Source organism: Durotheca rogersii (assembly GCF_024521655.1).
Source record: "Durotheca rogersii strain YMJ 92031201 chromosome Unknown GGS23scaffold_3, whole genome shotgun sequence".
Lineage (NCBI taxonomy): Eukaryota > Fungi > Ascomycota > Sordariomycetes > Xylariales > Xylariaceae > Durotheca > Durotheca rogersii.
This window is the reverse complement of record NW_026251234.1, coordinates 1125196-1260773: the sequence shown is the minus strand read 5'-3', so window position 1 is coordinate 1260773 and position 135578 is coordinate 1125196. Positions and strand designations below refer to the sequence as shown.

The following is a 135578-nucleotide window of genomic DNA, read 5'->3' as shown; positions in this document are numbered from 1 at the left end:
AAAGAATACTTCGATTCTTTTTAAAGTATCGGCCGTTATTACCATTACTTATTCGGTTACGCCTACGTATCTTTATAGGTATTCTTATCCCCGTACGTCGAGATCTAAAGCTAATATTATATAAAGCCGACGCTTTAATCCTATCGGCTACTTACTTTATCGTCGCCCGTATCGAGGGTTCTACCGATATATAAGCTTTATTTTACGTTATTTAATACTTACTAACGTTATTTATAAGCCCTTAAACTCGCTACGATAATAAAGGAGCTCCTAACCTTTTATTAGGACGGGAAATAAATACCCGCGGTTCCCGAGACCGTAAAATCGCGACGAAGCGTAGCTAACTCCGGTTAGTTTACCTAGCTAGGCGTAAGTCCTTCGGTTACCGGACTATCGACCGTTCCTACCGTACCCGCCCTTAGCTTTATATTTATTAGCCTTTTTATTACTTTAGCCGGTATTAGTAACGCTTCCGCCGGCCTATCGACCGTAATATCTAACGTAGCCTCGCCTATTATCGCTTTCGAATAAGAATTAGATATAAAGATAAAGGACGTTAAAGGAAGAAAAGGAGGAAAGAAGACTTCCGAGGACGAAGAATAATCTTCTAAGGAAGTAATATTTAAGATCGCTCGCGTTTACGCGTTTATTTCTTTCGAGTAATACCTATACGAAATACTATACCGATAGGCCGACTACTTATACGAGGAAATTATCGAATACTAAAACGAATCCGCCGATATTCGTATCTCCCGTTAATCCGGCCTTACTTATTATTCTTATAATTAAATTCTTTATCTTAAAATAACCTTCCTATATTAGGATCTAAAAGTAATACGAATTCGGTATTTAACGGTAAGAAGAGCTATTTCTATATAGTAATAATACTTTATATCTATATATTAGCTAATTAAGAAAAGAATTTACGTATCGTTAGTACTTACGGCGACTCTTTAAGTATTATTATAACTATTTCTCCGCGAGCGTTTTATAAGTTAAGTAATACTTTAAAGTACTCGAACGATTAACGTAGTAAAGCTTTCGTAAGTCCGTTTACTAACATTTAATTAATAAAGAGGTAGATTATTTCGAAGGTATCCTTTTAATACTCCTAGCGTAGCTATATATTCTATATATTTATATAGCGTAGCCTAGTATTAATCCTTTCTTTCTTTTCTATTATTAGTTTTATCGTTTATTAATTATCGCTATATATCCTTTAAGGTTCTCTTAGCTTTAAGGTAATATCCCTAAAGAAACGTTTAAAAGTTATCGTTTCCTTAGTTATATACTTTAATACGAATAATTTAGCTTTAATCGTCGATATCGATACTATATCCTAGCGAACGGCTTTTTATATAATCGGACCTTTAAATAAGGATATTACGTATCCCTAAAACGACTTTCTTAACTTAGAATCGTTTATAAACGAAGCGTTACTATTAATTAAAAGTACCTAAGCGTTATTACTCTTATCCCTATACTTTATATTAAGGAAGTAAATAATATATAGGTATTTAATCGTTTAATTAACCGCTTTAAAGTACTAAGGTCTTAAATTAATTAAGAAATAGGATAGTTAGGACGTTACGAAAGCGACGTTTAGGCGTATTATAATTACGCTATAAAGTAATAACCCTACTTTTTCCTAGTATTCCTTAACTTATTATTTCGAAGTAACGCCTATATATTTTACTAGCTCGGTAATTAATAATAATATTATCGGAAACTAATTATTATCCGTTAGTTTAAAGCGTTTAGTAATCTTTTCGATATAAGCGTCGTATATTAAGGTTATAATTCGTACTTTACGATTACGTATTACCTTAATCCCTAAATATTACTTTACCGGTTTAAGCTCTTTCGTTTTATAGATATCCTTTAATCCCTAAGCTACCTTTTATATTATCGCCTCTAAGCTTTTATAGTTTATAACTAATATATCGTTTACGTATATTAATACGAAGACTTCTCGTCCTTTTATATAAAATAAGTACGGCTTCTCTAGAGAGTTCTAAAGTTCTAAGCGGTTAAGGATACTTTCGATCTCTTTAAACTAAAGTAAGGGTAAATCTTTAAACCTATATATTACTCTTATAGCGAGGGCGTATTTTCCTTCTTCCTTAAATCCATTTAGTAATTTTATAGGTATAAGGTCGCTTTTCGGTCTTATTACGTTAAGGAACGCGTTTTTAATGTTATATTAATTAACTTCGAGGTCGAATTAGGCTACGATAGCTATTATTATACGGAACGATTTCGTTACTAACGTAGCTACGTAAGTACTCTCGAGTAACTCTTTAAGCTATAAATCTCCTCGCGTTATTAAGCGCGACTTATAGGTAATAAGGAAATTATCTTTGTCGAATTTATAGTCGAAGACTTATATTAATAAAATTAGCTTTATTCTTACCCGTTTGCGATTAATAATACGCTATACTTTAATACGTAAGAAGGCCTTAATTTTAGATCTAGCGTTTTCTTTAAATCGCTTTCCTAATGAATACTTATTTAGGTCCTTCTATATCTTTAGCGGTTTAAGTAAATCGTCGCGGTAAATTTTTATCTTATTAAGCGATACGTTTAATCGCTCGGCCTTTATTTAATTAACGGCTATTACGAAAACTAAGTATAACGTAATATACTTATCGTAGCTCTTTACTTACTATCCTTTTAATTAATTAAACTAAAAGGTTATTACGAAGTCGAGCTAGCGATCTTCTAGGAGGTTATTCCTAGCCGTTAGGTTATCCGATATTACGTAAACTTTAGTACTTAAGCTACCTATTATTCTATCCCTTTCCGGGCTTTCTCCTTTCTTCCTTTTACTATAATAAATAATAAAAGGATGGACCTTTCTTTTACGCTACTTACGCTAAGTAATTTACGGGGATAGGCTATATTACTCCTCTTCTTCGGAGGAAGTACGAGTTTCTTTAGTTAATTACTCTAGAGGTTATTCCCGAGTATCTATTCCGTCGGCGAAGTATATTCGCCGCTCCGGACTTTCGGTACTTTTATTAGTAGCCGTACTTAACTTTAATTACTTTATATTCCTTATCGGAATATTCCTACTTCCCGTAGCTTCCGCGGGTACGATTAAAGTAAGTCTTAAACTCGGGAGCCCGTAGGATATATCCGCTTCTTCCTTTAATTTCTCCTAGGTTTCCGCTTCGAATTATTCTTATATCTCCTACTCGATTAATTCGAATAATTTTATTACCTCTTACGGTTATTCGTCTTTAAACCTAGCCGTTTCGTATTCTAAATTATCGGAATCTATCTTTAGTTCTTCTTCTAGAGGCTACTCCTTCCCCGAGCTAGGACCGGCGGACTAAGTCGTATTTAGATCCTCGTCGCCCGAGGTAGGCTCGTTACCCCTAAGGGGAGTTAACTCGCTACTTAACTTTCGATTAAATAATACGAATAAATCCTATAGGTTTAGTACTTCGATAATTAATTAAATAACGTTATTACTTATACGTATGGAGAGATTTATTCGATTAATTTCTTCCCGTTCGAATTACTAAGCTTTTAGTTTATTTATTTAGCTATAAAACGTTTCTTCGTTAAAGATTATATCCCTAGTTAGGATTACTTTATTTAGCTTAGGAACTTAAATTCGGTATAGGTTATTAATATGATATCCTATTAAATACCCGATATAAGTTCGTAGGTTTACCTTAAACCCTTTCTTATTAAGATCCTAAGTACGTTTTCCTATTAAGGGATACGCGCGATACCCGTATATATAAATATCGTTTTAATCCGATCGTAGGTCGTTCGTTAGCTTTCTTATTACCTTTGGAGTATATTATCTAAAGTACTACTTAAACTAGGTATTTAAGAGCTCGTAAGGTATACGAAGATTATAAGCTTAGCTAGGGTTAATATTAATTAGATATACCGCGGCTTTAACGGTTTCCGGCTATAGTTTCTCTAGTAGCCCTGCTTTAATTCTTATTTTAATCGACTTAACGATAATGGTTTATTTAGCTTTCTTACCCCTACCGGTTAGCTCCTTAGTATTAGCCGGCGGGAGTTCGAGATTAATGCCTTTTTTTACTACCTAGATCTTATATCTAAACATATCTTTAATGCTTATTATTAAGCGTTCGTTATCGTAACGTATCTTATAAATTAAAAGTCGGAATTACTTCCGAACCTATCTTTTAAAGAATCGAAGAGTTCTTATTACTAGTAAGCCTTACTTACTTTCTAGGGTCTTAACCTATAACATTCCGCTAAATTTATTCCTAATTACGATAAGCTACTTAAACCCGTTATAACCTTCCGGGTAGTTAAATAAATCCTAGTATACCTTTTAAAAAGGACGTAGCGAGCGATATATTAGTAAACGGCGCGAGATTATTCTCTTATTTATCGCTTAACTATAATACTCGTACTTAATTATAGGTATATCGTTAATCTTAACGTTCCGGGCGTTTTTAATAAAGGCTTTAAGCGCTTTAAAACTAAGATATCCTACTCGTTAGTACTAAAGTACCTCGGAATCTTTTCTCGGTTTAATAATATCTTTCGATCTTTTCTATCGGACGTTTCTTTCCGGAAAATAGGATACTATTACGATCGACGCTACGCTACGTAAAATACTCGATAGTATTATAAATGATATCACGGGTAGGACTTACGAATAAGAAGAGAACTACTTAAATTCGAAAAAGATTAGGTTAAAGCGTCGCTTTAGCTTCTTTACTATAGTACTTTTCTCGAAGGTTTTATTCCTTAAAGTATAATTTAAACCGTAAAACTAAATACCTATACTACGAAGTTTCGCTTTAGAGATAATATTAACGTAGAAATCTTTAATAAGTACGACGTTTTTAAGCTTTAGATCGAAGGTAGGCTTATTAAATTAATTTAGGATATATTTCTCGATAATCTTACGATCTATATTAGTAATAGGAAAGCTTATAGTATTAGCTTCGACCGTTTATCCGTCTCTAGCGGGAACGAACGATCCCTTTATTAAAAGATTACGATTATTAATAAGGTAAATTACTTTATAGTTATCGAAGACGGTACTCTCCGATAATAGGTATCGGACTAGGTCTATAGTAAAGTAAATCCTAATCTAAGTAAATAAGTATATAATACGTAGGTCGATTATTATTACGTTAATATTAATTAGCTAAGTAATAGCGTTATTTCCTCCCCCGTTTCCGGAGCGATTATTAGGTATATTATTTACGGGAACGTCCTATCCCTAGCGGTTAATCTAGTTTCGGAGCTTAGCGTACTTAGGTAAGTCGTATTTAGCCTTAATTTTTCGTATAATATTAACCGGGATCGGCTTTAGGTTACGTATAATTTAATTAGTAACGGACTTCTATAGGATTCCATAAGAGCGAGCTACTTATAAGTATGGTTTACCTTTAGACTTATAAGGGCATTCGTAGCTCGTTAGTTTTCCTTAGCCGTTATTATTAGCTAATTTCGCTTCTAGAGTCGGTCCTTAATAGGCTATTACGAAAATTCTATAACCTAATTTACCTTTTTATTTATTCTCGGTAGCGAGAGCGTTAAATACGATGCCTAGTTACTTAAGGGTCTTTAGTTATTCGCCGAGTTTATTAGCTTTAGTAAGAGCGATTAATGCCCGTATAGCTTAGTCGATTACGATCTTAACCCTAATTACTTCGAGGAAATCCTTTACTCCTATAACGCCCTTAATTTCGTTAATATAATAAGCGCGAGCGCGAAGGAAGGCGTATTACTATATAGCGTAGAATTACTCGGGATTATAAGTACCTACCTTTACTCTTTAGAATATCTTACGGTATTCTCGCCTAACGAGCGTCTTAGTAGCGGCTTCGGTAGGAGTAATTTACTTACAGAGGATCTTTACGAGATTTTAAATAGTCGGGTTAAGGTCTAGGAATTATATCTCTATATTAACTACCTTAAGAAAACCTACCGAAATAGATACGAGAATCTAGTTATAAAAGACCTTATATTACTTATTAGTAGCTATAACCTAAGCCTCGATCGTTATTTACTAGGAAACGAGCTTATTATACGTTACCGTTTATTACTTTCGAGTTCGTACCTTAGGCCTTAGTAGCTAATTTCCTCGGTCTTCGGTTAGGATCGACGCTTATTCGTAAACGGCTTTCTTATAGTTTTCTTTAAGGAGTTCGTTCTCTTAAGTAATATACTCCTTAAGAATACCTACCATAACTCGAGTAACGTTAAACTTAGCTCCATTTAGATTAACGTCTTTCTAAATACCGAATTAAATAATTATCGACTTAAGCGTTAGGAACTAACGTAGCTACTTATCATAAGCTCGTAAGTAAACGTTAACTGGAATCTTATCTAAGGAGAATTCGGACGTATTAATCGTTATAGCGAAATAAGTAAGCGACTATTTAAAGCTAAATACGAGAGTAAAGTACCGGTTTAGAAATAAAAAGGGAGTATGATCGTAAGATTTAAGAGATGAATAAATATATTACTTACTTACGCTAGAATAACCTAAGTAATAATAGCTCCTTAGAAGTACCCCGGGCTTATAACTATTACGTAACTAACGAGAGCTAAGCTTAGGTTAATAGGTTATTCGTAAAGAAAGTAATAAAATAAAGGTAAGATGGTATATATTAACTAACTAGAAAAGAAGTAAAGCTATTAAAGAATATAGAGCGATCTATAGGTATATATAGTAGTACTTAGCTAGCTTAGGTAAGCTAGGTGGTTCCTACTAGGGGTATATGCTTACGTAACATACTACGTAAACGCTCGTTCGCTAGGAGTACCGCGAGGTCTTATAAAAGGTAAAAGCGGGTACTTTCTACGGAAAGTAATTCTTTATTACTTAAAATAACGCTTACTACCGAGCTCTCGCTTACGATATTAACGAAATCCGAGGCGTATTCGGAACGAAGGACTTCCTCGAAGCTATTAGAATTAAAATCGCTTTAAATTAAACTACTCGCGTAACTATTAAACTAATTACGGCGGACCGGCTTAAACGATAACTACTTTTCCTTATAGAGTTAAGTAAAGTACTCGGAGCTTTTATTTCCGAGGATAAGAAAATAAGTAAATCGGGCCTTTATATTTTAGCTACGTATTAAAGAGTTACTTTAGGATATAAAGCCGGAGCGATTAGAGTTAGTAACTTTAATAGCTTTAGTAGCTCGACCGATAACGCTAGAACTAATAAATATCTATATAATAAATAATACCGTTAGGCTCCGGAGGTATACGTTAATTTTTAATTCGTTATTACCGGTAAGACGCTATAATAAATCTTATATATATCCGACGACGTAAAATTAGCTATTAAATAACGTTATAACTTAAGCGACTTTGCCTTATTCCGAGCCTTTATTAAGAGCGACGGATAAAAGGTTACCGCTTTTAGTTAAGATAGCTCCTCCGGAATTAACCTACCTCGGAATAAGCGTAATAAGAATAATAAGTAATCCGGTAATATTAACGTAACGGTAATCGACCTACGTATTATTTATATAACCTTTAGCGTAAGGGTATTTTTTATTATGGACTTAATACGATATTTCCTTTCCGAAAGTATTATCTTCGATAATTACGGAGTTATTTACCTTATTAATAACCGGGATTTATTAATCGAAGGCTCCTTCGCTTCCGCTAGAAACGGGTAGACTATTAAAGCTAGTACTACGAGCTTTCCTATTACCGGTACTAGCATATACGTTATTAAAAACTACCTTTAGGATAAGTCGGGTAAGCTTATAATCGACCTTACGCTTAAAGACGTTATTTTCGTTAAAGATTTCTATGTTAATATTATTTCCGAAGTAAAGCTTCTTATTATTAATATCTAGTACTATAGTCTTAATTACTTTCTTCGCTAGGGGTCGATTAAGAACGGGTTTATTATAAGAAAGCTCGAACGTCGTTATAACTTAATATTCTTTAAATTTAAATAGTTTTTCGTTTATTCGTAAGTTCTTCTTATAATACCGCTACGTACGCTTATAATAATACTATATAGCGTAGTATCGTTCGTTATTATTCCGACGATTAAAGGAAGAGAGACCCGATAAAGAAAATCGAGAGATTAAATAAAACCGAGAGAAGGCTCCGAGTAACTTTAGTATCTTAGAGCTAGGTACTTAAGCCCGAAGGCGCTTAAAGTACTCGTAAAGTATGCTTAGAATATCGAGATTAACGGTATACCTACGCTTAAGTACGAGTATTATAGGCTTACGATAGATAAGAAAGTAATCTTACGCCGATTATTATTACATCGCTTACTACGCCCTTTTTAGCGTATATATTAGGATTTATTTAACTTTCCGGAAGAATACGATAGCTTTAAATAAATACTCGTTATTAGAGATAAATATAACGGAATGCTTTAGGTAAAGACCCTTAAGAGTAAATAAAGTTACTTAGTTACGAAGATTATTCGACTCTTTAAAAGATAAATACGACGATAATTCTATCTTTCGATTTATAAGCTCCGATACGATAATAAACGAGTAATAATTAGGATTAAAGGCCTAACCGGATATAAAATCTAGGCTCGGAAAGAAAGCATTAATTTCGAGCTACTACCGGCGAATACTAAAGAACTAACTAATAAAGGTAAGAGAGCTAGATAGTTTATTATCGTTAAATCGATTAAAATAAGGATAAGAGTAGGGCTCCTAGAGAAGCTATAGCCTAAATACGTAAAGGCTACGGTATATTTAATAAATATAAGCCCGAGCTATATATATAATCTTCGCTCGCCTTATAAATTATTTAATACCTAGTTTATCGTTTACTTTAGATGGTATATACATACGCTTATAAGGGAATTAACGAACGACCTAAAGCCAAATTAGTACGGAATCTATACGTACGGATATCGCGCGTATCCTTTATTAGGAAAACGCGCTTAAGATCTCGATAGAAGAGGATTTAAAGTTAAACCGAGAGCTTACGTCGGTTATTTAATTAGATATTATATATTTAACTTATACCGAATATAAGTTCCTAAACTAGGGAAAGTAATACTAACTAAAGACGTCGTTTTTAATAAAGAAATATTTTACGATAAGTCCGAAGAGTTATAAACCGAAGAACTCGCTTAAGAGGAGCTAAATCGAATCGACTTTACGGGTAAAGTTATTAATAATATAACGGAAGTTATTATCGAAGCTCTAAATATCTAGGATTCGTAAGCTTTCTTTATTATAGAGTTTATTAGCGAGTTACTTTAACTCGGAAGTAACGAGCTTACTCCGAGCGATAGTCTAGATATAACTTAGTTTATTAACCCGAACTCGGGGGTAGGTAAACCTAAACCGGAAAAAGCTCCGGAAGAAGGAGAATCCGTTACTTTAATCTAAAAGAAAGTTAGATTTATAAACGATTAATCTTTAAACGATCGACCGTAAACGCCTTTAAACGCTTCGATTTAATCCATAAAGAAATCCCTAGAATTATCCGATTAGGAAAAAGAGTTATAAAAATAACTAGAGGCGGAATCCTAAGCTCTAGAGCTAACGAAGTAAGGGAGTAAGAAGAAATCGGATTAACCTAGTAAGCTCTTAAGTCCTAAGCTAATATTAGAATCTCCTTCGGGACCGTCTAAAGGCTAGAGGACTTTTACGGGAAGTCCTTCGCGACTAAAGCGAGGTATCGTAACGGAGAATCGCGTAGAAACTAATACCGATCGGATAGTATATTATTCTAACGGAACGACGACTAATAAAGAGCTTAGTACCCCTCGGAATCGAAAGTAATCCGCTTAATCCGAGTTTAGCGAGTTAATAAATCCATTCTTATTATTTAAAAAAGAGCGAAGGAAATATAACCGTAAAATATATCCCTTAGCTACGCGCTATAGCCGGAGGAAGCGAGGAAAAAGTCCCGAAGGGAAGGGCTTAAATAAAGGATAGGCTAGTACCGGCGCCTTTATATTAGGCATAACTTCGAATAGGTTAATTAATCTATCGACCGACCGTAACTAATACGAATTTACTTCTATATTCTTACCTAATTAACTCAACGGAACGTAAGACGATTAATCTTTTATTACGCTACATTTAATTATTATAGCTACCTTTAAATAAGTATAAGCCGAGCGACTAAGCGTAGCGCCCGGTAAGATAATAATCCATCGCGATAAACTAACTAAGCTCTTAAAAACGTAGAAAGAGCTTAATAGCTACTCCTTAAGGAATCGTTTTAAAGAAAACGCTAGGTCGGAAATAAATGCTTTCCTAAGCGCTAGGGTTTAGAAAGTCATTAATCGCGACTAAGCTTAAATTAAACTAATACCGTTAAAGTAGGTTTTCGATTATAAATTCGATAAAGATAATTATCTCGATAAATATAAATCGCATTTAGTTACGCGAGGAAATCTCCTACCGAAGGGGTTACTCGAATTAACGTATATAATAATACTCGTAATAAAATCTTTCCGAATAATGAACAGGAGCAGCGTAGGCACGCTAACGGAGGCACGAAATAAGGACTACCTAACTACTAATAACTGGCCTAGTACCGATTAACTAAGATTATAGCTATAAATAACTATAATCGGTTAACCGGCTAACTAAAACGGTAGCTAGGAAAGGGAATTAGAAAGGTAAAGACGAGGATAGCTAGAAAGGCATAATAAGAAACGAGTAAATAGCTATAGGTCGTAATATCTATAGGTCTAAGTCTAGCTAATGAAAATATAAATACGCGACCCATATAAATATATATCGAAAAGGCTACGTAGCTTAGATCTACCGTACTACTACAGCCTCCTTAGTTTAATTAATCCGTAAGGAGTAATTAAACTCCTAACAGCAACAGGTGCGGTGGCTCTCGTTCCTGTTCAACCTGATCCTAATCCCGATCAACCCTAATCAACTGAAAGCTAGCCAGTTCAATCAAAGGCCAACAGGATAAGTCAGGAAGAAACAGGTCTTCAACTAGGAGCGATTGCAACAGCAATAAGTGGGTGGGTGACTGACTACAGCCGTGCCTGATCCTAAACCTAATTCCTAATCAATCCCGAACCTATTTAATCGCTACTAACTAGGAGCTAAGCTAGTTTAATTAACGATTAATAGGAAATAATAGGGAAGATCTAATAACAAGAATAACTAGGCTAGCGGAGCTATAACCTATAAACTAACCTAATTAACCTATTCCTAATTAACCTTAATTAATTAGGAGCGAGCTAGGTTCATTAGAGCTACTAAGAAATAATAGGGATTAATCGGAAAATAGGAACTATAACGGGCAGGTAAAATAAGCGTAGCTCCCGTAAGAAATAAAGAAATAATCCTATACGATGTAACGTAATCCCGTCCTTCTCGTTTATGGCTATTGATCCTTTCAACTGATCCTGATCCTGTAAACTAACTGATATATCCTGTTTATACCCGACTATTTCCGTTTCTGACTCGTATCTAACTATTGTTCGTCCGGTAGCATCTACCGGGCTTCCCTTGATCCTCGATCCCTCCCCTGTACGTGGTTCTAGGGGCTCTGGCTCTTCCTACTAACCACATATTGGTAAGGGCGATAAGAGGGGTTTCCGGGTATTATCATAGCTATTTCCGACTATAACTTGTGACTGTTTTTTTTTTTTCTGGGCTTTCTTGTTTAATATCCTATTTAATTCGTATATCGCGGTATCGTTTATATGGGTCTCTTGATCCTGATCGGTACGTCCCCGATTAGGCTTATGGCGTAGGAATAAGGTCTGTCGGAATCTTCGTGTGGTAAATAAGGGTATCGTAGCACCTATCGGTTGAGGAGGAGAAACCTCCCTAGGTGCCGTAACTAGCTGGAAGGGATAAAACAAGGGCGATTAAGATAGCAAGCCTCTTGTAATTAAAATAAACCGATCGGAAAGGACTAACTACCTTTAAGCGCGTGTTGTAAAAAGGGGGTAGTAGCGGTGACTTGGTTAGATCAACTAAGGGCGAAAAACTACCATCTAGGTACTATTAAAAACGAAGGCGAAACCGGGTAAAAACGGGCATAGCTCCTTTAAAAGAGATAATTAAGAAACGAGGATAAGATAGATCTACTAATCGGCGAACGAGCTTTCAGGTAAGCTGATTAAAAGCTAATGGGAGGGCGTGGTTGTTGATGGTCGCCATGGTTGTTTGCCCTCCCGTTGATCCTGATGCCTAACCTAAAAAGGCTTAATCCAAAAGCCACGAAAACGGCTCCTAATCAGTTGAAAAACAGGGAATTTCCTGATCGACGAATCCTGAACCTGATGACTGTAAAAACGGTCGCAAAAGGTCACTCCTAAGATGAGGTAAGGTTCGAGCTACTAGGTGGTCGCTACTAAATAGGAGCAGCGTAGGCACGCTATAATAGAGGCACGAAACAAGGACTGCCCAACTGCCAACAACTGGCCCAGTGCCGATCAACCTAAGATCACAGCTATAAACAGCTATAATCGGTTGATCGGCCAGCTGAAAACGGCAGCTGGAAAAGGAGGACTAGAAAGGCAAAGACGAGGATGGCTAGAAAGGCATGGCAAGAGACGAGTGAATAGCTATAGGTCGTAATATCTACAGGTCTAAGTCTGGCTAATGAAAATATGAGTACGCGACCCATATAAATATACATCGAAAAGGCTACGTGGCCTAGATCCACCGCACTACTATAATAATAATAATAGTCGCGGCTTATTTTAATCTTAAGGTAGATTAATTCGACATTAAGAACGCTTTTTTTAACGTAGCTCGACCGGAAGACGACCTAATACTAATCGAGCTATTAAACGGATTTAAATAAGAAGGGAAGTACGCGCTTACTATAAGAGTAATATACGGATTCCGAAACTTACCTTTACTTTAGTTTAAGGAACTCGAAAGTATCCTTACCCGTCTAAGACTTTAAAGCTCTTCGGAAAAGCTATATATATTCTATATATTAATAAGGGAAGTATTCGTACTAATATACGTCGACGACTTATTACTTATATACGATAAAAATAACGATTTTATGGCTTAGAAGGTAGCTTAAGGATTAAAAACTACCTATATAATAAAAGAGCTAGGACTAGTAAGCTAGTATTTAAGAATTCGGGTAATACGTAATCGCGAAAACCGAACGATAACCTTAATATACGACGCCTACGTCGAAAAGATCGTAAGTCGCTTTAACTTAGCGGATAATAGCTAATTCCTTGTAATATTATTACCGATTATCGAGCTTATGAAATTTATAAGCGTCGCGTCGAAGTAATAAATTAAGGAATATTAAGAAAAAGTAGGGTCGTTACTCTATAGCGTAATTATAATCCGCCCGGACGTAGCTTTTACTACGTTATAACTCTCTTACTTCCTTATTAATCCGGGACTTTAATATATAAAAGCCGTTAATTAAGCGATTAAATATCTTTATACTACGCGCTACTTTAGCATTAGGTATAGGGGTAAGAATAATAATATATAAGCGTTATTAATCGCTAGCGACGCTTCTTTCGTAAACGATCTAGAAACTAAAAAATCGTTATAAGGCTATATTATATTACTCTTTAGAAGCCCGATAGTATGAAAGGTAGCTCGCTAAGCTATAGTCTCGACGTCGATAACCGAAGCTAAGCTCTTAGGATTAAAGTATATAGCTAAGAAAACGATAGCTCTTAAACGCTTCTTTAGGAATATTACCCTAGATTTAGGAGAGCTATAGATAATCTATAGCGATAATTAATAAACCATTAAACTAATCGTAAAAGATAAGGAAAGAGTTAATATAAGGCTCCGCTATATAGATATATAATACTTATAACTCCGATAAAAGCGATAAAAGGGCTTCTTCGAAGTACTTTATCTACCTATAGGGTAAATACCGGCGGATAAACTAACTAAAGCTCTTCCTCGTTAATTATTCGAATACTTTAAATCGTTATTTAATCTTTAAGATATAAGAGGAAAAATAACGATATTAAAGCTCTTAAATAATACGAAAGTAACGTAGGATTTTAGTTTAATTATAAAAAGAACTAACTTAAAATAATATACTTTACTCGAAGAGCGACGTAGGGGTATTAATCTAAAAAGAATTTACGCGTAATAAGACTTCTCTCCTTAACGAAAAAGCTAACTTATATAATAAAGCTAATATAATATTCTTAAAGCTCCCGAAAACCTAACGACCTTTAAAGCTACCGGCTTTAGTACTTACTTTAGGGATATATTTATTTTTTAAATTACTTAACCTAGCCGGAGCTAGGATATTATTAGTTCTATTATTACTAAACCGTATATAACTATTCGAAGCTTAATTTAATAATATCCGGGTTAATAGTAACGGGAATAAAGCTCTAGGCGGAAGTAGCTCCTCGTTTAATATTAACCTATATACTTTAACGGAAACGAACGAACCGGCGAGGAATACGGGTAACGCGTTATCGGCTAACCTTATTACGGACGCGATTATCGCGAGTACGAGAGCTACGAGGGAAACGGGTCGGAATTAAGACTTATTTACGTTTAATAAGAGAGCTATCGTCCTAAGCGAGAGTATCCGTAATCGCTTATTCGCGTAACGATTCGGTAATAAGCGGTAATATAAGCTAACGTTATTATTCGGAATAATATTAACGAAGTAACTCCTTTATTTCTTCGCGGAAAGCGGTAGTTTAAAGTAATATAGTTAAAAGAATAATCTACGATAAAAAAAGCTCGGAACTTATTACCTTAAAGTTAAGATCGGTTATTTAAGCGGCGATAAGCTATTAAATAAGACGTATAACGTAAGGATAACTATAATTAATTAGCTCTTAACGAAACCTTATATAGCTTTAAGGGATACTTATAAAGCTACGTAAGAATAGCTACGCGAATAACGTAAGTAACGATTAATAGAAGCTAAAGATTAGAAATATTTTCCCGTCGAACGATATTATATAGCGCTATTAATATACCGATAATAAGGGATATCGTTACGCGGGCCGTACTTCTCGGTAATAACGGGAAATAGCGAGGCTATATTATTATTAACTCGGATAACTCGACCGACTCCTTTAAACGCAGGCGATAATTCGGTAGCTTCCTAGGAATTAAATCGTATTAAAAGCTTTCGAAGAACGTAAGTAATAAGGATAAAGCTTAACTCGGTTAATTAACGGGTAATAATAAGAATAACGATAGGAATCGTTTCGAATTTAAAAAAACTACCTTTATTAAAAGCTTACTCTTTAGGCGCGAATATAAAAAAAGGAACCGAACTAAGAATAAGAATAAAAACGGCGGTAACGTTAGTACGATAACGCTTCCTTAGACTCGGTATAGTATCGTTAACGATAAACGAGCGATTATTAGGCTATCCGTAGCTTAGAAAAGAAAGGAAGCCGCCGGCTTTCGTTAAGCGAATAAACGTCGGCGCGACGGCGGTAATAATAGCAGAGGAATTATCCTTCCCGCCCCGAGCTTCCGTAAAAATACCTAATATATATAACGACGGCTTAATAAGTATTCGGTACTCGCCGATAGTCTCCTTAAGAGCTATTAATACGGCGGCGGCTTAGGCTTTCGAAATAGAAATAACTACTAGCTCTTATTCGGTTATAATAATAAGCGCCTAGCGGGATCCCGGGGTAGCTTAAATAACTACCTCTAAATCGCTCCCGGAGTCGCCTTTTATAGAGCTATCCGTAGTCTTTACGTCCCGAAGTATAAACTCGGAAGTATTATTATTATTATTTAGCTTTATAGCCCCGTACTTACGAATAACGCGACGGATCCTTTTTCGTTTTAGATCTTTACGTACTTACTTCCGTTTAATATAACGGGCTCGTTATTTACGGGCCTTACCTTTAAAGCTACTCTCCTTATAAACCCGTTTACGAGATACGGCTTTAGGCTTTAATATAACGGAAAGAGCTTTAGGAAGCGAAGGGATACGGCGGGTTATACGACGCTCGAGGGAGCGTAGTTCTATAATATTTTATACTATAACTAAACCTCGGTCGGAAATCTAAAGTAGATAATTAATTAAAGGCTTATAATTTATAATAACTATAATATAAGAATTAACTTATATATCGGTAAATAAATTACTCTTTTTTATCGCGGTATATAAAGAGATTATTAATACCGGTATTAAAAGGGAAGCTACCTATAATAACTACCGAGATATATATATTAACCGCGATATCGTAAGTAAAGCTATCTAAGTAATCGATAATAACGTCGAAGAATATATTACGTCGTTCTTCGGCGGCGCTAAAAGTAATAATTAAAGTAATTTTAACGGCCGCGGGAATATCTAGGATAACGGTAGCTCCCTTTACTACGGTAGATTAAGTAACTAGCTTTACGTATTCGGCCGGACCTTAATCGGATATAGCGGGGTCTTAAGCTCGCTCCTCGATAAATATTTAGGTATAGTTACGGAATTAATTTATTTTATCGCTTAATATCTTAACCGCGCTATCGATACTAATAAGGATCTCGTAAGAGCTAAAACGGTCGGATATTCTATCGAATTATTAGCTTTTAATTACTTATATCCGTATTAATATTACTAAAGCGTAAGCTTATTTTATTCTTCGCGCTTATTATATTAATATATAACTTACGTTAATATATTATTATAAGCTCGCTACGATAACGAGCGATAGCAAGGGAGTACCGTAATTAAGAAATAACTTATTTAAATAAAGTACGCGCGAATAAAGTAATATATAGGTTATATACGTAACCGAAAGCGATAGGGAATTAAAAAGAAGCGTATCGGGTTAGCTCTAGATATACCTCTAGGGAAGAAAAGAGGAAAGGGAAAGAGCTATTATAAGAGAGTAGGAGATTTTTCTTTTATAGTATAAGAACTTAAGTATAGGAAAAAGCGTTACCGGGTACTAACTTAGTAAAGCTACGAAAGAATTCGCGTACGATAATAATAATATAAAGCGAAGTAATGGAAGCCCTCGCGAGCGTATAACGAATACGGTAAATAAACTTAATTAAGAGCTACGATATATCTCTTTTATTAAGATATTAAGAAGAGCTAATATAATAATTAATTAAGAGAATACTTTAAGTTATTAGGAGTATTAAATAAAGGCGTAAGTAATTAAAGCGACGAATATATTACCTAGAAAAGCTAATAAGGCAAGTAAGGCTCGAGCTAACCTAGGACTTTAATTAAGAGGATAGCTAAGCTAATTATCGCGAGCCTTTCGGCTAAGCTACTAGAATTATTTAGCTAAGTTCGCTATCGCGAGCCTAGCTAGGGGATATATTATATAAAGAGCTACTTATATATGGCTCCTTACTCCTTCTCGAGTTACTCGCTTACCTAACATAACTCTTAGCTCGCTTATATAATATAGCTCGTAGCTCCCTATCGTTTATATATAGGTAGCTCGTATCTCCTTTATTAATCTCCTTCCTTCTTAAATAGTTAGTTAATTTACCTTCTTCCTCCTATCTTCCGTTGCTCCTAAGAAGCAACCTCAGTACCTACGTAGCTCTCCTAATCTACGTGTTAGAATTAATTACGGAATAGGAGCTAACGCTTATAAGGATTACCTACTCTTCGATATAGGAGCTAACGTTTACGTTACGAACGATTTAAGAGATTTAGACCCGAGAACGGTAATAACGTTACTACCGGGTTACGTTATTAATACGGAAAGAGGCCTTATAAACGTTACGAAGATAGGTAAGGCTACTTATTACCTTACCGGCGACGACGGAAAATATAACCGAGCGTAGCTAAATTATACGTTATTTATTAGCTCCTTCTTAGTTAAAATCTTCTCGGGAGAGTTATTTTATCGTAGCGGAGGCTAGTTAAATAAGAATAATATTATAAACCTTAACGGGACCGTCCTAACGACCTTAAACCCTAAGAAACGAGGTTTCTTATTATGGGAATATAAGAAAGAGGAGCCGAAATTCCTTCCCTTTAAACGGTATTAAGAAGGCACGCTAGGGTATTAACTCGGTAAGTTTAACGAGATATTATAAGCGATACTAGTATAGCTAAACGATAATATCATAAAGTAACTAATACTATAATATCGCTACCTTTATTACCTTAATACGGAAAGACTTATATGGATTATTAAAAGATCGATAAGGATCGACCTAAATCTAATACTTATAAAAACGGTACCTTATTACGCGTATAATTAGGTAAAGATTACTAGGATACCCTCGAAAGACCCTTAGGAGCGTACTTAGATTCCTAGGGAAATTACTTAATACGACCTCGGAAAGTTATAGCCTCTATCGATCGAAAACTACCGTTATTTTATATTAATCGTAGACGACGATAGCCGAAATAAAGAGTTTATTTAGTATAAGTCTAAGGGAAAGGCTTAATAAGTATTAATAACTTACCTTACCCGAGTTTATTAATTACTCGAGGCATTACCGAGCGCCTCGGATAGGAACCGGCGACGGATAAAAATATTACGCTTTAACGGCGGCCGAGAGTTCGGTATAAGCGTTATCGAGTAGTTCTATAACGAAAGGGGTATTACGTTAGATGCCTTTACGCTAAATAACTAATATTAAAACGGCGTAACGAAGAGGAATATACGCTTCCTATAGAACGATACTAAAGTAATTTACGTTTAAATAAAGATCCTTATTTACTTTTAGGACTACGTCCTCGTAATAACGGCGTATACGATTAATAGGACTAGCGTTTCGTTCGTAAAGGAACTTACGTTATACGAGAGATTTATAAACGGTATAAAGCTAGGAAAGAACCATAAACCTAATAACGCGTATCTACGTATCGTCGGTAACCGTTACGTAGCTTATATCGATAAGAATTATCGGGTAGTTTCCGAGAAAATAAAACTACGTAAAGCCCGCGCCGTTTTTATAGGTTACGAAGGGGAATATAACTACCTAGTCTAGCTCGTAAAAGGAGGTCGTTTCTTAAAAACGCTTTACGTTATCTTTTACGAAGAATTAAAAGACTTCGAAGGGGCCTTAGACCTAAAAAACGTCGTTAGGTTCCTACCTAAGTACGTTTAGAAACGGCTACGGTATCGGAAGAAGATCGCGGCGACTAACGTTCGTAATAAGGATAATAATATCGTCGACGAGGACGTTATAAACGAAGATAAGGATAGGATACTAAGGAGGAGCAGAGCGTACGCGATACTGGAAACCCGGATAGGTTCACTCGAAAGTACATTCTATCGAAGATTATAGTACGTACGATGGTCTAGGATAAATAAAACTAATGTCGCTATACTAATCGAAAGGTAAGGAATTTAATATAGTTATCGTATCTTAGCTATACCTCTTAATCGTAGAGATGTAATAGTCGCTAGCCCGAAGGCATAAGAGGTAAGGAAAGAAAAGGGATAAAACGCAAAAGTTACTTATTCGGCTATAGCGGTATAACGAAGTAATTTAAGCGCTTATAACTAAAATAAATATACTAATCGGAGAATAACGAATCTAATGATAAAAACGAATCTTTAATTAAGGTAAAAATAATAAAGATAGTAATTTAGCTAGGTCGTAAACTAAATAATAAGTATAGCATATCCCGTACTTACGGGAGCTATGGTTACTTTATATAGGTATAAGGCCTATCGTAACGTATTACGTAATATATTAAAAGGATATGTCTTACCGTATTATTATAGCCTCCTTAGTTTAATTATACCGTAAGGGATAATTAAACTAAAAAGGATAATACGGTAAGTCCCGATTAATATCTTCCCTTAAAAACTACCGCGAAACTCTATTCTACCGGTTATTATTTAATTATTAAGGCCGGGCCTTTAGCTTTTCGTTTAATATAATAAGGAGGCCTTTTTATTACTTTACGGCTAACTTAGCCCGGTTTACCTTTACCGATCTAGCCCGATCGGCGTTCTCTTTCTTTATTTCGGCTACCTTTTTCTTAGTCTCGGCCTAGCCCTCCTAGTTAGGGGAATAGTAAGGGAGCGGGCGCGTCCTAAGGGTTAATTAGGTATCTTTTTTTTACTTATACGATATAAAGGTTTCCCTCGATTAGAAAGCTTTAATTCTTTTTAGTCCGGGGGAAGGGAGGGAACGCGTTATAACCTTAACGAGGTTATTATAGCGGAGGTTTACGTCCGTTAATACGAAGGAGTAAGAGGGATTAGGTATTAAAGCTATAGAGGAACGACGGACTTCGGTTTACGCGATAAACCGGACGGAGGATTTACGGCTAGGGGGTTCGTCGATCGGCGTATTTTACGCCGAGGTTATAACGTTAATAAGATCGATTCGCTTTTAATAATTTACGGCTTACCGGAAACGCTTAACGATATTAACCCCTCTTTTTAAAACCCGAACGTTATAAAATTACTCTACTACCTCGGCGTATTTTCTTATAATATTAAAGGGATCGAGGCCCTTATTTTCTTAGGCTTAACGCGCGACTTCGATCGATCGTTTAAAGATAAGATACGGTAAAATACCGCTTTAAAAACCGTAACTAAAGTTATTTTATTAGTTTATTAGCGCGACGTAGTAAGTAAATTAAAGGATTATATTAGGCTCGAGATTACCGTTTTTCTATATTCGCCGTAGTTAGCCGAGCGCGTACGCCGCCCGATCGAAGGCGCCGTCCTTAATTATATTAAAGCTAAATAGTCTTCGGGGCTTAGGAAGGTATAATATTACGGCGAAGTAGGCTTAGGAGAACTTTAAAGGGTCGGTAATGGCTCGTTTAGGGTTTATTAGATCCGTATAAATCGTAAAGATTAAAGTAAAGGTAAGATTATCGAAGAGGTATTAGCGGGTTAGAAAGTTAAACGATCCTACCGATCGATAGCTTATCGTTTAATACGGATTTATTTCGAAGGCCGCCTTTCGGCCTTTAAAGTCGTAGTTAGTTATAATATAAATAACGCGGATATCTTCGTTAATAAGGTAATCGTAACGGGCGAGGTATACGAAAGAGTTAGTTAAGGTTACCTTTATTTATTCTTATAGCTATTAGTTTATAGTTCGGGATCGATTAACGGATAGCCGGAGGACCTAGGCTATATCGGATCCTAGCTCGATCGGACCCTTCCCCGAATCGTAATTATCTAAAGTACTAAATTAATACTTCTTTATATTACTTTAGTTATCTTTATTATTATAAATCTCCCGTAGGAGTTTTATTAAATCGGTTAAATTAGTACGACGTACGTCTCTATAAACGAAGGAAAGGAAGAAGGAAGGAGGGATTCCGGCGGAACGGAGGAAAGATATAATGAAAATAAAAAAAAAAGAATTAAAAGAAGGAGGAAAAAAGATAATAAATTAAAGGTAAAAATAAGAATTTAAATTAATAATAAGAAAGGTAGGCTAGAGATTAATAAGAATATAATAATTATAGGAGGGGGGGTTTTAAAATAAGATACCTAAAGAGGAAAAAGAAATAAAGGAAGGAAGACGTATTAACGATATAGTTAGATATACCTTTACGGCTAGCGCTTTAGGAAAGCGCGTTCCCCCGTATACGTATAAAGCTATAATAAGAAACGCGTTAGCTTATAGCTTCTTATTATATACTCTTAGTAAAGTAATAAGTACGTACGTTCGTAAACTCGTAATTAAACGTAGGTTAAGGTAAGTACTATCGAAACTCTTTTAAGTACGGTACTTACGACCTAGGTAACGTATTCGACTCTCTCGTTCTCGTCCGACCTCCCCTCTTATTTCTCGCTATTCTACGGTTCCGATCTATTTCCTTTCTTCCTTTCCTTAAGTCCTCTATCTTCGTTTTAATTCGTTTTTCGATTTTTCTTAATTCTAGATTTATAATTTCGTCGTTCCTATCTCTCTTTCTTTTATATATATATATACGATAAATCCTATCATCTAAAAGTAATTCTTTAAACTAAACCGGGCGACCGCCCTTAAGCTATTCGAATAATTAAAGGCTACGGGAATTACTAACGAAAAGATTACCGGGGCGTTTAAGAAGGCTAAGGAAGATAAGAAAAAAGCCGTAACGCATTAACGGATTAAATCGATACCGCCGCCGGTAAACCTAATAAATAAATAGCCCGACGAATCCTTCCGTCGCTTATCTTTTACCGAGGAATTCCGGGACGTTAATCGGCTAATTCCTAAGCCCTAATAAGTACCGTACGTCTCGTATTCCCGTCCCTTAGACTAAAGCCCGAAAGTAATTATAAGCCGGTAGCTCCGAGGTATCGAAGGGATTCGGGTAATAAACTAATAACGCTAGGTATATAGCTTTTAATATTAATAAGATTTATTAATCGAAGGCTATATTAATTAATAATAAGATAATTTATAACGTTTAGTTTTATTTTCTAGGTAGGCCGGCGGCCGGCCGGTATATCGCATAGGAAATTATAAGTAAGGACTTTTAGGAAATTACCTACCTCTAGAGCTATGCTATACCTCTCGCCCGCTACGTTTAATTCTTTCGCCGCCGGACGTTATTTATAAAGATTAATAATAAGGGATTAGTTAACGAATATTTCCGTCGATTAGCGACGGACCCTCGTTACGTCGTTAGTTTATTCGTTTAATAATATAAAGTACTTAACGAAGTATCCTATTAGTACTACGAACGCCGGCTCGCCTCTTCCGATACCGCTAAGTACGTAAGTATATAGCCCTTCTTTTCCTACCGATCGCTAGCCCTTAATCGTATCTTCGGATATTCCTACGGCGTTTATCTCTTCTTTATTAACGGGATACGTTACGAATTTCGTAACGAACGGTTTACCTACCTACGGGTAAGGATAGATCGTAACCTTCCTCTAATAAAGGATCTAAGCTAGGTCTTATACCCGCTTATAATACGGGTAACGGGAAAAGAGTTATTATTTATAATAAACTCGAAAATCGTTACTTTCCGGGAGTCGGAAAGTAAGTAAGTTTCTGGTTTTCTTAATAACTAATAAGTAAAGGATAAAGTAAAAGGATAAAGAGGAAAAGAGAGGTATTAATCGGCGGGTATACGTTACTTCTGGCTTATTTTTAAACGCGTATTCCTTTTCTTTTCTTTTTCTTTTACTTTTATTAATATAAATTACTTTCCTTACTTTCCTTTTAAATATTAAAATATATCCATATTAAAATATAATAATTACGTAATACTAAGATATTAATATCCCGGATTCCTAACGATAAACGTAAAGGATAACTTATCTAAATATAAGAACGCGTTAATCGGCGTTAATAATCTATGGAAATATACTTTCTTTTAAGGTAAAAGGTAAGGAAAGGCGTATTTATTAGTATTATAGTTTAGAGTACTAATTTCGTATATAAACTACCGGTTTAATAATTATATAGGGATAACTTCTTTCCTTTTTACTTAGGAAAGCGACTATATATTAAGCTCTTAGGCTTTATTACTCCTCGATCGGTATAAGTAGGTCATTTTAAGGTATTATAGCCTTATTATATTATAATAAGAGGGTTATTTATTAAATCGGGTCGATCTTTTTAATCCGGGTTTATCGTTAGGTATAACTTCGTATCCTTTAAGCTTTTTATTTAGTATTTTTATTATAATTCGTACCTTATCGTTCGGGGCTAATTATTTTTTTTCTTCGTCGTCGATTACCGAGGATATAGGCTCTAGGCCTTCTTTAGCTTAGGAGTCGTTAGTAGTCGTCGATTCTTAGTTCTTATATTTAGTCGGTAGTAGGCGTATAATTTATTCGTCCTTTTCCGGGTTTTCTAGCTCCTAAAACCCGTTAATATCTTAAATAAATTTCCGTAGTTTATAGCTTAAAACCAGATATAATAACGTAACTTTATCCGGTTCTTTAAGCTTATAACGATTATAGCTTAAATCTTCGGCGATTAGGTACGGTTCCTTCTAGTAATACTTTAGTTTTACGGCTATCGACTTATTTATATATCGTAACGTATCGTATAGTAATACGAGGTCGTCGGTTTTTAAGGGCTCTTTTCGTATTCGGTAAGCGTTTTTTTCGTCCTAGTACCGGGTAGCTTTCTTATATTTAATCGCTAGAACCTTAGCTACGGTTAATATATCTTTCTAGCGTTTTTCGATTAATCGTACGCGTATAGCTAAAAGCGATTCTCGGTTCGGGATATTCTTTTAGTTTATAATACGCTAGGTTAGGATAACGGTTTCTATCGGGATAATAGCCTTACGCTTATATATTAATTCGTATAACGATATTCCGTATAAGCGCGTCGAGGTCTTATTTACTTATATAATTACCCTTAATAGATTCGTTTATCCCCGATCGCTACCGTTTATACCTTTTATAAGGCCTTCGCGAATTACTTTATACCTAACTTCGATTATACCTTAGAATTACGGGAAATAAGTAATACCGACTTTAACTTTAATACCGACTAATTCTATTACTTCTCGGACCTTCTTTTTATTCTCGGAATTATTATTATATTTAATTACTAGGGATACGCCGTATTATAAAAATATCTACTCCTAAAGGAACTTAACCATCGTTTTGGAATCTATTTTTCTAATAACTCGGGCTTCGAGGAAATCGGATAATTCGTTTCGTGCTTCGATTATTACGATAAATCCGTTATCTATTAATATATACTATACGTTTATTACCTAATAGGTAAGAACGTTAACTAGCTCGTTATATAAAGCGGGGTCGACTTTCCGGGTATTATTTTCTTTTTAGTATTTAGGATACGATTTAACCTCTCGGGCGACGTATTTAAATATACCGCGCTAGTAGTATAGTTTAGTTATCCGATCGTAGGTCGAAGTACGTTTCCTATAGCCGAAATCCTCGTAGTAATCCTTAATTATAGCTTTACGTAGTTTCTTTTAGTCGATAACTCGTCGTATATCCTTATATTTCTCGGGCTTCCTCTATAGGATACCTTCCGAAACGACGTATTTAAGCGCTTTCTTCTTAAACCGGGTCTATCGCTTTTAATACCCTATTAATCGGTTATTTTTTAATCGGTTAAATAATTAAAATCGCGTAAGAAACGTTATTATTTCCTACGATTTTATCGATTATTTCTCCGGCGGTTATAACGGTAAGGCTTTATCGTTAGATTACTCGACGACGTTAAGTAATACGACTATATTCGCGTATATTATATTAAGCTATATATTAATAAAGTCCTTTATATCGCCTTCCTATTAATCGTCGTCGTCGTCGCTTAGGCCGCTAGGTTTACGTAAGAAACCGTCCGTAGCGGAATATCTCTTACCGGATATATATTAAATATCGAAGCTAAATATCTTAATATAGGTTATTTACTTAATAAGGATAACGCCCGAGAAACTAAAGAATCCGTCGTTAAGCTAAGCGATTAATACTTTAGCGTCGGTTTTAAGTACGAAGTAGATGCCGTAAAGGTAGTTTCGAAGCCGTCGTAAGGACTTAACGACTCCTAAATACTTTCGTTTCGTAGCGTCGTAATTTAACTCCGCTTCTTTTTAAATCCCTAACTCGTATTTCGAAGGTCTAAAGTTACTTTTATCGTTATCCTAACCTAGTACGTAGCCTTAACCGTCTTTTAATACGTCGACTTTTACGCGGATTAATTATTCGATAGTATAGTTTAAAATAATTAATACCGGTACGTTAATAAGAATAGTTTTAAACGAATTTATAGTATATTATTAATCGATACCTTAAATGAAATATATTTCCTTACGTATTAATATTAAGAGGGGTTTAACGATTATAATATAATAATCGATTTATATTCTAAAGAGAACCGTAATACCGATAAAAGACCTTACTTCGTTTATATTCTTATATAACTTCTACTTTAAGATCTTAACTATCTTCGCTTCCGAGGGCTTCCTATCGTTTATATCGTATAAATATCCGACGATTACCGTACTACCTTTATATTAAGTAAACTTAACGGCGCTAGTAATAATACTAATTAATTCGAAGTTTAAAAGGACGGCGTCGATATTCTTTAAGTACTTTAAAATAAAGCGTCGTATTTCCGGAAAAGCCTTTTAATTATCGTATTTCGATACTAGCCCTTTAATACTAACGTCGTCGAAAAAGGGCTCGTACTTAATAGGAATTAAATCGTAAAGAATTCGTATAACGGCTCGGAGAAAAGCGGTAATTAAGTTCGTCGCGCCCTATAATAAAGTCGTTATATATAAAAGGCTAATAAGAATAACGAACGTAGTTAGGTTACGGTTCGTTTCCGCTAGCGTTACTTAGTCGTACCTAAAGAAAAAGTTAACGACTATAAGGATTAAATATATAACGAATTCTTAGGTAAAGAAGTCTCTATCTCGGGATAGGAAGGCGTCGCGAATAATCTAAGCGTTAAGTTTTATCGTAGAGTTAATAAGTCGTAAATTACCATCTTTTTTTTCGACTACGAACTACGTATTTCGATAAGAACCGTAACTTTCTTCTAGGATTCCGTTCTTTAGTCGTATACGTAAAACTTCGATTACTCGTTCCTTAAGGGATATTAAGATCGGGATATCCTTAGCCTACCAGGCGTTATATAGTACCGTTTTAATCTTATAGTCGGGGTAAACCTTAGGTCGGATTTTCCCGATTTTAAAGAAATCCTAGGCTAGGGCTATCTTTTTTCGGTATAGGATCTTAATAAGTACGTCTTTCTCCTAATCGGTTAGTTCCGTATCTAATAAACCTACTTTAATAACGTTAAGTCTTTTCGTTATTAATCTAATACCTCGGGGGTTACTAGTAAATCTTAATATAATATTCTTATAAGGTCTATCGCGCTATAATACCTCTAGCGATTCGTACTTCGATTTAATCTCTTTTATTACTTAATCCTTTTAATCGAGTATTCCTAACGGTATCTAACCGTTTAACGATACGTTATTTACGGGCTAAACTTTACGCGACTTAAGCTTATATATAATATTAACTAAAAACGTACGTTTAGCTTAGTAAGCTAATTCCGAAATAAAGGCTAGGTTTCGCTTATATTATTTCGATTCCTACGTCGTATATCGAATTACCTTCGTAACGGCTTTACTAAAGACGTAAAGGAATTTTTCGTCGCTTAATCTAACGATCGCCTTATCTCCTTTATCTAAATTAAGTTCGAGGGCCGACGAATCCTTAGCTTCGGAGATAGGTATTACCTTTATATCGTCGTTATAAAGGCGGGCATAATTAATTTTAGCTTAAAAGCTAGCGTCGGTTTCTAGGCATTCGGCTAGGAACGCGTTTTTAGGCCTATATACGTTATTAAAGCAGCTTAAGGTATTAATAGTATCTAGTTTTCCTAATTACCGAATATAAGGCTTAGTAACGTATCGCTTTTTAAGTTAATAATAAAAGAAACTATTATCCGGGCCGAGCTAAAGTTAACGGTTCCTATAAAGGTACTTCCGTTAAATTCGAGTTTTATACGGAACTAAAAGATAAAGTTTATATTAAGTAATAAAGGGTAATTAACGAACCTATCTTTAACGACGTAAATCGGTAAACGAAGGTAGTAATCGGTAAGTTAAATAAAACCGTCGATTATTCCTATATATAAGGTCTTTATAAAGGATCTAAAACCTCGCTATATCGCCTTAATACCGGTTATAAGGAAACGTTACTTCTTTATATAGCTTTCTACGATTATACTAAATTACGTTCCTATATCGATTACCGTAAATACGAGAGCTTCGTTCCCGTTAGGTCTTACGTTAATTACTAGCTTAGGAAGAAGCCGGATATAGTTTTTAATATCCTTCGCGATAATAAAATTTACCGCTATTCTACTCGAAGGGTTAATAAACGGGGCGGTAGTTTACGGTACGCTAGGTATCTTAACGCTTTTTTCCCGATTCTTTTATACCTATTCCTTTATAATCTTAATAACCTTAAACTAACCTTCGTTAATCTTTATAACGCGTATCGTAAGGTACTTAACTACCTATTCTAAAAACCCGGGCATAAACTTAATTAGGTCGTCCTACGAAACCTCGAAGCGTTTCCTACTATTCTTATTAATCTTATTTAGCTAAAACTCTCTTAGTAGTTCGTTAATAATCTTCGCTTTCTTAACTAAATCGTTCGTATTCGAAGTAGCGTTCTTACCGGCTTTAGTCGGTCTACGCCTAGGTTATAACGATAGGACTTTTATATCCTCTTAATTAGGTACTTCTCTTTCGATATACTCGCCGTTAGGACCTTTAGCTCGCTTAACTACGTTAATTTCGACTAGGTCCGTTTTAATAATACCCTTATAATAGTAAATATCTTCGTTATCGATAAAACCCTTGGTTTAATTATAACCTAAGATCTCCGTCTCGTATAATTCGTAGCTATATTTACGTTCGATTATTTAAATAACGTTAATTTCCGATATAGCTCTTAATATCTCTTCTTACTTTAGTACTACTTCCTCGTTTTTAAAGTATCGTAGGTTAAAGGATATAAGCTTTAGCTTTCCGGCTAAGTAATAGTATGCTATCCTACGTACTTACTTTAAAGATTCCTTACTTTAGTATACGTAAAATAAGATATAGTAAGCGATCGGTTCTCTTTTACGCTTAGTTTAGGTAATAATCGATCCTAGGACTAGCGTTAATTCTAACTTATCCGGGTTTCCGTTCTCGAGGTAGTATAGTCGTTTATTATTCTTATAGCAAAACCGATTCTACGTTATATCCATTAGTAGCGGGTAACGGCTATAGTTATAAAACCGATCGAAAGTATTATAAAACTAATATTCGAATTCCCTATAGTTACTCGTTTAAGTTAATAAAATCTTATTACGTATGCCTCGGTAGTTTAGTATAATATTACGTTTAAAGCCTACTAGGGTTTTTTCGTTAATTTATAGGTTATAAAGACTTAGGTTCCGAACCGCGTTTACTAGGAACGGGTTTTCCTATTAATATTATTAATCGGCGCCGTACGTACCTCTGAAACCATAAGAGCTACTTTCCTAACGGTAGTTCTACGAAGTTATCTTTATTTCCAGAGCGTTAAGTCGGTCGTAGAAGGCTTATATACTAGCTTCCTAGCTAGTATTTAAGTAGCCGTAAGAAGGTCTAGGCTACGAGGAAGGCGGTAATAAAGGCATCTAAAGGTTAGGAGTTATTAATCGTTAAATTATTTATATTATAAGCTTTTCGGGTTCTTCGAAAGTTACCGTTTTTTATTATCGTCGTTCTTCGGCTTAGGTTCTATCGGTAATTTATGTTATTATACGACGTTCCGTTTACTTATAAAGCTAGGTATAAAGAATCCGGTAGTCGATATCCCCGATCTTATTATAGTTATAATTTCCCGTTTTATAGAACTTTATAATTAGGGATATCCGGAATTTATCGGTTAGGTATCTTACTTTCTAGGAAAGCTTTCCGTTATCGTTTACGAGCTTGGAAAGGCGTTTATAGTCCATAAGATACGTAAAGATCGCCTTAGGATCGTTAATTACGTTACTTCGTTCTAGCTATACGAGTTTACGTTTAACGTTAACTTAACCTAGTTTATCGGTAATCCTAAAACGATACTTTAAGGCTATAACGATAACTCTTTAAATCGTTTAATCCTTCGTAACGTCGTTAATACGCTTCCTAATAATTTTAGTCGTAATTTATTTACTAATCTCCTTAATTTTATCGTCGTTATTTATACGGTAGCGGTTAAATAATCGATTTACCTTTTTTAGTTATTAAGTTACGTTATATTTATTAAACTTAAGCCTAAGGTAATCGGTAGGGTTAGGGAATTTAATAACTAATATTACTATAGTCGGGATAGCTATCGGTATATTCTAGCTACTAAAGGCCCCGTTATTATTATTCTAAGATAATATTATAAGGATTAGCGGAATAAGTATAAAGCCGCGGTTAAGGAGTAGCTAAGTAGGAGTTTTATCGTCGTCCTCCTCCTCTTCGGGCGGATATAGGGGCGGAAAGTTAGTATCGACTCTTAAGGTTTTTATTAGTAGTTTAGTTTTTATTACTTTAGGTTCCGATAGCGATTTATTCCGTTTCCTAGCTATAAACTCCGTTTAGTTTAACGGTACGAGGTATAAAGTAAAAAGGAAAGTAGTAAGGGTCTTATTATCTAATATAGGGGTAAAGATATAATAACTATTATTTATATCCTAATACTTTTCCTTTAGTATAGGTATATTATTATTTATTATACTATCCCGATCGATAAGGTCCGGGTATTATACGAGCTTTTTTAATCGGCTAACGCCTAACTAAAGTACGATACGTATTTCCTGGATTAATAATTTAATTATTATAAATAAGTCGACGATAATTCCTCCCATTAAGATCTAGAACTTCTAACGTATAACCTTCGTTAAGGTAATACGTATAAAGAATAAATCCCGAGTAAAGAATCGCGCTAGATACGATACCGGTTATAGCTATAGGCCGGTTTCGATCTAACGGGAGTTATTTAATAATATTAACGATATTATCGCTAGGCGCCGTTTTACGCCTATATTAATACTTCTCGCTATATTAGTTATTAATTAATAATATAAGGCTAGCTTATATATAGGTATACCTATTAGCTCGACTTTAATTCCGTTTCCCTAATCCTTTATATCTACGTAGTCTTATTAATATTAATTTCTAATTCTCTTTAAAACTATCGATTACTAATAGCTATTAGTTTATTAATTCTTATCTATACTATTAATATAAATATCTATATTATATCGTATATTATATCGTCGAATCGTTACGCCTAGGTATCCTAAAATGCCTTTAGTATAATAAGTTATTAGTATTTATATATTTAATTTATATCGATTAATAGGTTTAAAGGGAAAAAGAAGCTATCGTAAGGTCGGCTAAGGTATAATTATTATTAGCCTTTATTCGCCCTTAGTATTAATAAAGGAGTAGCGGGTCGTATAAGTTATCGTAATTTATATTAAGGCGCTCGTACGTCCTCTATATAATAAGTAGATAACTATAAAGGGGCTGCCTTAATCGCTATAAGCTTTATTTACTCGCATAAGATATACTATATTATTAGCGGTTCGAGGGAGCGGTTAGTATCGAAGGCTAAGTACTATTCTTAATAGCGGTAATATTACGACGATAGTTTCCTAGGCTTACGGATACCTTCCTATAGGTAGGTAAATAACGATACGAGGGATATCTTAATCGGTATAAACGTAGTTTAATCGTCGTATTATATCGTAGTATCGATAGCTTATTAGCGTTATAAGTATTAAGGGCTAGGTAGTATCCTAGCGGCTATAGTATCGTAGTAAAGGTTCCCGGGCTTATATGTACCTTTTTATAGTAAATAAATAACTATAAAGCGGAATACTTTATTTAACGTAAAACGTAGGCTACTTCGCGGGTTAAATAATAGCGCCGACGGCGATCGGTATCCTTTAAATCCTAGTAGCGTAATAAAAACTCTTAAAACTAAAGGTTAAAGGGTCGAAAAGGTTATAAAGTAATCGCTACTAAGGAAGAGTAGAGCGTATGCGATACTAAAAACCCGGATAAGTTTACTCGAAAGTATATTCTATCGAAGACTATAATACGTACGATAGTCTAGGATAAATAAAACTAATATCGCTATATTAATCGAAAGGTAAGGAATCTAATATAGTTATCGTATCTTAGCTATACCCCTTAATCGTAGAGATATAGTAGTCGCTAGCCCGAAGGCATAAGAAGTAAGGAAAGAAAAGGAATAAAACGTAAAAGTTACTTATTCGGTTATAGCGGTACGACGAAGTAACTTAAGCGCCTATAATTAAAATAAATATATTAATCGGAGAATAACGAATCTAATAATAAAAACGAATCTTTAATTAAGGTAAAAATAATAAAAATAGTAATCTAGCTAGGTCGTAAATTAGATGATAAGCATGGCATATCCCGTACTTACGGGAGCTATGGTTACTTTATATAGGCATAAGGCCTATCGTAGCGTGTTACGTAATGTATCAAGAGGGCATGTCTTACCGTACCACTATAATACGCTTCCGGAGAAGGCGCCCGAAGAAGAAACTACCTTAGATTTATATACTAGAGGTATTACTTAAGTTAAATAAGGTACGCTCCGCCTTAGCGTTAAGCGGCTCGTAAGAAAGCGAGTTAGAAGAAGTATTTAAAGGCGAATAAGATACGCCTAAAATCGCATTTAAAAACGCGTTCCGAGAGGAGTTATATTATATTAATACGCTTACTACCGTACCGTAGGAATAAAGCTATAAATAAATAGTACTAATAACGGCGGGCCTATTTAAAATAAACGAGAACGAACCGCTCTTTAAGAAGGTAATAAAGGAATTAGAGCGTAATCTTTAGACCTAAGCCGTTTTTAAGGAGATCCGAGAGAACCTAGAACGTAGTACGTTTAAGTTTATATAGCCGAGCGAGGTAGTTAACGGCTATTTTATCGACGTTAAATAAGTTTTAAAGAAGAAGTTCCTATCTAACGGAGATTTCGATAAATTAAAGGTACGGATTTACGCCTAAGGATTTATATAGAAAAAAGGCATCGATTATAACGAAACTAAGGCGATAACGGCAAAGGTAATATCGTAAAGAATACTAATAGCGTTAGTCGTTATTTATTAGTAATATATTCTTTAGATCGACTTTATTACCGCCTACCTTAACGAGAAACTAAACGAAAGGATCTTTATAAAGTAATTCCTTATATTAAAGGAATATTTCGAGGCCTATAAAAAAGAGAAATAAACCTATAATTACGACGAGTCGAAGATTATCGAATTAATTAATCCGTTATATGGCTTAAAATAAGCTAAAGCCGCGTAATAATAACGTATAAGAGGCATTTTAAAGAAATACGGCTACGTTTTATTAACCTTAGACGACGTTATTTACATAAGACCCGGAATAGAAGACGTAATTGCCTCGTATATAAACGATTTCTTATTATTCGGACCCGAAGAAAAACGACTTTATAAACTTACGAATATAATTAAAGAAAAGGTTAAGGTAATTAACCTAGGAAACGCTAATTAGTTTCTCGGGGTCCGGATAAGACGATCGTTTCTTACGGAGGACGTTTGATTCGATTAATAATAATATACGGAAAAGGCTTTAAACGAACTTAATTACGGCGATACGAAGCTATATCCGTTACTATATAACCCGAAGAATCGGAACGCGGTCGTACCGAAAGAAGCTAACGATAAAGCCGACCCGCGAGAGGTTTAAAAGTATGCCTCGTTAGTAAGAAAAGCGAACTTTCCGGTATATATTATAAGGCTTAATATTAGTTACGTAGCTTCGACCTAGGCGCGTTTTATAAATAACCCTTTATAAGAGCATTAAACGGGAATTAAACGCGTAATACGATATCTTAAGGAAACGGTAAGCCGAGGGATCCGGTATCGGTAATTAAACGAAAATTACCCTTATAAAGAATATAACGATATAAGTCTTTACGGCTACGTAAACTCGAATTACGCGGGAGATATTTCTATAATTAAATTAACGAATAGTTACGTATTCTTTATAATAAGAGCCCCGATCGTATAGATATCGAAGCTTTAATCGGTAATCGTACGAAGCTCGGGAAAGGTTAAGTATATAGCCTTATCGACGGCGGTAATAAATACCGCGTAAATACGTAATTTCCTTACGGAATTAAACGTAATACCCGTAGGCCTTATTACCTTACGATGCGATAATACGACGGCGAATACGTAAGTAAAAGAAACCGCGATAAATAAATAAAAGCGGTATATCCAAAAGGACTACTACTACGTAAGGCAAGAGGTAGAAAAGGAATACGTTAAACTAAAATACGTACCATTAGTTAAGAACGCGGCTAATAGGCTTACGAAGCCCTTAGAAGCGAAGGAATACTAAAGGTTTATTAAGTTACTATACCTAAAGGACCCGTAATAGCCTTAAACGAAATAAGCATATAGATAAAGAAATAAAGGAAAATACTACGGAATTAAGGCCTTACGCTATTCAAGAGCTTAACGATAGCCTTACCTAGGCTAAGAAGGCGTATAGGCGCGTAAGTACGTAATCGGTTACGTATAGCCATAGGGTAAGCCCTGCCCTAGCGAGGGCTAATCGGGATATAAAAGGCACGTAAAACGGCTCCAAAAGGCCACGTAGATAACTGTAATTCAATCAACTATTCACCCGTTCCTTAGATGGCCATACTAGGGAGCATTATGCACCTACGTTCTAGAGGTAGGTTGAGGTATTCAAGCACAAGTAAAAAAAAACCCGAGCATATACCTACCTAGGTAGGTAGGTAGGTATATTTGTCACGATGCCTACTCGAGAGAAATTACTATGCTATTGAATTGGTAGGTAATCATGATAGACACCCCGAAATATACTTCCTCCACGCCTTTCAAAGGTAATACTGTCTTCGTGAGAGGCCGTCTATACCTACACCTACCTCCTCAAGATCCATATACTAATAAGATCCTGTCACGTAGAGGTTGCGCCTCTTCGTTGCTTACCTCAGCAACAGGAGCTCCTATATATACGCTCCCGTTGCTTCCATTCCTTTAGTTAGTTCTTAGATGGAACAAGACCTTTTCCCTTCCTTTGCTCCTCCTCCCGTTGCCCGTTGCTCGTGAGATAGCTCCTCGCGCGCGCTCTCGCCCACGTAGCTTCCATTCTACGTGATAGATCCCTTTAGACCTGCCCAAGTCATACACACCTGCAACTCACCTTTGTAGGCCATATTAGATATCGTATCATGATTTGCATAATATCCCGAGAGGGTGACTCTTGAATCGACATCGTAGAGCGATTACCCCTAAGTACATAGCCGCTGCTAAGCTAAGCAATACCTGATCGAGTAAAAGCTTCGCCTTGCTCAAGAGGACAGTACGCGCATTGACAGGCGTTACCTCCTATTCAGCAGAAGACGCCAAAGCCGCTGCTGGGCACAGATAAAGAGCTCGCTATCGTTTTGTCCAAAGGACATGTTCGAGCAGCCTCCTGATCGATTGCATGCGTTTTTAGAGGAGAAATCAGCCGAATCTGTCATACATCCCCTAGTAGAAGGTGTGGTTCACGAAGAGAGAAAATTGGGCTCTCTGATACCCCTCACTTACCAGGGACTCTGATCCGCCCCATCGCCATACCCGCCGGGCTCCAGACCTCGACGCCGTCTGCGCACGCGGCGTATACGTTGCCTCCGGTGTCGCACATCACGGCCGCAGGGGCGCCCTCCCGCGCGTATGCAAAGACGCGTCGGTTTATGAGAGCGGGCACGCCACGGGTCGGCACGACGTCAAACGCGTAGATGGTCGCCGGCCTAAGTGTATTCGCGACCGCGTGATTCTGTGTCAATTATACACACGTATTTCAGAGGCTCCCACGGTCACAAACACCCGGTTAGGAAATCCATATGTAGGCAATCAAGAGATGAAGGACGCACCTCGTAAAATCCATCGTGCCGTCCGGCAGCGCTGCCTCCGCGTCGGCGACGTACAGCGTGCCGCCGTCGGGGTCTAGTGCGATGCCCGTTGGTCGGCCGAACCCGTCGGCAACGACGCGCAGGTCCCGGGTCTCGGGGTCGAACCGATAGACATGATTCGGTAACTGCGGTCGCGGTCGGATGCCGTGCTCGAAGCCGGCGCGCGAATCCGTGAACCACAGGCTGCCGCCCGCATCCACGGCGACGTGCCGGACCGAGTTGAAGGGCCGGCCGAGATAGCCCGTGACGACTGGCACTGGCGGTTTCCCCGCGGGCATGTGCCACAGCCCGCCCGACGCCGGGTCCAGCGTGCCCTGTGAGCAGTACACCACACCACCGCGGTAGTGCGCAGCACCGTTTGGCATGGGCATGTTGCTGGGCGGCCGCAGCTTCATCCAACCCACCTGTAATATCTCACGGATACCATTGACCGGCTCCAGACGATCATGATGGCGGCTGATGGTAACTTTGGATATTAGGATCACCGGTAGGTTCGAGCTACTGGTAGGTTGCAATAGGTCCGAGGTGATGTAGAGCTCATCCCGCTCCGGTACGTAAGCACAGGCGTTGCAGAAGAAGGGGTTGTTTGATGAGTCGGCCGATGTGAGCAGTAGTGTGCACAATGTGCCTTTGCTAGCGACTCTCTCGAAGCCCGGATGGTATTGCTCAAGCTTTATGAGATCCGGACTGAGTGACGGTACGCTAGAGAGGGTGAGTCCAGTGAACAATTTTGAAGTGCTCATCAATAGGCAGTGCGAGCAGTAACGAACAGGCCCGATTCAGACTTAAAAGGGTCTATAACCTATTCGATATATCATCAGCGTACGCTACTCGCCAGCTTTGCCGGTTGGTTGAAGACCAGAGATTACTCACCTCGATTTGTAATTCGGAGGGTGCCATCTTAAACCCGCCTCCGAGGAGTTGGCTCAGGGTGGAGATTTCCACGATTGATGACACTGCGTTCACGGATGTTCCGATGATGGATAAGGTTGAGTGTTGGGAAATGGACAGGGCACCATCGTTTTATGTCTGCGGGTTCATCGGGTGGTCGGATGGGTCTCAAACCGCGAAGCGGCAGATACGGTACGATAAGGATACGAGTACTGTACCTAGCGCTTACACTCTAACGTATTGCCTTCTCGGTGAGATAGCCGTCCCTATTCTTCAAGCCGACACCGCTCTCAGGGCGCATCCTGCCTAGCGCGACGCAATATTCACATCCACATCTGAGTTCCTATTATATTACTATTCCCGTACCCCGAGCCGGGTCTAGTGTCTGCCTGTATTAAGGAGGAATTGACCTGCACCGAGGGCAGCCATACACAGGCTACGTCTATCGCAGTATTTTTGGGCTTTAGTTCAATTCTGTGCAGGCATGTAGGTAGGCATGTACTAATAAGTTGAGAAGCTATCAGGGGAAGCAATAACTGCGCCAGGAGCTGGTTATAAATGCGATGGCACTGGCGGCAGAGAATTAGTCCATAACGACGCTGCCTTGGTGAATTGTCGATCCGCGGAGCAGGCTGGAGAACTCATAGATGAGATACGGTGGTTCTGGCGAGATTTAAGTCTTAATATCACGAAGACGAACGAGTGTTAGGTACGTTGTACTTGTCAGAAATCGAGAGAACCGTCGCCGGCTTTAAATGCCTCCCCGCGAGCTAGTTGCGCTTTTTCTCATTGTTAACGCCTCTATCATGATACAGCTGATCGATGACCCCGATCGACGATTCGGTTTCCCTGTCATAGTCGCGCCTAATGGTTCGGCTTCTTCTCTTGCGCGTCGGCTTCCTTCAGGAACTTCCTGCGACAACGTTAGCGCGTGTTCATCGCGGGGTACTCGGGAGTTGCGCACTGGATGAAATCCGCCTCGTCAGGGGTCGATGCGTTGATGGGGGGCGTCTGGGTGGCCTTCTTGCCGCCGCCTCGGAGGGCCAGATAGCTGCCACCGAACAAGCTGGCGAGAACACCTATCGCGAGCTGGAGAAGAGAAGAGATTAACATCGCATCGGCTATCGGGAAGGGGCGGGACATATTGGTCCGTAGCGACCTACATAATGAGAGCCGACCTGGCGGCCGAAAATAGTGTAGGTAGCAACCATCTTGGCGGTATGCACGGATTGATTGCTAGAAGACCGGGCGCGGCTAGATACTGGACACGAATGGGCGCTGAGTGAGGGTTCGCGAAGACGGGACAGGACGTTGTCCCCCAGAAAAAAAGAATGGCTCGCAAGCTTCCGAATGGAAGACCCCTCCAGCTTCTCTTCGCTGCTTAGGTAAGTTGACTGGAAGTCTAGTTGAGCATGGTCGAATGCCGAGGTTTATCCGGAGATTGTCTGAGAGAAGGGCTCGAGTACTCAAGTATGGGGTGGACCTGGACAATCGGCTTTCAGGACAGGGTTCCGACCGTCCGTCCGATCAGTCTGACCTATAGTCTAGAAGTTAGGCAAGTAACAGCGACGTCACCTAAATTCCATCGAAACCTCAATATTATTCGGTTTGCTCTTCTTCCCTCCCTTATCTCTTCTTTCCTTTCTTTACTTGGACACTACTTGCTCGCTACCCTATGCGCCTCGCGTCTTCCAGTCTCACCCTAGCCAAAGTTACACTTGGAATTCCAGCTATCGGCACCGCTCCGGCTCTCGTCTGTAAAAAAGACTCGCACCTTTTTATTTCTTGAATTCATCGGTCCTGCCGTTGGCCTAACTGATACCTGACCGTGATGTTTTGGGGAAAGGGTCCGGAGAAGCCTGACGTTAAGACCCCGGAGGCACCGCCGACTAACGTCGACCCGCGCAGCGATGCCACTCGTTTCGACCTTAACAAGCTCCCGCCGCGCCGCGAGTTACCCGAGGCTATGCAGAGCATCGTAGATAAGTCGGATAAGGAGGAGAATTTCTTCGACGAGCTCGTAGAGGGATAGTGCGTCGCTATCAGACTTATTCCCCTGGACACCGTAACAGGACTAATTTGCATCCTTCGTCAGTGCGCCTGACTCTACTGAATCCAACGTGCGGTATGTTGCCTACGCCAACCGACTTCGGACTATTATGCTCTCGGCGCACCGTTATGTAGCCTATACCTCAGACATAGGGGAGTCATTTCGGCCCGTCGCCCACCCTTGGATAGTGAGAGGCGCCTATGGCGTGTCGTGGGCCTACATTATGGGCGACGTTTCGTACGAAGGGTACAAGGCATACTGGCAGAACCAGAAGATACTTAACCCGCAGCTGGTGCTCTCGGACAAACAGCAAAAAGCCGCCGGGTTGTCGACCCCGGCATCCCCGGACGCGAAGCCCGGCACCGTCTCGCCCTTGGAGGACTACAGGACCGTGATGGTGCAGCGTGCCATCTTTCAGACTGTTGCGTCGATGGGACTTCCCGCATTCACAATCCACAGCGTCGTCAAATACTCGGGCCGAGCCATGAAAGATATGAAGAATAAGACCCTCCGAGTTTGGGGCCCTATAGGACTTGGCCTTGGTGTCGTCCCGTTCTTGCCGGCGCTGTTTGACAAGCCGGTTGAGAATGCCGTCGAATGGGCGTTCCACAGGGGCTTCTCGACGTATGGCGGCCACGGCTATGTTGGCGATGCGCCGACGACGGGGCGTGAAGCGGCCTTGCATCAGAGGCCAAGAACGAACACCACCAAAGAGAAGGAATTATAAAGCATGGACGGTCAGATAGGAAACGAGATAGAATCAGCATCCCGCAGTCGAGAAACCCGTCCCTACTCCCCACCGTTGCTGCATTTTCTTGATGTTACTGTGAAATACCTGCGAACTGGGGCAAAAAAAGCAACCTCGGGTGCGGAGAGTGTACGTGACGTCCAGAAAATATGCCCATTTCGGGTGGTGAGAACATGCTTGAAACTTCGTCGATTCTATTCATCCACTAAGGTATCTCCGCCGTTAAACACCATGCCTATAAAACGCCAGTTTAGATGCAGTCCCATTGTGACTCGTGAACTCTGTTTCACAACTCGATCAAATCAGGCGGCGGTCCTACGCCTCGAAGCAAGACGATCGTGTTGCCGCTCACCAGCGACGAGCCGACCTTCTCGTTGAATTCGAGGACCCGCCCGCCTTCGACGTGAAACACCCGAAGCTTGTCTCGCTCGTCGGGGGATTGGTTGTTGACGTTCTCGACCTGCAAACTCCTAGCCGCGGCGTCTAGTACCCTACCGACGACCCAGTCCTTGGAGTAGTAGAATTCGCCCTTGTAGCTCTTTGCCGTCGTGGTTTCCACCTCCGCCTCCACGTATAGGTAGACCCGCTTCTCCGGCGGCAGCTTCGCGTCGCCCTTGGCCACCTTTTTTAGGTTGTTGACGGCGACAAGACGCGCCGCCGCAGACGAGGGCTTCGGCTTTGGCAGGACGCGGCCCGCACTCTGCTTCTTGGCAGCGCCCCAGGCCTTGAGCCTCGCGAACGCGGATCTGGTCTGCTCGGCGACATCGAACTGCGCCGGGCGCGCCCCGATCGGGATCTTGTTCTTGCAGTCGTGCTCCTCCTTCAGCCGATGCTTGAGGCAGTAGTCGCGATTGCAGCCCGAGCAGTGAACGCCGGGCACTAGCGAGGTACCGATCGTTGTCTTGCAGCTGTCAGCAGCGCACGGTTTTTGCGATACGAATTCGCGCATGCGCTTCCCCTCGCCGGCGGACGACTTGGCCAGCTGGGCCTGTCGTCGCCGTTCGGCCCAGGCGCCCGCGTTGGCGCATTTGTGGGCGGTCTCGGATCGGTGGTCGAGGCAGAAAGTCTTCTTGCAGCTCTGGCAGAAGAAGGGGAGGAAATCGAGTTGGTTACAGTATTCGAGCTGGCAGTGCTTGCCGATGAGGGTGGCATCGCCTCCCTTATCCATTTCGACGTAACTCGTGTCTTGAGATTCGGCCGCCATATTTTCCGGGTCGGTATCGTCGACCGGACCATATAAAGGAAACAGGGAAGAAAAGGCAAGAGAACAACGCCAGTAAGAGAGTAGTAGGCAACGAGCGAAGTCGTAATCCTCAGGAATGACAACGCTGATGATTAAGAGGTTCGGGAACAGCCTGGAAGAAGCTGGCAGGGGGCGAAACTGGAGAAGACCGACCAGATGACAAGCAGCGGTGGGGGCAACTATAGGTATACATTGGGGGGGGGGAGGGCGTATGCACAGAGATACGCATACCTACAGGACGTGTGCGTATGTACCTATACATGCCTGGACCGCCTGGGAGGCTAATATAACCGCGCTGACATCTACTGTTAGTTGACATTAACTGCGCTTAGCTAGGTGGACGGCTCGTAATTTAGGGCTGTCTGTGGCCCGTTCTAGCGGATTGCCCCCTACATAGTAAGCGTGTTTTCCTGCCTAGGAGACTCGATAACCTGCACCCTTCCGCTTTTGCAAGTGTCTACGGCATCTTTGTGCTTAGATAATCAAGGGGCTCTGTAAGGTCACGGGATTTCGCGTCTTTGATGCGGACGGTAATTACGTAGCATGCCTGTTTTGGGGATTACGTAGGTGAGGTACCTACGACGTCGCGATAACCTACCACGAGCAGCCCTCGAGCGAACTCCCAGTGAGTCGTATCCACCGTCTTCTCATAAGGCACGAATGCTAGTTGGTGGCTGTCTCTGTCCTCAACTTCCTCCCATATTTCCACGTTGGCATCGTGCCGCCGCTAAGATGCCTCCCCATGTACCGCACAAGCGATTGCGCACACCATCGCCAGATAGCAGCAATCGTGTTACCCGACAGTCACGTAGGGGCAAGGACAAGCCCCAAGCGGGAACATCTGTGCCGTCCCGAAAGGCCACTCTATTTGATGATTTAGACACTGGTTCTAAAATAGGATCAGCCGAGAAGACCAAATCCGCCATGCAACAAATGCACGAAGATGTCGCCAGCGATGACAGCTCTCTCAGTTCGCTCTCGGACGCTGATTTCGAGAGCATGCCTAATCCCAAGCCCCAGAAAGTGAACCACGACTCGGACGAATCGGAGGACGAGGACGTGGTGTTTGAGGATGTTCCTTCCCACGAACCGCAGCAGCTAGAGCCTGAGGTCGACGGCGATCTTGAGTTGACATTATACCAAAACAATCACGTCCCCATGACTAATGAGCTGGGGAAGAGGGGCCCTTCGAAAAAAGAGAAAGCCATCCGTATGTCGACTCACTGTATGCACGTCCAGTTTTTACTCTGGCATAATGCTGTGCGGAACTCCTGGTGTTGCGATCAGGAAGTCCAAGCTATCATGATCTCTCACTTACCACCGAGGCTGTGGGACGAGGTGGACCGCTGGAGACGAAATAGTGGCCTAGATGTCCTTGGAGACGTCATAACCCCTTCGGAAGTTAAAACGAGTTCAAGAGGAGGGAATAGAAGGGGGAAGGGAAAGCTGCCTCCCACAAAGCCAACAAGAGACTGGGGTAGCGCGGCAGACCGACTCGAGAAGGGGGTTCCCGACTTAAGTCACGGCGACCCCCTATTCAGGCTTATGAATTGTCTGGTTTCATGGTGGAAACAAAGATTTCGAATTACCGCTCCCGGACTGCGCAAATGGGGGTACATGGATGTCAGGAGACTGGGCAAGTTGAGGTCAAATTTCGAAGAAGAAGAACATGACCCCGACCGTTTCGGGGAGAGGGTGGTGAGCCTCGAAGAGTTCCGGCGGCATGCCCAGGACTGTGTTGGCAGTCGTGATGTTGGATCGCAGCTTTTCACCGCGCTATTGCGCGGCCTCGGGCTCCAAACACGTCTGGTGGCAAGCATCCAACCACTTGGATTCGGATGGAGCAAGATCGAGGAAGCAGACGAAGAAAATCAAGACGGAAAGGCTCAGAAAAATGCTAGAAAATCTACCGGATCTTCGAACCCCGCGAATGGGAAAAAGATGCCGCTGGTAAGACCAGCTATCCGCCGGGCCAGAACGGGTGACAACGATACGCTGAAGATGGACTTGGATGATTCAGACGAATACGAGGAGCCTCTGATGAATGAAAGCGACGATGAGTCAGTAATCGATATTACGGAGACCCTCAGCTCAAGACGACCGGAAGCAAAACTCTATGATAAGGACCTCGAATTCCCTCATTATTGGTCCGAAGTTTTGTCGCCGGTAACAAAAAGGTTTCTACCCGTCGATCCCATCGTTAAGTCCATCGTGGCTACCAGTAGAGACCTCGTCGAATCCCTCGAGCCTCGAGGAGGCAAGGCAGACAAGGCGAAACAAGTCATGGCGTATTGCATCGGATTTTCCCAGGATGGCACCGCCAAAGATGTTACAGTACGATATCTTAAGAAAAATATTTTCCCGGGCAAGACAAAAGGCTTTCGAATCCCGGAGCAGAAAATACCAGTGTACAATAAACATGGCAAGGTCAAACGATATGACCAGTTTGATTGGTTTAGGGCAGCCATGCGAGGATATATCCGCGGCGATAGGAAACACCCGATCACGGATGTAGACGAGGAAGAGGATTCCACCGATCTCAAGCCCTCAAAGCCGGAGAAGAAAGAGGTCAAGGAAGGAGAAGAGACACTCCAATACTACAAAACCTCTAGACAGTACGTCCTAGAACGCCATCTTAAGCGCGAAGAGGCCCTTCTTCCTACCGCCGTCGCTGTGAAGCTGTTTCGAAATAAGGGGAAAGGGTCCAAAACTGAAGGCGAAAACGTATATCTTCGAAAGGACGTGGTGACGGTGAAGAGCGCCGAGACCTGGCACAAGCAAGGGCGTGCCCCCATAGAAGGTGTCCAGCCACTTAAACATGCTCCTTACCGAGCTGCCACAACCAACAGGCGAAGGGAGATAGCCGAAGCCGAAGCAGCGACAGGCCAGAAAGTCATGCAACCCCTATACAGTTTCGACCAGACAAACTGGATCATCCCTCCCCCTATTCAGGACGGTATCATTCCAAAGAACGAATACGGGTATGTTGATACTTATCCCTCAGTATAGTCAAGCCTAACTGTATCGTAGCAATATCGACATGTTCGCGGAGCATATGTGTCCAGAGGGTAGGCGCACCACATCATATCTTTCTGGTTTCAACTAAAGAATATGCAGGTGCTGTCCACGTCCCTTATCGCGGGGTCGTTCGTGTTTGTAAGCGCCTTCAGATAGATTACGCCGAGGCCGTCGTCGGGTTCGAATTCGGCCATCGGATGGCTGTTCCCGTCATCCAGGGTGCCGTCATCGCTGAAGAGTATTACGAGCGTGTGTTTGAGGAACTTAAGAAGGATGAGGCAGAACGGAAAAGAAAGGAAAACGAGAAACGGCGCAAAGAGGTTCTAACCACTTGGCGGAAGTTCCTGATGGGTCTGCGGGTTGTGGACAGATTCAGGCAAGAACATGGGTACCTGGAGGAGCCGGTGGATGCGTTCGGTCATGACGACGTAGCAGACGACGATTTCAGAGTCATGCGCACACGAGACGAAGAGATGGCTGGCGGATTCCTACCTGAAGGACACGAAGAGGAGGAGGGGGAGGAGGATACAGCCAACGCAGATGAGAGGCCGCGCGAAACCTCCGGATTCTTCCCTGCCGCCGAGGAGGATGATTCAGACGACGGAAACGACCCCTTCGAGGTAGACTACGGAAAACACGCTGAGGCCGAGGCTCAACTCGCCGAAGAACCCCCCAAGCCCGAGCCTATACCTACTGCGGCACCTAAAAAGGCGGTCCCCAAACCGAAAGCCAAACCAAAGCAGACCGTTCGGAGGCGATCTCGGAGGAAGAAGGCGGCCTCTTCCGACGAGGGCGACGAGGACGACGACGACTTTGAGATCTCTGATAGTGAATGAAGTGCGCGCGGCTCGAAGGTTTTGTCTAGCTTTGTGGTTGTATATTCCAGCTCTCGAGCTCTAACTGTGGTCGAGATGGCCGATAGCACGCTCAGGCACTCAGGTATCCTACCATCAATACCTCGTATCTAGCCATCTAGGTATTACCGTGATATAGAGGGGTCCAATTTATGAGTGTCTAGTCACGACTTTTATACCTATCCTCTTTATCACTCATCGCTAATCAGTATTACGCGCGAGGCAAAGCTATCTGCATGGGGTTGTGTACCATTCGTTGGTTTTCACAACCCCCCCTGCTCACCAAAAGGATATGCGTTATAGATTAATCTAGTGATCCGATATCTAGCTCGTTTTAACGATATATGCGGCCTAGTTATATCCGACGCAGGGCTGTGAACCCGTGTATAACACCTAGCAGCAGATCCTCCGCCCTCGTTTCCACGCTTCACGCGAACGCCGAGAAGGACACTCATATGTTGGCTAAATCGAGGGAATGTGTAAGTGCCACAAGACATCTTATCCCCTTATAGCATCATTTGTATCGCGCGGGAGCAGCTCAAGTTCTCGAAACTTCCCTGTCTTACCATCGATATAGCGTGCTCCCTGACGGTAGTAGTGCCAACAGCTCCGGCGGGGATTCTTGCACCGGCTACCGGCGCTAGACTCGAAGCCGAGCGGGTGGCTACAGTTCGGATAGCGTTGCTCGTCGTATGGGGAGCATGGCGCCCGGATTGGAGCTGCAGGATCTCAGAAGAAAAGAAAAGGAGGAGACGGTCGGGGCCCGCGATCCCCTTCCCCCTCCTCCCAGATGGACGAGGCAGTGGTTTGCGAGATCCCAGCATCGGCTACATGCAGACGTAGCACCAACCGACTCTTCGCTATTAAACCCGCCATGGCCTCATGCATATAGAGGTAAGAAGAGAGTCCTGTCGAAAAAGGTCGAGGTCAATCCGAAGCGGTCCAGCCTAGGACATCGCCGAGCCGTTAATAACACAAATACCGTCTCGCTAACCAAAAATAATAATAATATACGAATAAGGACATTAAGTTTAATAAGAAAACTAGAGATTCGAACTCCGGTTTTAATTTCTATTTTGTATTTTAATTACCTTTTCTCCTTCATATACGTTTATAATATCCACTACCTAAATCTATATTTACTTCTGCTTATTTGCGGTTCGTACCGCTTTTGGTACGAATGGGTAAACCTCTTTCTATACTCAACTACCGACTAATATACATCTGAGCTCCGCGCGGCGCGGCGCGGCATTACAGCTCGTAGGGTACGCCAGTGACCCCAAGCGGAACCCGTAATCTATTCTCCTTTTTTTCTTCTCGCCATGGTTTCCAACATCGTCTTAGCCGCTGCAGCCGAACGTAGGAGGACATGCTTGTCTCGTACGGATGGCATGACTTCTGTTATGATGGCCATACCCAGTTACAGGTTCGGGTCACCATGGTGTGGCAACCGGACCCCTCGGCTCGTTCGTGTGCCCTATTAAGCCTCGGGAATGGCTCCGTGGTAGTGGAATCGGATGCCTGCATCTACTACGCAAAACCGATCGTCTCTCTAATATTTCCGTGAATCGCCACGCAACGATGATGTAAGTTTTCCTTCCATCTTCTTTCAATCCGAGTGCTGTTGTAAGCAGCTGATTAACGGTAACATGGTTCTGCTTATCGTTTTCTCCCCACAAACTTGGAATAACCCTGTTCTCCCCTCGACACTACCCACCCCCGTTGGAGAAAATCCCGCCCTGAAGGGCCGGAGCACTAGACTTCTATGTGTTGGGAGCGTCGTGGGTAGGCCTTGCGCGGTGTAACGGAATATACCCGCTGACTGCGTACCCGTCTTCTCTTCATAGGCCTATGAGACATTCAAGGCTGATATATTTCTCGGTACTCGACCCGCTCACTCACCACATCGTGTTGCTACCACCGGTCTAGTAGCACATCAAGCATACTGCATCGGGAGATGAGATAGGAAATCCACCTAGTTCCCAGGCCGCGGGACTCCAGGAAGCATGATCTACTCACTCCCCTATATAATTTGAAACATGTATTACAAAACACCGACTAGGACACCGGAAACGTTCTAGTAATTCATATAAACTCGTAGAATACGGTACTAGTCTGGAGGCTACCTAAGATATAATTACGTATTGCTGATACCATTACATGACCAACTCAACTAGACTCCTAGGAACTGTTTAGTATTCAGAACTTGCCCCGCCGTCAATGACATAGACAAAACGGACCCTCATCGCCACCGATGTATTTCGGCAAAAAGGAAATTACCATATGCTATGAACTTAGTTGTATTATTCCCAGAAGTCGTAGCACGGGATAAATAGGGGGAGGGGGCAGGGGGTGGTGACAAAGACACAATCGACGCGGATGTAGAGTGGCAAGAAGAAGGATAGGGCTTGGAAATCATTGCCTGTCACTGTCACCATCCGGAACTATATGCCTATCTCAGTTCGCGGCAGACATGAACCATGTCCCCAGTATGGGTTTCGTATGCCTGGGAGAGTATTTACTTGCACCATCTGCCACTCGACGTCAATAAACGCGAGAGAGAGCGGAGAACGAGCGGCCGACACGCTAATATTTAAACATAAAATCATAGCTATCAGACCCGTCGCCAAATCCCAACCTTAACCGCCCAGTGTAATCCAGTGTCTAGAGGATCTCTCACGCTCAAAGCCGCGATACGAGCACTACAACCCCAGCATGCTCTTGCCAACTTCTGTATATATCATATGCCTCCTCTTCGGAGCCTGGGTCATACATGCGGCATGGTCCTGGCACCGCCTCCGGCACATCCCGGGGTCTATCTGGATCTCTCACTCCAAGCTCTGGCAGGTCAGGGCGCAGATGAGCGGAAAGTGGTACCTTGAACTGAGGAAGGTTGGGAACCGATACGGTGTGTTCTCGTCAACCTCTTGCGCCATTGTTCTTCTCTCCCAAGTTCGCTTGGCCTCCCCGCCCCCCTTTCACCGATCTCTTTCCTACCCGCCGCTCGCCGGGGGACTAATAATGGGAACAGGAGACCTCTTCCGCATCGGCCCGAACCAGGTCATGACCACCGACGTCGGCGCCATCCGGCGCATGGCGCACCCCAAGTCGAGGTACACGCGGTCACCCTTCTACCGGACCTTCCGGTTTAGCCCGGCGCAGGACCACACCTTCTCGCTGCTCGACGAGCGGGAGCATCGGCGGCGGCGGACAGTGCTCGCGCCCGGGTATGCCAGCGGCCCGCATGTCGAGGCCTGCGTTGACCGGCAGTGTGCGGCACTCGTCGACCTGATCGAGCGGCAGTTCATCTCGACGCCGCGCGAGCACCGCCCGCTCGACCTCACCGCAACCTCGCTATTCTTTGCCATGGATTGCGTCGGCGATCTCGCCTACGGCCGCCCCTTTGGGTGCCTCGACCTCGGCCGCGATGTCCACGGCTTCATCCGCTGGAATGAGGCCTTCTTCAACGTCGCCATCGTTGTCGCCAACTTCCCCTGGCTCACGGCCCTGCTCTCCCGTCTCCCCTTCGGCGGGCTTTACCCTTCCGCCCTCGACGCTGACGGCGTCGGCAAGTTCATAGGGTATGGATTCCCTTGGTGCCATTGGCGGCAGTCTTCTGTAATTCTTGACACTAACTCCGTTATTTTTGCTCATTTCCCTTGGCATAGGCTCGCTCAAGAAGCGTTTGAGAAGAGTATCCACAACGGTGTGGATCGCAGGCGAGACGTCACCGCGTCTTTCATCGATCACGGCGCGACGAAAAGAGAGATCATCAACGAGCTGGTGTTGCAGATGTACGTATTTCCCTCCCTTACCCCTTTCCTCCTCCTCCTCTTAAATCCTTATCTAACTAGCCCTCCACCCCTCAACGCCGCAGTGTTGCGGGCACGGACTCAACCGCGGTCGGGATCCGCATGACGCTGTTCCTGCTCGTCTCGACGCCGGCCGCGTACCTACGGCTACGGGCCGAGATCGACAGGGCGACACGCGCAGGGCTCCTTAGCTCTCCGGTCACGCACGCTGAGGCGCAGCGCCTACCGTACCTGCAGGCAGTGATCCGCGAAGGCCTACGCGTGTTCCCTGTTGTCGCGGCGCCCTTCTACAAGTGTGTACCCTCCGGCGGCGACGTCATCGCCGGTCACTTTGTCCCCGAGGCCACTGAGGTCGGCGTCGACATCCTCGGCGTCATGCGCCACCCCCGCTACTGGGGGCCCGACCCCGACGCCTTCCGCCCCGAGCGCTGGCTCGAGGCCCCGCCCGCTGCCACCGACGTCATGGCCACCGCCCTCGAGACCCTTTGGGGCGCCGGTCGCTACAAGTGCCTCGGCCGCGCCATCGTCCAGGTCGAGCTCAATAAGGTGTTCGTGGAGGTATGTCGCACCCACCCCCCCTCTCTTCTATATGCTAGGCTGATAGTGGTGGTTGGAAAACGCGGTAGCTTCTCCGGCGCTTTGACTTTGCTGTCGTAAACCCACAAGACCCCGTCAAGATTGTGAATTCCGGCTTTTTCCTCATGTCAAAGCTGGAGATGCGAGTGACGAAAAGGGAAGCATAGTAGAGATGTATACCTCAGGGAGGAGGGCGTCCAGGGACAGGTACCAAAGGAGGGAAAGGAGTTAGAGCATTGTTGTTGTTGGGGATAAGATCTCGAGCGGACTTTAGGCTCAAAATTATACATAACCTCAGCAGTAACAATAGAAGTGATCCTAAAGGATATCGATAACAAACCAAGAGCTCATCCTGGATACCTACCCGTACAACCTGACCGTTGAGTGATATTTAGACACCACTTGACTCGTAAGGCGAGGTTAAGAAGAGCTAGGCTCTGTTAGGGCCCCGAGCGACTGAAAATACTATTGTGGCTTCTTAGGATCAGAATGAGGCCATCAAATAAGGATGCCAGGGAGTGGCTAGAATCTGGGAAATGTGTCGCAATATTGTGTATGTATGCCTAGTTATCGTGACCCCGCATGGTAGATGATGAGAGGAAGTCATATTCTCACAACCTGTCTTTAATTTTCTTGATCTCTTCTATAGACTTGCTTGCCCTACGTTCTGACTGTATCGATACCTGCCCCGGATTGCAGGCTAACGACCAAGGCAGTAAGTCTATCAATCTTGGCCGACAACTCTGAGATTCGTGCCTCCATGTCACTAGGTGCTTTCGCCAAACCACCCTCGAACGGCCGTTCCCGAGCTTTCGGCTTGTCGATCACATCGGCACTGCTAGGCTCTATGGTCGGAAAGTGGGGGCGATATCTCGCTCGCGACCCACCGCCTGTCCGCTCGAAGGGAGGTGCCGACGGTCGTTTTACGGAATCCTGCGGCGGGCCACGGAAGTTTTCGAATCCATCTGAAGTCGACTTGGTGAGCCACTCATAAACTTGGATCGCCCCCACGATTGGCGCATGAGTTGCCCTAAGAAGGAGAATGCGCCCTTGACGGAATTTGTTATCAGAGGGCAGGAACAAGCGTAGCGGTCTGAAGATTCCAAGTGCGATGAGGTTAAACGGCGCTTCGTTTACCCAGTCAGTCTTGGCCTACCCAGTCAAGGCACAGGGGACCGCAACACTTACGATAAAAGTGCGTGAGTCTGTTGCTAGTGGAGGCCTCAAGTACGTATACGCTATACACGTACAGATATTCTTCTCGGGCGTGGGTGATGACCCGGGAGAAACTGTTGCTGAGCATACCGGTTAGGGAACCCATAAGCAGTATCGAGCTCAGAGTGACGAATATTAGCATAAGCGGGGGGCCTATTCGAGTGATTAGACGGAGTCTCACGGACGGAGTGGGTAGGACGAGGATGAAGTACCGAAGATCGGGTCGATGTCTTCCATAACATCAAATCCGACGTAACTAGAACCAAAAAAGATTTTGGTCACGATCATGGCCATGTGCGGAAACGTATACGCCTCCCTCCCGATGAGGGAAAACGTGGTCAGGAACCCGACATAAACAACGATTACCAAAACCATGAATTTGAGGAAGTCTTTTCCCATTTCCTTCAGGCAGGGAATCAAGGTGCCCCAGTACGGGGAAAGGCTGAGAATTGAACAGACCCTGGGCACCATAAAGAGGGCCTCGAGCGACAAGACGTCGAAGGCGATGTCAACGAGGGTGTAGTCCTGCTTGTATAGTCCAGCAAACCCTGAGAATACAGGTTAGCCAAGGAGCCCCCTGATATCCTTAGTCATCATCGTACAGGCTTACTCAAAACAGCGAAGACAATCCCGATAGCGATCATGATCATATCGAACAGATTCCAGACGTCGGCGGCGTAGAAAATCGACCCGGCATCGATGTACTCGCTAATTTCGTCATAGAAAAAGGCCGCGAACCAGACGTAAAGTAAAACCTCGAGAGGAGTGATGGCATAGCGGTTCTGCTGGATCAAGACGCTATAGTATAATAGCAAAAATCCGATGAAGAATGCTACCTCGTAGGCTTTGAGGTACTTGGGCACGCGAAGGCGCGAGAAAGGATCAGCCGTACTATGGTTATAGAACCGAGGCTTCTTCACCGAATGGACGGCAAGCCGATCCCAGAATATTATATCGCCATTCCATATGCCGGTGATGATCTTCTGCACCACGTGTTGGCTGAGGAATCGCTTGGCATCGGCGATAGCTGCAATTTCTAAGGCGTTGAGGTGGGTGAAGGGCGCCGTGGGGTCGTTTTCTGATTCCGCGACATCGCTAGCACGTCTGCTCATGGTCAATTTCGAGACGGATTGGAACAACTGGTTCCTTCTCGAAGATCCGCTAGGGCGTCGATCCAGATAGTGGCCCGAAGAGGAGCATGTTGATGCGTTACTCAACAGAGAGGTCCTCTCGTTGCTCTCGCCGCCATCTGCCGGGTCATCGGCGCCGGAGAGCTCATCTTCCTCACCGTCATCCGGAATCTCATGCAGGCAAAACTCGACAACCTCCCGTTCCGATAGACGAGTCAAGAATCGCCAGGCAGCGATCTCACAGGCATTTGCGCGGGCCTCGCTCACCCCTCGATCGTCGGTAATTGTGCCGTAATGCCACCTCAAAGCGCTATTGCCGAATTAGCGACATACTCGTAAGTCATAATCTAGCTCGGCTCTCCGAACTACTATGTTCCGCCAAGAGAGAAACAGATTCGTCGGATAGGAGAAATCGCTGCCGTGGGTATAGGCCAGCCACCCGTCGCCCGTCGCCCGTCGAGGAGACGGCTTACAGCAGAGCGTTTACAATCAGGGGGTTGGTGACCCAGGCACTCAGGTGCTCGACGAGTAACTGCAGATCGTCCCCAGCTGACGTGGTGCGTAACTGCTCGAAGGTGCTCGGCATACAGATAACGTCGGCTATGTATCTGGGGAAGCCGGCCGGTCAGCAGCCGTCTCGGAATCGTCCCAACTCTGCGGATAGGTGGACCTCCAGACCTACAGAGAAAGCTTCTTGACGACATCGCGGAAGGTGTCCTCGTGAGCAATGTTTGGGAGTCGAGCATCGAGGCGATCGGAATGATCGAGCTGGGGCGATGGAACGCGTTCCGGCGCCGCCACGGGCCGCGACTTGACGCGAATCGGCATCTCCACTACCTACCTACTAAGCTATATACGCCTAGGTATATAGAGGTACCTATACAGAGGACCTGCGGACAATGCAATAGCCCCTATATCGTTACACTAGTATCCCATTATGCAAAAGGCAGGCATTCACTCGGCGGACGATGGAGGGAGGACGGGAGGAGGTTGGGGAAGGGAGGGCGACGGCGATAAGATCTCGGGTGATACGCAGGCGCGCCACGAAATGCAGAGTTTGGATAACGCTGCAGAGAGGCCGAGGCAGAGAGGAGTGAGAGACGGGCAGGGAGACGATCAAGACGCTGGGGTCGATGTCTGGGAAAGCAGGGTAGAATTCCAGCTTTACCCAAGGGAGTATGTGGGTAGGGGTCAGAAGGGATACAAATTGAGGCGATGCATTGGAGGTTTGGAGGTTGTTGGACCTTTTTCACTATGAGGCATAGCAGATGGGGATGAGGTACCTACCGAGGCAGGTACCTAAGGTAGGTGCCTGTAGGCACATTAGAGGATAGAGGTCCTCCTCCCTCACAAAGTACCCGGGCAGGGCGCCACGATCGACGTCAGGCAGCGGGGGCTGGGTGTTTAGGGGCACGTGACGGTGCCGTGTTCAGTGGGTATAAGGTGGGTATAGGCAGCTACATTGGGCTCAATACGGCCTGCCTACAGGTACCTCCTTGCCACTTAGGTACCTTCTAAGCGCTGGTCCATAGGGTTCTCGCGCTGTCTCTGACGCCGCCGTCTTCTACCAACTACCTCTAGCGGGACAGCTCTTAATTAGTCCCTATCAACATCGTTCACCAAGCCCCTCATCTGAACTCACCCATCCTACCCATCCTACCGGCCCTCCGCCACCGACCCATCATCCCTCAAGGCTGACTGCCTAGTAATTACGTACGGGACGAATCTACTGCCACATGAGAGTTCATGTCTCTCCGTTCACGAACCCCCTCCTTTTGCCTTCGGGTAGACCTTAGCTACCCAGAATCATTAGGCGTAGGGAGAGCAGTCCATCGAATCGAACACATCGTCAAATAGAGCAATACAGGCGCGCCGCGTGTACCACACATGCAGATCGGGTCCACTCGTGGAACGGCTCGTATCCCAGCGAGGGATCCGTTCCTATCGCGGCTGCACTGACGCCAGTCTCGCCAATCTCGTCTACTAGCTTTATCCCCCCGGGCTCTAATCAACCCAGCTCACGTTCCTTTCTCGATGGATGAAGATCTGTCGCATCCTTCGACCAGGTTACACACATGGCGGACCGTGTGGACGAATGCTGTCAAACTGCTTCTTTCTCCAAGGCCATCCGTCGGGGCCTCTTAGCGTTCCTTCCGCTCCACGCCATCGTATTATTCCCCCACATCTCAAGGTTCACCGTGGACCTATTCTACTCTATCCTCCCTCTTAGTTAGCGTATGACATGTATGTATATGTGTGTTGTAGGTGCGGATTCCTCGACGAGGTGAGAATCACGGGCTCGGCGTCAAGCTATTGCGGGTGGCCTCCGAAGCTCTCGGTGAAACTGGAAACCTCTCGTGGCCCGGCACACCCAGCCGCCACCGCCCTCGTGTCACTACCCTCACACAGACACCGACGCATCGGCATACCGCGGAGGCACCCAGGCTATCTAAGCTGGGAAGAACTCCTGATAAGGTTCTATTTCAGTCAGCAAAGCCAGCTCGCCCCCCGTTCCGCCAGCCTTGCTCTGGCACGCCGTGGAGATACCTAGGCCGTCTTGTCGGTAGGTGGGTAGTAGGCAGCAGGTAACGGTAACTTGTCAAGAATAGTCCCGTTCCACATGGCCGGTATCACCCCTAATAATACAAGCATTATCAAGATCTCCTCTTCTCCCCTCTACTTCTCGCCCTTTTCCACTTATTCGCATGTGACGAAAAGTTGCCCCGTTAGCGTTGGCAAAGACTATGAATACTAAATATTACTCAAGAAGGCAACCCACCATCCGCCCAACATCGCCAAGCGCATCGCGTAGGGTTGCAAGCGCTACCTATGCAATTCTCGTCAGTCTTACCCCCTGTTATATTATGTGCATATTCTATTCACCGCGAGAAGAGAGCCCGAAGAAAACATCTTTCCTAAAGTGTAGGGCGGGGGGAGCAATGGCCCCCCCTCCTGTCCTGCTTCCCCAGAGAGCAGCCAGAGCCTTCGTCTTTCCACCGCTGATGGCTGTGCAGGCGGCCGAATCGGCCTTAATTGGCTAAAGTCGTCTATAAAAAGGATTGTCCGCCAAGATACGCTTTTCTGGTTTGGCGTGGTCTTGTCCCTCTAGATAGCCAAGGGTCTCTCCAGTGGCCTTGACAGCCCTAGAGAGCGAAGAACCCAAGAACCGACTTCCATGCGCAGCGTGCCACCCAAAATGGGAACCTGTTTCTGCCGGTCGGTGGCGGTGGCCCTGCCACCAGTATTCTATACCCACAGGTCCGGTTGTCCTTAGAGACCGTTGCCAGGAAATCTCTCTCTTTTCCCGCCACGGTGAGACAAGAGTGACAGAGGGAATGTGCAGCCCCTCCCGGCTTACCTATATGTATATGGCGAGGTAACTCATGGTCTCTCGCTCCCGTATCCGTCTGTCTTCAGCGGCCGCGAGCACGGCTTATTTCGAGATCATTGTTTACATGGGACGTACATGGGGACGTACGTTGTCCAAGGCGGCTTTTTCTTACCGAGCTGTGACACCCTGGCCATGCATGCTGTGGGCTACGACCTCGCATTCGCAGCCTTTTTATTTTCTATCCGGTAAACGAAGTGAGATAAAATACATCACCCTTCTGTTCTGCTTTCATCCTCTTTTCTTTCCCCTCCCCCCGATGCTAGTTTGGGTTGAATTTTGCCATCTTCGACCCCCGCTCCTCCTGCTTGGCCTAGACATTCGACTGTGAAAGGAGTTATGGCTGGCTCTACTTTCAATGCCAACTTTCTACGCCTGCCGCCCGCTACCGCTGCCCTTCTGCTCAGCGCGGTATTCCAGTTGACCGGCGGTCACGCATTGCCGCCACAAACAAGGACCGTTGATTTGCGCGAGCTGAACATCGTCTCTTTCCCGCTGCCCACAGCAGCGCCCATCTATCTCCCGCGAGCTTTGCGGCGACCGAGACAGAACACGGTTTGCGGCTTTATTGCGGGGGATCCGAACCTGCCAGCGACATGCTCGGCAGGATCGCATTGCGTGCTGGAACAGGTGAACGGGATAGTGGGCTGTTGTCCAGACGGCGGGGACTGCTCGACGGGCGTATTCACCGGTTGTGTTGACCGGAATAGCGAGCCGCAAACCGAGATCAACCCTTACGTCTATACGTGCCAAGGGTCAGACGTGTGTTACAAGAACCAGTTCGCCGGCGGATACTCCCAGTTCGGCTGTGGAACTGCATCCGATCTGGCGGCTACCGTAGAGACGTCGGCTTTCGACAAGACGAGCGTGGAGCTCGATCAGACGTTGATGTCCCTAACGGCGACACCGAGTCGCCTTTCTAGTCCTACCACTATTGGGTCCTCACCTCCAAGCGAAACGAGCAGCTCCAGCCAAGATTCCTCTGCCACCTCCTCCTTTACTGCGTCGCCTTCATCAACTGCCACGCAATCGAGCAGCTCGATAGAACCATCTTCTCCAAGCGCGGAGCAGCCAGCAGCGCCTCCCTCTACTACGTCCTCGAGACCAAGCGAGAGTAACAACGCAGCTATCATTGGAGGATCCGTCGCTGGGGCGGTCGTCTTGATCGCTCTAATCATTGCAGGGTGCCTCTGTTTGAAGAAGCGTCGGGGCAATAAGCGAGAAGGGCCCGGGCCATCGCCAGCAGCACCGCCCACGACGGAGTATATCAGGTGTGTTCTTTCTCCTCTATCCCTCTCCCATACCTCCTCTTATGTGCGGCGGCGGAATCGCGCACGCGCCCCACTACTTCTACGGAGCCTCCCCGCTGACACGACGGCCCCCCTCATCCTACAGCCCGGTGAAATCCCACGGCGCCGCATTCGCACCTCTCCCTTCGTGGCAAGACGACGACGAATCACGGCTACTCCCGCCTCACGGCAACAATAAAAATAGTAACCCCGACAGTAATATTAACGACGGCAACGCGCCCGACTCGTGGCAGCCCCCACCGCCAGCGGCCGCGCCGGGCCGCGGGTTCTTGCACCCGGGGCGGTACCACACGGTGGTGCCTGTCGGCGGCCTCGTAGGCACGGGTCTGTCACCAGTAGCCGAGGAGCCGCCGACGCCTACGCCTACGACGCCGTCGAGCGCTGCCGCCGCTACCGCGGCGCTGCTACTGCGCGGACAGTTCCAGTCTCACCACCAGTACCAGCCGCTCCAAGACCACCACGAGCATGACCACCACTACGAACATGAGCAGCAGCATCCGTACTACTACGACAACCACAACGCCGCCCCCCAACTGCCGCAAACGCTGCCGCATTTGCAATCAGGGGCGGCGTCGGAGCTTGACGACTTCTCGCGCGCGTTCTCAATCGCTGGTACCGACACGCGGGATAGCGAGGACACGCAGCCGCTGGCGCGGGCGACCGATAGCGTGGCGGTCGAAGGACCCGGCACCGTTGCCGCCGCTGCTGGAGATGGGAGCCAGAGCCCTCCCCCAAGAAGGGGTTCGGTGGGAAGAGGAGAGGCTTCTCCCAGCCGAGCAGGAAGCGGGTTCGCGGGGAATCGGCCTCTCTGGCAGCAGAACCGGCCGCAGGGCCGCAACCAAATGTGGATTTGAAATGCAGCTCCTGGCAAGGGCGGAGTCGATGTTTTCCGATGCCAACGCTGCCAACGCTGTTGCCACCATCGTCAGCGTTGTCGTAGCCGGTATCAGTATCACAGCCACCTCCACCAGAACACCTACCGATACTCATATTCTGTGCGCTTCACGATCATTGCTGCCACCACAACTATCTAGCAACCTTTACAACAACTATACACCTAATATCGTTTCTGATAATGTCTTGTTCTCCTTTATTTTGCCATCTCGTCGAGCACATCAGTATGGCTGGGTCGAAATATATGTCACACCTTGTATAAAACCTCCCAACGACGAATTGTTATTTTCTGTATCTCATTGCACATATTTGCACTACTGTTCAAACTCGGGTGAACCCGGGAGCTTTCAAGGCCCGCGGAGCGGAGAGGCTGGGCAGGCCGTCTAGGCTCAGAGCGGGGACAGTCGAGGGGACGCCTCTATCATGATGACGACCAGCTTGGATTGTTGTTTTCGGACCCTCGTGGTTTGTTTTTTCTCGGGGTGAGCGGCGTTTCAGGGAGGAGGAAGGGGGTGCTTAAAGAGAAACGGGGAGAGATGGACGTACCTGGGCACATACGTAGGGACTCCCTCACGTAGGGAGGGTACAAAAAGAAGAGAAGTGGGCAGTGGGCAACGATTTATGCCTGTCTCGGGAGCCATAGTTGATAGACAGCAGAACAAGATGGTGAGAAGGGAAAACAACCCATGGGCTACTTCGCTTCGCACTTCGGAGGCCCTGCCTGCTCATTCATCCGCCACCGCATCTCGATCATCGCGGGCAGTGCTAGCGAGCCAGAGTCGCAGAGAGTGAGGGTGCATTGGTGCGTGAACTTTGTCGATTTGCTATTCTTCTGGCCAAAGCTCCCCTTGCCCTGGGACAGTACGAGGAGATCGTTCGACATTCCTGACTTGAATCAACAAGTTGACAGCCGCAGCAGAGAAACGAGCCAACGGTAAGCTGGGCGATGTAGCTATCCCCCCCCCCTCCCGGCTCATACGACGTGGTCTATAACCCAGAGAACAGCGGGTTTAGAGATACTGCCTACCCTTAGAGAGGTGCACGGGTGGCGACTCTCGTAGAGGCATCCCAAGACCCTTTGCGCAAGCCATAGCCCCGTTTCGAGCATACATACCCCCCCAGTTGCAGGCCCGAAAGGACGTCCCACCGGCCCGATGAAAACGAGGCAGATCAGTGTGCCGGCCCACCAACCTCCCCACCCGCCTTTTTATCTCCTAATACTCGAGAGATAACTTAGCAGCGATGATGCCAGCGGGATAACTCCGTCGCACTTGCGCACCCCCTTATGGATCTCCAACCGCCCTACGCCCGGCCGGCCGACCAGCATACGTGGATACGGCATGGCATATCGCGCGCGACACGGCAGTAGTGCAGCAGCAGAGCAGGACCAGAGACCGGGGAGCGGACAGAGAAAAACCGAGATACCCGAGCACGTCGTCAGTCGCATGGATTACCCGTGAGCCTGCGCCGAGGAATGAATACCTTCTTACCCGCCCCGACTACTTTCGTCCTACGCTCGCTCTCCTCCCGAGATTAAGTACACATATAGGTACCTGCGCAGACGTTTACACAATATCTACGGGTATGCGTAGTTGAAGAGGAAAAGGGAAAAAAAAGAGGAAAAGTTCCTACTACTGGCTCACCCGATGCCCCTACCCCGACGATACAAACAGCGGAGGTAGCGGGGGCCGCATTCGTCTTGGGCAAGCCTACCTAGCGCCTCTTCTCATCTCTTCCTGCTTCTCTCCCTCGTATCGGTGTCCGGAAGGGGGCGGATGGGAGGGGTTTACTTCACTTTCGTCCTGTCCCTTCCCCTTCCCGTCCTGTCCTATGTCGGCCGAGGAAACAGATACATGGCACACACATACACACGAGAAGAGACGAGAAAATTTTTAAAAGAACAACAAAAACCATCCTCCTCCCCCTCCTCCTACTCCTCTCTCCCATCAAAAAACCAGGACCGCACGTAACACGTATCCAGATCCCGTAACGAGAGGCAGAAAGGGAGAGACGGAGGGGTGGTGTTCATCTAACTCTTGCTCTGCTGCGAAAGCACAGAAAAGAGGATTCAAAGAGGCTGGTAAAGCAGCATGCATGCCACGCATATCACACGCCCGACGACGCACCCACTAGTTTCCTGCCTATATGTATTCATCGCATGCGTGACCCTTGGGGGAAATATCCCCTCTGCTCCCCTTGCTCCCCCCTCGCCTCCCTTCCTTCCCCCTTGCTCTCGTGCCCCTATGAACCTTCCCAGGACCACGCGCGAGATCATGACGGAAGAGCATGCGTTCTGACTGAAATTAGAGATTGACAAGGAAAGCCCAGAGAAAATAGGAAAATAAGAATATGGAAAGGAATCAAGTCAGCCCAAGACGCCTCCCGCCCCTCTCATCCCCTTGCTTGACTCCGTTTTGGGAAAAGAAAAGAAAAACAGTTCAGTATGATACAAATTCACTTAGCACCGATCGCGGCGCATATAGATGAAAAGCACGCCAGCGGCAGGCCTGATGCGTGATTGGCGCATCGGAAGGAGAGGCGTGCATACCTAGACGACAACGTGGGTGCTCATATGCTCGACGGCTTCCTTAACGCTTCGAAGCATACGCTGGTTCACGCAGAAGGGGCAGCGCAGAGGTCGGTCCGCGCCAGACATGGCGGCGCCGCTCGAGATGGGAGTCAGGGTGAGCGAGTGATCCTCCGGACCGGCGGGGGTGAAGCGCGAGCTAGTTCGCTGACCTGCCGTCGGAGTCTGGAGATTGGGGGCGATGGGAGGTAGGCCCTGCTCCTGGCGCTCGCGCTGCTCGCGAACGGCGGCCGCCTCGGCCTCGGCATCCTCCTCCTCCTGCTGCATGGCGCGCAGCGCGTTCTGCAGGACGACTTCGGGATCCTCGTTCATACCGTACGCGCTGGGTTCAGAGGAATTGACCTGCGCGCCAGCCAGGGTGGGAGCGGGAGCGGGAGCGGGATTCTCGAGACGGCGGATAACCTCGTCGCGGACTCGAGCGCATGTGGTAAGGCTGGCCTCGACGCCGACGACGCGGTTCACGGCATCACGGATGGCAGCCGGGCTCGTCTCGGCGCTAATGGTCATGAAGCGGGGGACGGCGTCGACGAGGTAGGGGATGTCGTCGGCGGGGTTGGAAGCATTGCCGTGGCGGCGTTGACGCCTAATCAATAGGCCATAGCGCTTCTTAAATCGGTGAATCCATCCGGGCGAGAACTCCGGGGGGGTCTCATCCTTGTAACGAGGAAGCTGCTGGAAAATGGACTTGGCCTTCTCGGCGAGCTCCTCGTTCGAAGGGTTGCGACCAGAGGCGACGACCTGGCCGTGCCAGAGGAGGACGAGCTTCTCGACGTCGGGCCAATTGCCGAAGCGCAGACGGGAGCCGCTGAATTGATTGTCGTTGTCGAGGCGGGCGTACTTGGGCGACAGGGAGTGGCTAATGGTGGACTGGCTGATGTTCTGGCCGTACTGGCTGAAGAACCACTCGATGCACGCCTTGTGGGAGGGTCGGGTGGTCTGGGAATGGGCCCAGCGACGAAGAGCGCGACGCTGGTCAAGGGTGAGGGAGTGACGCTCCTTGGGCGTGGTGGCGGCGGTGGGAGTGTCGGGGGCGGTGGGCACGTCGGACATGGTCGAAGACGAGCCCGGTCGAGGCGATAAGAGGGAGGACGGGCAGTGAGAGACAAGAGGGCGATAGCGAGAGCATGCGTCCCGCCTCGGCAGTGGCCCGGTTAGTGCTCGACAGGTCCTCGATAGACTCGATAGACTCGATATAGTCGATAGTCGACTGTGCGATGGGCGACGAAAGCGACGTTCTCAATTGATTCAAATGAAATTGGACGGTCTAATCCTGTAAACGAACTCGACCCGGGTTTTGGTGGTAAAGGGGGCGAGGTTGTGCAAGGAAGAGAAATCGGGGTCAGCGGGTTTTGTGGCTTTGAAAGGGTTTTTTGTGCAAACCAGCCGCCGTGAGGAGGGGGAGACGCGAGGCAGGGGTCGCCATCCCATGTAGCAGCCCACGTAGCCCGCCTGCTGAGCGATGCCTAACTGAGTCCGAACCCGCCCTAGCCCGTCCCTGCCCGCCGTAGAACCCCCCCATAAACGGGAATTAGTGGACCGCTGAGATTAAAGGGGGGTAAGTGCCTACTTGTTTTATGTACCGCTACCTCCGTAAATAGGGTTCTACCTTACGCACATAGCAGGCTATGTAGCTACCTAGCTCTGCCGCCGCCCTAATCCACATTGTAGGTACCTGTCCTATAGTACCCCAGGTAGTACTACCTCAGATACCTTCTTCTGTATATGCATGTAGTCATACATGACGTTGATGAGAACATATGAGAGGTATGCATCGCTACTTACCTACTACCTACCTAGGTAGATAATCATGGAACAATACGGCAGCAACAATACGTGCGCGTACATACAAATGTTATACATGCACCTACTGCTACAGACGCCTAACTTATTAGGTAGGTACCTTAGGTACCTTCGCTACATAAGGTACCTATTTAGCTCCTAATATTAGGTACCTACTTATGGCCTTCAGATACAGGCAGGCAAGAGGCAGGCAGGCAGGTACATGCCGTAAGTATTTAAGACGATTAGATATCTACCTAGGTATGTGCGTATTGGATAGATATCAATACATACATATTTTATGCATCTCCTCATGCCGACATCAGGCACACACAGACTACATTAGGTGCAGCGGCAACCTCCCCTCTTCTGCCTCGTATGCTACATACGTGCACATATATTTACATATTTATCGTACACCTACGACATGGGCCCTTGCATCATGTACTGGGCGGTATACACCTATACACACCAGGTATAGACGGATTGCCGCTCGATGCGTCCGCATCCCCTCATTGCATCGAGAGGCACAGCATCGAATTGCTGGCTCCGCGATAAGACAGGTGGATTTATTATTGCATATATCGCATGTCTACGTACCTAAATAGCCCCTTAAACCGCTATTGATCCATCGATTCAATTGCCTTCCTTCCTCGTGCAATCTGACCAGTGCATACATAAATATCTCGAGCTAAACAGGTTGGGTTAGACAAGCAGGCCAGAGCAAAGCGGCCGTCCAGCTTAACCATACTCAGTCTGCTCTGAGGCACACCTATATATATACATATAGACATATATATTGAATATATATATATATATAATGAGAGAGGGCGTGTTGCAGTGCAGGTTCAATACATCGGTGAGGCGTATACGTGCCGTCCTTTAGATTCTAGATTCCGGCGTATGTGTTTCCATACCTAAAGAGGTAAGGTATCTGAGGGAGGTGAGATAGGTGACCTAAGCAGGTACCAACCTCTCTGCGGGTACCTACAGCTAAACGGTAAGACAACATAGCATTCCGTACCTTCTGCCGGCTTACCTTGCCTGCCACCTTCAGGTACCTCACCTAAATTTACTCACCGAACGTGCAGTGCTTCCTTCGGATGGTTAAAGTTAAGAGGTAACCTCCTACCTAGGTACCTATCTAAGGTGTGTTAGGTACCTAAGTGCCTACCTAAAGGTAGAGGTTTGATCCGAGAGGTACATAACTTATGTACTTAACCCTGTATGGGCACACATAGGTAGGTACCTCTCACTAGGTGCCTACCTGCCTAGAGATATTATCAATATCAGTATCACCAACTATAGGCAATAAACGATTCAACCTTTTTATCAGTTAATTTCCATTGGATTTCATTCTCCTATGACAACGGCGGAGGGTAAATGCATCATGGATCGGGAGACACGCGTGCTCGTGTTGCCCTCACCCGTCCCTCCATCACCCTCCATTAGCCCTGCGCACCTGATCCGCCCACGCTCAACCTGGGGCGGGCTTCTGTTGCCCTAGAGTTAACCCCTAGTTAGAACATCTACATACCTACTCCAGGGAACCTCACCGTGACCCGGTAACGCCCCCAACCATCCTCCATGGCTTGCACCGGGAGTCCCGAGGCTTGTCCGTACTCTCATCGTGTGATCCATCACCCCATCCCGTCCCAGGGCCTCCGATACGATGGCGAACCAGTTCGAAGAGGGGCCCTCTCCACATCGGAAAAATCAGTCCATAACCCGCGCCGAACCTTAAGGTATACCCTATAGTGAATAAGAAGAGGCTGTCCTATGAATGCCATTTTCAGTCCGGCCCGGGATGTCGACAAGGAAGAAAAAAAAAGATGGAGTAAGGTCCGAATAATCTCGAGAATAGAACGTCCGTGCAAACAAAGAAAAAAAACAAGACGGTTGTAGTAGAGTAATACGTAGCACACGACCACCAGGTAGGTTGGGTTGCACCCTTAACCGCGAGCACCATCTCGAGACGGCTTACACGTCTCACAAGAGGGTATTGAATTGCGCCTAGTTGCCAAAGGTGTCCAGGATGCTGTTGAGGAGGTAACTGTCGTATTCGTACGTCGCACATTAAAACCACCACTCCAAGGCGACACAAGTGGGTGGTTTCTTCTTTTTTCAAACCCGGGGAGGAGGAATCCGGGTCATATTCTCTGGAAACTTAAAAGCAGATAGAACATGGCGCGTGAGGGTATATTTCGTAGATGGAAAAACTTTAAGGGGGTATCAACCGTCCTCCCTCGCCTTATACTTGCTCAACAAATATGACTAGCTTCTCATTGTGCCCTAGAGCATAATCGAGGTCGTTATTGCTCAAGAGGCTGAGCTTATCGCCGCTCTGCTCATCTCGGTAGAAAAGCTGGATCTGCTCTCCGCTGGGAACTTTTGTCCGCTCCCTGATCTTTTCGTATAGCTGCTGAAAGTCCGTGTCCGAAGGCACTCGAATCAGGAACGTATCGTCATTAAAGAACAGCTTGACCTTGAACGCCGACGGTGCCGGCTGGCCCATCCCTGGAGATAAGGACGTTTGCGAAGGTTGTGAGAGCGATGACGTTTGGCGAGTCATTTGCGGTTGCCTGGGCGCCGCGGATAACCCAGAATACCCATTTCCGTTCAGGTTGTTCTTTGACGACTGCCGGGAATTGCCATCCCTTGGCGAATCCATCGACGAGCGCGAGCCTCCGGATAACCTATATTCGTCACCGGCTGACGGCGGATCGATCTCGTAATCGCCTTCCCTCGGCGCAAAGAATTGTTTCACCAGGTTACACTTGGAGATGTACGCCGGTTGCCCCAGCAGGTTCTTCACATATGCATCGAGGTTGTGTAGTCGACCCTCCGTAATTGCGTCAGTTACGTAATTTACGGGTCCAGGCATATACGGCAGCGTTCGCTGCTGCGTGCCAGTATTTCCGGCTTCGGCTGGGAAGTCCGTCAGAAGAGCGATCTGGAAGTCATAGAAATCTTCGTAGTAGCGGGATAGCTCCCAGTGTCGGCCATCTTCTAAAGCCGCTTCAATGACAAACCAATACTTGTCCTCTGCGAAACAGTACCGCGGTATCCGGGCAGAGATTGGCGCGTATAACTCGGACGTAGACTTGGCGGCATACTGACTCTGCTGGACCGTGTTTCGCGACTGTTGCTGAGCCAGTTGTTGGTATCCTTGCTGCTGCTACCCAAACCTCAGATTAGCACTTCTCGATATCGAAGTATGTGTCGGACAGCGTCTTACCGAAGGTTTTTGCTGTTGGCCCTGGTTTGCGCCTGGTTGCAAGCTCATCCGCTCCATACCCTGTTCTATACCTTGCTGACCCGGAGGCCCGCCAGCTTCAAATTTCCCTAGCGTGATGCTGCTATTCTTGTAATCGGCCGCCATCTTCTTCCACTCCTCGACCTTTGGCACCCCAGCTCGCTTCACGGCCTCCTGGGGGTTCGCGACAGCTGTATCCGTCGACATATCTCGAATCTCCACAAACGAAACAGGTATAAGGCCAGGCCCACCTAGACGGCCGATCGGCTTGGCGACAAACCACTCCGGGTTGGACTGTGCGATTACGATGATCGCCTCACCAGCTTTCGCCTCCAGCTCGTCGGCCCTCTCTGCCTGAAAGTCGTACATGACAATTCCGTACACCATGGCACCGTTCTTTGTAACCGATTTAGAATTGCGCTGACTGAGTGCCGGAGTGGGAGGTACAGTAGCCGCGTTGGTCTCGGAATATCCTGAATCATGGTCGTCCTTCTTCGAAGGGGGGGTCGACATACGACCCGGGTCGGATTGGCCACTGTCTCTTTCGGTACGTCCTAGAGCCTGGAAGAAGGACACCGGGACAAGACCCCGAGCGTCGGGGAGAGCTGGGTTGCACGCTTCATACCAATCGGAATCGTTCTCGCGACCAATGACGTGGAAGAAGTCGCCCCGAGAAAAACTCAGCTCCTGCGCCGATGTAGCTTCGTAATCGTAGAGGGCCCGGATCACCTACGAGTATCTCGGCCATTAGCTCCTTGTCAAGGGCATCAGGTGGACCGGACCACCGGATAGAAAAGAACACACGGGGACAAAGGGACAAGAGCATGTGCTAACCTTTTTCGGGGGGACAATAGCAACAGCGGACTTCGGGCCGATGGAGACGGACGGCCTGTCCTTCTCGCCTTTGATCGATCGCCTAAGGGCCTGCATGGTGCGCATCCAGTTAGCAAAGGAATCCATAGATGCGACCAGGTCAAGATTGAAACTGGAGCGCGACATGATTGCGACCGGTCACCGGATAGAGGGGGAGGCATGACGAGGAGAAGGAAGAAGAGTGTAGCTGTGAGAGCTATTGGAGAGGAAGAGACGAGGGGAGTCTTAGGTTTAAAGGCGCACCTTCATCGTCGTACAGACCTGCAGGCTTGTGAATCGCGAGCAGGCAGGTAGAGGGAGGCAAAGGCGCAAATGGATGCTGCTGAGTGGGCGCAGGACCGCAAATGGCAAGACTTGCTAATGCCCGAAGCACAGGCACGTTACGCCAAGGCAGCGGAATCTCTCGATCCTGTTCGACAGCAGGTCTGAATCAGTGCAACGGCTTGTGCTGAGCGCGAAGCGAACGGGGTCAGGAGAGAGAAGAGGGAATCGACTCGGCTAGGTCAAGTGGGTGGAGGAGGTGTGTCGCGGGGGGGATGTGATCGTCTGCAAGCCTGCGAGAATGGGGAAAATATAATATAATAATAATGGGATTTTCGGGTTCGGGTGGTTTTAAGTGTTTCAACCAGTCGTTTCGTCCAAGTCGACCCAATAAATGACAATCACTTGCCCGGCGACGAAGCAGTGACAGTTCTCTGGGGGGAAAGGCTTCCCTTTCTCTCGGGTTGAGAGTATTTGACAGTGCCGCTGGCTGGCCTTGTGTGATACGTCGTCCTTATTTACCAGTAACCCTTTCTTCCTAAATTTGCCTTTTCTTTATCTGGTTCCGACACGCACACACTCACGGCCGCGGTGGGTCGGGTATTAACTGTTTTCCCTGAGATGAACGTGCGCGGTAGCAGAGGCACGCACGACAACCAGACCAGTAACTGGCCGAATATACCAAAGGCGTGCGCGTCCTAGAGTCCTCGTGTCCTCCTCGTTTGTATAGTTGTCGCCTTATCGCCCTTATAGCTGCCAATCCACACGGGGTTTTTTCGAAGCCGGAAAATCGCTTTAGGGATGGGGGAAGTGGTCAGGAGGACAAAGGAGGAGTGGGAGAGGGAATGAGAGGACAGGACTGGCTGGGTTTTGCAGCTCTGCACTTAACCCTGATTGGGGGGATGAGAAGAGGGATGGCGGAGGAGATGCAAGTGACTGGCTGAAAGAAGAGGGAGAGGCCGTAGGAGAAAAGAAAAAGTGGGATAAAATGGTGCGGGTGTGTGAATCGGGCAGTTTGTAGCACATCATCCATTTGGCAGGCTGAGTCCGTCCGTGGGTCTTTTTTTGGGCTGCAAAGCGAACTGCAGGGTGTGGTCCCCTCTCGACGGATATGCCTCCTTCAATCAGTTGGTTCCCTACCTACCTTCCCCCTGCTTTCCCTACTTTCCCTACCTTCCCTACCTCCTGCCTCGCACTGCCTTCCCAGGCTGCCCTTTTTTCTTCTTTTCTTTATTGAAAAAAAAAAAGGTGCGGTGGTATGTATGGCAGTATTTCATACCCATGTATCGCCCACATACTGTCTGTGTTAATATGCTAGGTAGGTCTTGAATACATCACTAGAATGTGTCCCTACAATATGCGCCTAGCTCATACCTCATACCCACCTAGGTAGGTACCTACCTTAGGAGGTACCTAGGAGGTGCTACCCGCTAGATCTTAGGCATCCCCCTAAGGCAGGTTCGGAACATACCTGATAGATACCTATGTCCAACCCACCGATAGATCGCCCAAGTTCTAATGCATGCCTCTTTATAGGTAGTGGCATGTACCTAGGTACTGAGATACTTAGGCAGGTATTCACGTGCCCAAGTACCTCCTGTACGTACCTGCCTCCTAAGGTACCTCTACCTAAGATTAAATACCCCCCTCCCCCCTCCCCTATGTACCTCATCGGAAGCGCCACCAACCACCAAGGCGGGTAGGTAATACGCACGTACCTCCTTACCCACCTAGGCAGACAGGCTCTAAGCCCGGATGGCCAAACGTAAAATAGATGCGGCAAAATTAGGGACGTCAGCGACCCTATGGAAGGTGGTTTAAAGATATACTGGTACCTAAGCCTACCTCCGAAAGCATCCTGCCTTACTTCCTACACACTCTACCCAAATCAGAAAGGAAGGCAGCCGGTTGGAAGGACGAGGGGCTAGGAGCAAAGAATTTACATCGGAACTTCTCCGTATTCGAATCCATGCTCAGTGGGGTTCCTCCCGCAAAAAAAGATCCGACAGCAACCGGGGTGAGAGAGCCGGTTTCCAAGGTTCTAATCACCGTGCTGGCACCCAACATGCCACTTATACATATGCACTTAAGGATGTGTTACCTACATAGTGCAATGCAATTTGCACGTTTACAGGGTAGGCAGATACCGGGAATAGGCAGCCGTCCATGTTTGTACGAAGACAGGCAACGGGTACCGAAGGCTAGTACTCTCCCGTAGATACACACAATACATGCATGCATATATATATATATATATATATATATGCAGATATGCATATAGATGTGCATATTGATATACATACGGATATTCACGTGGCCCAGTAGGAGTTAATAGGTACCCAGCACACCCATCCATCTACCCATCCATATACATGGATCCGGGAAGTTCAAACGCCTCCATACCTGGACTGCCACCTCCATCATTTTACCTAGGTACCTACATGTTAGGTATCAGTCCCCGCGGACGTCAAAAATAACTTAGGTACCTACTGCTACTACTAACACGCCAGGTATGTCTCTCTACCTGCCCCTCTACCACCGTCGTCCTCTAGCCCCTCCAGCCCCTCCAACCCCTCCACTTGGTGGATACCTACCTACTACCCAAGGTTAGACGGAAATAATTCAACACCAGGGGGATCCTCCCTCTCATCTCAGCAGGGTTCCAATTCATCCAGCTCCCTTGATCGACTGGCACACTGAAGATGCCATACATATGATCATCGCATCAGGTCCGAACATCGCGCATTCTTCGAACAAGACTTGGCCCATCGAGATGGAGCGCGCTGATCGACTCGACCCGGCTCGAGTCGGTTCATGTTGATCGCGCGCTGCGTCTACCAATCACTTACCTTACGCACTATGCAATGCTTGCAACGCTCGGTCCCCTCGAAATCACAGACAAGGGCCGGGTCTCACCCCGTAACTGACAGTGACAGATGATGGAGAAGACGGCAAGAATCTGAGACCAAGAAAAATCTAGATCGCAGCTTTCGTCCAGTGTTCGACGGGCTTGGGACCGGTTACAAGTAGCCGTGCCTTGGCCATGCCGCCATCGCGATCCCCGGGTCGGCGTGCATGCCGAACGCAGGTAAGTATCGATAATTTCCTACACGTGCCAGATATTACAAATACATCCGCACATACTACCTACCTAGGTAGTTATAGAGCCATACACGGTAGTCTTCCTCTCCTAGTCTCTCCCCGACTCGATCGTCGTGGACGTGGAGGAGCAGAGAACAATCCCCATCTGCCCGTAGATCACAGAGCGGGTATCTAGGCGTGGGCATGAACACCAGCCGGCTCCAGTGTGTCTAGTGGTGTTTTCATGTTGAACAAAACTGGATCCATGCTTCGCTTTCAGCACTCAAGCCTCGGGGACCTCTCCTGGCTCGTACGGGCATGTAGGTAGGCATACATACATACATACCTCCAAACACACACCCATTCACATCTCTACGCGCATGCATACTATACACGCCTACATGCACACACACACACACACATACACACACACGTGCATACGTAGTGGCTCACGGCTCGCAGAGATCTCTCACGAGCCAGGGTACCTTAAAACCGTAGGTATTGTGCCTTGCAGCATGCATGGCTGCGAATGCGTACGCAGTCCCAGGATCTGAATTCGTCAGACCAGAGAGAGGGAGGGAGAAGGCGACGGACACAGTACGTACCTCTCTGTCTTCACACACACAGATCGCTTATTCCGACAGTTCTCTACACGCTTGGCTCACTCTTAGCGATCAGCGCCATTCTGAATAAGCGAGCAGGAGGGAGATCAAGCCTAGGTATCTAGTTAGGCTGGCTTGAGGAAGTTACATAGCATGTAGGTATGAAGCCCTTGAGGCGCCCCGGCGAGTTGTCATAGGTACAAAAAGTCTATAGATCAGGGATCTCAAAAAGGCTACCTACCCTGGTCTGGCTTAGAGACTTCACCGACAATTAAGGGTATACTTGTATACATGCTGAACGGTTAAGGACCAAGTTATCCGCCCTCTTATAATAATGCCAGCGTAGCAGGTGTGTGTACGGGGAGGCGCGGGATAAGCAATAATAGCGAAAATAACTACCAACCCAACACCGAAAGAGAAGAAAACCAGGATCTGTTCGATTCTATTCCGCTGTGTTACTCGAGGAAGAGCCTGCTTGCTACCTATATATGCACCCTCTCGGGTAAACTAAGATGCTGTCTACGGTAACCAATTGCCGTTATGCTAGTGCTTCGATGACAACTGTTGGGTCTGTGACGGAAAGCGTTTACTTTTATGCAACCTTGCAACCTACTACCCTGCCTATCTAAGACGGCACTGAGGGAAATGCGACTGGAGAGTGGCAACGCTGAAACACCACGGGTTCTTAACGTCGATGGCTAGCTAGATAGTTACAACAGCCTCCTTTATGCGGCGTTCCCGTCCCTCGTTATGCATGCCTACGTAGGCTAGACTTGCGGCTTTATAGGTTGTCGCTCCACGTAGGTATAAAACTAGCTTATTAGATCGCCGGTCGATATCGATATGTAGAACCATGCTAATAACGACGGCCACTGTTCTTGATCCAACGGGCCCCACGATTATCTCAATCGCTACACACACGCATGATTTGAAAAGGAAGTTGTCTAGAGCCTCTCCTCGTAGATATCGTTGAACAATACTGAACGCGTATATGTAATATAGGTAAGTGTACACATGTGGGTTCTATGTTCGAAATAGTTTCACGTATATTGTAGTAGTCTGCTCGAAACATTCCAGGATTTCTAGCTCCTGGGCTGCATATTCCACGATGACGTCCCTGGCCCGGCCACTCGGCTCTAACTTCAGATTACATACAACATACTTCTTGGCGGACGCGGGAGAGATTAGCTCAAAACACGGGGAGAGCACACACACGTATTCCAAAAACGCGTTGCCATGCTCGATGGTTTATGCGGAAAGGCCTCGGGCCCTCCCCTTCCCGATGTCGATTGCCAAGCATCATGAAACCAGTCGACGCGCTGAAACGGAGTGACGACGTCGAAGAAGAACCGGCTTGATCCGTGAGAACCCGGCGACGAAAAAGAGGCCTCGGGGGAGGGTACAACACCATCACATAACTAGGTATATCCATCCATCCATCCACACATGCGCATACTTACTACGTAGGTAGTATTCACATATACACGCCACCCCGCAAAGATCGCTGCAGGTAACTCTAGGCGTGGGTGCTATTTACAGTACCGTAGTAAGGTGCCTTCGGTCCATCTCGCGTGTGACGCAGATAATCAGTAATCAGACCACTCGGTCTAGACGGGTAACGCCTAGATCGCTAGAGATCGTAGATCAAAATCGCGCACACACACAGGTATGCACCAACAGCGAGATTGCATATCTACCCTTCTCTGCTTGCGTGTGTGTGTGTGTGTGTGTGTGTGTGTGTGTGTGTGTGGTATATCTGATAGTCCGTCCAACCTCTGTTACAACAGAATTCGGTTCCTCATCGGGCAGTATAGGCTAATTATTCCTTACACACTCTACGATGTACCCACCTATCTACCCACCCATTCTCTGCGTCGCCGCCCTCGCGATCTGCAGGGAGGGGAGATCCAGTCTAAATCCGTCGCACCGCCCGGCGCAGGAGAGAGAGAGGCCACGCGAGAAGCGAGATCCGGAGCCTTTGCCCCTACGTACGCTCTTGTCCTACGCGCCATTGTCTCCGATTCTGGGCCTTGGTGGCTGTTCTGGCGTACGCAGGGAGGGAAAGGGAGGGACCCCTATCGATCCGGCAGGGAAGCTAAGTGGCACAAGGCGAAGGAAGAACACGATGGAAGGAAATGGTAGGTGCGTGAGGAGAGAGGGAAAAACGCCGACGCTCGCCGACGTGCGCACCGTCGTACCTTGCGTGTGTGACTTCGCGGGACCGAGGACGAGGTCAGGCCGGCGGAGCTGGCAAGCCAATGAGAGCCAGTGGTGGCCGGGTAGAATGGACAGCGGGAAAGCAACTCGAAGCTTTCGCCGACATGTCGAGTTGGAGAGCGAACGCCATAGGAAACCCCGAGACAAAGGTCAAATTTCTCAGCCTTGTTTTTTCGTTCATCTTTTCTTTTTTTTCTCTCTGTTTCGGCTCTGGGCTATGCAGGTATAGGTACCCTTCTTGCCTAGGTACAACGCCTGCTCATTTAGACAGCGGCCGCCACGGTCGTGCTATTACCTACCTACCTACCTACCTACCTACCTACCTCCTAGGTATGCTGTAGGCAACGTGGGTATACTACCTACATAGTAGACGTATATACACACGTACACCGATTTATCCACACACACACACACATATATATATATGTATATCCATACACTGGGCTGCCTATATAGCTTCCCACAGCCGCGGATCCAAGTAGACTACCTTAGGTAGTAAGTATGTGGGTGATTCCGCACATACACAGACAAAAGGACAGCACCACGCACGCACACCACTCGATAGACGCAGAATACGCACACGCACATACGTATAGTGCTAGATCTACCCAAGCTCAGCACGCCTGACCTGCCGCATGCACGCGGGAAGGAACCGTAGCCGAGCTTACGACGATATTCACCCATCCCATCCATCCATCCCAAGGTGGTCCCGTGTCTTGGTGCTATCTTAGGTCCCGGGGACCCGGCCGCCGGCGGAGTGCGGTCTAGACTTGGACGCATAATATTCTTTCGCCCTGCATACTGACCCTCCTATCTGCCGGCCGAAGCGAGGAGGGTGCGGGCAGATAGGCACGTATATGCGTATCTGTGCGTGTTGTGTGTGTGTGCAGATACGTACGTACTTATATAGATGTAGGTGTGGGAAGGTATGCGTATATATATACCTCTCTCTCTATATGTGTGTGTGTGTGTGTGTGTGTGTGATATAAGCACCTAAAGGTCGGTTAGGTGAGGCATACCAGGTTAACGATAGGTGGAAAGTGGTGTCGAATGTCTCGGTAGGTACGTGCAAAAGTCGGACAGGCAGACAGGCCGGTAGGTGTAGGTGGGGTATGCGTACATACCCATAGGCGAGCCATTTGCGGTCCGCGTCCTTCACCGGCTGCAATATTCGCGCCCCATTGTTGGCAATTCTAGCCGGGCGGACGTCTGGCCTAACTTTTTGGGGGGGGGGTTGCCTTTCTTGTGTATTTGTTCGGCTCGACCGGCTTCGTCTACCCGCTGTTTGCCGGTCGAGTGGACGGCACGACGACTTGCTGAGATGAGCCGGCACCCACGTAGACAACTGGGCCAGCCAGCCAGCGAATCCAGCCAACTAGGTAGCTCATCGGTAGCTCGTGCGCGCGAGCCGCCGGACCCGCGTGCGGACCCTAACCTAACCTAACCGCCCGAGAGCGAAGACCGCAAAACCCATGTCGGGCGCTATCGTCGCCGCCGCTGCTGCATGTCTCAGCTTCGTCAAGTCTCCGTCAGTTTTCCCTCTCTCTCTCGGAAATTCCTTATTCTCTTTTGGCGTCTCCTTCTAGGGTTGCTGCTCATCCTCGTCGTAGTCTAGAGCAGATGGACAGACGTCGACGGACAAACAGACATCACGATCACGATGACTCGATAGCGGTGCCCGGTAGCGAGCGCGACCTGTATGTGGAACTGCGAATGGGGGAGGCGGGGTGTGGATGGTTGGGAGAGGGGTGACGGGGAGCGAAGCCATTCCAGCGACCTTAGGTAGCGAGCCCGTGCTTCCTGGCTAGAGTGCGAGAAAATTGTGCAGATCTAATAGATCGTGCGTGAGATATCTTATATACCTATACCCTAGGCGTGCCACATACCTACATAATATCTGGATGTGTTGGGTGCGAATACGCCAAAGGAATCATGGATGGTAGAACGATGTTCCACATAAGATAGAAGAAGACAGGCTTTTCTTAAAGTCACCTAGCTATATAGGTAATTATAGTAGGAACGGGAATTTCTGTTTGAATCAAGTATGGATTAGACCCCGGCCAAGCTAGCTAGTATTGTTGCCTCGGCTAGAGTATCTCTCCTGTCTATAGCTCAACTAACTCATAACTACAAGTTTTCCTCCTCGTGTTTTTGTTTTGCACCACTTCCCATACGACCGCCTCCCCCCAAGAGACCACGTGGTAGAAAAGGCAAATCATTAGCATCCATCATATCGGGGTATCGGCAAAATAACCAGGCCACTCGGTCCAGAAACGCAAAACTCCTTCCATTTTCATGGAACCTCACGATCGTTGCTGATCATGGCCAAGGTCCCGTGAAGCCTGACGTTCTCTACCCTGTCCCCAAGCTGAACGCCATCAAAAAGAAACAAAAAAGACGCAACGTGTCCCGGCACTCGGTAGCCCCAGACCCCGCCTATCCAAGTCGTAACTAGTTCCTGTAGTTTGAGGTCAATGTAGGATATCCGTCAAACTGGTACCATAGGCCATATGGTTGTCGGAGGAGGGAGAGAGGCGCGACGGTCGTGCCACAGGTTAAAACCTGGGCAGGACAGAGCTTTGGTGCCCGGAGCCATCCACGTCATCCGACATGTCAAGTTCAACGAGTGATGTCTCGCCGCGATATTGAGAGGGGGAGGGTCTACAGAGAACTATACAGATGCGATGACTGGCGGCGGCTAGGGCAGTTACGGAGAGGCGAAAGAGCAAGGATGTCGGCTCGGGAGAGACAAAAGTAACGAGGGGTAAGGTAGGAGGTAAAAGGTAACGAGAGATAGGTCAAATCTGGCCTTTGAGGTCGACCCTCCGGAACGCCTCAGCTCTAGCTTCCTCGAACAGCTGGCCGGCTTTTCCGGTCAGGAAGATAACATGGTCCGGTCGCTCCTGAAGCATGTCATGACCGGCGTGGTCGATGATGAACTGCGCGGCCTCAGTATCGGACTCGAACCCAAGCTCCTCACTGATATAACGCAGCTTCAGATCTGGCTTAAATCTGTTGTCACATTTGTGTCAGCCGTCTGTTGCTCAATAGGGGTTAGATGTTGTACTTACGCCTTGCACATGTTCGCGAGGGCAGCGAGTCGTTCACGCTTGACAAACATGTCTATCAGATATGCGCCCATGTTGGGGACATCGAGGTAGAGCTGGAAGAACTTGTGGTAGTTGCCTAGAGCCAGTGCCGAACGCACACTCAAGGCGTGCTTGATGGGTATCTCTTCTTTCTCTGCTGCCGTTAGATCTGCGATGGCGTCGTTCAACGCCGTCCGGTTTGCGGTGTGGATGAAGTACAGTATACGATACGCCTTAAATTCAATAGCATTGCCCTTCACTCCTGCCCTGTAGAGGGCACGTAGCTGCGTCTGGCACTGATTATACTCACCGAGATCGCCTTTCTCTAGGGCGATTCTAGCGTGGATTTCATAGACGGAAACGGTAAACTCATTCTTGATGCGCTGCACGGTTAGGTCCTGGCGCAACGACTTGAACTGGTCGCAAATGTAGTTGTAATTGCCGTCCTTTCGCCATTTCTTCTTCAGGAGATCCAATGTCTTGTGCAGGACATGCTCAGGTCGAACATCACTGGGCTTAGGAGCCGCTGTCAAGCGCAAGTATCGCTTCTCCAAGTTTTCATTAAGCCCGACAATGGGACCCGTAGGGAGCGGCGGACTGGGGGATCGGTATGTGGACTGGTAACCGCCATCACCACGACGCAGGCGCTTCTCGGCATTCTTCTGAAACTTACTTTTGGCCGCTAGAGGACTATCCATGGTGTTCGAGGGCTTCGTGATACGGTCTTCCAGAGTCTTGCCGCTGCGCCACGGTACCGTGGTAGTACCAAGCGGTTCCGGACCGCTGAGATCCGACGATTTGCGCTTCTTAGGATTGCTACTTGCCGAGACGGTGGTGGGCCTGTCAGATTCTGCTACGGTGGGTGGTGCTGCTGCTGATTGCATCAACTCTTGCCGGCGTTGGGTCTTAATCATCACCTGGGGGAGTGGCATGTTGTCCCAATCGGTGGTGTACATGGTCCCGCAGTCCTGGGTATATCTAATAGTCTCCTTCAGTTTGGCCTTTATCTCGGTATCGGACACACTCGGGTCGACGTTGGAGCTCTGGAATGAACGCTGCACATAACTGCGTACGGAATCCGGCCAATCAAACTTCTGCTGTTGGGGCTGTTGGTCTGATGAAGACGGCGCCATCGTTGGTGAATTGAAAGAATTAGTAGACGAGGCGTAATAATCAGACTGAGGTGTGTACGCCTGGCCGAAGCCCTGACGAACTGAGACTGGGGTGTATGCGGGACCTAAATCAGGGAGAGAGGCGAGGTTAGCATCATGCTACGTTGGGTATGACAGGAGTGTAGGTCAGAGGTGATAGAGAGGGAAATGCTCACTCATAGTTGAAGGATACGTGTAGGATGGGGCCTGCAGGCTGGGTGAAGCCGATTCTGCCCACGACATGCTGTGGACGGGGATCATGGGAGGCACACACAGTCGAGTGCAGGGCGGATCAAAACGTAATGGGCTCGAAGGTTAGCAGTACCAAAGGTGGCGTTGGAAGGGAGAAGGAAGATTTGAGGGTTCGAGATGAACGAAGACAAGAAAGGATGGGGTTGGTTCGAGAGAAGGGGGAGAATATGACGACGTTGTCGGCGCAATATTCAGGTTGTTTTGTGTGAGTTGTGGGATGGAGATGGGGAAGAGGGAGAAAAATGGTTAGGTAGAAGCAGCGATAGAAGAAGACGGGGGACAATCAGCGGTCAGCTGCAGTTCCGGGGGGTTATGTGAGTATTTGAGTGGCTATGATGTGGCTACGCTAAACCCTTTACAGAGATCGGTTTCGGTACTTGGGTACACCGATGTGCGAGGTACCTACCACGAGCCAATCAGAGCAGTGTATTCCCATGGAACTTGACTTCATTTACACTAGTAGTACCTCTTACATAAATTGAATGTTCACGAGTGACATTTATGAACAATTATGAGTACTTGAGACAGATGCATTATACTCTTAGGTGAAGTATCAGGTAGGTACCTCTCCTGGACACATTCCGTGTGGATACCTTAGGTACTGCACCATATAATTTACCCGCCTAGGTACCCCCGAAGGTTATGTGTAGTGAGAGTGGTCACGAGGCTTCCAACCCATCAGCCCTGGCTACTAAATCCTCCCATGATCTCAGCCTGCATTCATCCAACAACATCTTGACGACCCATCATAAAATATCTCTTTATCACGTCCGACAGCGATAGGTTCCAGGTCAGCTTGACTTGCAGGTTTATGCCCATCCTCCAAACCGACCGATATGACGAATGTTTTTAAAACAAATCGACCTTACAACCGCCCTCAGGCCATCCTATCTTCCCGACGAAGTGCTTCTCTTTGTCCAGGACAACGTGGGCCTCTATGAGGGGTGAGTGCGCGCCTACTGGGATGCGATCTCTCCCGACGTATTGCCTGATTCTGCTCGTCGGAGGCTCAGCAAGTTGTTACGAATTGCTGACCGTGATCGCGTTGCCAGGAAATACAAATTACCAAACCAGCAGAATGGACAGGTCTACCTGACCTCGCATCGAATATGCTACGTTGACAAGCAGGAGCCTCGAAAGCATTCCGTCGCCCTAGACCTGAAAGATGTAGAGAGATATGAATTCTACGTATGGCCCAGGCCCTGATAAAAGCTATAACCTTGTCTGCTAAGACCTCCATAGGCAGGGTTTCTGAAGTCGTCGGCGAAAGTAACCCTCATCCCCAAGCCTGCTAAACGGGGATCGCTTCAGTCTAGAGCGGCCGCCGCGACTTCAACCGTCTCTCGTACCAACGGCGCGTCTCCCTTGTCGAAGCCCGATTCGGCATTCCGGTCCTCATCCGCCAGCTCGGCACAGGCCGGTTTAGCGACATGGATCTGTACAATATGTAGTTTCCCGAACCCCGTTCCATCCAATTTTGACCCCACGACCGCCAATGCGCACACGCCGTTGCCTTCATGCCTGGCGTGCGGCATCAGGCCGGAATTGACTCATGTGCTAAAGGCTGCTATATCGAACGTCGCGAGTAGACAGGTAGCCGCCTCCGGGTCTACACCTCAGTCACCGTTTCTAGTTCCTTCTCAGGTGCAGAGTCTAGGTCTAGGGTCTGACGGTCTAGAAACGGGCTCTGCAACCGCGGGACTAGGCACTGGCTCAACAAGCACTGACGGATTCCAATGCCCGCGCTGCACCTTTCTCAATCACCCCTCTCTCCTCTCCTGCGAGATTTGCGGTGCGCCCCTTATATCCCATGATGTCCCCATCCAAGTGGCGCAGAGCGAGCCACGGACGGACTCCCCGGGACCCATGCTCAATCTCGCCAATGTTGCAGGCTTAGAGAACCCTGAAAGTGTCAAGGTTTCGTTCAGGAACGGAGGCGAGAAGATATTCTACGAGCGACTCAAGAGCTCCATGACCCAACGTAAATGGCTGTTACAAGAAGCGCCCCCGGTACCCAAAATTAAGGCAGGCGCCGACGACCCTCGAAGAGACTCGCTATTGAAGCCGGGATCAGGTTCGGTGAGAAAAAAGACAGCCGGAATCGCAGGGCTAGAGCAGATGGGCCTCGATCGACGTAAAAATAACGAACTGGTGATCGGGAGCGCTTTCGAGGATCTAGAGGCTCTGATGGCATCGGCTAAAGAAATCGTAGCGCTTGCAGAGTCCTTCTCACGACAAGTGAACGGCGGCTCTGAGAAGGCGACTTCCGAAGCCAATGCCTTGCTTGCCGAGTCTGCGAGCCAGCTGGGACTTGTGACCACGAAGGACATCGTCGGCGGCGGAAGCAGCTCGGGATCAGAGAGCCTTTATTTATCCGAACTATCTAGAAACCTGGCGGAGTTCCTGACCGACGACGCGAGAGGCGTGCTCAGGAAAGCTGGCGGTATCATCAGCTTAGTCGATCTGTGGGCTATGTTTAACCGCGCTCGCGGGGGTGTTGAACTCGTTAGTCCTAACGATTTCGAGAAGGCCGCTCGCCTATGGGGCAAACTGAAACTACCAGTACGACTACGCACATTCAAGAGTGGCGTGATGGTGGTCCAGAGTCGTGATCGAACAGATGGGACTACAATCAAAGCCTTGCTGGCCTGGCTTCGCGATTTACATGACATCCCTCCGGATAGAGAAGTGTCGTGGGACTGGCAAGAATTTGGACGTGGCGTGACGGCACAGGATGCTGCCGAGCGATTTGGATGGAGCATCGGCGTCGCGGAAGAAGAACTCGAAATGGCAGAAGAGAGGGGCGCTCTCTGCCGCGAGGAAGGCATAGAAGGACTCAAGTTTTGGGAAAACTACATCGATACAGGGGAATACCGAAATCGACGACGGCCGCCCACTGACGCAGACAAAATTGTCGAGGCTTTGAACGCGGTTGGCCTTCTTTAGAGCATAATAGAAAGTGATATTTCCTGTTTCGTGACGCATACCCTGCTTACTACTAAAATTTGGCTGATCTATTAAAGCAGAATTCGCCAACTCCAGCCTTCGAATTCGTCTGAGACTGTTGCTCTGAATCGGGCACCTTGCGTAACCGTAAATTTCGGGCGTCTCGCCGAGAGAAGGGCCGTCGCGGTGACGACCCGCGCAAATCGTAGGTATAACCCCGTTTCCATAACCGCATCACATAAAACAGCATATGAACTACAGCCAAACACCACGAATCGATTTGCCTCAAGCGAGCGTCTCCATAATATTCTTTCGCACTTTTCCATTGATCGTACCACCTAACCCAAACGCCGGAATCATCCTGCATATCCTAGCAGCGGCACTGATCGCCCAATTCTTGCGGACCTGGGTCCACCGATCGATCCAGGTGATGTTGGCGACCTTGCTCGGCCGGTTGTACAAGTCGAGCCCTAGCAAATGCACCGGGGTCGATAGTAGCTGTATGGCAGCGGGCGCGACGAACTGTGCGACAGTAGTGCCGTTGATGCGGCTCCGAAACTCGACGCTCATGTGTCTGGTTAGAGCCGGACCGAGCATCGGGGGCACGTTAAAGGAGGAGAATATGGTGAGGCAGTCGCGTAGAGCGAAGAGTAAGTAGCTGGGAAGGGGTACGGGACGCGGGGGGCCGCTGGGCCCGAACATCCGCACGTAGACTTGATCCTTGTAGATGCAGAGCCCAACATTTGCGACAGATGAGGCGACGAACTTAGCGGTGCCGGAGGTGACGTGTGTCGCGGGCCGGTCGTGCAGGGTGGACGTGGCGGTGTCCAGAGCGTTCGCCGTCAGGTACGTGCCCCCATACAGCGCGAAGATGAGGCCGACAGGCTTCGAGAAGAGCAGTGTGTGCGGCCGAGAGAGCAGAGTGCGCAGCGAGGACCGGAGGCTTGAGCCCAGGGTGCTGCGGCCAGAGGCATTTTCCATTATCGACCTTTTTTGCCATTTATCGGCAACAGGTTTAGCCAAAGTCACGGGAGAGAAAACATTGGACAAGCCGAACATCACACCTCGGCGGACCAACCTGTCAATGACGGATATAAGCGGCGCAACCGCAGACGCGGCGCAGGCAGCGCTCCCCAAATCGGCGCCGAGCCGCAGACGTAGGTTCTTCGCATTCCATCGCCGGCGCTGGTGGGGTTGCTCCGATGGAAGCATCCCTACCACTAGCGACCTCGCTCGGGACCGGGCGGGATTTACGAGGCTGACTGTGAGGGTAGTAGTACCAAGAGGAACCACATCAGTCTAAGGACGAAGCCCTAGCGACTTTTGCTATCATGTACCGCGAACCCAGGCTTCTCTCCCTCGACTTAGACCGGCCGACCGACTGACGGTAACCTCTAGTAGCGACACTATGCCACTACCTCGAACGACGGACCGGGGAAGAGAAGAAGCGACAAGTTGCGGGTAATACGTCACCGGGACTCTGGAAGCCTGCCAATCGGGAGATTTGGAGGCAGGAAGAAGGAGAGCAGGAGAGAGAGCGCGATATAGAGGAGTGAGAGAATAGCGCCCTGGGGGCTGTTGGGATGGCGTTCTCCCATGTTGTACAGCCTGTGAATGAGCCACTGAAAGAAAGAAAGAAAGAAAGAAAGAAAGAAAGAAAGAAAGCGTAGATACAGAGATATGGGCGTAGCACAAGATATTATGAGCGTATGGCAATCGTGTCCTCGCCGCGCCAACTACTTTTCTTTTTGGTCTTTTTGGTCTCTTTTTTGTCTTATAGCATGTAGAGCGATCTTGACTTTTGTAAGCTTTGGTGGACGGACCTATAGCGTAGCTGGGTTCTTTCTTCCTCGGGAGTATAATATCAGTAGGTACCTGAGAGTTCATTGGGTGTACCGGTAGGGAGCTACCTACCTGGTAGGTACTTAAGTAGGGTACCTCTATCTATATTCGAGGGCTAGTTGTAAACCCTGGTTCCAGGGGATTGGGTGTGGTTAGGTACCTAGGTAGGTAGGTGCGCAAGCTTAGGATTGCCCCGATTTTAGGGCTGACCCCGTGTAAATGGGGGTTATCTACCTCTTGCATCATAGCACATAAGTACCTATATATAGCTATACATCCAGTGTATATTATCAACTTATGCTAGTAGTGTGGAGGTGCAAAACCGGAGGCCCAACAGCATCGTGTTGTACCTACTCCAAGCCCAAACCTTTCCCCTCCACTGTGGACTCGGAGATGCACGCTGTCGTCCCCGTCGATCTTCCGCTTCCCGCCTGACTGGATCTCCGGGCACCACAACACGTAGCAGATAATCTCACTATCCTATCTGGGCATCCAGGAGGATACGATGGCCTAAACCGATATGCCCAACGCAATATTGTCCCATCCCGATGGCTACGAAGCTGTCAATTTAAGGAGACCTTGCCATACGCAACCTCGGTACTTGCATAACTGTCTTCGGTTATAGGGAAGGCCTTGGTAGGCATTCGTTCATTCAGGTGGAGAGCTAGTTCGATAGACAAATATGTTCTCTAGGCGCATGCGTGCCTGATGCAGGTATCTGACCCATCTGATTCACCGCCCGGTCAATCGAGCAAGTGGGCACGCCGTTCGAGAACGAAGAGAAAAAAATTCGGCACAGTCCAGATTCTCTCCTCTCCATCAGGCTGCCGTTTTCTGGGGAGCCGAGACCCAATGGCACGACTATAACTGTCCCTCCCCCCTGGCTCTACGAGAGTTGCCGCGTCATCCTATTCGCCCTATGCGTGGCGGCACAAAGTCCTAATGACAACGCATTCGCGTCTACACCAGCTGCGATAACTGGAAACATCCCGTATACCTACGCATCTATATATACCTATCAGAGCACATACCTAGCTATACCTGTCTATCTTGTACTGTATTTACCATACCCAAAGGAGAAAAGAAAAACAAAAGACAAGCAGAATTGAGAAAGACTCCGACGTCGATCCTGCCCGTTCCCACCATGATCGTTGAGAAGTTCACACCCGAGGCTCTCGTCTCGGCGCCTCGGCGGAGTCCCGCCGTCCCTAACCATGACGGCACGCTCGCCCTGTACACGTCCTCGACGCACACGATCGGCGGAGAGACCCTCGACGAGATCCGAGTCATCGACATCGCTACCGGACGGTCGCGCCGGCTCTTCGACGACAGCACGGCACGCGACGCCGCCTGGCTCGGTGACGGCTCCAACACCGTCGTCCTCCTGAAAAAGGGCGGAGCTGGGTTCACATGGATCATCACCATCGACGCCGGCCAGTTCCCCGCCGTACCCCACCTCGTCGGCCACATTCCCGCCCCCGTTCAGAGCCTCAAGGTAAAGTACCTCCGGGACGGCTCTGTCGCCTTCGCCGTGGTCGGCCTCGCGGCTGCCGACGGCCATCTGTTCAATAGCGAGTCCAACAAGCCGGCTCATACTGCGAAGGTATACGATAGCTATCGTGTGCAGGAGGTAGGTAGAGAATTGACATCGCATTGGTGGATTTCTCTTTCCTCCCCCCTCCCCCCCCCTCCCCTCTTAGTCTCTCGATATTGTGGGTTCGTGATACCCGAGTAGAGGCGACGGTGACTGACACGGCGCCATACTCAGTGGGACACTTACACCAACCCCCAGAAGTACGCGATCTTCTACTCCACCCTGGTGAAAGGGGAAGACGGATGGAGGATCGCTGGATCTCTACACAATGCCCTCGCCAACACGACCCTCGAAGCGCCCGTGAACGTGTACGAACCTGGAGACCCGAGAGACGACTACGATATATCTCAAGGCGGAATTGTCTTTGCAGCCGGTGACCCCGATGTTGCGGACCCGTTACTATCCGGTGTTAGCGATATATATCACCTTCCTCTAGCTTCGTTTTCTACAGCCAGCGTCCAGGGCCCCCAAAGAGTTAGCGTCCAGAGCGAATACCTCCTCGGGTCGAGTTTCCACCCTCGGTTCAGCCCCGATGGTTCGATGATCGCGTTTTTGCGGAGTCCAAAGATGGTCATCGAGGAGACCAAGATATACGTCCACCTCCTCAGCTCCCCGAAAGCCATCAGCGTGTTTGACATGATTACTGGAAAGATATGGCCGCTAACTCCCAGCGGGTTCGAGTTCTCCCCGAACGGCCATTTTCTATACATCACCGCCGAAGAGTGCGGGAGGGTCGGACTGTACAAGGTCGACTTGCAGCCGAATGCCTACCCCGAAACACTGTTGTGCAACGGTTCGGTGACCGCCTACTACCCCCTCAGCCAGGGCAACAACAAGTGGCTTCTCGTCACCAGCTCCAGTCTAGTGGAAAGCTCTCTCTACCACATCCTCGAGGTCGGCGGAACTCACGACCGCGTGGTCGTATCAGCGGCCACCAGGAATGGCGCCAAGCTTGGCCTTTCGCCCAAGCAGGTCTCCGAAATTTACTTCGACGGGGCCGGCGATTACTGCGTCCACGCGTGGATGATACGGCCCCGCCAATTTGACGCGGAAAAGAAGTATCCCCTGGCCGTCCTCGTGCACGGGGGCCCCAACGGCGCCTGGGATGACCAATGGAGCACAAGGGTAGGTTCCTCTACCAGCACATCCGGCTACCGGCCGCAACTTTGGGCCTAGCTCACAAGGAATCTCTCACCCATAGTGGAATCCGGTGCTCTGGGCTGAGCAGGGCTACGTCGTCGTGGCTCCCAACATCACCGGCAGCACGGGCTACGGCCAGCAATTCACAGCAGGTACGTGGGAGAGCGGGTAAACCGGACAGGTGCTTTTACCCGTTTACGGTCAGCTAGCTCACATCGTGTCGGTAGCGGTACGAGACAACTGGGGCGGTCGACCATACGAGGACCTGGTTAAGTGCATGGACTACCTCAAGCACGTGCCTACGGTCGACGTCGAAAACGCGGTCATCGCCGGCGGCGGTTACGGCGGCTACATGATGAACTGGATCCAGGGTCACTCGCTGGGCCGCCGCGTAAGTTTCTAACTGAAAAGTTCTCTGCCCCCCACGTCCTCGACTTCGCGTTTCCTCTTCTTACATATCCGTCCACTCACCTCGCCTCCTCGGCATCAGCGCTAACTTGAGCGCAGTTCAAGGCGATAGTCTGCCAGGACGGCATCTTCGACCTGCCGACGTCGCTGCTGCAGGGCGACCTGCGCGGAGCGGGCAGTGGAAGGGGCGACTTCGGCGGCGAGGAAAGGGGAAGGGCGTCGCCGCCGCCGCCGCTGCTGTGGCGCAACGAAGCCGGGCTCGAGCGGTTCAACCCCGGGCGGGCAGAGCTGGTGCGCCAGTGGCGGACGCCGGCGCTGGTGGTGCACGGCGGGCGCGGGTTCCGGCGGCCGGCGACGGACGGGCTCGCGACGTTCCACGCGCTGCAGGCGCTCGGCACGCCGTCGCGGTTCCTCGCCTTCCCCGACGAGGGACAACAGCTGCGCGAGCCCGAGAACGAGCTCGAGTGGCACCGGCAGGTCTTCCGATGGGTCAACGGGTATACTGGGGCCGGGGCCGGGGCCGGGAGAGGTGCGGACGCGATGTGACGGACGGAGGGACGGTTTGCTGCACCTCCTCCCTCCTCCCTCTGGAGAGCAGCCATTCTCTTCGCGGTTGAGGAAGCGCGCATCTCGCTGTTCCAGTCTCTGCCGGAGAGATATTCTCGGCCTATGTGATAGCAGAATGGGGTTGAATCGCAGCTCTAGTCGCGCCCCCTTCCCCCCTGACTGTCACTGCGGCATGGTTCACTGGCATCGTTGATTCTATAAAAGTATGGGTTTGGGAGTTACGGATGCATCTTTTTTTTTTTTCTGTACACACGGCACACAGGCAGGTAGGCAGGGGTGGGTAGCCAATGCATGTAGTAGGATTACCGCGGTATGAGGAAATTGTAGGTATCGTATATACATACATACATACACACATACATACATACATACATATATATATTATATATATCTTTGCAAAGGGAGGTAACCATATATGAAGCCTATACCTCTAAGAAGTGCACACAGTCGTGTACCTACAGATTTTCTTTGTGACGCAGGTATATACATATATGTACCCTTTCCCTTGAAGTTGTATTGATGGCCATATCTAGGTATCTATATATATCTATACATACCTACCTATATATATAGGTGGGTCTCTATATATCTGCCATGCTGCTTACTTCTGAATCTGTCATTCAGCAACTGTCTACGGTGGAGTAGGTACCTACCTACCTCAGCAACCGGGGAGGGATGGTGTGTATAAGGCATGTGCACATATTCTTGTACTTACATACCTGGACTTACAACCCGAGGAATACAAAACGGGCAGTGGAATACTTTCTGGATCTGAGGTGCCCACCGTAGGTACCTATCTGCCGCCTAGGTACCTCCCACCGGTCTGGCAACTATCGGCAACCCGGCCTGGTTGGGGCTAACTGCCTGGACCCGCTGCACTTTACGTTGCAGCAGCGGCTGTCTAGGTCTCCGGGGTGAGGTAGCCGCCGGCGGGTGAGGCAATATAAAATTCATGCAAGTGATGATGATGAACGATGCTGCCGTCGTCATGGGGCATGACATGCATGGTGTTGGTAGGTATTGGCCGGTCAGGCCCTTGCCGATCGCATTGTCTTGCCTCTACTCACGCAGTTGGGTAACATTTTTATTCTCTCTCTCTCTCTCTCTCTCTGCCTCTGTCCCTTCGGGAAGGATTGTCTGCTTGTTTCCTCATAGTGCCTAGCCAACCCATCGTCAGGTTTTGTCTCCGTGCAATGCGTAACGTGGATACTTGCTTAAAAGTGTCCGATGGTATCTGGGAAAAAAAAGGAGAGATGAGAAGAAGGGAAGTGCGCCGTGGCTTGTACTGGGCCTACGATAAGTGTGAAGAGTGTGAGGGGAGGGAGAGGGGTGTGGCACTGTAAGATGGAGCCCTAGGTACCACAGGAGAAGGAGGAGAAGGAGGAGAAGGCGACCAAAATAAGAATGCTGCTGTGAGTCGCGCGACCTTCAGATGTCAAGGTTCCTGGAGTGTTGGCCTCGGTCTGACGCTCTCCCAACTGAATCTTGTAGAGGCTAACCCGGCCAATCGAGGGCGGGCTTTCATAGAGAGTGTAAAGTAGCAGTGGCAGGATGCATCCATCCACAAGGTCCTCAGAACGGCCAAGCAGCTGTTTCTTAACCTGTCCCCCTTCCCCCCCCCTAAGGTACACCTACCTATACACTTTCTGTTGTGAGATTTTCGTGGACATTGAGATTTTTTTTCCGAAAAAAAAAATTTCCTCCTGAAGTTAAACGTTGGTAGAAAGTACTATTACTAACTAAAAGAGGGTAATTCTATCCATGCAGATTAGACACCTGCTCTATGGTGAGTGTAGGAGTCGCATAGGTACATAGACTGAATCACAAATCAAGTAAGAACATTAAACCCCAAACCCAGACCTACTCATAGTAATTAGAGGTATGGGGGCTTATATACAGCAGCACCGACACCCCAAGCAAGCTCGCCCGCTCCTCCTAGAACCTGGGATCAAAACCCCCCTTCCCCCCTAACCCTCCTCACCGCGCCCATGATCCCCCTGGCCCAGCTGAACCTCCCTGGGTCGACGCCGGTGGCGCCGGAAGCCTCCCTCCGTTCCTCCTCCGCCCCGCCTCCTTCTTGCCCGCCGTCGCTACCGCCGCTACCGCCACTTCGGGCCGGCGCCCTCCACACCCCGTCCTGCGGGTCGACGGCGCCGCACCGCGCCGTGTTCTGGGCGCGGCGGACCGCCGCGTCGATCCAGGCCCTGCACACGGTCGCGGCGGGCGAGAGCGCTCCCGGGTCGTCTTCGTGCGCGCCTCCTCGCGCCTCCGCCGGCTGCTGGCCGCCGTCACCCGACGGCGGGGGCCCGGAGGCGGCAGAAGAAGAAGAAGGGGAAGAAGGAGAAGGAGGACGGGAGAGCGGCGCGCGAGGGCGAGGCGCGAAGTCGAGCAGCAGGTTCGCCTCCTGGCTGTGGTACCAGCTCTGGGCGTCCTGGTTGCCGCTGCCGACGACGGCGACCTGCGAGTCGACGACGAGCAGCTTGACGTGGCAGCTGCGGCGGCGGTACGGCGCGGGGTGCGACGGCGACCCGGGCGCCGGGAAGATCGAGGTGGCCGGCAGCGGCGCCGTCTGGTCCGCCGCGACGTACCAGTGCCAGTGCAGGCGCGCCTTCGCGGCCGGCGACGAGAGGAGCTCGGGAGACGTGTGCAGCCGGTGCGCGACGCCCTCGTTGTGGCCGCCCTGGAAGGGGAGCAGTTCGCCCTGCGCGAAGGGGGGGGGGGGTGGTTAGCTAGCTACCTAGCGGTCTTTGCTGGCTGGCCTTGGCGTCCCCCTACGCACGCGCCGCCGAGCGGAGGCCCCCCGGGACGATGACGAGGGAGAGGAAGGAGGACGGGACGGGGGAGAAGGACCGGGCGCCGAGCACGGCAGTATCTCCGAGACACGAACTTACCGCGTCATTGTACCCGAGACACACGTAGCAGTAAACATCGACGCCCCTCTCGCACGCCTCGGCTAGGGCCTCGATCAGCGGACCCGCGTTAAGCGTCGGCGTCTGCACGAGCACGCTCTCGCGTGCGCGCCGTACCGCCGCCAGCCACGCCGCATCCTGGGGGTTCTTCACCGCGGCGCTCGCCGGACCCCGGCCCCCCGGGGCCCCGTTTGGCGGCCGACATACGAGTGCCATCGGGAATGGCGCGTGCGGGGCGTGTGGTATGTACGGCGTCATCGCGTCCTTGGCCGAGAGGGGGGTGGCTCGAGGGGCCGGCGCCGGCGGCGAGAACCCCACGTTCACTGTGTGGTTGAGGTGCCGCGTCAGCACCTCCTGCTGCGTTTCGCCCCGCCGCGGCAGCAGCGACGCTTGCACGCGCTGGATCTCGCCCGCAAGCGTCGCGTCGTAGTGCGGGTCGTCAGCAGTGTGTTCTGGAAGCGCGTCGGCGGTGGCCGCGGCGTCTTCCGTTTCGATGTGGGTGAGATCTGCTACGTCTTCCTGAGATTTTGCGGCTACGTGCCCATCAACGTCACCGTAGCTCGAAGGGACTGTGGCTCCCGTCGCGGGTCTCCTGGAACGGACCGCCTCTTCTTCTCCGCTCGTCTCGTTCCGCGGATGGATCGCGGCCAGGTCGTAGTTCTCAGTTGGCATATAAGCCGGGTCAACAACCACCGGGTACCCCTTAATTGTGCCTCCGGGACCGAATATGTCCGCGTGGCTCTTACCGAAACTCCCCCTATCCCCACTTTCGTACGCAGCAGTGGCAGAGGAATTGCGCATCGGCAGTGGCGGGTCGAGGATGCGGTGCCAGGTGAGCAGGGCCATGTCGTAGAGTGTGTCGACAGCGGGACCCTCGACCTGAACCATCATCTCGATGTTGTCAGAGTCCTGGATGTTGTTACTTTGAATAACGGCGACGCGGCGGTCGACGACCATGTACTTGGCATGGGCGGTGCCGAGCAGCGGCTGGTGGTAGTTGGCGACGGCGAGGTCGATGTGCTCGATTTCGCGCCGTGTCGGTAGCCCCACCGCTTCCCCCGCGAACTCGTCCTCGGAAACGACGAGGTGCGGCTCGAGGAGCTGCCGCACGCTCCCACGGTCGTAGAGGATCTTGACCACGACCCGTGGGCCCTCCCGGTGCCCCACCCGCCGCGACAGCTCCCGCAGCGCGTTCGCGATATATCGAGCCGCAACCCCATTCGCCCAGTAATTCGTCACGAGAAACACCTCCTTCTCCGCCCGTACGATCAGGTTCGACATGTGCCTCACAATGTCGGGGATGCTAGAGAGCCGGTGGGCAGTTAGACAGGACTTGTGCATGGGCGCGGTACATAGAGAGGATGGCGCGGGCGCGGACAAGTGCAGGATATGTGTATAGTAGTCATTGTCGCACTTACACGGAGAAGATAGTTAATGGTACGGTTCCGCAGGTGCCCATCAACGGGGGGCTCACCGTGCCGCCGGCAAGATCATCGTCTAGCATGCACAGCGCGTCATGGTAAATCTGATTCTCGCCCACGACGTTAGCTCCTCGCGTCCCGACGAAACTGTCTTGGGGTCTAGGGGCTCGCGGTGACCGACCCTGAGAAATAGATCGCTGGGCTCCTGCGGACCCCACCGCCCGCACTCCCGGGCCCTCCGCAGCTCTTTGTCGCTGATGGGCCTCCTCCCGATATTGCTGATGTCTCGGCCACGGATGCCGTCGTAGTCGCCGTATAGCCTTTTCCACGCGTCACCGGGGGCTAGAGACGGGTCATTGGCTACGAGGGATGAGACGCTCTCGGACGACCGACACAATTCGTATAGGCGGTCACTAATCCGTATGGGAGACTCATCGCGATCCTGGCTCGCGGGCATGATCCTGACATGCGAGTGCAGGTTCCCGGTGGGGCTGGCGGGTAAAAAGACAGAATGGGAAACAACTGTTGGGGTGAGTTATATGTAGATAAAAATACACAACGGTCCATATGAATAGACGTAAACGTGAGGTTGGCGTGTTTCTCGTGACAAATAGTCATTGCCATGGCATGTGAGGAGGAGGGGAGGGGGTGGGGGCAAGTGGCGCCCTGGGTTGGTTCGTAGGTGTATAGAAAATATTAGCAGATAGGAAAATGCATATAAAAACACATATCCGTCGATGTGTAAGTTGCAGACGAGAACACGCGTCCCAGTATTGCAAATACGGCATGTTTCGTAAGCTATGATGCTATGACTTGACTATCCCGTGCTCGACATAGGCTCGAATGCGCGTGGCTGGCAGGAAGCCTTGAACCGCCGTCGATGGGCGCGAACGTGGTTGGTTCGTTTGGCTGGCTGGCTGGGCTGTGGGAATCATGACGCAAGAGCGCCGAGTGGTCTAGTTCGGAATACCGGCTTCGCCCTGTGATGGATTCGAACTTGTATCTCAACATAGTCGCGCAGATCGCCCTCTCTTCAACACATAATCCGCACATCCCTAAACCCCTGGCCAATCTGGGTACACGCTTATCCCCCTGACCCCATATATACGCCCGGTGACTCTATTAAAATACGCGACAATTTCCTTATATGAATAACTACAGCCGCTCTTGTAATATCGATGATGGTGATGATGATGATGATGGATACTTGTACCGGAGCCACGACCTGGGTTCCAATAGCAAACGAATCAGCTAGGTAGCGTGGTTTCTCTCTACAGCTCTCCGACTGCGTTCTCGCTCTCCAGCTCCTTGAAGTCGGCGAAGCCGAGCTCGTAGACCAGCGACAGAGTCATGCGAGCGTGCTGAAGCATGTGGTCGAAGGACAGGTACTTGATCAGGTCTGAGGTGCTGTGGATGAGCTGGTCCGACTCGTCAAAGGTCGACTCGATCACGAAGGCGGAGGGGTAGCCGGCCTTGGAAGCCGACGCGTGATCTGAGCAGGCATAGCCACACTTGGTCTCGACCCAGGGAATCTCGCAGTATTCTTCGATGACCTTCTTGATGAAAGCCGTCAGGGCGGGGTCGACGAAGTCGGTGATCACGCCGACGCTCTCCGGGTTTCCGGCGTCGAGCGTGCCTTGCACGTATCCTGTCATGTCCTGCTGTAGCATGGCCTTGACATCGCGGCCCTTCTTCTCGTAGTCCGAGAATATGGCTTGGCTTCCAAGCAGGCCACCTTCCTCAGCGCTGTACCAATGGAACTCGATAGTATTCGGGACATTGCCGTTGACAACGGATTCCGATGACAGCAGAACGCGGAAAGCCTCGAGGATTGTGACGGTGCCGCTTCCGTCGTCGTCGGCACCGGGCGCCGGAAGGACCGACGGGAGCCAGAGGTTGATCGAGTCTTGGTGCGCACCGATGACAATCGTCGCGTTCGATTTACCTGGAATCGTTGCGATGACTGAGTTCTGGCCCCATGAATGCTCAAAGTGCTCGGCCTTCACTCCGAACTTATCAGCACCAGCCTCAACGATAGTCTCTTGGACGGTTTTAAGCAGCCACTCGGAAGACTGGCGGCCGTAATCAGACTTATAATATCGCGTATGGAAGCTCGTGAATTTCTCAAGGTGCTCCCGCATCAAATCCTTCGACAAGTTCTTTAGCAGGGGATGGATTTCGGATTGAAGCTGCACCTTGCCAGGAAAGACGGGGGTCGTCCTAGCAGCGATACTCCTGTGTGTACCGAGGTCGCCGTGGTCGGTGATGTCCATAAATTGTTTCCCACTCTGTATTTGTGCTGTTAGCGCCTCTGTCGCCCACGTGTGCGTGAATATGGCTAGAAAGGGAGAGGGGTTAAAGCGTACACGACGAAGCTCCCATTTTTCATCCTCGGTCACTAGCAGCGTCTCGCCAGGAGACAGCTCGATGAGATATTTGGCCTCATCTCCAGACTCAGCCCGCACGCGACGATCCGCCTCATATTGAAGCAGCAGGTCTTCTAGATCGACGTTCTCGTCTAGTTGAGTGGTCTCGCCTAAACGCTGTAGCAATTCTTTCGAAAGCGGCCGCTCCGCCGAGGGGGCCGCGGGGCGTTCTGCCAGCAACACATCTGTGGGTGGGAGGATGTGGTTGAGTTCGGTGGTTTCGATGAACCGAGCAGTGGCAGCGGCGGGTAGGAGAAGCGCGACGAGAGACGACTTCATGATGGTGGACAGATCTACGCTCGCGTAGAAACAAGTAGATGTACAGCTTAGATCGACGGCGTACTGCTGATGGAACAGGTGGCTGACGCAGGCAGAAGGGAGAAATGGAAAGAAACGCAAGACTGTGACGACTTTCAAGAAGTAGATGTACGGATGGATGGACTTATGAAGGTGAAGGTGTTGGAGAGGTTGGAATGGATCACCCGGAGCTATCTGAATCACAGCTGACTCAGGGGTACGTCGCAGCTCGGGGCACATGCGATGGTCACTGATAACCATCGATACTACCGACATGACGTAAACCGCGGCTTCGCTGCGCATATGTATTTGCATTACATAACCTAATGCACAAACCATGGAGTACATGAGATGTTATTATGTAATTAACGGGGCTCAACCCCTTTCCAAATGGATGGAGAGGACATGTTCACTCACACGAACACCCGATGAGAGATTGGCCACCGCGACACGAACGGTACGCATATGGCCGAGCCAAGAAAGATCACGACCGATTCCATTGGCATTAGCAATTGGCTCTTATTAGGCTCTCGGATGCATTCGCTATGTACAGGACAACGTACAACCTCTCTCATCGGCCCAGCGGCCACGCGGGTTCGTTCGTGTAAGCCTCGTTCCCCAACCATCCGCATCAACGAGGAAAGATGGGGAAAAAAATTTCATCCACAGATCAACGGGTATCAAACCCCCAAAGTGACATATGCGAAGAGAGTATCTAGATCTCGAATACTGTCGTGTCATGCATGCATTGGGGGGCGAGGGGGGGAGCGGGGGGAATACACTCCCCCTCTTAACCCCTCCTACTGGTATCCCCCTTAAAATGCTTCAGTAAAAACCAGAGCCCCTATTCTTGGGCATCCCCTTTAACGCCACATACGCCACCATCAGAATCATCGGGTTATGGACAGTGATTACTCGACACTCTCTGACTTGATGGGGTGGTGCAGAATCCCACGGAGACACAAGCGGTCCGAGCCGGCCTCTTCTGCCTTCTTCCCGCCCTCGCCGTTCTCCAAGGCCCCTAGCCACCGCCGCCAGAGAGCGCCGCTGAACCCGGCATTATAGTAGAAGCTGCCACCCTGCATGTTATGTTCGCCCCACCCGAAAGGGCTATCGTGGGCGGCCGGAGGGTAGTTGAAAGTCTTGTCCATGATATCCAAGGGCCACTTTCGATCGAAATACACCGGATGTGGCGCGTAGACGGCCTTGTACCCGTGATGGAGAGCGGCGGTTGGTGGCCACATCTCCGGAAACATGGTGTGATGCATGCGGAACGTCTCCTCGTGCATGGTGTTGAGGAGTCTTCGGGACAGGCGTGCCACCGTGATGATAGCCGCGCGACGAGGAGGCGTCGGAAGCGACGTGTTGTATCCGGTCACATCATTGCGGAAGACCCAATTGGTCTTCGCCGGGTCGAAAATTGGATCAAAGGTAATCAGGTCCGCGTCTTCGCCCACACCCCACTGGTAATCGTCCTCCTCGAACTTCCTCGGCGGTGTGGTCTCGTTAGGGGACAGGAGCATACCGAATTCCCCAGTCCCAGGCGCGGTCTGGAACTTCACCGGTCCCCAAATCGGCTCCTCCTTTGTTTTCATGGTTTCGCGCGCCACCAACTCGGAAAATTTGGCCCAAGAGCCATGGATGTCGGGGATCCAGAATCGTGAACTCCGCTCCCACATATATTTTCGAGGTTGCTCCGCAGCCCATTTCGAAATGCCGTTGTTGAGTTCGTAATAATGGCCCGTATAGCGAATATCCATCTCCCAATTCCAGAAGAATTCATATTCCTGGTGCTGTTGGGCGAACCATTGCAGCGCAAAATGTGCTGTTCGGTAAACGCCGTATATGTCGGATTTCGAGTGATTTTCGACGTTGTCCTCGTCGCGGAATGGGCCGGGATAGTAGGTCCTCATCTGCTGCTCCGACCAGAGCGTCGTTATGCCCCAGAACTCCTCCGGCACGCTTTCCCTCAGCGTCTGGTTATACACCTCTTCGGAAGCCCAGATCGGTATCGTATCATCCTTGACATGGACAAGCAGGTGTACATCGTATTCTCCACCGGATTTCAGAGAAAGCTCATTGATCATGGCCCGGAGCGACAGGAGTTGGATGTCGCTGTATTTGTAACCGGTCCAACTTCGCAAGATGTACGCCGACCTCTTCACCATCTTCTTCTTAGTCGAATTATCGCCAGCGGCCTTCTCCGGCTCGAATCGTTTGCGATTCTTCTCAAAGCACATCCTCTGCGCTTTGCCCCAGTCTACGCCGCGGTAATCAATCTTGGTAAACATTTCTTTGACCACCTCAGCTCCCATATGGGCTGATTGATTGGAGAGCCCGAGTCCCCCTTCGGCCGGAGGATAGCTGTAGCCGTACGGACCTAAGCGACCAAACCGTTCCCAGCACCTATCCGGGGCGACCCCAAGGCTCTCATACGAGCCCCAGTACGGCGCTGTCATGCCGGCCGGCACACCGGGATAGGCGAATATATCGGGTGCTGGGTACTTCTCGTTCTCGTCAACGTAGCATCTCTGGACGGGGTGATGATCGTTGAGATACTCGTTGGAGCTAAAATCGGGGTATGGATTAACGGGAATTGGGTCGAAAGGAAGGGTCTTGTGAATCTCGATCTTGGTCTTGGGCGCAGCCTGCTGCTCGGGGATCCACTCCGAGTACCTCACGAGGGAGCGAATGCCATTATAAAACCCATTAAGTCTACGACGTGTGTTAGAATATCGACGCCACTTCTACGTCGCCTCTGAGACAGTGGACGCATATCAAAGTCTCTCTCTCTTTCTCACCTGGGATACGCTTCCCAATGATAGGGGATGCGCTCGTCGACTTTGGTCTTTTCAGCATAGTAACGACGCGCCCGCAAACTTCCGCCAGCGAACAGAACGAATGTGAAAAACACAGCGAGGGTAAACCCGAACAATCTCCGTGGGGAAGTTCGGAGCAGGAGCCCGAGGCGACGACGGGGGACGGCAAACCCCTTACGCCAAGCGTCCGACATGATAGGCGACTCGTCTAGTGGCGAGCTGGCATGGCTCATATCATGCGAAGGCAGTTGTTGGTAGACGACGCTGGAACCTGGCAGCCGTAGGGAGGGTATGTGAGAGAATGCACTCTTGATCGTGCCCATCCTCGAGGTAGGGGAACGAGGGCTAAAAAGGGAGCGTGGCGCGTAAGGCGTAACCCGGGATTATCCTTCTCGGTTGACTCCAGAGGCAGCTCGCAGGTCTCGCCGGATCAACATACCGTTCGGAAGGGGTATATACAGGACGCGGGCGAGGGGGATTCGTGGTGGGCAGAGAGGAGGGAGGGAGGGAAAGGGTAGGGAAAGAAAAAAAAAAAAAGACGTAGGTATATACTGAAATGGAAGGGGAGAAGCAATAGGAGATAAAGGGACACAGCCCTGGAGGGCCAAGACAAATGTGAGGACCTGGACCGGGACTCTCCACTGTAAAGAGAATGACGAGATCTCCCCTTTGGGTGGGCTGGACCAAGTTCCTCGAAGTTAGCAACGACCGGCTGGCTACCAATGGCGGCCCCCACCCGCGGGCACGCCAGTTTGGAAGGTACCTCCTCGTGTCTTGGCCAATTCCTTCCACCACCCCATCTCGCCTAGCCCGCGCCTAGGCCTAGGGCAGGTATACACCTATATAGTGCGCCTATACGCCTTTAACTACGCCTATACACCCATACACCCATACACCCGTACACCCATGCATCCATACACCCAATACACCCCATATCGACCCCTACACCCGTACCCACCGACAGATAGGTACTTTGCGGGTGCCGTGATGGCCTCGTACCGCTGCAGGCAAACACGCACACGACTCTGCGGCGCTAAAGGCGAGAGCCTGGGGCACGTCGGGCACGCCGGTCGCGAAGTAGCCCTCCTCGAATCCCCTCGTGTGCGAGGCGTCGTCTGTCTGCTACGTGAAGGTTAGAAGGCACCTGGGCAAGTTACCTAGTCGCAAAGCAGAGCCTTTTTACTTCTCGTAGCAGAACACCTTAGTTACCTACCTAGCCTTTAGGTGGGTAGTCACGCTGCTCAACCTGATTTGCCCCACGGCTAACGGGACCCGTATTATAAAAACCGAGGAAATTTATACGGCATGCTACCTAAGGAGGTAGGTGTGTAGCACTGTGGCACACACCTGTACGCTGATCATCCATCTTATATACATGTCATATATGCATATTGGACACGTGTGTGGGCGTGTGTGTGGGCGTGTGTGGGTAGCATAGAGAAGAGGAGGTGGTATATATGTACATAGGATATCTCATGTCCACCCTCTCCAATCGGAGGCGCAGTTACCTGCCAATCTCGTCTCCTTTTTTAATAAGCGTGATTTATAGGAGCGACCCTCCCTCCGGAATTCGATGGGTAGATTGGTATGCGACTTGCACACTCTAACTACCTGATTCCTACCTACCTGCTACATATGTTAGATAGGTAATCTCCCAGGGACTGCATGTGGCCAGGGCTCGAGTAGTACTCGACGCATGGTCCGGCCGGAAGGTAGGTGTACTCTCTGTACCCGTACTTCATACCTCCCTAGGTATTTATTTGCAGGGTTAACGGGCCCGACCCATCCTGCCTGCAGCTAGCTAGGGCTCCGGGGTCTGCACGGCCTATGCCATTAGGTAATGACGGTCTCTGCCCGCCCTGTGGCCACGGGCTAAAATGACTGTGTTTCGCCTATATTTGTTGTTGGTTTATCAATCCTAACAATGCGCACCAATAGGTACTAATCCTTCCCCACAACACCTATAGCGCCGGGTGGTTTTCCCAACGTGTACATCCCTTCTCCAAGGCTCGTAGCATTAAGTTGTTAGCTATTAGGGGAAGCAGTAGGTGATCGTTTAAAGTTAATACTCCTCGGAGCCTTTGGGGCCGAGGACAATCCAGCTCAGATGAATATTTTCAATACAGTGTGTAAATATGAACCCACGTAAAGTCCTCACAATGCTTACCCACGTCGACCCCGCCGAGACTTTGGGTTATCGGCTCCTCAACTTAAGCAGGACTACCTACCTACGTATAACAGTATATGTGCAAGTAGAGAGTGCGCTTAGCGAGAGCACTGTCATTTTAAGTGCTCTAATCCTACGGGCCTCAAGCTGCTGTTATCTACCTCGATGGGCACGCAATCCAACAATCCATGTATGTATGCATGTAGCCATCCATGAGGCTCTTCAAAAAAGGCGCAGCTAAAGACGCCTAAGAGACGCCACCCCGCATATGTGCGACAAACTGATGACAGGTCAGTACTCGTAGATTGGAACACTAACTCGCTCTACCTAGATAGGTATAGATTGGGCCGGGTAGGGACTCTCGGTAACTGTGCCTCTTTCTATGCACTCTATACACACACATCGTACAACGACGAGCTTACCTATATTGTACCTACCTACCTCTCTCCACTATGCATTTAATAATGCGATAATACGTCGTCGTCGTCGTACTAAGAGCAGTAGTAGGAAACCTATGCTTTGCCGAATCTCTGCTATCATCTCGCTCGCAAGAAGGATCGGAACAGGGGCTACTATACTCTACCCTCATTCGAGGCATTGCCAGGCTAGGCGCCAGCCTAAATCCTACTCTTACCAATTTACCGCTAGTCAACGACAATCTATTGGTGTGTTTTTTTCCCCTCTGTTTGCGGTAAGATGAAGAGGGGAGAAGAGAAAGAAGGAAAGAAGAAGAAAAAAAGTCGGCCCGCCCCAGTCATTGGACCGAGATTCTGTTCGTTGGTCAATCTTCCAGGCAGGAGTGTCGCCGGCCGTCACAATCCTAGCACTGTCGCATGTACCTTACCTGCCAAGGTTAGGCGCGTAGATATTGCACCGTACTCTGCATAATCAGGTGCCACCTTAGTTAGGCTGTACCTTGTCGCTACGCTGGAAATTTGAAATTGCGAAATTGGACGATACCCGTGAACCCAGATCCAACAGAGCTTTCCTTTCCACATCATCTGCGCAACCCAAGGTTGTCTCGTGGTACGGCGGTCAGATTGAGGGGCAACACTATCTAGAGCGTGTTGGTTAAGTGCCCATACAGCGGCACACTATCTACCTAATGAGAGGCAAGTTGCTATTAATATCTGCATATGATTTGTCCTTTTGCCTAGAGCGCTTTTGAGAGGGGGCATTTGGCTATTCTTGGTCTAGTATGATTCTGTATGAAATAAGAGCCTTATGTTCTCTTGGCCTCTTCTTCTTCTTCCTCTTCTTTTGTTCTCTCCCTCTTCTTCCCGCTTTTTAGCAGCACTTCCCCCTTGGAGCCCCCCAACTTGACGCTAACGGAAAGCTGGGTCGGTATTTGCAGCTAGATGCAACCTCAGCCCGAGTCTGTTCTTCTCCTTGGCCAAGCCGTTGGACTAGCAGGGCGCGTGCACTGCCCCCGGAAGAGGCGATAAGGTCCCGATCTTACGGTGGCAGGACGAGGGAGAAAGTCTGCAAACTCCCACCGAAGCTGCCCCTACCGACCTTATATTACCTCCCTAGGCCCAGCCGTGAGGTCATCTGCCGTCTTAAACGCGACGCCAGCAGCAAACCTTACCCAATACCCGCTCCGTGCATAAACTGCCTTCGTAAACATTGCACCTAGGCGAGTAACACGATATCTACATAGGCGCTGCGTCCCACGGTCCAGACCGGCGTCTCATTACCGTCCGTATCCGTCATCAATCTGTCAACAGTCTGTCAACAGTCTGTCAACGGAGATGCCACGCCATGCCACGTGAAAACTAGGGGGTCGGACACGAGTTGCTAGACTATACGCGGTCTTCTATAAATGCCTGTGCGCAGTCATATACTCAACACTTCGTGCAAATGTATCAATGCTACCTCTACCCATAGGTTACCTGCCTCCACCACCAAACCCTGTCTGTCTCGCTCTCTCTTGACCAGCCGTGATACCTAATTGAAACCTGCTCCGCTACGGAGAGACCCTGTATGCATTATATCGACCCAACCCGCCATCAGCGCAGCCAGGAAAAACGCTGGCGAAACGCGATGGAATGAAAAAATTCGAAAAAGAAAAAGAAAAGGTAAGGGTGGGATGAGTACATATGTGCTGAGCGCGCCTTCCCAAGCTACCACACGCGATCCCATCACACGCTTGCTGCCTCACATGCTGTCCTCCATCTGCCGGCTGCGAGCCTTCGCCCAGCCGTCCCTCTCGGCCTTGCCGCCGAGCGCCTCGAGGCCCATGCCGCGCTCGACCCACTCCTTGCTCGACATCTCGCTGAGCCGCGACAGGGCGCGGGAGAAGGCGAAGCGCTCCTCCTCGCCGGAGAAGAGGCTCGAGCTCTTGAGCTGGCCGATGTTGGTGTCGACGTCCTCGAGCATGTGCTGCATGGCGGTGTCGCTGTCCGGCTCGTCGTCGGCGGCGGAGCCGGAGCCGGAGCCGGAAGCCGAGGCCGCATTCCCCCCCTGGCGCGACAGCGACTCGCGCAGCTCCTGCGGCGACACGAAGAGCTGCGTCAGCGGCACGGCCGTCGTCAGCACGAGCTTCGCGCGCGACTCGTACACGGCGTCGACGAAGGTGATGAACCGCCGCGCCAGGTCGCGCTCGCGGAACGTCATCCCCGGCACGTCCGACACGATGAAGGCGTCGTAGCACCGCATCAGCTCCAGGTAGTCGGCCGCGCCCGTCGCGCGCCCGATCAGCTCCTCGAACGTGAACCAGGCGCAGCGCCCGCTGACGCGCGGCACGCGGATCTCGCGGCCCCACACGCGCTGCGTCTCCGGGTGGTGCGGCTGCGCGTCGTCCGGGTCGCCGAGGAAGCGCAGCCACTTCTCGACGTGCGAGGCCGCGTGGCTGTCGAGCGGCGTGTGGTAGACGCCCGACGGCGGCCGCGGCATCTTGCGGTAGTCGGTCGGCGAGTCGAGGTTGATGACGTGCAGCCGCGACTTGAGCAGGTGGATCGCCGGCACGAAGGACTCGCGCTGGATCCCGTTCTTGTACAGCTCGTCCGGGTGCCGGTTCGACGTCGTGACGAGCACGACCCCGTGCGACATGAGCGACTCGAGGAGCCGCCGCAGGATCATGGCGTCGGCGACGTCGGTGCACTGGAACTCGTCGAAGCAGAGCACGTTCGCCTGCTCGGCGATGTCCGCGGCCACGAACGGGACCACGTCCAGGTCGTTGCCGTGCACCATCTTCATCTTGTGCAGCCGCTTGTGCACGTCCTGCATGAAGTTGTGAAAGTGTATCCTCGTCTTGGTGCGCACCCCGCTGGGCAGCGTGTCGTAGAAGAGGTCCATCAGCATCGTCTTGCCGCTCCCGACGTCGCCGTAAAGGTACAAGCCTCGCGGGAGATCATTCGGGATCTCCTTCGTCCCCGCAGCGCTCAGCTTCGGCCCGAACCAGGAGAAGACGGATTTCGGAGGCTTCAGGATGTCGAGGCTCGGGCGCACGACCGGCCGCGCCCGGTAGTGGATGAGGTCGCCGTGCAGGTTCTGCAGGCTCTGTATGATGCCGCGCTGGTGCTGGTCCTCGCGGAGACGCCCCTGGCTGACGCGCCGGTCGTATTCTTGAATCGGCCCATGGTGGTCGGGCGCGTTGGCTGCGGATTTTTGAGCAAGTTTAGAAATGATATGTACGCTATCGCATATGGAAAGGAGGAGGATGAAGATGTTGCTCACCTTTCTCCGCAGAAGCCGTCACCACGGTCGCGAGCTGGCGGAACCTGCTAGGTGACAGAGGGGGCTGCGTAAGCAGGTTGGCAGCGGCCGAGAGGCGGCGCCCCGCGGTTGGAGACCTCGCCGCCCTGCTTCGTCCACTCTCGCCGGTCCTTGTTGTCAGCAGGCACCTCGTGCACAGGCGCCGCCTTATCTCGAGCCCGGCAGCCGGTCGGGTGGGACGAAGGAAGTGTGATGAGGGAGGGGTGCGAGAAAGGCACAGGCGCATCCTCGCTGACGGTGGTATCTGCGACGGTTTTATCACAAATGACAGCAGCCTCCCCGCGAGCGGCCTGGACGCATCATAGGTCGGCAGCAGACAGGCAGGTACGGGATCTCGGACGATGGACGGGAAACGCAACGTGGCGGAGGCGTGGATGGGGGTTGCAGGAGCAGAAATCGCCAGGTAATTGTGCTTTCGGGGTGCGCGAAGACGAGAAAGAAGATTACGGTTGTTTCTTTGGCGTTGTCGCTACGCAGTTTACGAGTCTCCTTTTTTCTCCTTTTCTTCCTTTTTTTTTCATCGAGTAGATTCTGGATTCCTCCCAGCCGGCGACGGAGGTAAATGGCGTCAGTGGGGTTTGGCGGCAACTCGCCTCGGTTTCTCGGTCATCGGATAGTAAAGGCGCGCTATGCCTAATCGAAGCGACGTTCGGGTTGGCGTTTGGCGGGTTGGCTTTGGCATGGGGATTCGATGCTCTTCGGCTCTCTGCCATTAAAGCGATCGGGGTCAGCGACCAACAGGCGCGTCGGCGTCGCTTGTCGCTAGCACCGTCAGGGTAGTGCAGGGCCTCAAAGGAGGGGGGCCGGGCGAGCGACGCCCCTCGTCGCAGACAAAACAGGTCGGGGGCCAACTTTCCCCCGGCGGTTTTTATAGCCCCGCTAGCTGATTGGGTAACTGTCTAGATAATATACGGATGTATGCATATTGAATCCCAAGGCCATGCACCTTTTGGTGATACATGACCATATCCATGGTGTCGACTCGACGCTGTGTAATGGAGCCGCATGTCTTGGTTCTCAACATCGCCTTTCCGACGCCCGTCTATGCGTATTTTCGTTTCTCCATGCTTGCTGCCGAACTCACGCGGGCTTATCCCCGCGGTGTCGCCGGCCGCTTAGACTAGAAGTCATCGTGTATGGAGCCGTAGAAGCCTATTACATATCCACATAGGGAGGGCGCGTGGCCTACTCGGTCTCTATCGACATTACGGTGGCGCTTTCTGTGTTACTATGTATTCAGGCCTGGCACACGTACGACTAGAAGCTTACGGCCAATCCCCCTTCACCCATGTGATGTTGAGAGGTGTTGAGAGCAGGAGATGAACCAGATATTTGTTTTTTTTATGCGCCTGGATTGAGCGGATAAGAGAGTGCCCCGAAGGGATACATCAATTCGGTTGGCAAGTGGCGATCGCCATAGCAGCCACTTCGGTGGGCTCCGGGCGACTATATTACTCTGGTCCCGGTCGGTCGTTGCTACGAAAACACCGAGATAGCTGAAGCCTTTTGCTGTGCCTAGAGCTAAGCCCAAGGAGCAGTTGCAACGCATTGATATCTTGGTATGATACCTCCCAATCGGCTACCCCTTTTGTCGATACGTCATCAGTCACCTTGGGTGCCCGGCGTGCTCTCTACACACTCGTAGCATGGCTTCTTGCGCGTTAAGGCTGCAACCTCACCATCACCGCGGAATCCGCGGAAATTTCGAAGGCCGAGACCAGGCAGTGCTCGTCACCGAACTCTTCAAACTTGTTGGCATCGGGCGGCCTTCGGGATAGGGCATAAGCTCGCGTAGGTAAGCTAGGGGACGGGCTCGGTGTAGGCCTTTTTTTTCTACTGTCTTTCGGAAAGGCAGACCGAACGGCAGAAACCATTGATACCGATCTTTCCCCGTAAGCTTGTATTACTGTGGCGGCCACTATTAGATGGGTCGCGTCAGCAAGGCTTTCCAAATAGGACTAGAAGAAACACAAGTCCGACTTAGGAAAAGCCGGTTGCAGAATGGGGACTCCGTGGCCATCAAGTTTATTGGTATCAATGAGCAGGAAATAAGCCCTGGGTGCATGCCGATCACTGTGAATAGTCACGGTGGCTAAGTTTAATTAGCAGTGATGACGGGGGGCACTTGTGGAGGATGGTGGGCGTGGCTATCGGTTTACTTCAAGGAGATCCTATCACATTTCTGTAAGCCAGGACTTAATCTTCGTAGTAATATGTAATACTCTATTATCGGCCCGCGCCCCCCCCCCCCCCCCCCTCTCCTTTTGGGGGCTAGGCTTTTATATCTATTCAGACGGTCTCAGTAAAGGCGAAAGTGTTTCATTGGGGCAACGCAAGTGACGTGCCCTGCGCAAGTGTTGGAAACTAACTAATAACGTTGTCGTATAACAGCCACTGCGTTAGCAGAACATTCTCCGATTAGTTGATCGTAGGAGCTTACCGTACGTACAATTGAACTTGCGATGGTTGGGTCGATCATCAATTTCAGAATCACGGGTTGGAAAGTAATGGTGAACTAGTGTATAATCAAACCCGTTTGCCATCCTATCGCTATGTCTAGACGTGCGCTTTTACTCCTGTGTTATTTCTGACGTAGGGGTGAATTTCTGAGAGTAAAAAGGTAGAATACGGTCCATATGATGCAGAGTGGGAGCCTCGAGCTGCAAATACACAGTCATTTCCAGCAAAGGGGGCGTTGATAGACGCGATTCTTAGTAAATTACGGTCTTGACGAGTTCGCCTTCACTCAAGTCTATGGGGAGCCTTTGCTTGATATACCTATATCGCTCCAAACCTCCGAGGAACGGGGACGGTTCTCGCAGTCATATGAATATTGCATCTAAGGTTGCTGCCGTAGGAGCTAGTCGGACACGTTGCTCTTAGGCACCGTTCTTACACTGAATAATGCGCCATGATCAACTCATCGGCATAGAACCCGTGCCAGATATCTACTATAAATATGTAAGAACGTGGTTACCAGAAGTATGATCTGAAAAATATGGGGGAAGGGACTAATCATGCCTAGATCAGGGGCCTCCATGTGTGCTTCACAGACTAGATATTACCCTCCTCCTCCCCGGCGTTCCCCAGATATCGATAACGGGCAGAGAATACTTGGGAGTCATTCTCAAGGGTGGCAATGATGGAGTGTTTGCTAGGGATGCTCATAGGGAGCCGTAGTCTCTTGAGGCGATTTAAATTCTTCTAGTCGCAAATAAAATGGACGTGCAATCATATTATGAGATGAAAAAAGACTAAGCCCATGATTACTCATAGTAATGATCAACTTATCCTGCTTGGTCTCTATTCGTAAGGATTACACATAACTGACATTCGACAACCAAGTTGAATGATCTGTGACGGAACGTCAACGTGTCACGGAGTAGGTGGCTTTATGGGGAAACGATTCATGACTGCTGATGATACCCGAGAATTCAGTAGCATCGTTAAGAATCGGTTATTATAGCAGAGCTACGGCAACAGGCGCGATCTGTGAACCTTGCAGAGTCCAGAGCGCACAAGAACCAGAACTACCATGCCATTGCCCCTTGACATCGCCAGGGTCACCTTTCCATACACTTAACTTGGCGACACCTAGACTGTACGCCCTGCGAGGACGGAATTTGCAATGAGTCGTTTTCCTTCGCCTATAAAACACCGCTATGATGTGCGGGCGATACCGAGTGGGCCATACCCAAGGCCGATGGAGCGCATAGAGAGTAACAGGCTGAGGCAGAAGACACGCTGGTGGTTATCATCCGTTGGAGAGCCGAGGACGAAGGACGGTTGGGCTGAGACCCCCAGAGACACGCCCTGGACTACAGGCTCGCACATCAACAGCAAGCCCAAGCCGTCTAGCTACGATAGCGGTTCCCTCGTTACGATTATTCGGTCTTCGCAGTGCTTGGCCGCCATCTTGGCACTCGTCTTGTACGTATTTACGATGTCCGGCCCAACTCTCTGGCTCCTCGTCCTAGCGAGTGCCACGAGTGTATTATCCGGCGGTTGGTGCATTCTCGCACTTTTTCTGCGGCACGTCTGGTCGGTCTGGCTCGTAATACCGGAGCTCCTGCTCGCGCTGACATGGGTCGTGCTCTTCGTCGTGAGCTCCACTACGACGCCCGACGACTCCAAGGCCCTGACGTTCAGGTTGGGGATGATGGCCATCGAGGCGGCTATGGTCCTCTGGACACAGACCAGCCTGCTGGCCATAACGCCCGTGTTCCATCAGACGATTTCGTGTCTGTTTGGGGCACGCAGCCGCGGGGACCCCGGGAACGGACCCCTTATGCAGGGTGCCCCGGGGATGGTAAGATGTTTTGCGCAGTAGATGGTGCATATCAACTGATGTGAATGATAGCCAGCTCGGCGCCCAACCGCTGCCACACCGGGCCGAGAGAGGGGAGAGCGTCCGTCCGCGATAGCTCCTGCACCAGGCCTCACGCCCGTCCATTCCGGGCCCTCATTGCCCAATGAAGGGACACAGAAACCCCTCACAACTCCACAAACGGTACACCCGATGCCCATATGCCTGACACGTACGATGCTGCGCCAGCAGCCCACCGAACGCACTCCAGGGAGACCTTTGCCGCTCCAGATGAAGGCCCCGCGAGGGGACCCTGTTCAGCGCAAGCCGCCGTCTCCCGACCCCATCTAGACCCCGGCCGAGTTCCTGGAGACAATGAGCATACCTCGGAGTGGAACTGCATCGTCTTAAGGCCGGGCACGCCAGTCCCAGGTCAGGTTCGACCGCGTCTGGCGATGGCCAAGGCGGGGGCGACTGGACAGCCCTACGGTGCCTAGACCGCGGGGGGACGGCAAGAGAGAAATCTAGCCAATAGTCGACATCTGCCAGCTGCGAATCCTGGGGCGGCGAGCCATTTCTGGGGACATAGGGGAGATGTTGTGAGACTCGCGGGGCCTGTGGCCGACTGCGGGATAGGTACTTGAAGCCACGGGAGCTATATATTACAGGTTGATAACTCCACCTATAGGCGGAACGGTCTGATCGGGACTTGGCGCTCTAGGCACGCTGGCGAGGTATGCACGTACGCACCCACATATAAGTAAATATAGGTACTACCTACCTGCCTACCCCTTAGGCAGCGTGACGTCGATGTTGCTCCTTGGCGTCTTGTATGCGCAGAGGCGGTAGGGCCGACAAGCGGTGCTTCGGGTCTGTCGTCGAAGCGTAGAGTTTGCTCATATGAGGGAACGAGCAATTGATATTAATTCTCATCATATCCTGTAACCCTGATTATTTTCGGGGCCATGCAAGGGGTAGGGGGGATTATGAGTACGGGGAGGCCAGCATGTACGTGTAGGATGCCATTCGTCATCTAACACAATCTCAGCCTGCGCATAGGATAATGTGTAAGTAGGGTATGTCTGCGTTGGACAGGAACGCATATGCTGTCTACGCCTCGTGGCGACCGAGTCGCTATAACACCGGGGGGATCGAGGCTGCCGCACATAGGTAAGTACATATTGCCTACATGCTACGTTGGCGACGACAACAAGGCCTGCCTATGTAGTAGGTGTGCGCGGTCTCTGGGTGGATCACGGGGATGGCTAATGCTGTGGTGCTGCGTCGCCGATTCTCCTTCGATGACGGTTCGGATGGGGTAGGATCGGAGGGGACAGGACAGGACAGGATGAGATAGGCCTGAAGCGAATAGCACATGCTGCTGGCTGCTGGATTTGGCTCTTTTAGCAGTTGGCGCTGATCGATGGCCAGATCTGTCGTTTTGGTCCAGTCGCTCTGGGGTAGGCCAAACCGTACCTCGCCGCCGACGTTAATCCCTTTATATCCGCACAACATACGAGAATGGGGACAAATGGCGTGGTGGCTACCCAATAAGACCGAGTCAGACGGGGGATTCTATTTTCTTCTGGTCAGCGATGCCTGCAGAGCCGGCTGCTGGGATGGTGACGGACACGCTGCGGATTATGGGTAAGAGAAGGTAAGAGAAGAAGAGCCGGGCATGGGATGGGGGAACTGCCCCAGTTGGTGGGGTGGCGAGAGGGGAGACAAGTACTAGGTATACCTACTCTACTTACCTAACAACCTTCACAGTCGAATGATGGGATGTACGCATCCCGGCTATGGAGCATCATAACACGACATTAAGTGCCTACGGCATCCAAAGGTATAAATACCTAAGCTACCTACAACCTGCCTACGTGTACCTACCTATGTAGTAGGATGTGGGTAGCCAGGAGGTTCTCTTGCCAGAGCGCGGGTTAGCGGTGATCAGCACGAGCGCAGAATTGATTGCGTGGCTAAAATGCGTATGGCCTGAGCGGAACGGGCCGGGGATGATTTCGAGTGGATTCGTGACGGCTGTTAGCGGGCTGATAGGCTGGTAGCGAGGGAGATTTTAGTGACACCTGCAGCACACTCGCAGCGAACCTTGGGTGGTGTGCATACAAACCGGGGGGAGGGAGTGAGGGAGAAAACGGGGCGTGCGGCGCTATACGAGGTTTTATAGGTTCGGTAGGGAAGTACTCAAGGTACTAACTCACAAAGTGCCGGGAGAAATATCGAGGCTGTATGCAGTGTGCGCGCGCGCGTGTGTGTATGTGTGTGCATGTGCAGACCCGCGCCGCTGCGATACGCGCTGTAGATACCGTCCGTGCATGTAGGTATGTGCTGTAAGTTTGTTCTGCATGCAGCGTGCGTGCTGCTCTGGTACCTCACCGTGCTGACGGAGAGTGGTAAAAGTCGAGGTCGTATATATGCCCGTCCGTCCATTTCTTCCCCAGGCCTTGTATGAGTAGAGGTAGGTGGGTACATTGTGTAGGAGGCACGTAGTATAATTTCCAAGATTCCATACTAGCCCGTGAACGGGCAGGCTATAAACCTGCCTCCTCTTACCACCTAGGTCACGGAACCGGGTGTAGTATGCATACTACAGGCCAAAGCCCTATCTACCTAGGTATATCTACGAAAGGCAGGCATTACTAGGCTGCCCTTCGTCCCGGCAAAAACGCGTGCTGCGTGCGGGGTGAAGTTGTTGGGTCCCGCTTGAGCAGGGGCCGTTGGGATGAAGTCACTGCCTCTACAGGTAGATACCTAGGTAGGTAGGTAGCTTCTCGATCTGCATTGAGCTGGAGGTAAGGGCACATAATTTCACAGCAACATCCCGGACGGGCACGCACAGAGAGGTGGCGTACCTAGGTATGATAGCGATGGCGAGAGACTAATGCAGAGGAGGTGTGTACCGCGTAGGCATGCACGTACCTATGGTTCATTAAGGCATACCGAGCCACCCCTGGCGATGAAGAAGGATATTGACCACCAACCTGATCACCAATCTTATCGGGGCCTCTCATGCAGATATATGCCGAGACTTGTATATTGTGTAGGGACATGATGATAGGTACATGCTACACGTCCACGGCGGGTATGTACCTCCTAGGTATTCGGGAGAGGCCAGTACGATAGATTAAGAGGTATCTGCCTGCCTGCCTACCTCCTACCTCCTACCCACCTAGGTACCCAAGGCAGGCCATGTACGATACTTATAGCACTTACTTTAACTCCAAGTATCTACCTCTCATACACGTGCGGGTGTCTCGCCCACCCTGCCCCGTTCGAAACATCGGCTTGTTGTTCACAACACAGCCTGCTACCCACCGGGATACCCGTCCCCAGGTCCCCAGCGACCGACCACCGGCGTACACTGGTTACCGCGGCCGTCACTGGCCGGCTGCCACTGGCCAGAGTGGCAGGCGGCCCAAACTCACCAATGCGCTCCCGGTCGCGCTCGCTCACGCCATCCCCAGCCTAAGTAGGTAACTAACTGGCACCGCAGCCGTCCATCCACCCTTCTTGACCCATCATCCATCCACTCGCCTCATCCACCCGTGCGCCGAACCCTGCCTTACTCAGAACGCGCTACCTAATACGCCCACTCTCTCACAATCCCTCTCTTATCTCTCTCTCCTCCCGACTTACTCGCTCACTCATCCACACCCTTCTTTCTACACCCCCCCCCCTTCTTCTCGATTCCTCCTATAACTGCCAACCTCTCACCGCGCTCAATTCATAAACCACCCCATACCCTACATTAGTCGCTAGATATATACATGTGCTTGCGTATGTATCCGTCTACATAATCCAAACCTCGACCCCGTCCCATCCCGCTCCATACCATCCCTTATCTCTTCCCCCCCCCCCCTCTCCCCCAGTCATACTTCGCACCATCAGCCAGTTCACCCTCCTTTCCTATTCCAATCCTAGACTGCTACCTGGCATCCGAAACAGCAACGACAAGCACAATCACAGTCAATCCTGGCCGTCTTGGGCCGATCTGCTCGCTACCCCGCTCTCAGCTGAGGCCGAGAGAAAAGGGTGAGAGGCAGGTCCGCATGATCCGGGCAATCGGGGGACTTTCTCTCGCTTGCCAATCTCCACCGCAGGCAGACTTATTAGCAAAGGGGGACCAACCCGCCGCCGGCCGCTATACCCTATTCCTGCAGTGACCGAGAGATTCAATTACCTAACTACTCTACACCGCATCTTGTTATAACAATACCTACGCTCAACTTGTGCTTGTACTGCGCTTACATCAACCGAGCTGGCATCATGACGATGTCTGAGGGCGACGGCGGCCAGAACGGGGCCCAGAGGCCGGCGGCTAGTCAAGCTCCCGCGCCCCGTAAGAAATTCGCGATCCCGCCCGTCAAGAACGCATGCTTGTCTTGGTACGTCGCAGCACCACATTGTGCTATCCGCCTCAACTGGCTCGACTTGGCCTCGCCTCGTCTCGCCTCTTCCACGTTTACCCTCTTTGAAACTCTCCCTTCCCGGTCTGCTGTCGCGCCGCCGAGAAGGAGAGGGGGGGCTTTTCGAACTATGCTAACGGAGAATGAAGCCGCGCATCGAGGACGAGATGCAACGGCGAACGTCCGTGCGCAAGTGTACGCTTCTTTTCTTTTTCATCTTTTCTTCGCCTGATGCCGTCACGCGGTATACCGTTTGGTAGCGAACGTGGAGGCCCAGAGGTGTAGATGAACGGGACGAGTGTTTGTCTGACCGTCCTAGTGCGTGACTAAGGATCGCGACTGTGTCTACAAGCCGAGTAGGCGGGGAGGGCCTCGCATCCGGAAGAAGGCTCGTCCCCTTTCGGACTATCAAGATATAGCCATTTCGCTTCCAACCCAGCAGGAAGAAGTTCCTCAGGAGTGTAGGTCGTGTGATGCCGTCGGGGATGCCGGCATTCGTGCTGATCCGAGGGCAATAGCGCTTCTTATCGAGCATTACATAGACCCCGGCGCGGGTCTCAAGCCCTTGGCTGATATCTGGAGAGATAGCGATGCTATTTACGACAATCTGTTCCAAGACACCTTGGAGAATACCATTCCTAGTGTCAAGATCCCGATGGTCAGGACCTACGGGGGAAACGAGAGGGCCATGTAAGCGGTTCCCGTACCTCCCGAAACTGCCGGACTAATCAACCCCCCCCTCGCTTAGATTGAACGCCTACTACATATGGATTCATCCTTACTTTCCCATCCTGCCGCCGCCGGAGACGGTGCCGGTGCTCGACCAGGCAGTGCCTCTTTTCGAGAACCAGAGAGACAAGTTTGAGGAGCCAGTCTCCGCCATCAGTCTGGCAATCTCGGCAATTCTCGCCCTCATCCCATGTCCTCAGGATCCCAGTCCGCTCGAGCCCGAGTCGATTCGTTGGAGGCGAACTTACTCGCAGTTCCTCGCCAAGTCGGCCTTGGAGAGCATCGAGAGCGAGACCGAGCGGCCCGAGTCGTCCGTTGAGCCTCCGAAGGCTCTGGATGATTCCGACGAGGAGGTTTTACGAGAGAAGTTCCACTCGCAGGTCCCTCTAGAATTAGAGAGCATCATTGCTCTTGACCTGCTCAGCGTCTACGAATATGCGCAACGCGGAAACCTAAAGAAGATGAGAGCGAGGGTCGGGGCGGCCTTGGTAGCTGCCATGTCCCTGATGCTCCACACTCGTAGTGATGTAGAGGATGAGTACGCGGAAGCGCGACGCCGCACCTGGTGGATGACATATATCTGCGTCTGCCAGGGGTCAATCGTTAGCAATACGGTATGGTTGCAGACGCCCGCGTGTATGTGGCCGTTCGAGGATTTTGGCTAATGTCCTCCAGCAACCGACATTCGAGGTCTTCGCGTCTAGCTTCACGGCCAAGTACCCTACCATCAAGGCCGACCCAGATGTACGATAAACCCCGCCTCGCATATGTGAATCTGCGTCTGACGTTCTATAGGCATTTCCGTTGTTTGTCCAAGCCCAGCAAGCTATCTTGGCGGCTACCCAGTTCGTCATCGAATTCAACAAGGCCAGAAAGGAGCAGTCGGATATGACCCGAATATTCAACCGGATGCGGGAGCTCGAACGGCTTTTGGAACCTCTCATCGCCAAGTCTGAGGCGTGGGTGTTGAATTGCCCGCTGACGCAGCCGGTCGATAAGAGGGAGTCTGTCCTGTCCCAGTCGCTGCGGTGCATGTCGCGCATTAAGCTGAATAGGTAAGAGCCGTCGTTGCGAGCTCGAGCGGGGCCAGGCTAATACCTGTGTACAGCGCCCGTATCAAAGTCCACCGCTATTGCGCATTCTTCGACCTCGCCGTCTTTTCGGCTAAGCACTGCGACCTCAGGAGCACAGCAGAGAAAGTTGAAGTCGATAGCCCAGAGCCTATGCAGCTCCAGTCATGTTGTACCACTACGTTGAGCAGCACGCCCTCGATGAACTCGAGCCAATCCGGTGGATCGGTCTCCCCGACGCTCTCGAGTCGATCGACACCGAACACAGATTGCTGCAGCTTCAACTATCAGCCGGCCACTCCCATGGCTCATACCGGCCCCACCCTCACGTTCCCGTTTACCACCCATCACTCGTCGAAGGTGTGCCTGAGGTCCGCTCTGAATATCGCGCAAGCGTTTGATTCCCTGCCGTATCCGAATCCCACCGGCCTGCTTTGTGATACTCCATGCTACATCGGACCGTCCTCTACGCTGATCACACCGAGGACGATGCCCTCATTTGCTTGCTGCGCGATGCAGTGTAGTTACGCATTGCTTATGGTCAAGGACAGAACAGAGTCCATGTACCCACCCACCAGCACCGATCCTAGTCCCCTCGTAGACAATCTTCGTGACCGCCTCCAGCAAGGCCTAGTGTCGATATTGGTCACGCTCGAGAATTACGCTACCGCTTTCGAAGCCTTGGGTGGAATGCGAGGTAGCTAGGCAACCCCCCGCCCCCCCTGATTCCGAAGTGCGAGAGGAGCTAACTTTACGCATAGACCAAATCCGGGACAAAGTTGATCTAGCATTAGGATTCTGACACAGGCTGGGAAGGAGTGTTTTGTTAGGTGAGATGCTTAAGGACGTACACCCGTCTTAGGGATAAATGATACGATGCCGCCGTTACATGAGCAGATGATTCCCCCCTCTTTTCTCAGACTAATGCGGAGGAGTTTACGTGTCGCTAGATGGCGGCCAGCCAGGGATGGATAAAAAAGTATCGTGGTGTGTGTAGGGCTTGATGCGGCAAATGACGGTGCCTTCTCATAAAAGTACAGCCATTTTTGTGAAGCTATCTTAGTAAATACCTTAGTTAGATTCGAAACAATATCATTCCTTCGTCGAAGCATCCACGAGTGCTACGTTCGGAATAGCTCCCTACTGTAGAGGTTAAGAGGTATCTCAGATTCGAGTGAAAAATCCGAAGTCGGTGGAGGTGCCCCATGATGTGCAGAAATTTCCCAATGTGCCTTGGACCCATGTAGGTGCTGACTAATACTGCATGGCAGGTATTTAGGGGTGGTGAAATTGACGGAGTCTACGTGTATAGTAGGTATAGTAATAACAAGTAGGTAGGTACCTAGGTAGATACCTGCCTGCCTGTAGGTAAGTTAGATCGGGACCTTCTAGGTGGGGCCGAGATGCGGCTCTGACGAGATTCCCGAATAGGAAAATGCATATTTTCAGTTCATCTCTGCCTTCAGCATGGGAACCTTATCTTAGGTACCTTTAGAAGCTTGTCTAGGGAACGATTTGCCCTTTTCCCTGCATGGGCAGCTTATGTGACAGACATATACTCAAAGACTAGGTAGGTATAGAAGCAGTTATAAGGTAGAAACCGCAATGAGTTAAGGTGAGGGGGGATTAAAGGTTCTGCACACTTTGTTCCCATGGCCTAAAGCGTAGCCAGTTAAGAGTTGCCTACGCCACCTACTCCAGGAACCAACCGAGAGCCGGCTGTAGAATGCACGATAGGTATATTATCCTCTTATAAGTAGCTTCATCCATCTACTTTGAATGCCCGGTTCAAGCGTGAACTGACGCCTTGCCGTCTTCTCACACTTACATATACTTGCACTATACGTGCCTGGGCCCCATAGACCTGACTATTCGAGATGAGCCTTCACAGACACAGACGAGGAAACTGTTGTAATCTATACCAGAGACTACAATCACGTTTAGCCCTCTAAATAAAGGACTGAGGAACTTATAGGTTTCCTCTCGCTAGTCGGCCTTGGAAACTACCGTTAGAGTGCTGTAGCCTCAAAACTTCAAATAGCCTTAATCGACAGTGGAAGTAGACATCTATCAACAATCTATGATGCTTGACAATGCTTGCTAGGAAGATGAGGCCTGGCAGAGTTCCACCCTGCCTTAGTTAGTGAAGCGAACAAACCACCGTTTCTCTTTCCCCTCTCCCTTGTAATATCAAAAGTAATTGACCTGGCAATCTTCCTTCTTACCAATTACCAGTCCATCTCCATCATCTCAGCAAAAGCTTCTACATTGGCCCTCTACCAAAATCGACCAACCTTCCAGCCAAACCAGGCCATCGTACCCTCCCCCAGCTGGAGCAGTAGCAGTAGGTCTCTCGCCGCCAACGCCCCCCATCCGACAACCTCCCCGCCCACCACACTACTGCCTGTCACCACGGTCCGCCACTCGCGGACATGCCGTTTGACAGTGAGCCAGTTTGCCCGAAAAGACCAGCGCGCCCCCCGGGGTCTTGCCTGCGTCGATGCCGGTATTAGGCCCTCGTCTCAAGAAACGGACCCGGACCCGGGCCGCAGGCCGCGCCAGGTGGCGCGCCGCGCAGGCTAACACCGCAGTCCCCCCCGCCGTAAGTCCGAACCCCGGCTCCCGGTCCCTCCTCGCCCGATTCAGCGGGCGAGGGGGGGCGAGGGAGCGAGAACGAACCGGATCCTCGGGACAGCCGCTGACGCAGGGGGTGGGGCACCGTGAGCAGCAGGAGCAACAGCACACCCACCGCACGGCCCAGGAATACGAAGTCCCCGAGCGCGTACCCAGCCCGTTTTTCCAGGCGGGCGTCGTGATATTAGTCACGCTGTGCGCCATGCTGTACTTTGCGGTATGGCTTATCATCACGGCCCTCCGATATTATTACTTCAGCGCCTAGGTTCCGATCCCGCACTGTAGACAACGAGCCACGAACAACGAGCGAGCGGCCGTATGTGCCCACAGCAGTGGAAAGATACAGTAGGGATAGGTGTCTTAGGGTGGAATAAAGAGGTACGTATAGAGTATATGGGCGGGTGAGTGGAGAGAGAGAGAAAGCGGAATGGAGAGTAGGCTAACTCATGCAGTTAATTAGGAAGATATCGATATTGCACGAAGCCGATCGAGTTTGAGAGAATGGCGGCATCGAGCTCTGACCGTGAGTGTTGCTCTTACGTTCGTATGCATGCATACATTTATGAGGGCCTGTCTCTAGGTTAGCATAGTTAAAACTATGGGATACTCTGAAGATGCCTCCTTAGCCGTAGTACAACTCGTAAGCTTGTAGGCGTTCCTTGACATGGGGGTAACCTCGCGGGTATTACGGCGTGATAGTAGAGCCTCATAGCAGTGGACGGCAGTCCCAGAGTTTCGGTAATGCAATTCCTCGTTCGGCGACGTAGGCCCCGTCTTGCTCTGCCCACGCTAGACCCTCGTGTCTTTCCAAGCAGGAGTTCCGGGCTTTCGTTATCGTCTGGAGTGTCATAGGCGCCGCGGTTCTTTCTACACGTGTTCGTATGTCCTCCCTCGTGGCTTGAGAGGTCATAAACTGGGAAAGATATAATATTGACTACTCCGTCGCCACCTCATCCTCCGTAACTCCTTGTATAGTAGGCCGCCCCATGTCCCGTGAAGCACCCAACGTACGCTTATGGGAATCTAATTACCCTAATAGAAGGAAATTCCCCAGAGAAAGAACGCTGGGAATATAACTCGACAGACTGGGAGAACAGAAATTCAGCTCGCGTCTATCCCCATCGCCACCATCCACACAACCAAACACCTGACTGGTCAACTGACCACATGTGTCACACCTTAAGCGGGTCGTACACGGTGTCTACCTGTGTCCCGTACGGAGCGTTCGGATGGGGGTCGTACGCAGCACTCGGGTTCCTGCTGTGGCCGCCGGGGCGTCCCTTGCCCTTGTGCTGCTGCATGGGGCCGAGGGCGAAGTCGTTGGGGTACTCGTGGGAGAAGTCGCCCTCGGACGCGATGAGGCCCCGCCTGTCGTCCTCGCCGGAGAGGCCGCGCTGGTGCAGCACCGGCCGCTGCTTCTCCACCTGGACGTACTTGTGCCGGCCCCAAGTCGTGACGCGGCCGAGGAGCCCGGGCGTAGCCGCGCCCGGCACGCCGATCTTGGCGTCGAAGGCGCGCGACGCGGCATCCCCACCGCCACCGCCGCCGGTGGGCTGCCCGGCCGCCCGCGAGAGGAACACCAGATGCAGCGTCGAGGCGAGGGCGGCGGCGGCGGCGGCGAAGCCGAAGCCGAACATCCTGCGGCCGGAGCGCACCTCGAGACCACCGGCGGCAGCGAACGCGTTATGGAAGGCGCCGCGCAGCCTCATGAACTCGACGACGGACGCGATCGCCGCCGCGAGCAGGACGAGCGTGGCGACGCCCTCGAGGCCGGCGGCGGCGCGGATCGTGGCCGGCGGCAGGCAGCGCGAGGCGACGGCGCAGAGGCACGCGATCGCGGTGAGCAGCGCCGCGAGGACGTAGCCGACGCCCAGGAACATGGCGACGCGGGCGTAAGTCTGCAGCTCGTCCGAGTATGCGGCCGAGAAGGTGCTGCGGACCGAGGTGCTGTCGAGCCGCAGGTCGGCGCCGGGGTCGAAGTTGAACCCGATCTCGGGCGCGCCGCACGTCGTCTCGCCGCCGTCGCGGTCGTGCGCGCACGCCGTCAGCAGGCTCAGCGTGTAGGTGTCGGCCAGCCCGAGCGAGGCCGCGCTCGCGTCCGAGCCGACCCAGTCCTGGCCCGACACAGTGGATATGTCCGTGAGCAGCACGGAGCTGCTGAGTTTCGCGGGGATGCTGAGACCGCTTGTGTCGATCTAAGGTGGGTGGGCAAGCATTTTCAGCCCGGCTCGGGGGAAGCGATGGGGGGAAGGATGGAGGTGCAGCGCCGACGAACGAACGAACGAAGGCAATCGGCCTCGGGTTACTTACGGTCATGTACTCGGCCACGACGCGGCCACCCACGCCGGATAGCAGAATGACGAGGACAAAGAGGAGCGAGAGGAGCGAGAAGAAGAGGGCGAGGACCCAGTGAAGTAACGAAGGCTTGCGCGCAGCCGCCATGATGCCGAGCGTTTCTTGTCGTCGTCGTCGTCGTCGTTATCGCCACGGCCGTTGTTGGGCTGCAGATGGTTAGGAGAAGAGGAAAAGGGTCGAGCTGGGTAGCAGGTTCCGTTAGGAGCTTAAGGGGCGGGAAGCGAACGATAAAATTATTATCTTTTTCCCCATGCGAACCGTCGCAAGTGTTTCCCGACCTCACGGTATCGTGGGGATAATAAAAGGGCCCGTTAACCAAGTCGCAGGGCAGGCGAGTTAAGTAGGTATAATAATGGTTAGGTATCGAGGCAGCAGAACATCAACTGCCATCAGCAAGCGACAGCAAGGATAGGCATCCGTCTGGTCGTCGCCCGCACCAATAACGACGCGGAAGCCGACTCTCTATTATAATAGAGAGATAACGAGGGAGGGCGTCTTAGTCCAAGCGCCCAATCCGCGACTATCTATATTATGTCCCATAAGCAAACTAGAGAATTGTTCTTGGAGACGAGCTAAGCGAAGCGTACAGGCGCTCGCTTATTTTCCTGTCGACTTACCAAGACGGCCAGATCCTGTGCCGCCGACCCCCATGCGACGACATTCCTGCCCAATCTCGACACACCAACAACCGACGCGGACCCCCCAGATCCGGATGTGCCAGGCCGGTGCCCATCATAACCTTGACCGTAGGACAGCCCCTTCCAAGACGCTGAGGGATGGCGCTCGAAGGCGTTTTGCTGACGCCAATATGCGGAGATGTCTTTGGCTCTTGCTCTTCGCCCTCGGGATATGAATACCTATGCCGCCAACATGGGGGCCGGGGAGGAACTGTTGCGTGGCGAAGCCATCCGGAAGACGACGCTGCCGGGACCAATTGGCGCAGCTCCCTCTCCACCCGAAAGCGCAATGCAGGCTGCCACCAGTTTCTTGGCTCTGTGGGTGTCGAGATTCCGGGCGCCGGGTGGCTGTTGGACGGGCCAAGTCGCATCCGAGCGTGTGCTGGCACCAACTCGACGATAGCTGAAGGCCCAGGATAGACCGCTCGCTCTCGAAGACTTGGGCAGGACGGAAATAGAATCATTGCTTGCTGCCAGCTCCCTCCAATCGTCTTACACCATTCGGCTCGAGTCCTAGTAATGGTGCCCTCCAAAGTGCACCCAGGTAGGTATCGCAGCCATTTCGACTATCTCGTGGTAGGGCTGATTGGATATGGAAACGACCTGTGCATCCCGGGAGATCTCTCCCCGTTGTCGTCGTCCTAGGATTTAATAAACCATCTCGCGCTCTCATCGGGCTTGCTTTATTGTTATGACCCCCATCATCACAGCGTCTCCTTTCCTCTCCCCTTCTCTCTCCTACCAGCCTATTCTCCGACGCATTCTAGGGAAGAAAGAAGGGAAAGATGTCGTGGATAAAATCCTTCAACGCCGCCCTCTTTGGGCTGGCAGCCCTCTCAAGCATCGCCAGCGCCGCGCACTACGACGTCACGGTTGGCAAAGGCGGCCAGCTCAAATTCGAGCCCGAGGCGCTAACGGCGCACCCGGGCGACACGGTCACGTACCGCTTCTTTGCCAGGGTACGTTGGCGACCCTACCTCTGTCTATCTTCGAGGATTAGCTGGCTATAACCATCCCGAGACGTAGAGCTAACCCGTGCCCCTTTCTCTCCAGAACCACGCCGTCGCCCAGTCCACGTTCGACAACCCGTGCCAGTTGCAAGAGCACGGAATCTTCTCGGGCTTCACTCCCACCGACTCGCCCGACGTAGCGGCGCCGACGACTTTCACCATCACCGTCAACGACACGAAGCCCTTGTGGTTCTACTGGTAGGTTCTCTGCAGACCGCTGTTCCAGGGGTGCGAGCACTGCTGACCCGATCTCCCAGCCCGCAAGTAAATGGGAACCATTGCCAGAGCGGGATGGTGCACTCCATCAACGCGTTAGTCATAGCCCTCCCTGCCTCCCACCGTAGGAGAATAGCATTCTAACCCCGTGCCAGGCCGTACTCGGGAAACACATTCGACGCCTACAAGGCGAAAGCCCAACAGGCCGCGACCCCCAGCACGCCGCCCGTCGGGACCCTGCCCGTGGGTGGTCTGCGGAAGCTCCGCATCGATGTCGGGTTCAACGGGGACCTAGTCTTCAACCCGAACAACATCACCGAGCTCGTCGGCACCGTTCTCGAGTTTAACTACAACCCAGCGGTATGTCTGAGAGCCCGCTCCTAATACTCCCCTGCCTTGCCCTCGTCTCCCCACCAACCTGCCCGCCTACACGTTCTAACCTCGCGGGGCTCTGCTATAGAACCACTCGATCGTGCAATCCTCCTTCGACAAGCCGTGCCAGCCGCTCGAGTCCGCCGACGGCGGCCGGGGCTTCGCGGCGCCCTTCTTCGCGACGCAGCAGGCGCCGTCGGGCGTGACCTTCGAGGTGGCCGTGGCCGACGACAAGCCGATCTGGTTCTACTGCGCGCAGACGGCGCGGACGCACTGCCAGGCCGGCATGGTGGGCGCGGTCAACGCGCCCGCCGAGGGCGACCGCACCTTCGACGCGTACCGGCGGCTCGCCGCGCAGGCGCCGCCGAGCGCCATCCCCCCGCACACCCCGCTCGCCGGCACCCTCAAGGTCAACGGCACCGTGGTCGCCGACGCCGGCGGCGCCGTCCTCGACGCCGGTGACGCCGCCCTCGACCCCTCCCTTGGCGGCGCCGCCCCCCCGCCCCCCGGCACCGACTACCCCCCCTACATCGGCGGCATGGCCGGCGGCAACCAGCCCGCGCGCTACGGCTGGGGCCCCACCCTGTCCGACGACGCCGCCGCCATCCTGCGCGACCTCCACCGCCTCAGCGACGCTCTCGTCCTGCACCTGCTCGAGGGCTACGTGCGCCTCAGCACCGGCCAGGGCCGCTGGGCCGGCGCGTACCCGTCCTCGCTCACGCGCACGCTCGGCTCGCTCGCGGCGCAGAGCCTGATCCACCGGCGCACGTACGCGGACGCGCTGCGGCACTACGAGCGGCCGGCCGTCGGCGCGTGCAAGTACCGCATCAGCGAGCGCGACGACGATGGGGTCGACTCCTGGCTCGACGACGTGCTGCGGCTCCTCGCGCTGTCGGTCGGCGCGAAGCTCGACGCCGTCGGCACGCTCGCCGCCGTGCACGGCAGCGCCAACGAGTCGGCCACGGCCGCCTGGCTCGTGCCCGCGCTGGCCTCCGAGCTCGGCGCCCAGACCCGCGTCGCCGCCGTCCTCAACCTCATGCAGGGCCACGTCGCCGCCGCCGCCCCCCGCGAGGTCCTCATCCCCCACGAGCTCGCCCTCGCCTACGTCGTCGACAAGTACGTCGTGCCCGGCAGCTGCGAGTCCGCCGCCGGCGACGACACCAAGAGCCTCCCCGCCATCGTCATCAAAGAGCGCAAGGTCGCTCCCGGCACCGGCGGACGCCTGCTCGGCGTCGTCGTCGAGCGCCCAGCTGATAACAAAGATGATAACCTGTGGGCGGCCTGGATCGGACAGTGGGGCGGAGCGGATGGCGTTGCCTATACACCCGTAGCGGCCGACGGCACGGCTGCCGTACCCGCCGGCCTCTCCGGTCATGTCTGGCTCGTGCTAACGACGGCCAAGGACATACCCATCGGCGATGTCGCGGATAAGGCAGTGGCAGGACCCGAGATGGTCTGGGTCGCCCAGCAGTGGGTTATTTAGATACATGACGTGTTGAAATCGTGGGGCGTTTGGGATGTATCACCGGGGATGTGTTGGCTGGAGCGTAATGTCTACTATGACATCGATGTTCTAAACATGATTGTCGCAACGTTCATTTTCCTTATATCTTTTTTGGTCTATACCACGGCATGTTTGGGGAGTTGGGGCAATAGAGGGGGAGGGAGGGAGCATCGATTTCGTGCTGTCATTTCAAGCCCATGATACTAAAATAAATACATCACCAGTCTCTGTTTCCGATTATTACCTCGGCAACATGGTATCAGTTACCACTCGCTGAAGAGGTCTTTCTTATGGCTAGAAACAGACTCCTTAACCGTCAACTCGAGATGTAGGTAAGCAAGAGTCGTGGCTTACTGATAATGCTCGAAAGAGTTACACCTCCAAACCCCCTTCACATTCCCCCCTTATTATGAGCATAACGTATGTGCTCGAATCAATCAGCTTCTCGAAGCATGATAATTGCTGTCACTGGTACTCAGAGGGTTATCCCGCTCCTCGTGAGGAGGTGACTAGGAACCGCCGAGGGTATCAGGCCAAGGGAGTAAATGTTCGTCGTCATAGTTGCCCTCCCACATCTCGTCGATTTCGGTAAATTGCTCGGCGGCAGGGTCTAGTCTCAGCGTCGCGACGCCCGCAAATATGCCATACCTACCCAAAGACGACGCGGTGGTTACCTGGAGATGCCGTCACAGGGGTTTGGATGGGTCCGGGCCACGCTGGGGACAGGCCGGGGGTTTAGCGGAAACATGTATAGGCGGTTGCTGTTGGCGAAGCCCAGGTTCTCGGTCGGTGCGTGGAAGTCGTGCGGCTGGAACCTGTGCGGGAACACGGTGTCGCCCCAACGCGGGCGGTCCGCTTCCCTTGTCCTGTACAATAGCCCGAAGCCACGCCGGAACGCATTCCAAACGGACTCAGCGTTGTAATTCGAAATGCCGTCAACTCCCTGCGGGCACAAATACAAACTTGCGATCCAGTTATGTGGGTTGGCACGGTTCCAGTCGTCGGTCATATCACGTTTTTCAAGTGCGGACCCGCGATTGTCATTGTTGGTAACAATATCGAGAGCGAGGCCAAGTGTCGCTCCGGATAAGACGAGGAGGGCGTCGAATTGCTCTGTGATGCTATTCATGATGGGAGCGGCGTAAATCTAGATGTGATGACCCTCCTACTTTTAGTAAAGGACCGCTAGGACAGGAGCAGCACGGTAGACAATCCCATCCTAATCGATGGTTGATTTTGGTTGACAGCCCAGAACCGAAAAAGACACCGAGGGGTAGAAGAGCGACAGTCAAGTGATTTAGTGTTGCGAGTTCCCGTAGAGCTTAAATAGTAGGATCAATGGGCGATCAAGGATGCTCGGAAGGGACTTAGATCACCCCATATACCCATTTAAGCGCACTGCTAGGAGAATGGGGTGTGTATCCGAAACCTTGGGAGCAAGATGGCGGCGCACCAGGATATTGATAGATGGGGATGTGGGTGAGTGATACTGAGGAAAACAAGAAGGCCGGGAGGATATGAGAAGAGGAGACGGGAAGATAGGAAGAGGAGGAAAAGGAGGCAGGGAGGCCTGACTACAGGCGGTTGCTAAGGGAGAGAGGCACAGACAAGGCTCGGCTTGTAGCTTCTCCATCAGCACTTGTCGGTCCATAGGCCGGGCGACCAGTCTTCCGCCGACGTAACCATTACAGTCTGTATAGGCTCATCGGTCGATAGATCTGCCCCAGGTTTGCGTATGGAGGCCGTCTTCAGTACCCGAACCGTATCCGTCCTCGCCCACAACGGTCAGCCACCCTCCAAACCGACCGCTAGATCTACCGTCGGCGTATCCCGCCCCGCCTCGCCGTCCTCTTGGCCGCCCTCCACCTTGACCTCTACTTCGTCGACGAACCTTCGACCCCGCGAGGGGACTGGCGTAGCCAGCACGATTGTTTCGATACCCGCCGGGCTCGACTCTTCCGGCCCCATGGGGAGGGCGTCGACGTCAATTTCCATATTCAGCAGCGCTTGCAGGATGACCGAGCACCCGGCCTTGCTCATTACCTCGTTCGCCTCCCCGCAGAACTCCGAGCAGACACACTCCGGACACCCCGTCTCGCAGCGGCAGTGCTCGACTCGTTCGAGGGCCTGGACGAGGAGTAGTTCGACGAACTCGAACGCCTTGGTGCTGATGCCGGACCCGCTCGCGCCGCCCTTCGCGTCGTAGAACGTCAAGCGGGCGGGCCGCTTCCTCGAGGTCTCCTTCCGTGCAAACTCCTTTAGCCCAGACTTGCACTCCGTCCGGACGTCGCCGGGCAGGCTTATGACGAAGTTGGGCATTAGGCTCATGACGGCATGCTCGGCAGCGTGTATCGCGCCGGCCACGTGAAGGCGGCGCTCCATGAGTATGTCGAGCGCCCGCTTCGGGACGTCGAGCCACATACCTTTGCTGTGCCGGACGATGGGCGGATTATCGACTTGGACGGCGTCGAGGATCCGGCGCTTCCTGTCGACTTTAAAGTATCCAAACACATTCTGCGTCACCCGTATCGAACCGTGAAACGCACGCGACAGCGAACCAGGAATTTTACGTGTAGCTTCTGTCTCTACGGGGTCGACGTCAGTAAAGTCCCGCTGCTGCGTCGTCCACTCGACTTTAACCTTCTCTACCTGGGCCATCTTCCTCTCCGGCTGAAAGTCGCGCACGAGATATGAATTTCCCTGGTGCATGAATATGGCGCCGTCGTAAATAGTGAAGAATGCCCTCGAAGCTTCGAGTTCTTCAAGGACAATATTCCTCCCGTGCGTGATGTCAACGATGGCGAAGTGCTCATCCTCGGTATCTCGGATTGCCACGAACCTAGAAGGAACCGGTCGGAACCTGTCGTGGCAATGATAGTATCCAAGCTCGTCCTTGACTAGGCGTTCTTCTGCAATCTTTGCAAGGTCTTTTGTGAAATAGGCAGCGTCCTCGACGGGTTTGATGGGCATCTCATACGCCGCACACTGAATATGACCCTCCAGGACCAATATGTTGTCCAAATCAACTTGAAGCTCGCAGTTTGGCTTGGTAAAGAGCTCGTCGGGGTTCTGCATATAGTGCTGATCAGTTGAGAAGCAATCCCCAACGAGCACGGACAGCGAATCTTTGTTTCTCCTGCCCGCTCTGCCGCTCTGCTGCCTCAGATTCGAGATCGTGTATGGGAACCCCAAGGTGATAACGCAATCCAAGGTGCCGATATCAACACCCAGTTCAAGGGCAGTAGTTGCGATGATGCCGATAAGCTTGCCCTCAAACATCTCACTCTCGATTCTTCGACGATCTTGGGCTGTATATCCTCCACGGTAACCCATGACGCGAGCCATGCATTCGGGCCTTCGCAGCGATTCCAGCTCACTTTTGGCAGCCGAAACGAGTTCTTCGCACTGTTTCCTCACGCGACAGAACGCTATCACACGAACCCCCCGTAGGACAAGTTGACAGAACAAACGAGCGCATTCGGCAATCGCATTTCCACGGCCGCTGGATGGGTCTCCTGGATCTTTGTAGGGTGTGTTCCAACAGAGGAACTCCTTCCTACCGGAGGGCGAGCCGTCAGAGTCAACCAGATGCACATCGTCGATACCAAAAATGGCCTTGAAATGCTCCCGCGGGTTTGCGACAGTAGCAGAGCACGATATAAACCTAACCTTTCTATTTCCGACGGCGGCGCATATTCGCCGAAGTCGCCGCATGATGAATGCCACATGCGATCCCATCAAGCCGTTATAGTAGTGCAGCTCATCAACTATGAAGAAAATCAGGAATCGGGCCATTACTACTATTTGGGCACAGGTCTACATACCGACAACATAGCGCAGGTTTTTCAGAAAGCTCCGCCATCTGTCCTCTTGCGGGAGGATGGTGAGGTGGAGCATATCCGGGTTCGTGAAGATGATTCGAGCCTCTTCCCGGATCTGATTCCTGTCGTGCATCGGTGTGTCTCCGTCGAATGTCTCGACGAGAATACTCTGCAATCTCGAGAAATATGCCAGCATGTCTTTAAGGCTTTTCCTCTGGTCCTGAGCTAAAGCCTTCGTAGGGAAGATGTATATAGCCCGGGCATTCTGGTCCTGTTCTAAAGCATACAGGACGGGCAATTGGTAAATGAGGGACTTCCCCGAGCTTGTGGAGGTTGAGACCACTACATTGCGGCCCGAATGAAGGTGGTTGATCGCTTCGGCCTGATGAGCGTAGAATTGTGTGATTCCCTTGGCATTGTACAGTGCATTCACCATATCCTGGCTAAGGAGGAAGTCAAGTTCGCCAAAGACTGGCTCTTGCGCTGGGAACACGCGATGTCCGTCCGGGACGATTTGGCCGGTATACCAGGCGCTGTCTTTGAGTTCCTGGATGATTTCCGAAATACTCTTTCTCTCTTTCGGGATCTCTTCTGGGACGGTACTCAACGTAGGCTGGAAGACGGACCCTTCTCGCTCAGGGGGGGTCGGAATATAAGACTCGGCCTCTTGGCGGATCATGATCTCAGGGTCTATATTTGCGTCTACGCAGCGGTTTATGAAAGCGTTCACCGCATTGGTGAACTTCTGGTTACGCTTCTCAATCAGTGTTGTCAGTTGCTTCTGACTGTAGATAGGCATTTTCAAATCCTCATCTCGTAGTTTCCTACTAGGCTTGGTTGGCTCCCCCGTCTTCCTGTGCGGGACCTGCCTTTTGAGGTCATCGTCAACGAACTCGAAATATAAGACTTGTTTGCCGCTAGGCGATATGTCATTGGGATGACGGGCGCCAAGTTCGTCTAGGCCAGTGAAACCACCGACGGAAGCATCGGGAGCAGGGCCCTGGGCAGTGATATCTCTCGATTTTCCGGACTTGAACGTCGTGTCTCTTTCAGCTCCCTTGATATGTATCTGGAGCATATCTTCATCTACGTAACCGAAGTAAATGCCATCAGGTCGTAGTGCCACGACGGTAGCCACATCCTCGACCGTCAGCTCGCGCTTTGTATTCGATTCGACTGCGGACCGGATCGTATCGAAGGTGGTGGCGAGATGCTTTCGCGTAGAACAGAACGTGAAGACCAAGTTAAGAGCCTGGTGGATCTTGTTCAAGTCCACAAACGCCTGCGGCCACTCTATCCGACACTCGACAGCCGGCTTCAGCTTCTTGTGGCCTCGGGGTTGAGGAGTGCTTCTCGAGTTCTGCGGGGAAGGCCCTGATTCCCTAGGGGGGACGGGTGGACGTTCCAAGTGATTGTCTCTCGTGTTGTCGGTAGCATTTTGCCTCTTCCTCTTTTGTTGCTTAACTGAGTTGCCAGAGGCCATATCAGCATCGAAAGGGGACATTTCACTTATAATCGAGATGCATGGGGGTGTGATGGCTAGCCATCAAGGAATCGGCCACTGAATGGGAATGCTATGCTAGATTGAGGAATGTGCTTTGGATTTGACGTGCCAGCCGCGGTTGCTTCTGCGGGGAGCACGAAACTCGGACGTACTCACGTGATCATCCATAATCGATCTTCCCCCTTAGGCCTCAACTTCGCGCCATTGAGACTATCGGATAACTGCATATATCTGAATTGCTTTCCTACCCTAGGTACCTCCTAGCTACCTTAGGTATGAGTATACAGTGCCTAGTATATTTATAGCCGCCTCGTTATGAATCGGGTATAGGTACGCCTTCAGGCTTCCTATGGCTTAGGTAGGCGTAGGTGTAAGATCACGATCATCTCTGCTACTTGAGAGAGGTTCGAGAAAATAGCGCCTGGTTTATTTGGTGTCATCTACCTCGTGTAATGGCAACGGGGGTATCGAAATACAATGCCAGCGCTGTGAAGGCCCGCAAGTGATTCTTGCGCTTTCAAGCCATCACTAGCCAGCTCATGGTGACCCTTCACCTAGTAAGAAACGGCAACCGTTCAGGCTGCAATAAACCCTCCCGTCTGTAATTCCGAGGCCAGCCCACCATCTGAGACACCCACACGAACGCCTATCATCTATGCTCTATACTCGAGCACACCTCCTGTTGTAGTAGTATGCCTCCACTGTCTCCAGAAATGCTCCATACCTCAAGCCCCAAACCGCCTCTTATTAATTAAGAGTCGTCTCTCTCCACATGCCATCTAGTCCGTACTTTTTAGACAAGATGTGTGCCGCCGTCTGTTCTTTTCAATTCTCGTCCAATGTCTTTTTCTCCAGTCTCCTCGTGAAAGACAGCGATCCATCTCTGTTTAGCATCTGCTTAGCATCTGCTTGCTACTGTTAGAGCGGGCCGTAATCAGGTAGTACCCAGGATCACATCATACGGACGCTGCTTGGGCCAAGACTCTGCTGTGAGTATATCCTCCACATTGGGTGTACCGTGCTAGCCAGCCATCAGTTGCCTCGTCGATATAGCTTGTACGGAACACTCTCTTAATGGCAGGATAGGTCGCAGAAAGACACCGAATTATGCAGGTTGCAAGATGATTTTATCACAGTTAGCAATGTTAGCAGCAGCTTCCTAAGCTGACTGAAGCTCGCGCTGGATTTTGCCCACTTCGTTCAGGAAGCTCTTAGCATTAGCCGCGTTCATCTGTAGATCGTCAGTCAGCAGGCCATCTTTTGGCATAGGACAAAGGAGAATGGAACTCGTTCACCTTTATTTGAATACTGACAGCACCGTCATCTTCTATAGCAGTGAAAAGCACACAAGTTGCCTTGACAGTGGATTTCTCCTGAAAACGCATAGCAGGGATCACAGCAGTGTTAAGAATGACTCGGTGTGTCGAATCTTGTCGCATCACCAAACGGACAACCTTAGACTCGGCGTCCTCCAAAGCAGATGCATCGAAACTACCAGGGATTGGCGCACCACTCTCTTCGTCAACGTCAACACAGGCCTGGGGTACGTTGATCTTTAGGTTACCGGCTCCCCGCTCTTTCCAGGAGCTGCTAGCCTTGTCCAGGTGGTATATTTTAGCATGGACTTGGAGGATAGTGGCCTCACCAGCCTCTCCGTCGTCAACAACTACTGCGAAGAGGGTCAGCGTCTAAACGAGACCCCATCACTATACTCAAAAACTTACCCCGATGGAGCTTGGGTTTCTTCTTGTCGTCTACTACAGCCGACTTCTCATCCCGAGTCTCGTTGTCTTCATCGCCATCAACTTCTTCATAATTATTGTCGTCGCCACCGGTGTCGTCTTCGTCCTCGCTCGCGGGCGCTCCGAATGGTTTAGCTGGCTTGCTGCTCTTGAGTATTTCACCAGGGTTTCCGAAACTAGTGAGCGTAGGGGCGCCGGCGCCACCCCCAAAGGTCCCACCAAAAGCACTGCTCCCAAAGGGTTTCGATGCCCCTACCTGGCCAAACGGCGAGGGCGCGTTAGATAGGCTGGCACTACCAAAAGCAGACAGTGTAGGTGTTGTGCCGGCGGTGCCGAATGGCGATTTAGAACCGGACGGGCTGGCAAAGGATGACAAGAGCTTTGCGCCGGCCTGGAGAAACGGCGACGTCTGGGTAGCGAATCCCGCTAATATCGAGTTGTTAAATGCGGAGGCAGATGTGGTTTTCTTCTCGTTTGCGGGGTCGTCGGGGCTCGTTGCCTTTGTTGGTTCCTCGCCAGCCGGTTTATCCACCTTATCGCTAGCCTGGGCCGACTCGGTGGACTCGACGGGTTCGGAGGAAACCTGAGTACGATCAGTTGTAAATTCTGACGGGAAAGGGGGTGGAGGCGAGCTAGGTGGTCGCACAGGAAACTTTTCTAATTTCGCCTTGATCTCGCTCGAGACATCACGCGGTCGCTTCTTCTCCGGTTCAGATCGGTCGGTCCGCCCCAGCGACGCACCAGACTCCGTGCCAATTGGAGAAATGCCACCGTTCGTAGTCGCAGGTACGTCTTTGGGCTCGTCCACTTCGTCATGTGCGCGCTTCTTCTTGGGGGATTGAATCTTTTCCTTCCATCCATCCGACCGGGCTTGAAGGGTCTCCCGGTCGGGCGTAGAACCCGTGCTTGATGCCTTATCATCGCTGGTGGCAGCCTTAGGCGCGGGGTCAATGGCCGCGGTAGACATCACAGATAAGTCTGGCTTATCAGATATGACCGTCTGTCTCAATTCTTTGCGCGCGGCAGCCGTGTCAGGATCCTCGATCGAAGTTTGCTCCGGCGTAGGGGTTCGTCGAATGGGTGCCATCGGCTACGAGTTCAACAGGAAACGGGAAGTAGGGAGAGAGCCGTGGATGAGGTACAGCGTTCCGGAACAGACAGAGGCGAGATTGCGCAAATTTTGACTCAGGAGCGTTTTCGTGGTCTTTGTTAGGGGTGATGGATGGACCTATTGTCGAGGAATCCTCCCGGTTTGACAGATCGTCGATTGAACAAGCTAGATTGACGTATTTGAGAAGAAGAGAAAGGGAGTGACAATTTCGAAGTGTTCGGCGAAAGATGGGCTGCGGCGCGCGGTGACGAGGGCGGTGGGGATTCTGCCGGTTTGACCGGGTACCGCTGTACTCCTCCTCTCTTGGTCTAACGTCCATCCGGCCAAACGGCGGGTGAGTTCCATCTCCATCCCAACGTACCGGGACCATCTAATGTCGGGGCGGATATTGTTTTACCCGACGAGATGACAGCCGGACAAGCCCCGTACCTCCGTATCCAGCTCATTAGCGGGCAAATACCTACATCAGAACCTTCCATATTAGTATCCTACCCGTAGGTACCCAAGGTGCCTTAGGTATCTGCCTACAGATAGAAGTAGCTCCCTAACCTACCTCTACCTGTCCCATGTACCTTGTCGTCTGCATGCGATGTAGTAGGTACATCGGTATGGGTGTTACCCCTTGCTAACGCCCACGTCCACAGGTAATGTGCCCAACTACCTAAACCTACCTACGTAGACCTACCTCGGTACTATGTGAAGGGTCGGCTTCCACGTTTGGCGCTGAACAGGCCAACAAACCCTCAAGTCGTCGAAATGCGAGGTCCAACGAAGTGCCCATTCGCAGGCTTGGGCCGCCATAAAGTCAACCCAACCATGTCACGAGCCCGACATCGTCATACGGAGCTGCTGTTTGTGGCTCGCTGACCAAGCCCGTATATTTTTTCCCTCAATGGTGAAGCACCCGGAAATTACCATAGTGTAAGGCGGAATCTGCCCGCAGCGAATGGCGGCAGGCCAACATAGCCCCAGTAGTAGACATAGATCTTGCGTGCGTACACCTCCTGCCCGAGGCGTGTGTGGTGTTGCTCCCCTTCTCTCTCTCATCACGTCCCGCGGCCGACAATCACATCTCGCAGATATCATCTACGCGCACGGCATAAGCTTCAGCAGGACTGTCGTAATCTCGCTCACATTTCTCTAGTCGAATCCTATAGCATGGAGATAAATACCTACGTCACCGGCTCGCTCAATCAAGTTCCATTCACGACCCGACAATATCGCATATTTGTGAACCAAGGAGCAAGAATTGCTTGTCTATTTGACGATGGTCGACGGAGAACGCGGCGGTGGGGGGTGTCCTACTCCAAGTTGTCGAGCTCGGAGATCACCACTTCGTCGTGGCTCCTCGTGTGGGCGGCGTGGACAAATACTACGTCGGCTACAGAGATAACAAACCCAATCCCGCCTTCTATTATAACTACATGGAGTATCACGCGGAGTTCCGGGATCCTGTCCTTCTACTTGCGTTGGAGAAAAGATACGATCCATGCCGCTCAACGTTATTCTGCTCAGCGCTGTGGTATAAATATGGTGAAGTCGATCCCCCAATGAGAGACGATATTCTCTGTCCAGAGAACGCCACCATGACGTGGAAGTTAAGTCATGCCAGTGTCACATCCCAGAGTAGGCGAGAATACCAAAGCTTAGTTTGTGCGCGTATCTATGAACCACCGAGCCGTAATGTTGCTCTAAAGACATTGTCATCCGAGCGACGATGACTACCCATGTGGTCTTTCGCGGGTAAGGATAATTGTCTCTTGTGCCCCCTTACGTACGTGCCTTATCTACGGTATATCCTTACGAACCTCGTGTGGTAGGCTCAAAATTATGCACATCAGAATTCCCGGTACTTCTGTCTACACTCCTCCCGAGGGTGCCTAAAAAAATAGGAGGTCCTCATCCATCCAGCCCATGCCGCCCATCACATGGTGGACGCTCTTCTCGAGTGGTTCAGGGCCACATACGAGTACCATGTCGCCACCGCCAGCAGCATTCTCGCAAGGACCGACTTCTCTCTCGAGAAGGGCCCTATCTATCCTGCCCATGAGACCGCTCCACGACGGCGAGGGATTGCTAAGCGTGTATAGCAGACGGCACCTGTGAGAGTTGTCGGTAGCCATCCGGTCGAGGTCCTCCTTGCACAGGATGTCCTCCTCGGCGCGGTTGCCGTCGAGGACGAGACAGGCGGTGGGGTCATCGGGGTCGGTCATCACCGCGCGGAGGACCTGGAATATAGGTGTGACCCCGGACCCGCCACAAATCATGATGAAGCGCCTGACACGTCGCTGTCGGCCTTGCACCAAGCAGAGGCTCCGTCCAAGGTACTGGAACTTGCCTACGGGGCCCCTGAACTCGACAAAATGGCCGAGCGGGATTGAGTCGAGCGCCTGCGTCATCTTGCCACCTTGTCTCTCAGGTGTGTCGTAATATATCTTGACAAGCACGTCTATTTTCCCCTTTGTCCTACTCTCGGAGACGGGCGTGTAAGATCGTATGATGGCCTCCCGCGTCGCAGGGTCGCGTAGCCGCACCATCAAGTGCTGGCCGATAGGTAGCCCGGAAGTCTGCTCGGCATGCTCGAGGTCGAAGGTGAAGAGTTTGGTATCGCTCGAAACTTTCTTCCTGCACGATAGAATCGCCTTTTTCCATAATTTAGGCTGTAGGAATGTCTGTTGCGGTGTCAATGGCGTATCGGCAATTTCCGCTTTCCCGTTGGCCAGGGCGACCCGCGATGCTTCATCGAGGGTACCTATGTGGTAATCGGCAAGCATCGCCTTAGCATTCTCGCTATCTGTTTGCTATGTTAGTATCCATTTGCGCCTATGCTGGTAGCCTTCAGACCTACGAATGGCGAGGAAATCCTCGCTGGCATCCTGTCCGGCACTGCCGAAAATCGATGTCGCTCCTCCAGGATGCTCTTCTAAGAACGCGGTTCCGTCATAGACTTGGCCATTGACCACAAACCATGGCTCAACCTCGCCTCCATGCTCCTTCAGTTCGTCGATTTTTATTACCCGGTCAACCTCTTTCTTAACCATGGGAATTTCTCTTGCTTGTTCCTCTTCGGCAGCATCGTCGTCTTCTCCTGATAATCTCTCGCCCCAATAACCATTCGATAGATTACCTCCGGCCTTCTTCACTCGCTCCATCCACCCTCCAGGAATCAACGCCGGCTGTGTTGGGTGCTCGAAACGTAGTGTGTGTATTTCTTTGTGAATGACGACCCTGAACCAAGGGTTGTTCATCATGCCCAAAACACTCCAGTACATGTCTCGAGGCTGAACCATCATGGACTCGTCCATTGCTCGCACCAGTATATCATCTGCTGCTTCCAATTGAGAAACCGGAATATCCAGGGTCCAAAAGCACCAGCAGAAGCAAGTTTCCCTCCAATACATATCCAACCGCCCGCCATATAGTTCTTGCTCGTCCGGCGCGAGCCGATAGTCGTCCTCAGGGTATGAGATATCGGCAAGCACCCACGATTTCCCTTTATCAAGCGTAACCTCCACTCTTGTAACTCTCTTCCCTCCGCCGGCGTACGCATAACCGCGAACTAGATAGCTTTTAAGGCTATCGGCCAGCGGCAATCTTTCGCCGTGGGCTGGATAACAGGTGGCGCTGTTCGTATTGAGGTCGTAGATAGCGTAGCGTTCGTCCTTCCAAGCATCCGGCATGTTGGCACTCATCTCGGGATTTATCATCGTTGGCAATACCCTATTGTCGTAGATGTGGTACCAATTGTCGCTGGGTTCTGCTGTGACAATTATCCTCTTCAGCCACTTCACACTCCTGCCGCCGATTTGCCCTGGCACGATAATTCGAAGGGGCATCCCATGGTCAGGAGTGAGCGGCTCGCCGTTCATCCTGTGGGCGACGAGGATCCCCCGGTTAGGATCAATTGCCCAATTTTTCTTGACACATGTCCCATAGTACCCATTAGGCAGTTTGTCAGCGCCTTCGAAGCACACGTACTTGGCCCCCCGCTTTGGCCCGGCAGTCTTTAGGAGGTCGCCGATCACAACGCCGGTCCATAGCGCTGTCGACAGACCCGCGGCCCCCCAAGAGAACCCTTTCGTTTTCCTTACTATGTTCTGCTCTTTCCTCCGGTTTCCCGCGCAAACAAGGGTGACTGGATATGTCACTTGAACATAGTCATTTAGCAGTTGTGCCAAGGTCATTTTGATTGGGTTATCAACCATTCCTTCTATCGTAAACTCCCACCTCATGACCTCTTCATCTTTTACGCGGGGTACGGCTCCGTGGTTGCGGACGTAGTGGAGATCTTTCGTTGTGAGGAAGCCCTCATCGAAGAGCTCGCTTAACGGTGGTTCAACGTTGAAGGGATGGACTCCCGTCAAACGAATTAACCGAGGATCTCGTACGACGTGGCTGTCTGGCGTTTTGACATCCTCTGGTAGTACCTCATTGTCGGTTCTGCTCTTCGGAGGAAGGGGATATACGGCTGTAACCCCAGGCCTCAGTCCCTTGACGTTACTAGGTAACTCATCGGTCTCCTGACTAATACCTGTATTCGACTCTCTTCTCGAATTGCTCTCAGTCCCGGGTGGGCTAGGAGGGTAACGGACTGTATGTCCTGATCCGCCCTCGAGGCTTGAAGCTCGAGCTATGACCTCCATAATACGAAGTTGGAGAGAGTGGTAAGGTTCGAAGGGCGGGAGGGTAACGAAGTTGATACCAGTTGTGGGCTCGTATAAACCTGCGTACAGGCAGTCCACCACGTAGGATAGTGTGCACGCTGTGCGCACATAAAGGCTTAAGAAGGGGTAATAGAAAGAGTTGAGTAAGACGGAGAGAGATCTTAGAGATGATGCGGGAGAGTAATAGAGCGAAAAATACAGACGAAGCACGCCTAACCCCGATGTATATATATGAGATTCGTAAGAAGGGATGGGGGTAGCTCACGAGATGCACTAGATTGTCTACCGAGTGATGCAATTCGTGCCACGGGTTGATAGACCACTCAAACAGGATCCTTGTAGGACGTTGTGATGCGGATAGGCAAGTATACTGCCAAACTCCTTCAAACACAAACTGGCGGGAAAACGTGACAACGAAATAATATATTACACGTTAAAGCTTCGGGAGAGGCTCGCCTACTGTGGAAGATTAAGAACTGGGGAGACCTAGAATAAACCAATTATAAGTCATACCTTGGTTTCAGCAGAGGGAGGGAACGGGATGCGAGGGTCAGTCAAGGGAATTCCCGCGGAGGCAGAGCGGATTCGTCCCGCAGGATATCGCCATCGCAGGCCGCGGCCTTATCAAAAGTAATTGGGTTTCCGTCGCGAGATGGATGACCACGGCGAATCATCGTCACGGATAAGCAGGTTTCTTTGAAGGCAGCGGAGATATAAAAATCGCCCTTACTTACGAGATGCGACCTAGGCCGGAATAGACTAGGCCGAGGGTTGCTTCGAGCCCCAATTAAACCGTCAAATGGACCCGTGCCAAATGGGAATCCTGGGAAATCTCAACTCGCGAAACCATTCGAACGAGTCCTTAGTAGCCTGTGCCAGCTCTCCCATGACAGCGGGTGCCCGCAGGCTGGATCTATGGCATCGAGGCAAACGTAACAAAGCCCGAGAGCGAGGGCGGAACCAAGTCTCGCGCACCATTCGCTCACTAGTCGAGAATGGGGCTGAGAGTGGTTGTTCGTAAACGAAGCATCTCGTCGTAATCTGTCTCGCCTGGATTGGTTGCATCTGGCGCACCTAGGCGATCTCGATACTGATGCCATTGCTTCCTGTCCTGCACCACATTACGTACTCCAGGGGTTTTTATTCGGCCACGCCCCGAGGAGACCGGTACGACAGGTAGTATTGGCTACGGGGGATGTCACTGATGGCACCGGCACCAACATCTCCAAGGCAGAACATGATTGAGTGCTGCTCGTCTGTCTCATGATCGCCAAGGGTCCAAGGGTCAAAGGATACCGGGGAAGATGCTGTATGACGCCTCCTCCCCGCCATGGCACTTAGAGCCAAATACATTCGAGGGCCGTCGTCGTCGGTAGGGTGCCCTGTCCTATCTCTCAACGTCTATTGTCGATGTGACTACGGCGCTGTAGCCTGGAATTCGCGGTTCAAGACTACCGGGGGAGGAGGAGGGGAGGGGAGATTCTTTCGCGAAGAAAGAAAGAAATCGGGATTCAGGCGGTTCAGTCTTGAGGTAGATGGTGCGCAGATCGGGAAGTTGAAGGTGTCGACTTATAGACGAGGACTACGGCGGCGGCGGCGGCGGCGGCCAGGACGAGATGGGATGTAGCATGGCAGAGAGCTCATACCCTTGAAGGTACCTATGCAAAGCAGAATGTGTTGTCCCGAGAAACAGATATAGATGCATACCTATCGCAGTAACATCGTAGAGCAGGGATGAGATCATTGGAGAATGGAGGGATGTTGTGTTCGTTTCCGAGTCACGAGATGTAGGTGATGGTGACGAGGACGACGGGGATGGTGTGCAAAGCTCTCGGAGAACCTATCCGAGGCATTTGCTGAGACCTACAGACGCACGCCATACCTATGTCAGAATTAATGTACCCCGCCAATATGACATCTGTACGCGAATTCCGGATGCGATTCTGCTTTCCCGGCCGCGGCTGTGCTGCCAACATGCAGGTCGGACGTAAGAGGTAGGTAGGTACCTCCTAGAGGGGTGGGATGGAGGGAGGTTCAAGTTTCTCAGCGACGTTTGCGTGTGGCCGTCGGTAACCCATAAGCACCATCCCTATGTACTATGCGAACAGTAGCTACGGGCGGGCCTCTTGGAGGATGCTGGACGCGCCCGGACAGCTGGTAGGACCGAAATAGGGGTAGGTACAGGCCGATAGGGACCTGCTAGGTAGGTACCTGCCTACCTACCTACCTACGGAGGCAGGCACCAACTTACGTTCTACGTACCTAAGGTAGGTACCTACCTCCGACATGTAGGCGGCGGGTGTTGCATGTACCTACCTATACCTGCGTCTGGACTTTAGGTCAGGTACCTCCTGTAGCCTGCAAGTCTCATCCTCGATTAGGTACCCGGGTACCTAGGTATAGGTAGAGGTTGCAGCTGTAGGCAAGGCTGAGCCTGCGTCCTCACACCTGACCAACCCCGCTGCCCCTCCAAAAAGGGTACGTGCCTGCCCCTTCCAGACCGTTGATTCCTGCGCTTCGGAAACGGCAGCGCGATCGATGATTCGCCGAGATTTTCGCGACAGCCAACCCGAAGAAAGATTCACAAAGTGCAGGTGCAGTTTACAGTAACTGGGTTCCCCCACTGGGACGGAGTTTCCTCTGTTTCATTGGATGACTCCCAACGACATCATTTATTCGCATACGCCCACTCCTTCATACCTTCACACGTTCACACGCACAACACACTCGGCGCTCCATGCAACACCTGATTTTTACCTATTGAAGCATTGTCATCGTCATCTCGCGACCAGAACCTCGGCCTCGCACGCGCGACTACACGCTTGTTCCCCTAACCTCGACTCTTTCTCCTCCTACTCCTCTTTCTCGTACCCCCCCCCTCTCCCAAATCCCCTCATCGCCGAGAACCAATCCGTCCGCCATTCGCAGTCTCCTCGATAAGCTGCCTTGCTACCTCTGCGCAAGGCAGAGTTGCTGACCTGTCTACCGATGCCGGCCGAACCTGATTCGTTCTGTCGCTCCCGCTTCCTGGGGCGATATATCCCTTAGCAGGGTTATTGGTGTTGCGGATGTAGCGATTGACTCGGCCGACCCTTTGCATCACACGAGACGCTGTCCGAGATGGACCGCACACGGAAACGTGAGCCCGGATCCGTCGCGCCAGGCTTGCGAGCTTCGCTAATTGCTTCTCTATCAGATGAGCTACTATTGCTCAATCAGCGCGCGTGGAGTGGGGAGCCCGGTATGGGCCTCCTCTTGTCCAATTCCGATCTGCGAGAATACTGACAATCAGGTAGACATCTTTCCCGTCGCCCCATCCCTCGACTCTTCCCTAAAGAAGAACACCGCCTTCATCAAGCGATTGCGTACCGCCATCACGCCTGCAACCCTGAATACCTTCCTCCAGGAGATTCGAGCCCTGAGCCTCCTAAAGTATCTATCTGAGATCATTGCTGCCTGCTATGACGGGTTGAGCAAGCTCAAGACTGCTGGCGACACCGACGCAGCGATCGAGATTGTAAGCGCATTACACCAGCGGTTTGGCCCTGCCGATTTCACCGAATACCTAGGATGGCTCCTCGGCAAAGGAATGGCTACCCCGGACAAGAGT

At 49.9% G+C, this 135578-nt stretch overlaps 28 protein-coding genes across 28 annotated transcripts in view; 12 read left to right on the top strand and 16 right to left on the bottom strand.

The window, feature by feature from the left end:
- Window positions 1-34307: 34307 nt before the first annotated feature.
- Window positions 34308-36409, bottom strand: GGS23DRAFT_551666 (calcium-dependent phosphotriesterase). The gene is made up of 5 exons (XM_051515366.1): window positions 36173-36409; window positions 36070-36101; window positions 35261-36001; window positions 34935-35137; window positions 34308-34818 (listed from the first exon to the last, which is right to left on the bottom strand). The coding sequence occupies exons 1-5, from the start codon at window positions 36197-36199 to the stop codon at window positions 34724-34726; spliced, it is 1098 nt and encodes a 365-aa protein (XP_051375413.1). The 5' UTR covers window positions 36200-36409; the 3' UTR covers window positions 34308-34723.
- On the bottom strand, window positions 36410-37695 carry GGS23DRAFT_551665 (uncharacterized protein). Its single transcript, XM_051515365.1, has 3 exons — window positions 37354-37695; window positions 37155-37279; window positions 36410-37103 (listed from the first exon to the last, which is right to left on the bottom strand). The coding sequence occupies exons 1-3, from the start codon at window positions 37399-37401 to the stop codon at window positions 37055-37057; spliced, it is 222 nt and encodes a 73-aa protein (XP_051375412.1). The 5' UTR covers window positions 37402-37695; the 3' UTR covers window positions 36410-37054.
- Window positions 37696-39096, top strand: GGS23DRAFT_551662 (mitochondrial 18 KDa protein-domain-containing protein). The gene is made up of 2 exons (XM_051515364.1): window positions 37696-38221; window positions 38286-39096. Exons 1-2 carry the CDS (start codon window positions 38022-38024, stop codon window positions 38965-38967), a joined length of 882 nt encoding a protein of 293 aa, XP_051375411.1. The 5' UTR covers window positions 37696-38021; the 3' UTR covers window positions 38968-39096.
- GGS23DRAFT_551654 (AN1-type zinc finger protein) lies at window positions 38557-40614 on the bottom strand. Its single transcript, XM_051515363.1, has one exon. The coding sequence runs from the start codon at window positions 40190-40192 to the stop codon at window positions 39275-39277; it is 918 nt and encodes a 305-aa protein (XP_051375410.1). The 5' UTR covers window positions 40193-40614; the 3' UTR covers window positions 38557-39274.
- Window positions 40615-40963: 349 nt separating this feature from the next.
- GGS23DRAFT_602954 (Rad4-domain-containing protein) lies at window positions 40964-44085 on the top strand (the record flags this gene model as incomplete). Its single annotated transcript, XM_051519407.1, has 3 exons — window positions 40964-43212; window positions 43262-43299; window positions 43349-44085. The coding sequence occupies 3 exons, from the start codon at window positions 40964-40966 to the stop codon at window positions 44083-44085; spliced, it is 3024 nt and encodes a 1007-aa protein (XP_051375409.1).
- Window positions 44086-46818: 2733 nt separating this feature from the next.
- On the top strand, window positions 46819-48997 carry GGS23DRAFT_593434 (cytochrome P450; the record flags this gene model as incomplete). Its single annotated transcript, XM_051518034.1, has 6 exons — window positions 46819-47011; window positions 47135-47684; window positions 47772-47897; window positions 47981-48473; window positions 48542-48637; window positions 48974-48997. The coding sequence occupies 6 exons, from the start codon at window positions 46819-46821 to the stop codon at window positions 48995-48997; spliced, it is 1482 nt and encodes a 493-aa protein (XP_051375408.1).
- On the bottom strand, window positions 48966-52135 carry GGS23DRAFT_551645 (ion transporter). The gene is made up of 6 exons (XM_051515362.1): window positions 51519-52135; window positions 51310-51444; window positions 50317-51146; window positions 49919-50254; window positions 49680-49859; window positions 48966-49618 (listed from the first exon to the last, which is right to left on the bottom strand). Exons 1-6 carry the CDS (start codon window positions 51662-51664, stop codon window positions 49152-49154), a joined length of 2094 nt encoding a protein of 697 aa, XP_051375407.1. The 5' UTR covers window positions 51665-52135; the 3' UTR covers window positions 48966-49151.
- A 1927-nt stretch (window positions 52136-54062) lies between these two features.
- On the top strand, window positions 54063-56751 carry GGS23DRAFT_283583 (uncharacterized protein). Its single transcript, XM_051512573.1, has 2 exons — window positions 54063-55495; window positions 55620-56751. Exons 1-2 carry the CDS (start codon window positions 54564-54566, stop codon window positions 56386-56388), a joined length of 1701 nt encoding a protein of 566 aa, XP_051375406.1. The 5' UTR covers window positions 54063-54563; the 3' UTR covers window positions 56389-56751.
- A 6294-nt stretch (window positions 56752-63045) lies between these two features.
- On the bottom strand, window positions 63046-64989 carry GGS23DRAFT_602950 (scd2/ral3; the record flags this gene model as incomplete). The annotated part of the gene is made up of 3 exons (XM_051519406.1): window positions 63046-63972; window positions 64033-64779; window positions 64885-64989. 3 exons carry the CDS (start codon window positions 64987-64989, stop codon window positions 63046-63048), a joined length of 1779 nt encoding a protein of 592 aa, XP_051375405.1.
- Window positions 64990-70578: 5589 nt separating this feature from the next.
- Window positions 70579-71409, top strand: GGS23DRAFT_551635 (uncharacterized protein). The gene has a single exon (XM_051515361.1). It carries the CDS (start codon window positions 70708-70710, stop codon window positions 71311-71313), a length of 606 nt encoding a protein of 201 aa, XP_051375404.1. The 5' UTR covers window positions 70579-70707; the 3' UTR covers window positions 71314-71409.
- Window positions 71410-73367: 1958 nt separating this feature from the next.
- GGS23DRAFT_283488 (SAC3/GANP/Nin1/mts3/eIF-3 p25 family-domain-containing protein) lies at window positions 73368-75676 on the bottom strand. The gene is made up of 3 exons (XM_051512572.1): window positions 75501-75676; window positions 74156-75410; window positions 73368-74096 (listed from the first exon to the last, which is right to left on the bottom strand). The coding sequence occupies exons 1-3, from the start codon at window positions 75583-75585 to the stop codon at window positions 73883-73885; spliced, it is 1554 nt and encodes a 517-aa protein (XP_051375403.1). The 5' UTR covers window positions 75586-75676; the 3' UTR covers window positions 73368-73882.
- A 743-nt stretch (window positions 75677-76419) lies between these two features.
- GGS23DRAFT_615259 (Vps36-domain-containing protein) lies at window positions 76420-78684 on the top strand (the record flags this gene model as incomplete). Its single annotated transcript, XM_051520708.1, has 3 exons — window positions 76420-76520; window positions 76629-76764; window positions 76819-78684. The coding sequence occupies 3 exons, from the start codon at window positions 76420-76422 to the stop codon at window positions 78520-78522; spliced, it is 1941 nt and encodes a 646-aa protein (XP_051375402.1). The 3' UTR covers window positions 78523-78684.
- Window positions 78665-79968, bottom strand: GGS23DRAFT_283471 (uncharacterized protein). Its single transcript, XM_051512571.1, has 2 exons — window positions 79601-79968; window positions 78665-79510 (listed from the first exon to the last, which is right to left on the bottom strand). Exons 1-2 carry the CDS (start codon window positions 79732-79734, stop codon window positions 78808-78810), a joined length of 837 nt encoding a protein of 278 aa, XP_051375401.1. The 5' UTR covers window positions 79735-79968; the 3' UTR covers window positions 78665-78807.
- A 1540-nt stretch (window positions 79969-81508) lies between these two features.
- GGS23DRAFT_602947 (prolyl oligopeptidase) lies at window positions 81509-84052 on the top strand (the record flags this gene model as incomplete). The annotated part of the gene is made up of 5 exons (XM_051519405.1): window positions 81509-81994; window positions 82133-83083; window positions 83160-83250; window positions 83326-83489; window positions 83606-84052. The coding sequence occupies 5 exons, from the start codon at window positions 81509-81511 to the stop codon at window positions 84050-84052; spliced, it is 2139 nt and encodes a 712-aa protein (XP_051375400.1).
- A 1969-nt stretch (window positions 84053-86021) lies between these two features.
- On the bottom strand, window positions 86022-88860 carry GGS23DRAFT_602946 (uncharacterized protein; the record flags this gene model as incomplete). Its single annotated transcript, XM_051519404.1, has 4 exons — window positions 86022-86774; window positions 86965-88285; window positions 88401-88507; window positions 88585-88860. The coding sequence occupies 4 exons, from the start codon at window positions 88858-88860 to the stop codon at window positions 86022-86024; spliced, it is 2457 nt and encodes an 818-aa protein (XP_051375399.1).
- Window positions 88861-89674: 814 nt separating this feature from the next.
- GGS23DRAFT_602945 (Zn-dependent exopeptidase) lies at window positions 89675-91108 on the bottom strand (the record flags this gene model as incomplete). Its single annotated transcript, XM_051519403.1, has 2 exons — window positions 89675-90691; window positions 90770-91108. The coding sequence occupies 2 exons, from the start codon at window positions 91106-91108 to the stop codon at window positions 89675-89677; spliced, it is 1356 nt and encodes a 451-aa protein (XP_051375398.1).
- An 844-nt stretch (window positions 91109-91952) lies between these two features.
- On the bottom strand, window positions 91953-94559 carry GGS23DRAFT_283191 (uncharacterized protein). The gene is made up of 2 exons (XM_051512570.1): window positions 93928-94559; window positions 91953-93841 (listed from the first exon to the last, which is right to left on the bottom strand). The coding sequence occupies exons 1-2, from the start codon at window positions 94266-94268 to the stop codon at window positions 92038-92040; spliced, it is 2145 nt and encodes a 714-aa protein (XP_051375397.1). The 5' UTR covers window positions 94269-94559; the 3' UTR covers window positions 91953-92037.
- Window positions 94560-98269: 3710 nt separating this feature from the next.
- On the bottom strand, window positions 98270-100055 carry GGS23DRAFT_602943 (AFG1-like ATPase-domain-containing protein; the record flags this gene model as incomplete). Its single annotated transcript, XM_051519402.1, has 2 exons — window positions 98270-99711; window positions 99791-100055. The coding sequence occupies 2 exons, from the start codon at window positions 100053-100055 to the stop codon at window positions 98270-98272; spliced, it is 1707 nt and encodes a 568-aa protein (XP_051375396.1).
- Window positions 100056-103215: 3160 nt separating this feature from the next.
- Window positions 103216-104258, top strand: GGS23DRAFT_283146 (uncharacterized protein). The gene has a single exon (XM_051512569.1). It carries the CDS (start codon window positions 103458-103460, stop codon window positions 104157-104159), a length of 702 nt encoding a protein of 233 aa, XP_051375395.1. The 5' UTR covers window positions 103216-103457; the 3' UTR covers window positions 104160-104258.
- A 4167-nt stretch (window positions 104259-108425) lies between these two features.
- Window positions 108426-111160, top strand: GGS23DRAFT_602942 (uncharacterized protein; the record flags this gene model as incomplete). Its single annotated transcript, XM_051519401.1, has 9 exons — window positions 108426-108538; window positions 108709-108754; window positions 108879-109020; window positions 109078-109249; window positions 109308-109902; window positions 109964-110032; window positions 110084-110343; window positions 110397-111055; window positions 111120-111160. 9 exons carry the CDS (start codon window positions 108426-108428, stop codon window positions 111158-111160), a joined length of 2097 nt encoding a protein of 698 aa, XP_051375394.1.
- Window positions 111161-112858: 1698 nt separating this feature from the next.
- On the top strand, window positions 112859-113257 carry GGS23DRAFT_593418 (uncharacterized protein; the record flags this gene model as incomplete). The annotated part of the gene is made up of 2 exons (XM_051518033.1): window positions 112859-112960; window positions 113054-113257. The coding sequence occupies 2 exons, from the start codon at window positions 112859-112861 to the stop codon at window positions 113255-113257; spliced, it is 306 nt and encodes a 101-aa protein (XP_051375393.1).
- Window positions 113258-114033: 776 nt separating this feature from the next.
- Window positions 114034-115692, bottom strand: GGS23DRAFT_282638 (uncharacterized protein). The gene is made up of 3 exons (XM_051512566.1): window positions 115574-115692; window positions 115303-115493; window positions 114034-115187 (listed from the first exon to the last, which is right to left on the bottom strand). The coding sequence occupies exons 2-3, from the start codon at window positions 115432-115434 to the stop codon at window positions 114165-114167; spliced, it is 1155 nt and encodes a 384-aa protein (XP_051375392.1). The 5' UTR covers window positions 115435-115493; window positions 115574-115692; the 3' UTR covers window positions 114034-114164.
- A 1117-nt stretch (window positions 115693-116809) lies between these two features.
- Window positions 116810-119431, top strand: GGS23DRAFT_615235 (uncharacterized protein; the record flags this gene model as incomplete). The annotated part of the gene is made up of 5 exons (XM_051520707.1): window positions 116810-116983; window positions 117078-117232; window positions 117292-117345; window positions 117406-117610; window positions 117711-119431. 5 exons carry the CDS (start codon window positions 116810-116812, stop codon window positions 119103-119105), a joined length of 1983 nt encoding a protein of 660 aa, XP_051375391.1. The 3' UTR covers window positions 119106-119431.
- Window positions 119432-119635: 204 nt separating this feature from the next.
- Window positions 119636-120255, bottom strand: GGS23DRAFT_593415 (uncharacterized protein; the record flags this gene model as incomplete). The annotated part of the gene is made up of 2 exons (XM_051518032.1): window positions 119636-119736; window positions 119817-120255. 2 exons carry the CDS (start codon window positions 120253-120255, stop codon window positions 119636-119638), a joined length of 540 nt encoding a protein of 179 aa, XP_051375390.1.
- A 328-nt stretch (window positions 120256-120583) lies between these two features.
- Window positions 120584-124568, bottom strand: GGS23DRAFT_282981 (P-loop containing nucleoside triphosphate hydrolase protein). The gene is made up of 2 exons (XM_051512568.1): window positions 122951-124568; window positions 120584-122893 (listed from the first exon to the last, which is right to left on the bottom strand). Exons 1-2 carry the CDS (start codon window positions 124449-124451, stop codon window positions 120912-120914), a joined length of 3483 nt encoding a protein of 1160 aa, XP_051375389.1. The 5' UTR covers window positions 124452-124568; the 3' UTR covers window positions 120584-120911.
- A 959-nt stretch (window positions 124569-125527) lies between these two features.
- GGS23DRAFT_282583 (uncharacterized protein) lies at window positions 125528-127374 on the bottom strand. The gene is made up of 3 exons (XM_051512565.1): window positions 126176-127374; window positions 125747-126120; window positions 125528-125682 (listed from the first exon to the last, which is right to left on the bottom strand). Exons 1-3 carry the CDS (start codon window positions 127278-127280, stop codon window positions 125611-125613), a joined length of 1551 nt encoding a protein of 516 aa, XP_051375388.1. The 5' UTR covers window positions 127281-127374; the 3' UTR covers window positions 125528-125610.
- Window positions 127375-129021: 1647 nt separating this feature from the next.
- On the bottom strand, window positions 129022-132306 carry GGS23DRAFT_282508 (uncharacterized protein). The gene is made up of 3 exons (XM_051512564.1): window positions 132234-132306; window positions 130153-132083; window positions 129022-130098 (listed from the first exon to the last, which is right to left on the bottom strand). Exons 2-3 carry the CDS (start codon window positions 131945-131947, stop codon window positions 129185-129187), a joined length of 2709 nt encoding a protein of 902 aa, XP_051375387.1. The 5' UTR covers window positions 131948-132083; window positions 132234-132306; the 3' UTR covers window positions 129022-129184.
- Window positions 132307-134498: 2192 nt separating this feature from the next.
- Window positions 134499-135578, top strand: part of GGS23DRAFT_551550 (ARM repeat-containing protein) — a 5038-nt gene continuing 3958 nt past the window's right edge. The window contains exons 1-3 of the mRNA XM_051515360.1: window positions 134499-135107; window positions 135165-135209; window positions 135265-135578. The exon at window positions 135265-135578 is cut by the window's right edge and continues 1743 nt beyond it. Coding sequence (XP_051375386.1) covers window positions 135089-135107; window positions 135165-135209; window positions 135265-135578 — 378 coding nt within the window. The 5' untranslated portion in view covers window positions 134499-135088. The remainder of the gene's footprint in view (window positions 135108-135164; window positions 135210-135264) is intronic.

What these genes read in the sequence shown, in the direction of transcription:
- GGS23DRAFT_282583 (XM_051512565.1), bottom strand. Translation starts at nt 127,280, where the DNA reads ATGGCACCCATTCGACGAACCCCTACGCCGGAGCAAACTTCGATCGAG. An exon ending in GAAACCCAAGCTCCATCGGG is followed by an intron (nt 126,121 to 126,175) that starts GTAAGTTTTTGA and finishes CCCTCTTCGCAG; the next exon opens with TAGTTGTTGACGACGGAGAG. An exon ending in CTGTCAGTATTCAAATAAAG is followed by an intron (nt 125,683 to 125,746) that starts GTGAACGAGTTC and finishes GACGATCTACAG; the next exon opens with ATGAACGCGGCTAATGCTAA.
- GGS23DRAFT_283191 (XM_051512570.1), bottom strand. Translation starts at nt 94,268, where the DNA reads ATGGGCACGATCAAGAGTGCATTCTCTCACATACCCTCCCTACGGCTG. An exon ending in CATTGGGAAGCGTATCCCAG is followed by an intron (nt 93,842 to 93,927) that starts GTGAGAAAGAGA and finishes CACACGTCGTAG; the next exon opens with ACTTAATGGGTTTTATAATG.
- GGS23DRAFT_551665 (XM_051515365.1), bottom strand. Translation starts at nt 37,401, where the DNA reads ATGGTTGCTACCTACACTATTTTCGGCCGCCAGGTCGGCTCTCATTAT. An exon ending in GCCAGGTCGGCTCTCATTAT is followed by an intron (nt 37,280 to 37,353) that starts GTAGGTCGCTAC and finishes TCTCTTCTCCAG; the next exon opens with CTCGCGATAGGTGTTCTCGC. An exon ending in GACGAGGCGGATTTCATCCA is followed by an intron (nt 37,104 to 37,154) that starts GTGCGCAACTCC and finishes ACGTTGTCGCAG; the next exon opens with GAAGTTCCTGAAGGAAGCCG.
- GGS23DRAFT_551662 (XM_051515364.1), top strand. Translation starts at nt 38,022, where the DNA reads ATGTTTTGGGGAAAGGGTCCGGAGAAGCCTGACGTTAAGACCCCGGAG. An exon ending in GACGAGCTCGTAGAGGGATA is followed by an intron (nt 38,222 to 38,285) that starts GTGCGTCGCTAT and finishes ATCCTTCGTCAG; the next exon opens with TGCGCCTGACTCTACTGAAT.
- GGS23DRAFT_283146 (XM_051512569.1), top strand. Translation starts at nt 103,458, where the DNA reads ATGAGTCGTTTTCCTTCGCCTATAAAACACCGCTATGATGTGCGGGCG.
- GGS23DRAFT_283583 (XM_051512573.1), top strand. Translation starts at nt 54,564, where the DNA reads ATGGCTGGCTCTACTTTCAATGCCAACTTTCTACGCCTGCCGCCCGCT. An exon ending in CCCACGACGGAGTATATCAG is followed by an intron (nt 55,496 to 55,619) that starts GTGTGTTCTTTC and finishes CTCATCCTACAG; the next exon opens with CCCGGTGAAATCCCACGGCG.
- GGS23DRAFT_551654 (XM_051515363.1), bottom strand. Translation starts at nt 40,192, where the DNA reads ATGGCGGCCGAATCTCAAGACACGAGTTACGTCGAAATGGATAAGGGA.
- GGS23DRAFT_283488 (XM_051512572.1), bottom strand. Translation starts at nt 75,585, where the DNA reads ATGATCCCCGTCCACAGCATGTCGTGGGCAGAATCGGCTTCACCCAGC. An exon ending in CACGTATCCTTCAACTATGA is followed by an intron (nt 75,411 to 75,500) that starts GTGAGCATTTCC and finishes TCCCTGATTTAG; the next exon opens with GTCCCGCATACACCCCAGTC. An exon ending in CTCGCGAACATGTGCAAGGC is followed by an intron (nt 74,097 to 74,155) that starts GTAAGTACAACA and finishes ATGTGACAACAG; the next exon opens with ATTTAAGCCAGATCTGAAGC.
- GGS23DRAFT_283471 (XM_051512571.1), bottom strand. Translation starts at nt 79,734, where the DNA reads ATGCTTCCATCGGAGCAACCCCACCAGCGCCGGCGATGGAATGCGAAG. An exon ending in CTTATATCCGTCATTGACAG is followed by an intron (nt 79,511 to 79,600) that starts GTTGGTCCGCCG and finishes ATGGCAAAAAAG; the next exon opens with GTCGATAATGGAAAATGCCT.
- GGS23DRAFT_282508 (XM_051512564.1), bottom strand. Translation starts at nt 131,947, where the DNA reads ATGGAGGTCATAGCTCGAGCTTCAAGCCTCGAGGGCGGATCAGGACAT. An exon ending in CGAGGATTTCCTCGCCATTC is followed by an intron (nt 130,099 to 130,152) that starts GTAGGTCTGAAG and finishes CATAGCAAACAG; the next exon opens with ATAGCGAGAATGCTAAGGCG.
- GGS23DRAFT_551645 (XM_051515362.1), bottom strand. Translation starts at nt 51,664, where the DNA reads ATGCCGATTCGCGTCAAGTCGCGGCCCGTGGCGGCGCCGGAACGCGTT. An exon ending in GATTGTCTTCGCTGTTTTGA is followed by an intron (nt 50,255 to 50,316) that starts GTAAGCCTGTAC and finishes CTGTATTCTCAG; the next exon opens with GGTTTGCTGGACTATACAAG. An exon ending in CAGACTCACGCACTTTTATC is followed by an intron (nt 49,619 to 49,679) that starts GTAAGTGTTGCG and finishes GGGTAAACGAAG; the next exon opens with CGCCGTTTAACCTCATCGCA.
- GGS23DRAFT_282981 (XM_051512568.1), bottom strand. Translation starts at nt 124,451, where the DNA reads ATGTCCCCTTTCGATGCTGATATGGCCTCTGGCAACTCAGTTAAGCAA. An exon ending in AAACCTGCGCTATGTTGTCG is followed by an intron (nt 122,894 to 122,950) that starts GTATGTAGACCT and finishes TTTTCTTCATAG; the next exon opens with TTGATGAGCTGCACTACTAT.
- GGS23DRAFT_282638 (XM_051512566.1), bottom strand. Translation starts at nt 115,434, where the DNA reads ATGGCGGCTGCGCGCAAGCCTTCGTTACTTCACTGGGTCCTCGCCCTC. An exon ending in TCGTGGCCGAGTACATGACC is followed by an intron (nt 115,188 to 115,302) that starts GTAAGTAACCCG and finishes CACCCACCTTAG; the next exon opens with ATCGACACAAGCGGTCTCAG.
- GGS23DRAFT_551635 (XM_051515361.1), top strand. Translation starts at nt 70,708, where the DNA reads ATGTACCCACCTATCTACCCACCCATTCTCTGCGTCGCCGCCCTCGCG.
- GGS23DRAFT_551666 (XM_051515366.1), bottom strand. Translation starts at nt 36,199, where the DNA reads ATGGCACCCTCCGAATTACAAATCGAG. An exon ending in GGCACGATGGATTTTACGAG is followed by an intron (nt 35,138 to 35,260) that starts GTGCGTCCTTCA and finishes GAATACACTTAG; the next exon opens with GCCGGCGACCATCTACGCGT. An exon ending in GGGGCGGATCAGAGTCCCTG is followed by an intron (nt 34,819 to 34,934) that starts GTAAGTGAGGGG and finishes GCAATCGATCAG; the next exon opens with GAGGCTGCTCGAACATGTCC.